This window comes from Saccoglossus kowalevskii, chromosome 2 (genome assembly GCF_978046115.1).
Source record: "Saccoglossus kowalevskii chromosome 2, keSacKowa6.1, whole genome shotgun sequence".
NCBI classification, from domain to species: Eukaryota; Metazoa; Hemichordata; class Enteropneusta; family Harrimaniidae; genus Saccoglossus; species Saccoglossus kowalevskii.
Window position 1 is genome coordinate 16,916,768 of NC_140642.1, and position 121,896 is coordinate 17,038,663.

Consider the following 121,896-nt stretch of genomic DNA (forward strand, 5'->3'; position numbering starts at 1 on the left):
ACCATCACAAGGCACTAACGTGTCACCAGACAAGATTGGGCTGATGACATGAAGCTAGTCAAATAAATTACAGTGGGAGTTTCGGTAGCATTGTATTGGCTGCAGAGGGTTTTGTAGTAAACTGGTAATTTAAAAAAAAATCTTTCAATGTATTCCCTTATTCGTAAATAAAATCTTTGAGTATTGTGTTGAGGTCTTTATATTAAAGCTGTAAACAATGGGTTTAGATGTCATAGCTAGTTCAAGGTGATATTAAGGGGAGGTCATGATGGTAGACAAATTTGGAACTAGCAGCCAGGTAATGAAACAGATTGTCTACAACGTTAGCAATTCCATTTTTGATATCAAAACCTGGGCTTGACCATGTTTCTGACTGCTGGATGACAGTGGTGATGTTCACCAAGAAAAGGTGGTTTGGTAAAGAGCTAACTTGCCTGAAGAAGGGTATATAGTAATGCATCACCCTGTGATGATGATCAATATTCCAGGTTTCTTATGACCAATATACCACAGGTCATTCTGCATGTGTAATTGTCCCACTCACCATGGACAAAGACTATGTGGATACACTCACAATTTGTGTTGCCGCATTTGCATTTCTGTCTCAATTATAGTCTAATGTTCTGTCAATTTCCCTCACAATTATCTTAATTCTTTTGCAAATGAGCAACCCTCTTCTAGGCGGCAGAAATAGAAAATATACATTCACTTCGGTACAAGACAAAGTGTTGGGTGGCACAATGTTTCAAACTTTCCAATTAGGTATCATTTTTTACAGAGTCAGATAACGGAGGATATGACCACTTTCAGCACAATACCATAAGATGCGTGTGCATCAGAACATGGTGAATGTACGTCGTAATATGGTAAATTCACATCGTAACATGATGACCATTTGTTAATGAATGCACACCATATGTTAATGAATGCACACCATAACACCATGGCAAGAAAAACTGTTTGGCGGCACAAACTTGTTTACCTGTTATGGAAGAAACCGCAGATCACAACCCCGCCTGGCTGGGAAGTGGTCTAGATTTGTTACAGGTTAATTACGTATCTATTATAGAAGGATACGCCAACCATCACCATCTCATTACCATAATGGCCTGAGATCTGTGTTGTCATGCTCTCAATTTTACGAATACATATGACACTCTGCGGTCACGCCCCATGGTACACACGTCAATAATAACGACAATTTATCCAACCTTTGAAACGTATGACAAATAAACTAATAAAGAAAATTAAACGCAGCAATTGCACTATTCATGATAAATGCATGTGTACATGTTCTCGCGTCAAATTCATGAACTAGAATAACCTTGCCTATCTTCAGAAATCTTCTCTTCACTGCGGCCTGGTGGCATAAGCCATTATGTGAATATACACTTTTACCTTAATAACATATCGAATCTTTTTCATGATCCGTTCATATCATATAACTCTGATAATGAATCACAGCGATGCGTAATCACTGAGTAATCAGCACCAACCTCAAACTATTGTTAGTCACAAAATATAAAACCAATCGCCACCCCCACAATTCATACAGTTTCATGTGGTATTTATCATTCCTACGTGACACACTTCATGAATGAAAGTGACAAGAAATATATAGTTGGCCCACGGCGCATAAATCGAGGTCGTTCCCGTTACAGACCACTGTCGCCGCTTACCGAAGCAGCTGTCTCGCTTTTCTAGAATCGTATTAGCCAGCTTTGATGTTGAGACTGCCGTCAATCATTCCAGCAAGTCTCTACAGATTTCGGCTTCTTAGGACTTCAACGACGATTTAATCATGTAATATATATTGTATATTCTCTACATTTTGAAATTAAAAGTATAATACGTCAACATGTAATTTACACGTATCAGAAAACAGTTAGAGATTAGATATGCTAACCTGTGGGTCCTTATTCTGCTTTTTTCACCTTTCAATTTGACATTTTAGTTCACATTTTCTAGACTGAATACAGGAAAAGAGATATCAATGATAGGTGTCATTTTCCAATCCACAGCCGTCTCAGGTTGCGAGTGAACGCTGTTAGTAGGACGTATCAAAATTCACCAAATCAAGGAGCTACAATTACACCAGTTTTTTTTCCATATCAACCCAACTAATTTTGTTTCTGTATGAGACGCTATCTTGTTTCAGATTTTAATCACAAAACCCGAATGAGCCAATGCGTTTTTTTGAGAAGCCTCATGAAGGATATGTCACGTATTGCATCTCTTATTGTAGCTTCATTATTCCGGCAGTGTACAGTTATATGTAGTATAACACTCTGCTAATGAATACAACCATGGTAGTTTAGAATCTGAATATGAATGCAATCATAGTGGCTTAGAATTTGCATATGAAAATAACTATGGTGGTTCAGTATTTCACATGAATACAACCATAGCTGTTTAGAATCTGAATATGAACACAATCACAGTGGCATAGAATTTGCAAATGAATATAACTATGGTGGTTCAGTATTTCCACATGAATACAACCATAGTGGTTCAAGGTCTGCATATGAATACAACTGTAGTGGTTTAGAATCTGAATATGAATACAATCATAGTGGCTTAGAATTTGCATATGAATATAACTATGGTGGTTAAGTATTTTCACATGAATACAACCATAGCGGTTTAGAATCTGAATATGAATACAATCATAGTGGCTTAGAATTTGCATATGATTATAACTATGGTGGTTCAGTATTTTCACATGAATACAACCAAAGCGGTTTAGAATCTGAATCTGAATACGATCATAGTGGCTTATATTTTGCATATGAATATAACTGTGGTGGTTTATAATTTGCATATAAATACAACTGTGGTGGTTTAGTATTTTCACATGAATACAACCATACCGACTTAAAATCTGAATATGAATATAACTATGGTGGTTCAGTATTTGCACATGAATACAACCATAGCGATATGAATACTGTAAAAGGGTTAATTATTCACTGAGTTTTAATTTTGCTTATTTCACTGATTGAAAAATGCGCTAAATTAAAACCCAGTGAATATGTAAAATTTAGCATAGAACACATAATCTAAATGATAAAATCGTGAATTTAAAACCCACTGAAATGCTGAATCGGTGAAATTTAAACCCAGTGAAAATTAGTCATTTTACAGTATAACCGTAACTATTTAGATTCTGTGTATGAATAAACCTGTACCCTGTGCATTCTGAAAGGGAGAAACAGCAAAGTGATGTAATGTACTAAGAGTTAACCAACGGGCACGAGAACGAACGATTCGCGCACGTGCAATTCATAAGTTTCCATTGGCTGTATCTCCTACCCTTTCTCGTGGTGTTTCCATTAGTAAACGTACGACCTGAACAATAGATCACATGACCAAGATTGGTATAACTTTCTGTAACCGACATTATTTCGCCAGAATCTGTCAGTTTTCTTTGTTGAAAACTGCCCAATGCAGTTTCTTTGGTGTAAATTTAATTGTTTTGTCAGTTTTAGAACGAGGCTGTTCCCGGGGGCTGTTCTTTTATGATGAACGTCGGGAGAGACTTGTTTCCTATTGTCAAGACCGTGACTAATGAGAAAAAACACGTGATATACATGCATGTATCAGGTGTCGTGTTAATCCATGTAGTTTTATTTCTGCTATACAAAAGAAGTTACATAACACACACCTGCATCAACCACGACTTAGTTTGCAGAAAAGACAAAAATGGTGAAATCGACGATAAAAACGCGGTAAACTATAACTCTTTATACTCGCACGTTCACTAAAGTCACTCACGCACGTATTGTAAACATTTACGCTTAGGCCCTTGGTTTACAGGATGACCAAACTAACTAACTGCACTTTTGGCTAGTACAATATTCTCGTATTTTCGTATTTTTTTTATTTCTGTATAATCATGAAACTGAATTAGATATATATTATAATTTTTTGGTGTAAATGTGTATTTCTATAATATCATTACATTCATTAGAAGCAACACTGGTGATTCATTCCTCGTCAGAGAATTCGAAATACAATTACGCCTTTCCTAAATACCACGCATTGTTGTCGCCGACGATTTTGCACGGCTGACTCAACCCATCGTGGCGATTTTTAGTGACTTAAAAGTAGAATTTGTTATTCCATTTGTCATCACATGTGACGATTCCACAATGAGCAGCCCAGCGATGTGTGTGAAATGAACAAGGGGCAGGGCTTAGTAAGCTTTCCTAACGCGAGTGATGCGCCACGTGACCGCCGAGCTAATTTGTTATTGTGTGAACTATGAATACCCGCAGCTGATTACAGCAATTACTATCTTTTTAGTTGTCGCATGTTGACACAAATTGGGGCTATTACGTGGATAATCACAATCTATGACCCATGAAATCCTATCGCTACAGACGATCGCCGCACCCCTAATGAGCTACACTATTTATAATGAGTTTTATCAATATCATGAACAAAATTGGATATATTAAAATGATAGTATTTTATACACATATGTCTTCTCGTTAGGAGAAAGCTTTGTAATTACACCCAGTATATATCGTACACACAATAAAAGACATATATTGCTTTGACTCTTCAATATATAATATTTTGTTAATATAACCTCCACTCCACTAAATACCACCATTGAAAGGGTATTTATACACACACCCATACCTATCAGATGATTCATCCTTTGAATTTAATCCTTTGTATTTTTGGTATCACAGTTCCGATATTCACTCAAAATGACCCAATTTTAATGTGATTACGGATTTGATATTTGCCTCCCCAAATTTGAAGGAGGGAATCTATACAATCCGATGACAATGGCCCAGCAATAAACTAAATCACTAGAGTTATATCGGAGTTATTTTCACCTTAGATCTCCTGCTGACTTAATTGTTCTTATCAGTGAAAAACAATCGATTGCAACTACGCTTGGAGGAACTTTCTATCTTGCATTACCCTTATTTCATATTCTACACAAAAGATTTGATCTCATCCGATGGCAAGAGTGTTATGGTTACCAAGGATACGGATTATTCGCAGTTATAAGGATCAGGAAAACCTACGAATACATATATGATGTACATTTGTTATTTCAGCATGGCAGTTAAACAATTCGCATATTATAAATTATTCGTGTTTGTTCATTTTATCTTATCAACACTAACATTCGCAAGATTGTATATTTTAATCACAAATTGAAGATATTTTAATACTGTCTTTATGTGGCAATCACTAGTCTATCATTGAAAATATTGCTCATTCACGACTCTGTCTTTGTTTATATGACAGAGTGCACACATGTGAAAACACGCTACATTACACATGTACTTTACATTCTAAAACACAAATGCGAAATAAATATACAGTCGGTCCTTTTTGTTCACGGTGATTTTAAACGCAAGATAATGTTCAACGCAAACTAATCCGATGCACAGGGTCACTTTAACGCGAAACAACCTTTGCTGATTGGTTCTTACTAGGACTATGTGTATGTTGGTGTATATAGATATGAAACATATATTAACTACACGAAATGGTGGATGCGACATTTGTCCACTATACACTTTTCAGATACGCATGCGTCAACGCCGCGTTCAGTGGAGTTACGTACGTAGATGCGCAAGGATGCGTTCGGGTATCATCTGCACGCCGTGTGTAAGAGTGAACTAGTTTGAGCGATGACTTACGGTAGGGACTCGAGAGTGTCCCTTTGGAGAATATAATATGCGTTTGATGTACCGACAGTACAAATGTATCATCATGAAGTTGAAATTGTTCAGCCAAGCGGAATCAGACAGGCTGTTGGCAGTGAAAAAATAATAAACGCACGCAATATTTCATATGGCTCAAAATAATGAACAACATTATTATTATATAACTAGCTTAGATACGATCCACATCTACCGTTTAATTCCCATTACCACAGGCATGTGTAGTGATGTTGATTTCTGTCTTTTACATCACGCTATTTAGGCACGCGTATGTTTTAGACGAATGAGCATATTGGACATGAACATGAACTGTTTACGTTACAACATTAGATACTGCTGCGGTGCGCTCTTCTTTCATACACCTACCGGTATTTTTACAGTCCAAGGCGATTCTTGAGGCACAGTTAAAACTCAAATCTGTGACACCAACGGGCATAAACTTGGAAACATTGTCAGTCCGATTACTGTATATTTAGATCACCAACGCAAGTTGCGTTTATTCAGTGATTTCAAATGGTGTCACCAGACTGTGAAGTATGGAATTTGATGAACGCCGTGGAGAAGAATGATAGAAACAAATGGATTAGTCCCTGGAGAAAGACGTCGGCATGTCTTTACGAGATGAAATTGTAGCACATGATCACCGAGCTGGCAATGGGGATTCGGAATTGGTAGATTCTGGTAGTAATACGCAAAGTGTATTTACTTATAATGTGCGGCAGTGCTAAAAAGTTTCACGCTACATCGCGGAAATGAATTGATTGAAGTAGAAACGTGCACAGAGTTCAATTATTTTCATTCACGACAATTCCCAGTTTCATTCTACGAGTTTTCCCATCGGCATAGGGACATACAATTTCCAAAAAAAGACTAGTAAAGTATCATAACAATATAAGAAATGTAAGATTATACTCGTATCAATTGCAATGACAGATATTGAAAATGTTCGAATAAAGGGACTTTGCAGAAATCAAACAACTTTTCAATTTACTTGTCTGTGCGTTGAGGACTGAAATTGCAATTAATTATATAAAACTCCCCAGTTTTCGCGGATAGCACGCAATTATATATATATATCTATTCGCCTTAACACTTTTTTGAGATATCACAGACGGACAAAAGACAACATATTGAATAGGTTGCTGAGACGTTATTATTACAATATGAACATATATAGTGAATACACTTCAATAGTTTAGTGATGTGTATTGTCATGAACTCCAACAAAACGCTTCTCTTCACGCTGGAAGCGTTTGATTGAATAAACTTGGCTATGATTATATTTCATTCCAAACTTCTTTGTTGATACCACTCTTGAGATGAACCTAATGCTAGCATTAAGTAATTACTGCGATATATTTGTCAAACGAAATAGAGAAATTAAACCACCCAGGAATCGAACTGAATTAGAAATGCACGTGCCTTAAAGATGCAATCTGTAAAGTGACAAGTAGTAGTGACACAGCGTTGGTTAATAATTGAAGTTGGTTGTTCGGACTTTATACCTACATCATAAATTCTAGTAAATAAAATGCTACTTCAATGCGAACAGAATAAATGCATACAATGCTAGCGCTGATAATTCGTTCATGTTCGATCAAATAATAATACACGTTTACAATTATGAAAGCTACTGTTCCAGCAATCGAACATGCCTCCTCCGATATTGACGCGGAAGGATATAATCATTAGGTGAAATGTCCGCGTGGGCTATTTGACTGTAGCTGAATATAACAAACAAATAAGACATACAGACACACAACATTTTAGCGCCAGTTGTTTTTGCTAATAAAATACAGTTTACTATCAATGAATGAATAATTCACATCTTGCAGAATGATTGAACTACTACTCTACGATAATACAAGCTTTATCGTCAAGGATACAGCACGTTAAATGGTCCGACTCTCTCTTGGATACCTCATATGAACCGTAAAGCCGATATTCTGCAGCTCTAAGATGCCATATACAATCTTGTCCTCTGTAGTTTTACTTATATTGTGTCTAATCGTAGTGAGTTCAGAAAAATGTCATCGACCGAACTGATTACCAGCATTTTGTCAAATAATTAGTCCCGATTGTACAAAACTCCCATGTTATTAATAAGTGAACCCCTCGTGGTGCATATTTGTCAACATAACGGGAGTATGATTCGTAAGATTATTTTATAGCTACCGGGAGCCCGTGTTGTAATTGAAATTATACATGCATTTCATCAATAGTTAATGAATGCCGAGTTTACAATGAAGTTCAACGTTTACTACGTGGATTATAGTGTGCTGCCATGTGACTTACTGTTTATTGCGTGGTATGGCGATGTATCAACCATGTACGGTACAGCTATATTCGATACCTAAATTAAAGAATGACTAGTCTCAACAATAACACCGTACCGTTCCTAACGTTGGGAACTATACATGTCCGTTTAATGATACAGAACTATATCGCCTAGGCAAGCATCTACAATAGTTTTAATCAGAAATCTGTACTTGCAATGATTGTGGGTATGTATATCAAATGTTACCAGGTTAAATGGTGATGGTTTATGATACTAGTGCATTGTTTGTTATTCTACCGGAGCATATGGACGTGTTCTTCTAATTATACGACATGTGGCAACCCGCGTCTTAGTTTGAAACAATCGGAATTATGTTCCTGCGGCAGGATAAATGAAATTAAATGGAAATTAATAAAATATGACAACATAACAACATTGTACATATTTTATCTGCATTTGTATTATTAAACAATTCCTGCATGTTGATTTCGCCCGATGCAAATCGTCAGTCATAAAGTCGTCATGACAACGGTATGATGACACACATTCTTGACTCACAGTGGTCGAAATATACAACACGCAACAAAACCATCACAACAATACGTAGTACTATATTATGTTTGTCATTATGCGTATTTTTTTTTTACTTTTAGTCGCAGGATTTGAATTCGCGGTATTTTCCGAAGTATTGAGATATACACGTAATGGGTAATGAATCATTTGTTGAGCGAGAAAGGTATGCATTCCCTATCAAAAATGACTTAACCTTGTCGTAACACACATGGTTCTATTTCATCAGGCTTTCTGCATTACACCAGGGTGCTGTCGTGGGATTCGACAGTGTCCAAATGCTATTCGTAAGATACAACATCACAAGATTATCACGTTCTCTGCGTCGTAACGAAATTTGGTGAGAGCATTTCTCTGTTGACAGATATCAATAGAGCGAACTACACTCCCTTGAAGACAGCGCTCTCTCAATACCATACAAGCTTATTTTGTTTTTATAGTCTCAAGTCAGTCCTGTGACGCACGTGATTGGCCAAGTTGTTCTGTGCGAATATACTGGCGACAATATTCGTGTCATGAGTGACAAATGAACCACAGACCTCGCGGTAGCTGTACATGCAAATGACATGGACGAAACCACGATATATACGAATGACATGGACTAAACCACAATATATACGAATGACATGGACTAAACCACGATATATACAAATAACATGGACCAAACTACGATATATACAAATAACATGGACCAAACCACGATATATACAAATGACATGGACCAAACCACGATATATACAAATGACATGGACCAAACCACGATATATACAAATGACATGGACCAAATAACGATATATACCAGTAACTGAAACGCCGGAATATATGTCTATGCAGTCGGTCATTCGCTTACTATTAATGATGCGACTTTCTCGACGGTCTAGTTTTTAAAAATGCATGTGCGCCATCAACGGATGATATTGTATTTCGACTAGGTAGTCATGGGGTTGCATTCGTCGGTTCTAGGACTGTTCACTTCGAATATTCGAGCATGCGGCACAATTCGATATTTTATTAAAAAAAGTCGACATTGATGAATACACGGTCATATTTATCAACATACACACAGAAATGCTATAGATGTTGACATTTCCCAAGAACGTAACGAATTTGAAACAAATCCAAAATCTACAAGCGCCTTTATTAAGTATTGTAGTGACACACAAGCGATAAAACAAGTGAAAATCCCTTTCTTTCGACGTCGGGCTCCATGAATAAATGAATGCTATTCCGGCACGTTTTCCTACTTTCACTTGCGTTAGACTAAACTTCGGTTTATATTTCCTCATTATGTCGGCTGTAGGATTTAATAATTTACAATTGCCATTTTTATTGAACACGTGCCAAAATACCCATTACATAAATCAAATTTCGGTGACCAGTACTTCCGTAATACTCATTGACGATGATTGAAATTACGTCGTGCCAGTTGCGCCCTCTATGGTGAGGTATAACTTATCGTGGATGATTATCCACGTGTGTGTTTTTGATTCATTCATATTTGTTGTTTAATTATAATTGTTATTTTTCATTTATATTTAGTTTGTATCGATAGACAATGGTTTTCTGTATTAGTTAGCTTTCGTTTCATGCTTGATTTCACCTCATAATGCATGTATCTCTATTACAAAGAAACACCAATCAGTTTATGTAAGCCATTTTTGTAATGGTCACAAATACGCTCTTATCACTGCGAACGCAAGAGAAGTCGCAACTTTGTAGCGGATTAAGTCGCAATGTATACTTAATAGTAACCTTCTCGAATGGAAAACAAAAATACAACATATTTATAGTCTTGAAACAGAAAAATAAATAAAAGTTACCAAATCTAAATAAATTTATGATTCTTGAATAACTGTAAAATGGGTATTCCATATATAAATTTGATACCACGCACGCACATATTCTTTTTCTCAACATATATACGTAATGTGTAATATGTTTATTTTGAATAAACCCGATCGGGATCTCTCGATTTCATTGGTCCAGCTCATACTATGTAAAATAACTTGCTTTGTGATAAAATGTCACGTTGAAGCTGGTCTCAAATAGAAAGTTTCATGTACAATAATGATGTTGATGTGTGAATAATATTTGAAAACTTTGAATGGCTCATACAGATGGGAAGCACGAACGTATGTGGGAAAATATTAATATCGCTTCATCAAGTTTATTGTGTATAATGTGAGGGAGTTTTAAGCTTGATAGTTTCCGAAGTTTGTGTTCATTGGATTAAATTGGCATTTTTACACTATGCATGCATGTGCATTTAAAGAAGAGAAGAAGAAGTTTTTATATTTTATATTGTGCTTTATTGTGTAGCAAACGCACTGACATTACTACAAGTGAACAGAACGAACTATCAACATTCCCAGACGTTCTTTTCTAAATAAGAAAGCAAAACCCTATGAACTATTTAACAAACTACAAAAAAACAATTTGTATAACCATTCAAACAAAACAAATGTAAACTGTTATTATTATTAAATTGCACATGGTAATGCTGTAATAAATTAATTTGTAATTTTGCTTAATTTGCTATCCTCGGGGGCGGAGCTACGTCACAAGACGTTCCAAGACGCCGGTCACAAGACGCCGGTCAAGCCGGTGAAAATTCGAGAAAACAACACAAACTCTAAAGTAATCCTGAACAACCAAATTCATATATGTTACACACGTAGGGATAATATTGTTACACTGTTCAGGGGAGCCTCAACAACCATTCCAAAGTACCGTTTTCTGCGAGTTTTTGCCTTCTGTTTTCACCGCGAGGGTTGCCAGACTGAAAATGCCCGGATGTCCGCCCCGAGGATAGCTTTGTTCCTAGAGAAGGTCGCCCCCTAGAGTTCATTTTATTTATATCTTGTGTTTTCTTGTACAGCGCCCCCAGTGGGCTTATTCAACATCAGTCAGCCATTTTGCTGTTTCCTCCATGCTCTCGTCAGTCACAATTCTGATTTTACACAACATAAATGTCTCAACATCCAAAATGATTTGGCAAGAATGGTCAAATTCCACTCATGCAATACATCGGACCTTCAGGAAGAAATTGCAAGCAAAACGCAGATAACTCAAGCAAGTCACATGACACTCAGGACGCCACACCAGCTACAAGTCCCAAAAGGCCAATTCTTTCCCAGATTCGGAAACTAATAAGTAGTTGGAAAGAGGAATCTTCTGAACAACATGCTATGCTACAGACCATCAGATTGGAAAATGACAGTTTACAGTTAGATCGCAAAAAATAACAAATTGAAAAAAAAGCAGAAGGAATTAAAAAGAAAGACGGAAATGTTGCTATACACGATAAGGAAACTAAAAAGCTTGTCAAGAAAACCAAAAAAGCTATTGACAGAGAACTCTGATTCAAGGACAAGTGATTAAAAAAACACCAGCTCAGACAAAGTGGGATACTTCACAGGCAAATATTAATTCTATGCAGGTATGAATCTTCGTTATAAAATGTTCTGCTCCAAAAATAATCAGGCTCTGCAAGAAGACCAAGCGATCGTGTTGTTTGCAGGGTCACCATTTATGTTCAGTACAACAGAACTGCACGATACCAACCTCAGTCATCAGAGGTGAGTTGTTCATAATTTTCAATGAAGATCCATGTCATTACAGGAAACCCGGAGCCAATCACATCATACAACTGCTGTTTTTTTTTTAAATATTTCCCTTCTTGTGATAAAGATCAGAAATTTTAATTGTGTAAAGCCAAGACTGTCTGCATATAAACAACTAATTTTAAGGCTGCAAGTCTCCAAGAATCCGAATCTTATTTAGACAAACCAAGGCGGGAGATAGCTTCTTTAATAATAACCTTTCTATTTACTTTCATACCGACAAATGGAAATTTTTCAAAAAACAGAACATAGCGGGGCATATGAAATGGCGACAATTTCCCCGACAGGTATCCCAACAATTCATCCTCCGTACAAATGACTCCTTCTTTAAGCACAACACAAAGACACATCTCACTGAGAAACTTTTCATCGGGAACGGGAACGACTTGTGCATCTTTCAATTTCGGATGATCTCCAAGATAATTGGTGATTGTCACAGGGAATACATTTTGTGATCCTTTGATGATCATGTCATCCCCTCTCCCGAATATAAACAACCGTCCATTTTCGTCCATCTCTCCTCGATCTCCAGTTTTATACCAACCATTTTCTGCTTTAACTTTATCTGTAGCTTCCTTATCACCATAGTAGCACTGGAAAAGATACGGTCCACGCACCATTATGTCCCCGATGGTATTAACGGGTACAACGCCCTGGTATGTGTCCACAACCTTCACTTCACAGTGACCAAGTACTTTGCTTTTTCCGCTGATTCGATCATCTAATGTATCGGCTACTTCGCCAATACTGATACACAGAGTTTCTCGTGTACCATATGTTATAACAACATTAGGGCAAAATAATTTAACAATGTTTAGCATGCTATGTTTCGGGAAAACATTGCCAACACACCAACATCTTTGCATTGACGAAACATCAAAATTATCTATATTTTTCTGATTCACAATTTGGAATAGAATACTGGGAAATATTATCGCGAAATTGCATCCTTCGTTTTCGATAGCCTCCAATGCGCCCGTGAAATCTTCAGTCTGTCTGGGTGAAACGAGCGTTGCCCCCCAAGCTAAAAGCATAGCTTCGTATGAGCCAGTAGATGAGGCAAGAGGTGATGATTTTAGAATTTTAATCACTTTTTGGTCATTTGATGTAGCATGACATTTTGTAGCATACACGTTTTCTAAAGTGCCTCTATGTGTACGCACAACAGGTTTGGGGTACCCAGTACTGCCAGATGTTAAGGTTATCATGTAAGTATCGTCAGCAGTAATTTTTCTTTTCAAATATTCGAGGAATACATTTTCGGCTGCTCCTCCATTTCCACGTAGTTCTGCCGCTGACGTAACGATGCTGCACCCGAGTAGTGGACATTTCTCATCGAATGATACGATGTTCCGCAATGTTGGCACATTAGACAATGTTATTGTGTCTGATTCTATATCAGGAAGAACTTGTTTTAAAATACCGTACTGGTCGTATTGGCTAAATCCGACGAATAAAGCAGAACACTCCATATGATTTAGTGTAAATCGTATATCGTCTGTTGACTGGAATTCTGGTAACGCAAGTGCTATTAGTCCGGCTCTGATGATAGCTGAATTCAGCACTATCCACTCGTAACCATCACCCATCCAGAGACAAACTCGCTCACCAGGTTTCAGACCAAGCTTAACCAAATCACATGCAAGTTGTTTTGTATCATCTATATATTGTCTAAAAGAAATTCGCACTCCGCTCTCGCAGAATACAAGAGCATCCCTTCTCGGAAATTGTTTTGCGACCTCATCTTGTAATTCCAATATGGTCTTACCACTGAAGGGCTCAGCTGACGCACTGTGGAAATAACTCGTCCGTGGTCTAATCTGTGACTCGCTGCTCATTTTTAAATATCTGTAAAAAATAAAATAAATGCCTGTTTACAAATAAAATAAGATTTCACAACAAATTACTGCTGAACTGGAATACGAACCTGGTCGCCAATGTCCCGCACAGTGACTCCATGACGCAACACTGAAGGACAATCAATAGAATGCAACCAGAATATGACAAATAAATGATACCAATTTAATAACTAATAATCATAGGACCATCAGTTATATAAATTACACACCGGTCCACAATACACATTACAACAACAAAAATAGCAGCCCAGCTCGGAACTGCTTACGCTACTTAGGTCCAAAATCGGGGTATATTATCATACCCACTTAACACACTGTTTAATTAAAACGGAAAGAGATTGTCAGAACAGAAAACATCCAAAATAATTTGTGCATTTCCCGTGAACACGCACATGATAAGAACTATGTAGATTTAAATTTAACTATTTCACTGTACTTGTTGAAATAATACTATATTATATTAGTTTGGATTCGTCTAAAACTTCCGTGGACAATTTGATTACCACACAAGCTGGGACGTGCATTCACACTCTGTCATTCAACTTGGAAAGTAATAATGGCTCTTTTTTGAGACAAAACATGACTACTGAAAAATAGGCAACTTCCTGTTAGAACTTATCTGACAACCCTTCTCTATTTTCAGAGGTGCAAGTAAAGAAATTAGTTGGTACATCACTACTCAGAACAATACTTAAACTTGAAAATACAAATACGGATTCTGTGGGGGCTGACAGAGACGTCATGTACTCACGGATGAGACAGGGTGTGTGACCAGGTGTCCTCTTTGTAGGAAGCTGTGTCCGTAAGAAAATCCGCCGTCGGTTCCGTCAAGTCAAAGTCGTGTTATGTATATTGTATCCATTTTTTATTTTTTTAATTCTATAGTGACAGCTGTCCATGGTGAACATTGTCGATAAGTACAATATATTTTGAATAATATTTACAATGTTTGATTACCAACAACTGTCAGAAAATGTGAAACAGCTGGTAAAACAATAGAGAATTAGCTAATTTTAGCGACATTAATTCCAAAGTTCTAATGCGGGTCCATGAATTATTTACAACATTGTGCTGTGAATTAGTGAGCTGACTGTGCTGTGTTTGAATAAATAGCTTTCGTGATCATGCGCGATTGATATTCTCATAAGAAAGGCAATACACATACGGCTGGTAGTTCGTAATGATGTCAGCGTGACGGAACTATCCTGACATAATTTAACTCATAATTATTGTTACCTGTACAGTAATATATATATATATACTTCCCACGATAGCATGACGTTACTTATTTTCCTTTTAATTAATGAATGCCCGTTTAATTATCAATTAATTTAACTTATAGTTTATTAAAAATATTGTAATTCACATTGTCGTGTTCCAGTGGTATATTTTCAGCAGTTGGCATATTTGTATATGCATTCTTGCACTTTTTCAGTGGAACATTTCCTTTGTTATATTATTGGTAGTACGGAGTAAGTAATTCACACTTTCCAAAACAATACCGTGGAACACTTTGTTAAGCGTATTGTACACTTAAATGTTGGTGGTGCATGATAATTCCATTAGTCATATCACGAAAATAACACCGATATTTTAAGACCAGGTTATTGTGGATCCCTTTATTATAATTTGACTGATTATTCTACAAAACCGGCTGTAAATCGTTTAATGTATACAGAAAGAAGACGTTCGTCTATTCGGCGATTCTAAACTGTGAAAAGTCAAATAAACAAATTATTTTTTGTGATGATACAGAGTGCGTGAATCTAAATGCATAATATGGTTTTTATTTTGGGTAATTTCTGCATCTTCGAAAAGCCGTCACAAAAGATGACGATGTTAATACAATATGTTTTTATGGCGGTCTCTCGACAATAAAAAAAAAAAAAAAAAAAGGATCGTTTATTAAGGGTAGAACATTTCACGGTAGCATTTAAAGGTTGTCAGTAAATGTATGACTTATGAATTATGATTGACACTACATTATTATACCTCATGACCATAACAGCCAATCAGATTCAAACATTACAGGTAGACATATTCATGTGTTACTTGATAACCAAATCTACCTCCATCCGGATCCCTTTCTCCCGGATTTACCGATTCATGACAAGAACCGCTTAGTGGGACAAGATATGCAGCATCATTCGTTAAATTACCTGTTTGCCATACCAGGATTTTGTAGCGATTTCGCATGGCTGTCAATTCGCCAGCGTGCTCGGCTAAGCGCTTTGAAAGATTTGATCTGCGCTTGCGCTATTTTAAAGGGCGGTAGTCGTCGCTCCACGCATGCTCGAGATAAATGGGTCTCATATAAACAAAGATGGCGACTTTGATTGTTGCGCAGATCAATGAGTACAAACTGAGACATTTCTAAGCTTTAATTAGATAATTTTTAGGTGATTGGAAGGTATTGAAGGAGTCACCGGCGGTATTTAGTGCTAGTCGCGCCAAGGTGAAACCTGATACTAGTATTTGTGATTTCCATTTGAAGAGCGCATTAGATTGTGGGAAAATCAATGTTTATCAACACAAATGTCACACATGCGCAGCGCGGCGACCACCGCGCCTTAAGAATCGTGGACTTTGAATGACATAAACCAGTACTCGGGCAGTATGCCCGACCACCGTGTGACATACAGCTACGCAAGGGGGAACACAAAATGGCGCAGGATGTGTTTATAAAAAAATAGGTTTATAAAACTATCAAGGTAAAACACCACACATGTTTTAACAGTTTGATTTAGCTATGGATCCATTCAGTGGCGGATCGGGGGGGGGGGGTTCTTGGTGCCCCCCGCCCGTTGAAAAATGTATTCAATTTGTTTTTGTATAATATAAAAAAATCATTAACTTAGTCTGGCGATTTTAATGTTTGGACCCCATAAACAATCCTGTGTCCGCCCCTGGATCCGTTGCTATTTTTGTGTCGGCGTTTAGTCTTTGTGGTGGTTTTTTAGTTGGTGTCATCCCATTTTTATTTTTATACATTTTTATCGACACAGAAGAGCTATGCCCCTCTATAAACTAGTCTAACACAAATGTGCGTCGTACAGTACAACATTTACCGTCACTTATTTATATTAAGTGCAGTGGACGGTTGGGCGTTATGTTTGCAACAATGTATTTGTTTATCATAAATGTCTACTCTACTAACCAAAACATAACCGTTTACAAAGCCTGTCGCCGACAGTGGGACACGTTTCGATCTGACTAATTTCACGCAATTGTGATGTTTGTTGTAGTATCCTACGTGGTGAAGTCGCCGAGTCTCCATAGCTGCGTTGTAACTTATTAATTAAACCGTTATCTGGACAAAAATCCTAGAAGATTGTCAAACCAGCATCGAGACATTAAAGCGGGAGGGTCGTCACCTGCACGCGCGGGAATTGAGTCCTAGTTGATGATAACAACACACGTTAAGAACGCTAAGGCTCATGCGTAGGTGACGACCCCCCCGCTTTAAATCGTGTGATGCAAGGAACGTCGTATGGAACTGGGTCAACTAGTAAAGATCAGTAGTCGTTGACGTCGTTATTACTACGTTACGCACGTGCTCTTTACTTTTCATTGTAAATTGATGTTAAGAATCTATAAGTGACAGTGTAAAACGTTATTTACCTATATTAGTTGTTTGGGGCATTAACCGTGGTTATTTCCATTTAATTATTAATGTAATTATTGCTTTAATCTTTGGTCAAATATTATGATGTGCATTACAAATATAATTTTAGATTATTAAATATTACGTTGACCACATAAACTCGTGTTTCTTTAAATGTGTGCAAGTTTGTTATAGGTGTGCGTGTTCTACCCCAAAGTTCTTCCCTGGCATTACTGTGTATGAATATTTATCAATACCAATATATCTATACATCATTTAGATTGTGTATTTTGGTGTAAAGAACCAAACCACAAGGTCGGCGACGTTACTTTATTTCATATTTCTCTATTACGTTTGACTATTTAACTACACCATAGTACCTCACCGTAATGTTTACCATGTTACTTCAGGTATGTCCAAAAGTGCTTTTTATACTGTTCGCCGGCGTGAGCGTTGGCAAGCCTAAATAAACGACAACCATCATTTAATCTAACACGGTGTATCTCTTTCTCGAGGATGTGGTGGCCATAAAAAGGGCCGTTTTGTACAGTTTCTGAGCTAAACGCTAAACGAACAGATATCCTGCACTGAAGAATGTTTCTAGTTTCTACTGGTGTAATTTCCTCAACGGCAGAGTATATAGAATACGGAAAATTTTCAGAGCTGATTAAAGACAACGGTGATCACTCTATACACCTTTCTATTTTGTTAAAACAAAATTCAGCTGCGTTGAACTCTGGGGAGTATGTTGGCGTGAATATGACGTCAATGTGTAAAATTTATCGTAAATCTTGCGGAATGTTTTATGGTATAGCGCCACCAACGACTATAAGACACAGCATACTGAAACGAACGTTAACGTTAATGTAGGACTTGCGTTTCGAGCAGCTAGTCGAATTGTTTTTATTTGCTGTCGCCCATGCTAACCTGATGTTTTTTGACAAGTAAACGATAACTGTAAGTTTTTAAGACTATGATTGTATTGTTCATTCATTGATAATCATGATTATTTTATGTATAACAGCCAGATTGATTTTGAACATGTGATTCGGTGTAGAGGCGGCCATTTTGACAGCTACGGTTTGCCTGTAACATTTGTTATCAAGCATTTGGGTATAAAGAACATTTATCTCTGTGATCTAGATTATGATATGATATTTTATGATGGAAGTGTTTGGTTATGAAATATTACTGTTAGATTTGTTGTTGAACGCGTATTTGAGTGAATTGCTGACCTCATGCTAATTTGCATATGATCTCATGAATATGTAGTACGCTGACGGCGGTCTGAATTAATAGTTGTATTTCGTTCTGAATTGTTATTAAGATTTGTACTAGGGTTTTAAATAGTCAGAAAATTATTGTTGACTTCATGATGTGTATTTGGATTTTATTTGTTTTCTGTAGTGTATGATTTTGCATTAATTATGTAATTTATTATTTAGGTATTGATGAAGTATATGAATGCTTTCTGAACTGCAACTGGCTAACCAGAATTGTGTTTATACCCGGCAAAGTAGTAAGTTTCATTGTTACATATGTAGGATCTGATTTTGAGTGAAGTTTGTTTATAAATGAAAACTGTAATTATTATGTAATTAAAGTATTGTTTATTGCACGAATTCATTGATATATGAGCAATAGTGTGTCTGTATTTGTTATGAATTTGAAGTCAGTCATGTAAAAGTATGTTTATTATTCTATATTTATTTGTCATTTTAGAATTGAATGAGACATTTGGACAATAAAGTCATTTCAACCTCAACCGTGATATAAGCTCATTATTGCTGTCCTGAATTGTGTAGCCGTCCCAACCTTTTTTTACAATTCAATTTACTGGAAACCAGTGAGAAGGAACGGCCGTCTACAATGGAAAAACTGCGAATAACAAGAAGAAACCAAAAGGGAATTTAACAAGGGTGTTCTGTCTGATAGAAAAACAAGCTAACCAAGCGGATATAAAGAGTAAAGGCAAAAGCTACATCACGCTTTGAATCAATAGAGGAAGCCCATGCAGAGTTAGTGAAGCTGATTGAGAGTGAGGAGGACTATGGTAAAGAACAGGAATGGATGACTCGCTGCCAAGATGAGTTCATGGTTGAAATGGCGAAACTTGAAGCGTTGTCAAGCGAAGAAACAGAATCAACAAGAGAATCGTCAGAAGAGCAAAATGGTGTCCTAGATACAGATAAGGAACAGAGACACCAGAGAAATGATAATGATTTATGTGCTAGTAATACTGTTAATAATCCCAATGTTGACAATACTATGATAGGGTTATTTAAGGCTCTTTCTTTACCACAGTCTCAGGTTAAACAATATGATGGCAATCCACTTTATTACCATGCATTTATTGCTCTTTTTAATAACACTGTTTCTTGTATTAATGATGATAATATTAAGCTTAACACTTTAATGTTTTTATGTTCTGGGAAAGCTTTAGAGTCCATTCAGTATTGTGTCCTAAAACCACCAAGTGAAGGCTTCCAATCTGCATGCAAGACGCTGAATGAAAGATTTGGGAACACAGCTGTGATCGTACAAGCCTTGATCAACAAGGTGCTGAGCCGTTCAAAGATTGATATGTCCAGACTTGTCGAATTCTCAGATGACCTAGAAAAACTTCTTTGATTCACTTTCAGCATTAGGGTATGTGCATGATCTTAATAATCAAAGTAGTCTGAAGCAGATTATAGAAAAACTCCCTAAATTCCTACAGAATAGATGGCAAAGTGAAAACTACAGAAATTTGTCAGAGCTGCAGCCAAGGAGATTAATGATCCAGTTTTTGGTAATTTTGATGGTCATTCAGCTGTACCGTTAAAGCCAAAGAGAAGACAACATGTAAATAATGTTCATCTGTCAAGCATTCCACTGCAAGATGTGCAAAGAGAAAGATTTCAAAAATGTTGTATCTGTAAATCAAACGAGCATTGGCCTGATCAATGTAAAAGGTTCTCTGATATGAAGGTGGAAGACATATGAACTGACCAAAAAAAGCCATGCATGCTTTTCTTGTCTAAAGAAAGCTGTAAGAAATCACCGTCTAAGCAATTGTTCCAGAAAACGGGTATGTGGTGAAAGCATTGAAGATGTATTATGTGATCGTTTCCACAATAAGCTGCTTCACTTAAAGAAAAATGTTGGCAATGTGGGTAATTTGTCTCTGAAGGGCAGTGATGAACCATTGCCCGATGTATTAGAAGTGGAAGTCGTAACAAAAAGAGATAGGCAGATGGCAAATGTTATGTTGGACTCAGGTTCACAAGGAACATTTGTGAGGAAAGACTTTGTTGACAGATTGAAGATAAAAAGAAAGAGTGTAGCTGCATCTATAACCAAGATGGGAGGTACAGAAGAAAGCTTCCAGTCAAAGATCTGTGACCTTAAACTGTGTGGAAAGCAGCCAGATATAGTCCACAACATTAAAGCTTTAGAAATTGAGACGATAAATCAAGTAAAGGAGGTTAACGTCAGAGAGCTTGAGAGATTATTCAAGATAAAGGAGAACAGCTTGGATAGACGGGGTGGTGAGATTGATATTCTAATTGGCGTTGACAATGCAGGCCTGATCACTGGTGAAACCATTGAGTCAGATGGATTAGTAGCAATGAGATCTTCTCTAGGGTGGGTAGTCTTTGGGGGTAAAGCAAATGATCAGATAGCACATAGAGTTATGAATGTTAAAATAAGCAAACCTGTCAATTTAGAAGATTTTTGGTCAACTGAAGCGATGGGAGTTGAAGTAGGAAGCTGTGAATGTAAAGCAAAGTTAGATGTAGCAGAGGATATTGAAGCAAAATTGATAGAAGACCCCGCTTCCAAAGTTGGAGATCGATGGCACATTCCATATCCATGGGCAAAAGATCCTGGCCACCTCAGTAACAACAAAAACCAAGCTTTTAAGATGTTGCAAGGGCTAGAAAACAGACTGGCTAAGAACAAACAACATGGCATGGCATATGCAGAACAGATGAAAGAAATGGTGAGAAATGGATTTGCCAGGAAATTGAGTGACACAGAAATCGAAACATATCAAGGCCCAGTTCACTACATACCACACCATGCTGTAGTCAGACCTGACAAGAAGAGTAAACCAATTCGTATAGTCTTCAATTTAGCGAACAAGTACAAAGGAGAAGCTATTAATGACTATTGGTTAAAGGAACCAGATCTGCTCAATAACCTCCATGGTGTGATTTTGAGATTTAGAGAAAAAGAAGTAGCTGTATGTGGAGATATATCTAAGATGTATCATAGAGTAATGATACCGGAAGTTGACCAACATATGCACAGATATCTATGACGAGACCTGGAGTGCGAACGGGAACCAGATACTTACATAATGAAGGTGTTGACATTCGGTGATAAATCTGCCGCTGCAATGGCACAGACGGCGCTCAAGATGACTGCTAGGCAAAGTGCAGATACCTACACTAGAGCAGCTGAAGTGCTGGAGAAAGACACGTATATGGACGATGTCTGCACTTCAACAAAGACCATAGAAGAAGCTAAACAACTTACAAGTAACATTGACGATGTGCTGAGCAAAGGAGGATTCAGTATTAAATAATGGTTATCAAACAAGTCACTGAGCAGCAATAGGACAAATAAGGAGAGTATGAATTTAAAACACAAAGAAAAGGAAGAAAAGGTACTTGGAGTGACATGGAATTTTGAAGATAATAATTTAATAGTAAATGTTAAACTAGAAGATGCAATCATGAATGGCAAGATCACTAAGAGAAAGGCGCTGGGGGTCATAGCTCAAGTATTTGATCCAATCGGATTCGTGACACCAGTTGTGGTCAAATTGAAAATGAAGATGCAAGATTTATGGGAGTCAGGTGTAGGCTGGGATAAAGACTTACCTGAACAAGCTCAACGAGAATGGAAGCAACTCTTCATAGAGCTGCAGCAGGTTAACACCAATGAATGCTACTGAAGGTGTAAATTTAATTGTTTTCTGTGATGCGTCTGAGAAAGCGTTTGGTGCATATGCATATTTAAGATGGAAATTTAGAAATGGAACATTCAAAACTACATTTGTTGCAGCAAAGTCGCGTGTTGCTCCTCTCAAGAAGCTTACAATTCCTAGATTAGAATTGCAAGCCGCAGTGATGGCAGCAAGGATGAGCTCATCAATTACGGAAGAGTCAAGATTAATGTTCAAGGAGAAGATTCATTTGACTGACAGCATGATAGTCCTAGGATGGATAAATAAGCCTTCTGGTTGTTACAAGCAGTTTGTAGCAGCGAGAGTTCTAGAGATACAGAACAAAACGGAGGTTGGAAGTTGGAGGCATGTCCCTGGAGCAAAGAATCCAGCAGATGACATTTCAAGGAGGATACCTGCAGAAAATCTAAAGAGCAGATGGATAGAGGGTCCAGAATTTTTGAAGCACCCTATAAATGAGTGGACACAAGTGAAGTTGCAAGTGGAAGATGATGACAAACAAATAAAATCAGTTAAGTTTACTGGAAACATTAGGATCGAACAAGTACAATCAGAAGTGAATATCGAAGATTGCCAAATATGGGAAGATATGTTAGATATATATATAAGAAGATAATCTATGGTGAAGATTGTACAGCTTTAAATGCCAGCCAAGTAGAAGACATTGAGTGGCTGCTACTGCGGAGAGTCCAAAGGGAATGCTTCCCCGAAGAGCTGCAATCATTACAGAATGATAAAGAAGTGCAGAAGAATAGCCGTCTAAGCAATCTTGATCCCGTGTTAGACATTGAGTATGGACTGATTCGAGTAGGGAGAAGATTGAGAAATATGGAAGATGTGGAACTGGAAGCTAATCCAATAGTGTTGGATCTAAACACCACATTACTAAATTGTTGATAAGACGAGTGGATATAAGTATTTTTAACCACAGTGCTGGCCCAAATCAAGTATACGCTTACTTAAGACGAAATTACTGGATATTGAAGGGAAGGAGTAAAATCAAATCTGTCCTAAATGGTTGTTTGTAATGTCAGAAATGGAGAAAAGGAGCTGATGTTCCGAAAATGGCCGAACTTCCTGAAGCAAGGATTATAAAACCACCATTCTATTCTACAGGTATGGATTGTTGGGGTCCAATGATGGTCAAAGTTCGAAGATCACAGGGGAAAAGAGATGGGGAGTGATTTTTAAGTGCATGACAACCAAGGCAGTACATCTGGAAGTCATCAGAAGCATGGATGCTGATGCATTTTTAATGGCTTTCAGGAGATTTGTGTCACGAAGAGGAATTCCGAAAGAACTGTTTTCTGATTGCGGTACAAATTTCAAGAATTTAAGTTCAACCCTCCCAGTTCACCACATTTTGGAGGAATCTGGGAAAGAGAAATCAACTGTTAAGAATGCAATCAAGTGTTGTCTGAAAGATCGAGTCATTACCGAGGTAGTTCTTCAAACAGTCATTATCGAAGCTGAAGGGCTGATGAATTCTAAACCTTTAGGATATGTTACATCAGACATTGCTGACAGAAATCCTGTAACTCTAAATATGCTGCTAATGAGGAGAAGAGATCCGCCATTACCATCTATTGTTTTTGGCTCTGAAGAAATCAGAAGTAGAAAACTATAGCGATACAGTCAACTAATCGTGGATAACTTTTGGAAGAGATTTGTCTCTGAATATCTTCCATGCTTACAGATAAGACAGAAGTGGTTACGGGAATTAGAAAACGTAAAGGAAGGAGACCAAGTTTTAATCATCGACAACCAAGTTCAAAGAAGAGATTGGCTCATAGGAGAAGTAACTAAAGTTTTGCCCAGTTCGGATGGACGAGTCAGAATCGCAGATGTTAAGATTCAGAATAAGACCTACACACGTCCAGTAGTTAAACTAATTAAATTTAAACACTGGAAATAATTGCCCTCAGTGAGCATTAGAGAAATATTCAATGTTGCTTTGTAGGAAGTGTATTGGATTTGATATCTTTGTTAAATTGTTACTCTAAGTTTACATGTTATTGAACAATCTTGAAAACAGTTTTGACTTTGTAGTTTGTAGTTAAAATGAGATTTCCTCATTGTTGGGGGGAGTGTAAGATTTGTCGTAAATCTTGCGTAATGTTTTATGGTATAGCACCACCAATGGCTATAAGACACAGCATACTGAAAAGAATGTAGGACTTGCGTTTCGAGCAGCTAGTCGAATTGTTTTTATTTGCTGTCGCCCATGCTAACCTGATGTTTTTTGACAAGTAAACGATAACTGTAAGTTTTTAAGACTATGATTGTATTGTTCATTCATTGATAATCTTGATTATTTTATGTATAACAGCCAGATTGATTTTGAACATGTGATTCGGTGTAGAGGCGGCCATTTTGACAGCTACGGTTTGCCTGTAACAACTTTTGTTATCAATCATTTGAGTATAAAGAACATTAATCTCTGTGATCTAGATTCTGATATGATATTTTATGATGGAAGTGTTTGGTTATGAAATATTACTGTTAGATTTGTTGTTGAACGCGTATTTGAGTGAATTGCTGACATCATGCTAATTTGCATATGATCTCATGAATATGTAGTACGCTGACGGTGGTCTGAATTAATAGTTGTATTTCGTTCTGAATTGTTATTAAGATTTGTACTAGGGTTTTAAATAGTCAGAAAATTATTGTTGACTTCATGATGTGTATTTGGATTTTATTTGTTTTCTGTAGTGTATGATTTTGCATTAAATTATGTAATTTATTATTTAGGTATTGATGAAGTATATGAATGCTTTCTGAACTGCAACTGGCTAACCAGAATTGTGTTTATACCCGGCAAAGTAGTAAGTTTCATTGTTACATATGTAGGATCTGATTTTGAGTGAAGTTTGTTTATAAATGAAAACTGTAATTATTATGTAATTAAAGTATTGTTTATTGCACGAATTCATTGATATATGAGCAATAGTGTGTCTGTATTTGTTATGAATTTGAAGTCAGTCATGTACAAGTATGTTTATTATTCTATATTTATTTGTCATTTTAGAATTGAATGAGACATTTGGACAATAAAGTCATTTCAACCTCAACCGTGGTATAAGCTCATTATTGCTGTCCTGAATTGTGTAGCCGTCCCAACCTTTTTCTACAATTCAATTTACTGGAAACCATTGAGAAGGAACGGCCGTCTACAATGGAAAAACTGCGAATAACAAGAAGAAACCGAAAGGGAATTTAACAAGGGTGTTCTGTCTGATAGAAAAACAAGCTAACCAAGCGGATATAAAGAGTAAAGGCAAAAGCTACATCACGCTTTGAATCAATAGAGGAAGCCCATGCAGAGTTAGTGAAGCTGATTGAGAGTGAGGAGGACTATGGTAAAGAACAGGAATGGATGACTCGCTGCCAAGATGAGTTCATGGTTGAAATGGCGAAACTTGAAGCGTTGTCAAGCGAAGAAACAGAATCAACAAGAGAATTGTCAGAAGAGCAAAATGGTGTCCTAGATACAGATAAGGAACAGAGACACCAGAGAAATGATAATGATTTATGTGCTAGTAATACTGTTAATAATTCCAATGTTGACAATACTATGATAGGGTTATTTAAGGCTCTTTCTTTACCACAGTCTCAGGTTAAACAATATGATGGCAATCCACTTTATTACCATGCATTTATTGCTCTTTTTAATAACACTGTTTCTTGTATTAATGATGATAATATTAAGCTTAACACTTTAATGTTTTTATGTTCTGGGAAAGCTTTAGAGTCTATTCAGTATTGTGTCCTAAAACCACCAAGTGAAGGCTTCCAATCTGCATGCAAGACGCTGAATGAAAGATTTGGGAACACAGCTGTGATCGTACAAGCCTTGATCAACAAGGTGCTGAGCCGTTCAAAGATTGATATGTCCAGACTTGTTGAATTCTCAGATGACCAAGAAAAACTTCTTTGATTCACTTTCAGCATTAGGGTATGTGCATGATCTTAATAATCAAAGTAGTCTGAAGCAGATTATAGAAAAACTCCCTAAATTCCTACAGAATAGATGGCAAAGTGAAAACTACAGAAATTTGTCAGAGCTGCAGCCAAGGAGATTAATGATCCAGTTTTTGGTAATTTTGATGGTCATTCAGCTGTACCGTTAAAGCCAAAGAGAAGACAACATGTAAATAATGTTCATCTGTCAAGCATTCCACTGCAAGATGTGCAAAGAGAAAGATTTCAAAAATGTTGTATCTGTAAATCAAACGAGCATTGGCCTGATCAATGTAAAAGGTTCTCTGATATGAAGGTGGAAGACATATGAACTGACCAAAAAAAGCCATGCATGCTTTTCTTGTCTAAAGAAAGCTGTAAGAAATCACCGTCTAAGCAATTGTTCCAGAAAACGGGTATGTGGTGAAAGCATTGAAGATGTATTATGTGATCGTTTCCACAATAAGCTGCTTCACTTAAAGAAAAATGTTGGCAATGTGGGTAATTTGTCTCTGAAGGGCAGTGATGAACCATTGCCCGATGTATTAGAAGTGGAAGTCGTAACAAAAAGAGATAGGCAGATGGCAAATGTTATGTTGGACTCAGGTTCACAAGGAACATTTGTGAGGAAAGACTTTGTTGACAGATTGAAGATAAAAAGAAAGAGTGTAGCTGCATCTATAACCAAGATGGGAGGTACAGAAGAAAGCTTCCAGTCAAAGATCTGTGACCTTAAACTGTGTGGAAAGCAGCCAGATATAGTCCACAACATTAAAGCTTTAGAAATTGAGACGATAAATCAAGTAAAGGAGGTTAACGTCAGAGAGCTTGAGAGATTATTCAAGATGAAGGAGAACAGCTTGGATAGACGGGGTGGTGAGATTGATATTCTAATTGGCGTTGACAATGCAGGCCTGATCACTGGTGAAACCATTGAGTCAGATGGATTAGTAGCAATGAGATCTCCTCTAGGATGGGTAGTCTTTGGGGGTAAAGCAAATGATCAGATGGCACATAGAGTTATGAATGTTAAAATAAGCAAACTTGTCAATTTAGAAGATTTTTGGTCAACTGAAGCGATGGGAGTTGAAGTAGGAAGCTGTGAATGTAAAGCAAAGTTAGATGTAGCAGAGGATATTGAAGCAAAATTGATAGAAGACCCCGCTTCCAAAGTTGGAGATCGATGGCTCATTCCATATCCATGGGCAAAAGATCCTGGCCACCTCAGTAACAACAAAAGCCAAGCTTTTAAGATGTTGCAAGGGCTAGAAAACAGACTGGCTAAGAACAAACAACATGGCATGGCATATGCAGAACAGATGAAAGAAATGGTGAGAAATGGATTTGCCAGGAAATTGAGTGACACAGAAATCGAAACATATCAAGGCCCAGTTCACTACATACCACACCATGCTGTAGTCAGACCTGACAAGAAGAGTAAACCAATTCGTATAGTCTTCAATTTAGCGAACAAGTACAAAGGAGAAGCTATTAATGACTATTGGTTAAAGGAACCAGATCTGCTCAATAACCTCCATGGTGTGATTTTGAGATTTAGAGAAAAAGAAGTAGCTGTATGTGGAGATATATCTAAGATGTATCATAGAGTAATGATACCGGAAGTTGACCAACATATGCACAGATATCTATGACGAGACCTAGAGTGCGAACGGGAACCAGATACTTACATAATGAAGGTGTTGACATTCGGTGATAAATCTGCCGCTGCAATGGCACAGACAGCGCTCAAGATGACTGCTAGGCAAAGTGCAGATACCTACACTAGAGCAGCTGAAGTGCTGGAGAAAGACACGTATATGGACGATGTCTGCACTTCAACAAAGACCATAGAAGAAGCTAAACAACTTACAAGTAACATTGACGATGTGCTGAGCAAAGGAGGATTCAGTATTAAATAATGGTTATCAAACAAGTCACTGAGCAGCAATAGGACAAATAAGGAGAGTATGAATTTAAAACACAAAGAAAAGGAAGAAAAGGTACTTGGAGTGACATGGAATTTTGAAGATAATAATTTAATAGTAAATGTTAAACTAGAAGATGCAATCATGAATGGCAAGATCACTAAGAGAAAGGCGCTGGGGGTCATAGCTCAAGTATTTGATCCAATCGGATTCGTGACACCAGTTGTGGTCAAATTGAAAATGAAGATGCAAGATTTATGGGAGTCAGGTGTAGGCTGGGATAAAGACTTACCTGAACAAGCTCAACGAGAATGGAAGCAACTCTTCATAGAGCTGCAGCATGTTAACACCAATGAATGCTACTGAAGGTGTGAATTTAATTGTTTTCTGTGATGCGTCTGAGAAAGCGTTTGGTGCATGTGCATATTTAAGATGGAAATTTAGAAATGGAACATTCAAAACTACATTTGTTGCAGCAAAGTCGCGTGTTGCTCCTCTCAAGAAGCTTACAATTCCTAGATTAGAATTGCAAGCCGCAGTGATGGCAGCAAGGATGAGCTCATCAATTACGGAAGAGTCAAGATTAATGTTCAAGGAGAAGATTCATTTGACTGACAGCATGATAGTCCTAGGATGGATAAATAAGCCTTCTGGTTGTTACAAGCAGTTTGTAGCAGCGAGAGTTCTAGAGATACAGAACAAAACGGAGGTTGGAAGTTGGAGGCATGTCCCTGGAGCAAAGAATCCAGCAGATGACATTTCAAGGAGGATACCTGCAGAAAATCTAAAGAGCAGATGGATAGAGGGTCCAGAATTTTTGAAGCACCCTATAAATGAGTGGACACAAGTGAAGTTGCAAGTGGAAGATGATGACAAACAAATAAAATCAGTTAAGTTTACTGGAAACATTAGGATCGAACAAGTACAATCAGAAGTGAATATCGAAGATTGCCAAATATGGGAAGATATGTTAGATATATATATAAGAAGAGAATCTATGGTGAAGATTGTACAGCTTTAAATGCCAGCCAAGTAGAAGACATTGAGTGGCTGCTACTGCGGAGAGTCCAAAGGGAATGCTTCCTCGAAGAGCTGCAATCATTACAGAATGATAAAGAAGTGCAGAAGAATAGCCGTCTAAGCAATCTTGATCCCGTGTTAGACGTTGAGTATGGACTGATTCGAGTAGGGAGAAGATTGAGAAATATGGAAGATGTGGAACTGGAAGCTAATCCAATAGTGTTGGATCTAAACACCACATTACTAAATTGTTGATAAGACGAGTCGATACAAGTATTTTTAACCACAGTGCTGGCCCAAATCAAGTATACGCTTACTTAAGATGAAATTACTGGATATTGAAGGGAAGGAGTAAAATCAAATCTGTCCTAAATGGTTGTTTGGAATGTCAGAAATGGAGAAAAGGAGCTGATGTTCCGAAAATGGCCGAACTTCCTGAAGCAAGGATTATAAAACCACCATTCTATTCTACATGTATGGATTGTTGGGGTCCAATGATGGTCAAAGTTCGAAGATCACAGGGGAAAAGAGATGGGGAGTGATTTTTAAGTGCATGACAACCAAGGCAGTACATCTGGAAGTCATCAGAAGCATGGATGCTGATGCATTTTTAATGGCTTTCAGGAGATTTGTGTCACGAAGAGGAATTCCGAAAGAACTGTTTTCTGATTGCGGTACAAATTTCAATAATTTAAGTTCAACCCTCCCAGTTCACCACATTTTGGAGGAATCTGGGAAAGAGAAATCAACTGTTAAGAATGCAATCAAGTGTTGTCTGAAAGATCGAGTCATTACCGAGGTAGTTCTTCAAACAGTCATTATCGAAGCTGAAGGGCTGATGAATTCTAAACCTTTAGGATATGTTACATCAGACATTGCTGACAGAAATCCTGTAACTCTAAATATGCTGCTAATGAGGAGAAGAGATCCGCCATTACCATCTATTGTTTTCGGCTCTGAAGAAATCAGAAGTAGAAAACTATAGCGATACAGTCAACTAATCGTGGATAACTTTTGGAAGAGATTTGTCTCTGAATATCTTCCATGCTTACAGATAAGACAGAAGTGGTTACGGGAATTAGAAAACGTAAAGGAAGGAGACCAAGTTTTAATCATCGACAACCAAGTTCAAAGAAGAGATTGGCTCATAGGAGAAGTAACTAAAGTTTTGCCCAGTTCGGATGGACGAGTCAGAATCGCAGATGTTAAGATTCAGAATAAGACCTACACACGTCCAGTAGTTAAACTAATTAAATTTAAACACTGGAAATAATTGCCCTCAGTGAGCATTAGAGAAATATTCAATGTTGCTTTGTAGGAAGTGTATTGGATTTGATATCTTTGTTAAATTGTTACTCGAAGTTTACATGTTATTGAACAATCCTGAAAACAGTTTTGACTTTGTAGTTTGTAGTTAAAATGAGATTTCCTCATTGTTGGGGGGAGTGTAAGATTTGTCGTAAATCTTGCGTAATGTTTTATGGTATAGCACCACCAATGGCTATAAGACACAGCATACTGAAAAGAATGTAGGACTTGCGTTTCGAGCAGCTAGTCAAATTGTTTTTATTTGCTGTCGCCCATGCTAACCTGATGTTTTTTGACAAGTAAACGATAACTGTAAGTTTTTAAGACTATGATTGTATTGTTCATTCATTGATAATCTTGATTATTTTATGTATAACAGCCAGATTGATTTTGAACATGTGATTCGGTGTAGAGGCGGCCATTTTGACAGCTACGGTTTGCCTGTAACAACTTTTGTTATCAATCATTTGAGTATAAAGAACATTAATCTCTGTGATCTAGATTCTGATATGATATTTTATGATGGAAGTGTTTGGTTATGAAATATTACTGTTAGATTTGTTGTTGAACGCGTATTTGAGTGAATTGCTGACATCATGCTAATTTGCATATGATCTCATGAATATGTAGTACGCTGACGGTGGTCTGAATTAATAGTTGTATTTTGTTCTGAATTGTTATTAAGATTTGTACTAGGGTTTTAAATAGTCAGAAAATTATTGTTGACTTCATGATGTGTATTTTGATTTTGATTGTTTTCTGTAGTGTATGATTTTGCATTAAATTATGTAATTTATTATTTAGGTATTGACGAAGTATATGAATGCTTTCTGAACTGCAACTGGCTAACCAGAATTGTGTTTATACCCGGCAAAGTAGTAAGTTTCATTGTTACATATGTAGGATCTGATTTTGAGTGAAGTTTGTTTATAAATGAAAACTGTAATTATTATGTAATTATTATTTAACTGAAGTATTGTTTATTGCACGAGTTCATTGTCAGGATATATGAGCAATAGTGTGTCTGTATTTGTTATTCTATATTCATTTGTCATTTTAGAATTGAATGAGACATTTGGACAATAAAGTCATTTCAACCTCAACCGTGGTATAAGGGCATTATTGCTGTCCTGAATTGTGTAGTCGTCCCAACCTTTTTCTACATCAATGCCTTGTTGGTTCAACCACATCTCTAAAACTTGTGAAACTTGGCTGTTGTATATCTAGGGTTACCATGGTCATTCAATTTAAACTCACTTTCATCCATAAATTTCAATCGTCTTGGTTCTAAGGTGTGCAATAAATCCAGATACGCCTGTGTGTACATAAGGTTATCAAGGGAAAAGCGTTGACTTGCTGACCGAACAGTACGCTTATAGCTCCAACTACCGCCGGTAAATCGATTTTTTGATAGCTCCGGTCGATAGTTGTAACCGATACACTTGTAGCTGACACTGTTTCGAGACTTTCTTTCATCTGTTTAGATGAAACTGTTGGTCTTCTAACTTTCATACTTTCTAGGTATGCTACGTCCATGTGTAGCAAAGCACCAGTTCTGACGTAACGATCCCATACCTTTTTCGTACCGCTTCGAAATTGCAGATAGAACTCCTTTCGGTATTTCACCGGTGTTAGCATTACCACCACCGGTTTTGATGTCGGCAATTACCAATAAAGCAAGATCTTTACTCAACGTTTTACCGTTTTGAAAGTGGCGACTATTTACGTTGATATTCATATTCACTGACGCGCGGATAGACAATGTGACCGTTGGTAAAATTTGGCGGGGTGGGTGAATGTTAGGAAAAAGCAGAAATCGGAATAAGGGGTGGGCCATTTGGGTGGGTGTGCGATAGCAAATCACTGCAAAATACTTTTGTCCTTTCCTTACTTCTGTTTTTCTATGATGAATAAATATGGTGTTTTTTCACTTTGTGAAATAATTGTTGTTTTCAATTCTGCCATCGCTCCTCGGACTTTCAAACGGCCAACTACACAAACAATGATTATTTTTCGTAAAACGAATGCTCATCAAATTTGCGTGAGTTTACCAACAATTCAAATCGGTCCAACGATTTTCTGTAACATTATCGCAACATGAGAACATTTGTTTCTGCTGTGAAACGTTAATAACATATAATACATACTGGCTTTTTGAAAGCTTTGTTCGTGATCCCAAGGTTCATAATTGATATCTCACCAGGCCGGCCTGCTTGCAATCATAAAAGATTGAACGTGCAATATGTGCACGTGCATCTGTTCGTGTTCAAAATAAATAATTATGAGCATCACTATCATTATAATACACAACATAACTTAGCACATAAGTGAAGAACACGATTTATTAACACTTAATAACAATGCATTGTACACAAAAATAAACCAAAATACACCACTGTGACAGTAGTTATATTTAAAGAGAAAGCCAAAACTGTATTTACGTTGACTTGTATATGACGTCACAATATAACATATATTAGACCGGACTAAACTTTTCATTTAAATATAGAATCATAAATATAGTATTAGAAATGTAGTTTATATCGTTACAATTGCAATGTCAATTGATAACAATATAATATTATAACTCATACTTTTGGTTATGTTTATCAAATCAACCAAGGTTGGGATAAAACAAAGGGTATACAATTAAGTGAACACTGTACGACATGGTCACACGCGAAGTCTAAAAATAACATATCAAGTGAATTACTTACTACATAGAGGTATAAACAGTACCTCCATTCTAAAACAACTGACATTGGCTTACTCCAAATGTACTCAAAGAGTTATGTTAACGAGTGTTATGTACTTGCTTTTTTTTATTGTCAACATAAAATATGACAGTCAACACCAACAATGTTACGCGACTGTAGGTTTCCTACAAAACAAATGAAGCAATCATGGTAGTTTTACATCTACGAACATTAGTTTTTTTATTCTTACACAAACGTGCATACATGGCCTAACACCAATCGAGCGCTGACTTCCCCTTATAATGTAATCAAAATTATAGAATACTAAATTTTCAGCAGCTATTTTCACATTTATTTCAGAAAATATGATTACGAGTAATGTCCACATTACTGTGTAACATTTATCACGATGTATTTAAAACAAATAAAAGTCAACACGTGTAAACGGTATGATGGAAATTGATGATTATTTTTCATCTAAATTGCTATTAACGGTATATGGCGGTGGTGGTGGCGTAGAAGGGAGTGAATCTGTCGGCAATGGCTGTTGTCACCACAGGTTGTATTTCCGGTCTACTCATCACCGAATCATTTGGCAACTGATATGTGTGTTCTGGTAGATACATGGGGCTAGTCAAGGTGCCAGGCGGCTGATAATTTCCAAGCCAGCTGTCTTGTGCTGATCGAGGCTGCTGTTGAATTTGGGTAAACAAGTCATTGTTGGTGGGGTACTGGGACGGTGGAACCATCATTCATGGATTATATGCATTTGGCAATCCTGCAAATTATCCACCATTATTATAATATAGTTGTTGGTTCACGAAGCCATGATATATGTACGGATTTGTGTAGTATAGTACGTCACGACTCGGTTAGCCTTGCTCAACTGGTTCGTAACCAGTCTTGTGATTGGTTGTTGACAAATTCTGAACAGGCCACGCCTCCAACTGTGCCGTGCGTTCGGGCAAACGTTAGGAATTCCTAAATGGAGTCAATTTGTGTAGTTTTCTTGATTTATTTTACAGATATCGGTAAAATGTAGGTAAGGCTTTTGCGAAATTTGAAGGAGCAACTGATATTGTATATTCTTCAACCTGGTATTGTTTTTAGATTTTATTTTTTATTCTTTCCGTCTGTTTTTTCGAGTTTAAAAAATGTGAGCTGGCTGAAGCTTTCATCCCTTGTCTGTTTCTTATACTAGATACCAGCCGATACCCCCACTCATAGAGACTGCGTACTACAGTAGATTATAGTTCCTGGGCTCCCTGTGGCTATTTCTATTTTTTTGTTTTCCTCAGCAGAATTCCGTGGAGGAAAGCAAATTGCACCGCTATTTCCAGAGTCGGTGTCTAGTAATGTGCCAATAATATGACTTAAATAATTTGTTTTAATGTCACTTTTGTCGTGAGTAGGGGGTGGGAATCGAACACTTTATTTAGGATCGTTCTCCAGCAACTCGCGAATGCGATCTTTTGGTTTGACGCTTGGTAGTTTACCACAAATCCGAGTGTTATGTATATTTATTATCTGTTATCTTTCTCACGTCTCAAATTGCTGAAGCTCTGTTTCCGTTTTTATAATAGTGTGACGTTAAATGCGGGGGGGGGGGCTTTATGGGGCTACACCGTATTCAGGTTCGGGGAGCTTGTCTTTAATACCGGTCTAATAGTCTTTGTCTTTGGTAGCGTGCTTATCTTATAAGTCTCCTCCCTCTCAGCTCGTCCGCTGTCACAGGGTGGGGATCGTTTGGTGAATGTATATCACCACAACTGAGACTGTGCAGAGAAAGAAATATACCAGTAACGATTATAACAAATCAACACAACACAATATATACGGTTTCCTGTACTTTAATAAACAAATAACAGGGATGCTGGTCACTGGAACCAGCAAGGAGGGGAATACACTGTAAAATAAAATAAATTAGAGACTTGATCGATGCTGCAGGGAACACTTCACTCTCCATTGGACAGCAATGTGCAATGTTGCCTTCCTTCGTATCTGGCACACTGTCGAAGCAGCTGCACTACAATTTAAACTCGTGCTCTGTGTCCAGGGAGTATCGGCAACTGCACTGCTATCTGCTGCTACTGGAAGCACTGGTACAACGGGAGTAATTCAGGCAGTGAGCTTCAGTGGTTCCTGTTGATCAGCAGGGATTACTGCACAGCACGTCTGCATATGTACCCCTGTATAGGGTACAGCTCAACTTAAATACTAATACTACTAATACTAGCTAATTTATGGCCATGCAAATAATAAAATGTATATAACGAAATGATTGGTTATCTCGAAATAGCCGACAAATCAGTGTACAGAGGATGCCAATTTTGGTAGTGGAATAAACCACTCTTAATCCAAGCTCTACCAATTTAAAGTAGGAGACTCGGGTCAATGATGTCATATCTATTTTCATTGCCAACAACACTGGGCTCAGCACATTCCAAGGTATTTCACAATCACCATGTCACTGTCTGAGCCATACCATTATGCCACAGGGAGAGACAGGATGTATGTATCTCAAATTCTGCTGACAACACAATCCAGTGACTGTATCAGCAGTCTTAAAAATAAACATGTGCAATGGGTTGTTGCAAAGTATCCAAACATGTGCGCCTTTCATTCACACAGCCAGGGCTCTGTACTTTTAACTTACAATTTATGTCACAATTTATTTACTCAGGTCGTCGCGATGCTTAGCTAGCACATTAATTACAGATCTTTCATCTGCATGGTCCGGGTGTGTTATATTACCACAGATTTCAGTAGACCTACACGATTCATAATGGCAGTTGCGACGTGTATGTGTTTCGTGTAGATGACATTTACCGCATCGTTTTCTACTTGTATCGGATAGAAACGGGGAGAAGTACCTCTTGTTTTCCTCAGTCACAATCTCAAGTTCGCTCTTTAGGTCATCTAATTCGCCTTCTTTAATTGCAATTTCAAGTTCTAGAGGAGACCTGTAAACGAAATCAGGATCTTTCGTCTCGTCCGGACAGATCGCAGCTCATTTGGCTGATTTAGATTGGTGCTGCGCTTCCTGACTTATTATCGGTGTGTCTTTCTGTTGGTCACGTGGAATAGCATCACAGGAGAACATCCCTCGACTACTTGGACTTTTATCCGTCTGTAGTCTGCACCAGGAAATACCAAGGAGCATCGAAACATGTCACCGATGTCGAACATGTTGTCTGAGAGAGTTATGGCTGTGAGTTGAAAAATACAGTCCGTTAATGAAACGATATTTTTTTTCACGTTACGAATCAATTCCTCATAGCCAACCTGGTGCTCCAGGTAGAATTGTCGAACTTTTCCCCTTTAGTTTACTTGTATCTGGTACGACATACTCAGAGCTCGAAGAAAACACTAATTCTCCAGACTATTTCACACACACAAATGCTTTTCCAATGATGACTGTACACGCTCAAACGCGTGTTCAGAGGAACTTCCACTTCCTGGACTCAGATGGGTCCCAGACTGGGGTGCCAGAGCGGGGTGTCAGGTATCTCCACCTTATTACAAAATTTAGTTATCGATATATTTCGAAAATTGTCGAACCGTTACCATCCAAAGTTTTTATACGAACGATCACTGTCACATTCCGGGTTTGTTCGGCACAAATTAGAACACAGTAACCACTCCTTTGACTAAAATGGTTTGTCTCATTAACCTCTGCCTTTTCGTCGCTTATTATTTTCAAAATGTAGCCAGTTTGTTGTTACAGTTATACCGGCCGACAAGCAATCAACGGCACAATCTTAAATCCAGGTCGCGATAGGACTGCATACCACGGGGGGGGGGGGGTGAATAACGATGCACAATCACACACAAGTGTCTGGGATCCAATAGGGGTAGGTTTATTCTAAATAACAAAACTAGGGGGCCAAGGTTGCCAAATACTGGCAAACTAAGACTACTACTAAAACAATAGACCTAAGGTCTATGCTAAAACACAACAATGAAAACAAACTAAAACCCTTGGATGAAGAAAATAATTAAATAAACAGCAGAAAATAGGCACAAATGACAAAACTCAAAGCGACTGTAAAGCAAGCAACAACAAAAAACAAAACAAAGAGCTACCCGCCATTCCAAATGGGTTTGGGGTGGGACAGAAATGTTGGCACTACATAAAATCAGCTGCTTGATGCATGCCTTGCTAGCTGTGCACTGAGAGGGATTACCAATATAATGGCAAATGTAAGCTATGTTTACTTATTCAAAGTGGCCAGCGCTAATTGGTCACAATGGGGCACCCCCACTCACTGCCTCTGAGGAATGCAAATGAGCAGCTACCCCAGATTTAAACCTGGTTAAATGTTACCCCAACCTTAAATCCAGGTCGCGATAGGGCTGCATACTACAAGGGGGTGAATAACGATGCAAAATCACATCTGGGATCCAATAGGGGTAGGTTTATTCTAAATAACAAAACTAGGGGGCCAGAGTTTGGCCAATAAAGAGACACTGCTGAGTAAATCTGTTGTCATGGCAACCCCAAGGTTGCTGAAAAATGGCCAAACACTGGCAAACTAAGACTAAGATTACTAGAACACAACAATGAAAACAAACTAAAACCCCAACAGGATTCAGGTAGGAGTACCCGTAGAGGGTAGGGCTGTGGCAAATTGATATATAGTATGGACCCTGGATGGAAGAGATGGGAGAAGATACTTGCGGAACACCTCACTCTGCCAGTCCTCTAATAACTTTATCATCTCGGAATGCCACAATGCAATGCCCATGAAGCCCCATCACGTCGGAAGCTGTGTGTGGAGTACAGACCCGCATTGGGAACCAGTGGATTTAATAAAGAGGTCAGACGTTGTGAGAACGTCACTGAGGAAAGGCTCACAGGTGGTGTAGAGCCAGGAAAGGCAGGGGAGGATGGTGGGACCGGGGAGGCAAGAAAGGCGGATAAGACTGCTGCCAGGTAGACCGGTAGTGGTAAAAGAACTGTACGTTCCTTGGTCTGGATGGTTTTCGACTAGCTCACCACAATTGCCAGTCCCCACGGAAAGCTTAAAAAGTCACCTCGGGTGAGATGACGGAAAGCATCAAACTGACAGGAGGAAGTAGGGAGGACATTTGATTTCCGAAGGAGGCCAAAGAACAAGGTTAGGCAAACTGCCCAGAAAACCTTGTCCAGCTGGGCATGGATACCCAGCCTGGGGTGATTGGGATCTTCCTACGCACGGTTATTCCCTTTACTCTTGCTAGGCCTTTCAAAAGTGAGGAAAGCAAGAAATTACAGTGAAGGGGTTAGGAAGATTGCTCTCTAAATGAATCAAGCGGACAATATTGAGGTACTGTCTGACTGAGCTGACCGATAACTGCCTGGCCAGGTGGGCCGCAAACCGGCATACCACTATTGGGCCCACCGGAACCAGGCAGTATCCAAATTGTGAGCAAAAGTTTAAGTAGGCCCTGCGAAGGGTGGCATATGATGACTTGGTAGAGTTGGCAAATGTGTGGCTTCTGTAGAAGGCAACTTCCAGGTCCAGTTCGTGTTCGAGTTTGCATAATCCTGGATGTGGGGAGTGAGGGAAGAGATAGTTTTATGAGACATATGGGAGTGAAGCGTGGACAGGTATGTATGGGGACACATACCCTGCTGTGCTAATAAATAATGCAAGCGTTGAAGTTGGCCAGGTTGATGTAGGCGCGAAATAGCATCGGGATGTGTCAATATGAACACTGGTGATAGGGCGGTGGTCAACAAATCTATGTGTGCCATTGAATAAAGCCATGTGTCTCAACCACCAAGCTATGTCCAGCTTAAAAGCGGAAGATAAAGCTATGGGACGGCATGCACAAGTTGTGAAGTTCATTTAAAATGCGCCGGAGAAAAGTTCTACCTCTTTTCACAACCCGGCATGCCCATGCAAGTTTCCCAGCCAGGGACTCAAGTTGGCGCCGGCTAGCACGTTTCCTAGAAGCAAAAGAAACAAGTAAAGAATGCAAATCAGCAAGCTTCTGCGGTGGCAACTGTATGTAAGGTTGTTAGTATCAATATCAATTCCCAAACAAGTCAATTTCTGGGAAGGCCCCACCATCTTATGCCATGCGATACTAAACCCCAGTCGGCGAAGGAATGTAATAAGGGTATTGAGTGCAAAAATACATGATGCATAGTCTGGAGCAATAATTAAGAAATCATCAAGGTACACAACCATTGCAGGGAAACCTCGTCTAGCCATCATACGCCGCACGCTCTGTGTTAGACGATGGAAAATTTCTGATGACAGTTGGACCCCAAATGGGAGTTTGGTATCATATAAATAAGTGGGGTTAGACTCCCCTGCAAATTTCCACTGTAGCCCTGTTGCTTGGAAATTGGAAGGGTGAATAGAAACTGACCGGTAAGCGGACTTAAGGTCAACTTTATGCAGGAAGTCGCCCTGATTTATTAGCTTGGTCGCATCATCAATGGTTTGATAGCGAAAGTATTCATGTGTTGCATAATCATTCAGGGCACTCCCTCGTGGTTGGCTGCAGTCATGGATCAGACGTACATCATCTGACCCTGGCTTAGGAATTGCCCCAAGGGCACTCACAATGGTCGGTTTACAAGGAGTAGTGACATAGTTACCTTCTGTTATCTCAGAGAGAATTTGGATTTCAACCTGGGACCGCGCATGCATAGTGGCTGACTTTTAATTTTGTATATGCACATCCCTGTATTGGGCACCCGGATCTTTGATGTGAAAACCTTGCTGAAAACATGTAATCAAAATCAAAGCATCTGGATCGCCTGCGAGCTCCTCTTGCCAAATGTGAGGTTTAATGGAGAAGCTTATTATACTTGGGGTGGCGAGGTGTTAGAACTGGTGGGTAGCTGGGCAATTAGTTCAATTTTTGGATGTGGTTTCCTACAAAAAACCTAAACAAATTGGCCTGCTAGACTGCGTGTCTAGTGGGGCAGGCGCTCTAGTGTTTGTTCTCGCTTAGCTTCCATCTCTAAGATAAGCTTTGATCCCCTGTCACCTATGGTGAGTACTTGTTGTTCCGTTTCAACCACCACAGCTGGTTGGACAAAATCAACAATATCCAAATGTTTCTCACCTTTGTGAGAGTTAAAATACACAAGCGGATCTAAATCTGCCCTGGCATTAATGTGTTCAGTGTTTTGTTGATTCCGGGATGGAGTCTTGACATTGGTTGACGAATCCATTGAGTCTAATAATTGTTGTAGTGGCGTTGCTGTGAAGTCCGTATTATACATGGGGCCGCCATGTTGGAATAATTATTGTGCACTATGTCGACGTTGGTGGCAGCATTTCGGGGAACTTAGGGATTAGTTGAGGTACTGGCTCTCGCAGTCGTCGGAAGTCAAGTCGGGTGTGCATCCTGTTGCACAATCGACATCTGGTGAGCATCCTGTTGCGTAATTGTATGCTTGGCCTTCAAGGTTGTAACCACCTTTCTAATCTTTGTTGTTGGCCAAGCGATGAGATTTCCAAAGTGCCAATGTCTGTTTCCCGCAAGAGACGTATTGATGATATGCTTTCAAAGCCGGCTGTAACTAGGCGGTGCAAAGTGTCGGACGACAGCTCATTCTCTGTAGCCCACTGTTGGATGTTGATTTGAGAGTTGTCGATCTCTGCATTTAGTGAGAGAGACTGGCGACTTGGAGTAACAAAGGCCTGGCTCAGAAAAAGGTCGTCCGACAACATTCTAGATAGTATGATATTCAGGTAGCTAACGAACAGTAATGTAATTTAGTTGATAAGCGTTTTGGATTGAGTCCAAAAGATATGGAACATTGTAAACAGAAATGTTGGCACTACATAAAAATCAGCTGCTTGCTGCATGCCTTGTAATGGCAAACGTAAGCTATGTTTACTTATTTAATGTGGCCAGCGCTGATTGGTCACAATGGGGCACACTCACTCACTGCCTCTGAGGAATGCAAATGAGCAGCTACCCCAGATTTAAACCTGGTTAAATATTAACCTAACCAATCAAACGGACCGACCGTTCCAAACTAATTTCACGTAATTATGCCGTTCGTTGTATCCGTCAGCGGCGGCGGCACGGGAGGGGCGTCGGTCGAAATCTCAGAAAGATGTTTGGGTCGCCCCCTCACAATCAAGCTGAAACCCTTTGTGTTATGTTATGTTATGTATGACAGCAACAATTTGCCCCTCAAAATGCAGGAAATAGCGTTTCTGATGGTCTAGAATTATCTTTTTCTGGGTGAACATGCCCCGAACCCCCTAGTAAGGTCACGCCTTCGGCGCGAGGGATGGTGAACAGATCTCGCCCCCTCCCGATGCTAGATTTCGTGCCGCCGCCTATGACTATAGCTGGTAGAAGCACATGTAGTTGGCCATGGGGTTTCCTACCCAAAGTATCAGTAGCTGCCAGAAAACTCAAGAAGTTAAAGCGAATCTAAATGCGGCCTTAGTTTATAGTTGTGTATATTCTAAACTGTATTCGAAATAATATTGCAGTGGTTTACATTTGTTTTAATTATAACTGTAGCTTGAATAGGCATTTGAAGTGCTTGCAATTACACTCCATGGAGGCCATTCATGGAGGGGAACAAATAACGAACGAACATATTGCCAAGCATTGTGTACTACTAGTATAAACTCAACTTTTATATGTACAATGTGCTTTTTAAAACTTGGGTTAGAGCCTTATGCGTTTGAACCACAGTATTCTGAGAGTGGAAGCCCAATTGTGTTAAAGTACCGTACTTCCCCGATCGTAAGCCCCTCCCAAGTATGAAGCCCATCCCTATATTTTTACTAGGTATTTATCCAGAGTTAGCGGGACCAGCGCAATATAAACGTGACCTTGATAATGGGATTGTGTTTTTCCTATGTGTTCAAATAATAGAAGCTGACATTTTTGAAATAACGTTATGTAATTGAAACACAAGCCACAAGTATTAGATGGCTTACAAAATAGGCTATAGTTAATATGGGCAAATGATTTGCTTGAGCCATTGGTAAATTTATGGAATTGATTTTGCTGTAACAATGTATACATGTATGAACAATTATGTGAATATGGAGTTGTGTGTTATAAGAAGTAGGTGATGTCTTAAAGATATACAGTATCTGTATAATGCTGTTTTAATGGTTACGTAATCATTTTTGACTTAATCTCCGGCTGAGCAACATCCTGTTATACGCGTCTCCCGTACACTGTAAACATGAAGATACTTCATTTCCCGTTTTGTGAGCGCGTCGACAAGTCCCTGTTTCAACACGGTGAGTAATATATTTTTGCTTAACGAAAAATGTTTGGCGAATCTTATACTACCAATAACCATGCAAGAATAGTGTTACTATGATATTAGCAAGGGGTTCCATTGGGATATAGTGAGGAGTATTACACTATCGGTTAGAACAAGTTCGTTGTGATTTCTGGGGAAATATCGAACCGAAGGCTTACTAACCGATTCGATTTATTCGTGTTTTTTTTTAAAAAGAAGAAGAAATCTTTAATTCGAATCTGTTTTGTTATATACTGTACAATCTGCTTTACTTGGCGGCCGGCATTTGTTTTGTTTCTAAAATTGAGTCGGGGACAGGCGAGTGTCGTATCACTGGGGTTACTTACAGTATGCGTTCACCGCATGTAGTTTATAAGTAAACGGTTCACGCACTGCATGACGATAAGTGTCACTTCTGTGTGTCCATTTAGTGTGCCTAAATGTTATTTTTTCGGATTTTATATAATTGCCCCACAAATGAATTCCTAATCGTGATTACAGCTTTGAAAATTGAGTTTGTGCGAACAAGTCGGGAAACGCGACAGGCAATAGAACCTGTCTCGCAGAACAACATGTGTGACAAGGAATATTAGTATTAGAAGTGAATCTTTTATACACATAGTGCTCCCGTGTGCGTTTTTAATGACAACTCATGACATGGTAAATATTTTTCAATAAAGCACTGGTTCAATGTCCATCTGCAATAGAGCTGATTTTTTTTACTGTAAAATCTGTCTGTATTGGAAGCCGCAGTGAATTTTTTTGAATGCGACTTTCAATACAGATTTTACTGTAATTCCTACATAACTTTTGGTGGGAGTTACTAATACGGCAAATTTTATTATGGCTTGTAGTGTTCTCCCAGGCCAACATTTCTTGGTGAAAGCAATTTTTTACACAGCACATTTACACTTTTGTAACAAGCTGCAACAATTTTTATTGAAAATATACAGATTTATTACAGAGGGTACAGAAAAAAATGATCAAAGAAACTGTATATCCATAAGGACATTAACACTCATTTGCCAAACATTATGTGGTTTAAAGAGATTTTATATAGAAAAAAACGTTGTGGCCCAAGAGTATTCATAGTGTCTTGGTAAAAAAAATAAGCAACCCTGGCGATATCACAGACCATGAATTGAGCTGGCCAAAGTAATGAAGTAATCATAGTTACTATATTTTTAAATAAATGCAAAATAAACCCAGGCAGTAAATTAAGTTTGTCACATTTCAAAAATCCTGCGTGACATAGGAAAAATCATAAAAATTTGCAATCCTGCAACCAGTTGTTTTTAACGACTGGCACAAAAAAAAAGAATTCAAGCTTTACACACAAATTCAAAATCTAAATATATTTACATCATAATTAAAGACAATAAAAGATGTAGCAGTAAGAAAATATACATTGTTGACCCGAAAAAAACAAAAAAAGCAGTTTTAATTTGGCTTGCTGTATTCAGAGAAAAAAACTGTTCTCGAACTACAAAAGCTGACTTGGAGGGGAAAAAACTGTAAATAAAATTGAGCAAGTGCACATGGTTACAGTTCATGACAGACAAATTGTCAATGATGAAAGAAATGATATGAAGGTTTACAAGCTCTTCTTCTCTGGTAGATAACGCGTCATTCGTGATTTCTTCTGTTGATGAAGATACCATCCGGGTAATTCGGGTCCACTTAGTCTTCGTGAATAAGGGCCATGTTTACGTTTGAGGCCTTGTGCTGTTAGACTTAGTCTGCTTCCTCATTTTTGGACTAACATTGTGTAATTGAAACACAAAATATAAGTATTAGAGGGATTACAAAAGAGGCTATAGTTAATATGGGCAGATGATTTGCTGGAGCCGTTGGTAAATTTATGTAATTGATTTTGCTGTGACAATGTATACATGTATGAACAATTATGTGAATATGGTGTTGTGTGTTATAAGAAGTAGGTGATGTCTTAAGTCTTTGGTTATGTCATTTGAATCAAGAGAGGGAGGTTAAAGTACTTGATCGGAAAGAATGATTATATTTGTTCTTTGGCAGTGAATGGCTTATTTGTAATTGACTGTGACCCACCCACCACTCGATTGTAATTTGGCCAGTTGCTATTAGACATCACTAGCATGACTAAGCATGACTAGTTGGAAGACAGCCATGTAAAAATAGTGTGAATGTCTGTAATGAACAAGGAAATAATACAGTTTGTATTTTTTATTTTAGCCAACAATAAACAACAAGTTTAAAAAAAACATTCGAGTAAGAATAAAGTAAAACTAATTGTCAAGTTTAACCAGTAGGATGTACAGGTGATGGTTGAATTATCTCGCCTAGAAGAAAATAAAAAAAACAAGTGGTAAGGATTATATAAATGTAATGAATGATTTGAGTAACGTGTTGAGTAGAGGAATGTTCAATAGAAAGAACATTGTTGAACTAGATAATGCTTTGGAAATGATTGGACTTTCCATAAATAAATCTTGAGGCACATTGTAAATAACTGGCGAGAGGATGCTGAAAGCACTACCGTGCATTCAAGCATCCTCTCATTGAAAATAAACACAGGTTATACACATTTACATTATAATGAGCTAAATTAGTGTTGTAAACAGAGTGTCATGATTAAATCTGGTATGGTGTGCATGAAACGACTCATGGTGCAAAAGCGCATAAGTGTTGACGGAAGACCCAAATGATAGGTATCACCACCAACAACCAATTTGGTAATAGTCATATTGCCGAAAATATTATATCTTGTTGTCTGTATATATGCAGCAACAATAAACTGTACAAAACCAGTAGTAAACTGTTTACAACATTGTACAGGACAGTATTATAGACCCATATCATGCAAAGTTACAGGGTGTCGTACAAATATACCCCCTTACTTTTAGGCTATTGCATGTTCATGCAACTGTCCATTCAGAATGAATAAGAGATAAAGTAGGTGCAAAGAGACTATATGAAATGAAATTGTACTGCATAGGAATATCATTGATGATATCAATCCCATCAGACTGATAGAACCCGTAAAAGTATGAATTTAACGCATGACAATGGCAATGTGCCATCTAACATATAAGCGGAGTGAATTGACCATGTCAAAGACAGCATTGTTGGTTTGCATAAGACAGCCCACACACATGCTATAAGGAGTAAAATCCTGGTATCAATGGATACAGGAGGCTACTGTTTCATACCGCTGAGCATAGCCTGAGTGCTGATCAGTCAAGGCTAACTACATAAAATACCGTAATGGATACATGAGGCTACTGTTTCATACCGCTGAGCATAGCCTGAGTGCTGATCAGTCAAAGCTAACTACATAAAATACAGTAATGGATACACGAGGCTACTGTTTCATACCGCTGAGCATAGCCTGAGTGCTGATCAGTCAAAGCTAACTACATAAAATACCGTAATGGATACACGAGGCTACTGTTTCATACCACTGAGCATGGCCTGAGTGCATGCCAGTTCAACTCTGCTGGTAGCAAGTACACATATAAAAGCCTTGGTTCATCCACACTATAAAATATCCATACTGGGGCGGTATGAAAAATTGATAACTACATGTTGGCTCTGCTAGAATGCAAATATTTTTGATATGCACTACTGTCATTTCTGTGTGATTCCTTTGCATGGCGTTTATTTTATGGTGTCCAGGAGAGTTGCAGGAGGACACGCTGATTTCTCTATCCAAGTGCCCTTCCTTCTGCACCCTCCCTTATATGCATGGAAACCTGTTTCCTGTCAGTAACAGTGGATTCTCATTCATTGTTATTACAGGAATTGGTCCAACTGTGAGCCACTTGCATGAAGCATGTCCTCCTTGCAGCTTACTGATGCAGAAAAGCTTCTCCTTACAGAGCCTTCAACAACCAGGTCTGGGAAAGTGCGACAAAAACAGCAGAAAAAAGGGGATATTGAAAAAGATGCAATTGTTAGTGACATTGAAAATGAGGAAAAGATGGATACAAGCAATGACACATCTGCAGAAAGTGTAGACCCACCGCCAACAGAAAATATAGACCCACCACCATCAGAAAGTAGGGAGCAACCACTACCAGAAATGCAGGGGATAATTGTAAGCCATGCCCTGGTACATGACAGTACTTCTGACGATGATGATGGTTCATACATGTCCTCACCATCCCCACCACCTCCAGTAGATTCCTCATCAGGGAGTGAAATAGGTGGTTTTTCATCTGAAGATGAAGAGATGGCACGGTTAAGATTACGTAACCACAATGCCAAATTTATAGAAAACACCTGGAAAACAGTATATACTGAACCAGCACACTACTCTGAGTCTGAAGACGACAGTAGTAGGATAGATGATGATGGATGGAGTACAATGCTAAAAAAACGCCATACACAGCCCTTCACTGGTAACACACCTGGACCAAGCATTGATTTGGGTGAGGGTGCAAAACCCATTGATGCTTTCTATTCCATCTTTCCAAGATCCCTGGTGAAAAGATTATGGAAAGAAACCAACAGTTATGCAACCTGGTGCATCACTAAGAATGGAGGGAATAGATTCTGGTCTCCAGCTAGCACTGAAGAAATAAGTGTACTGATTGGAATAATTGCCATCATGGGTGTTGATTCAAAACCAGAGATAGCAGCTATAAGAAATGACTACATTGCCAATGTTATGAGCCGCAACAGGTACCAAAAACTGATGCAGTATTTTCACTGTAACAACCCAGAAACTGACCCAATGAATATAGTCAATGATGAAGAACGCAGAGAAAGGAGAAAAGAAGCGCCTCTGTATAAAGTACAGCCAGTACTGGATGCTGTCTTCACCAATTCCCGGGAATGTTACAACATGCATCGCCAGATTAGCATAGATGAATCTATTGTTGGCTACAAGGGTCGTTATGGAGGAGTACCTACAGTTTTTATCCAGGGAAAACCCCATGCTAAGGGATTCAAAATATATGCCTTGGCTGATAGCAAATCAGGCTACAACTACAGGATTGAGATCATGTCAATTACTGGTAGTCATGAGAAGTATAGAAGGGATGTGTCCAGAACAAGAGATCTGTGTGAAAGGCTTATCGTTGACATTAGGGGATGCCATCATGTCCTGTACACTGACAGTTATTATACCAGTGTAGACATGGTGAGTTACCTGCTAGAAAATCATGAAATATATGTGGTTGGCAGCGTTAGGCAAGATAGAGTGGGATTTCCAAATGCCCTCCGTACCAACCCCAAGAAAAATTCAAATCACAAGGCAATAACAAATTTAGAGAGGGGACAGTTTGTATCCAGACAAAAGGATACAGTGGTGGCTATATCATGGAAGGACTCCAACCTCCTGAATATACTGACAACATACTATGAGGGCTATAGAACCGAGAATCAAAGAGTTACCCGTTTTGTGCGCTCACCAGATACTGGCAGGAAAGTAGCATACTCTCTACCTTCCCCAGAAGCAATTTATGACTACAATCTGTACATGGGTGGAGTTGACAAGTCAAACCAACTCAGGTCATATTATACAGCCCAGCGTCAGTCAAAGAAATGGTGGAAGTATATTTTTTTCTACCTTCTGGATACTGCTATATGCAACAGCTGGATCCTGTACAAAGAATCAGTGGATCCAAAGAAAATGCACAAAGCCTTCCAAATTGAAGTTGGCATGGCACTGGTTGGTGGTTTTTCATCCCGAAAACAGCATACCAGAAATTCTGAACCTGTGATCAGCTCATTCAAAAACCACCATTTAGTACATAGTCAGCGCTCCCGTGGCTCATCCTGCAGATGGTGCATTCAGTTAGGGAGAAAAACAAGGAAAGGTTGCCCTGTATCGACTGTGTTCAGATGTCAGGTGTGTAGCATCAACCTATGCAAGGGCTGTTTTCTGCCCTACCACCATGTGGCCACAGGTTGCCCAGACAGACCCAAGACAACACAGACCAGTGAAAATGATCTTCAAGAATCCAGAAAAAGATGGGATCATGGCAGGAGTGATGGTACAGCAGTCAGAGGTGGCAAAGGAGGCGGCAGAGTTGGGACAAGGGGAAGAAGAAGAGGAGGAATCAGAAAAGTCTGAAGAACAGATTATTGGGCCCCAGGGTGGAGGGTCTTGATAGGAGACTGAGAAGACATGTACATGACATGTAAGCTTACCATGTTTTTTTTTATTATTGCAGCATAGAAGATAAAGCCTCAGAATACAAGATATATATCACTACTATACACAATTATACGTTTGTAGAGCCCCTGCAGTACTGTGTTTTGCAGGTAATTAGATGTCATAATGTAGAGCCTAACCAAAAATATATGCATTCTGTCAGAGCCATTGCGAAGCAAATATGATATATTTGTAGTATCAGTTATCTGAAAGTTGTCCCATGGTAGTTACTGCCAGCCAAACAGCATATTTTAGTAGTTGGTGAAAACCCCTCATGCATCCTATGGTATTCACGGTCAGCCAAGTAGTTTATTTAAGTAGTTGTCAAACACTCACAGCTATCCAAGCTGTAATTTATGGTAGTACAGGCTATCCAGATGTAGCACTACAGTAGTTAGGGCCAACCAAGTGTAATGTTCCTGCAGTATCAGTTTACCACAGGTCATTAAAAAGCAATTGACCTTGTAACCCAATACACATTTTTTATGTCGGGCAGGAGCCTCAAAACCACTCGGGCATATCACGGATTACATAAAATTACGCTTTGGGAGACCTACAGAGATACCCCTTGGGAGAAAGAGGATTAACCCTCGTTTATATTTCGGAAATCGCGAATCGCTAGTTTTCAGTGCTACAGGTCGCATTTTAACATTGCGGTAATTCACTTCCGCATTGCGTTAACAAATCATCGTTAATAATCGGAAAATTTCATCATTACGACACATCATTTTGATTGGTTAATGAAAGACATGACCTGTTAGGTCAAGGGAAGTTGTTCCAGGTCAAATCGTGCTAAAAAACCTTATGGTGGAAAATTGCTTTGCGTCGAGAGTTTGCGTACGATCGAAAACATACCAAAACGAAGATAATGATAAATGCCTTTGTCCACTATTTCCTCGCAGACCCTACCCATTATTTCACCGTAAATTCAGACGGTATGTAAATTGTATTGTAATAAAATGTGTGTTTTTTTAAGAACATGTTTCTTCATTGTAAGTGTCGTGGGAATCAATGACGCATTTCTTTTCAAAAATAAGTATTATTTTCCCGAGTCCGGCGTGGTGAACGAATAATTTTTTTGGATAATTTTTCGTTGTTAGCAAGACCCTAAACAAAGGGGTAGGAAACAAGGCTATTTTCTTTGTACGATGTTGCTTTGCATAATTAAGGTAGATATGCATGTTTCTGGGCATTTAGGAGTGAAATTTATTTGCTTTTTATTATCCAAACAGTCTTGGCTATAGACTGTTAACGTTTTGTAGAATTGTGAATAGTGGAACATACTCAAAAAACGATTTTAAAATATAGATAACAGGTGCAAACATTATCTCTTTTGAATGCTTAGCAAGATTTAGCAAGGCTGTACATAAATAATAAACAATAAACATGGTGAAAAAAAGAAATGACGGGATCTCCATATTATGCACTATATTTAACTTTTAACAAAACGATAATACATTTAAATTTGGAACTGTTACAGCCATTTTAATTATGAGCATTAGCAAACTTCTTACTGAGTGAATTGTCACGCAAATTAGCAATTATCTCAGCTTCTTTTTAGTGCACATCCCAGAACTTTAAAAAAAATAGCTCCTAGACGCTTTGACCTTGTGTTTTGGAATCTTCACAAATGATTGACAATGTGTTTATCTTCAAAACGTCGTCGGGGCATTGTTTTTGGTTGAACAGTGTTACAACAATCGCACAGACAACTAGCCTGGGTGTTAATTTATGCATAAACTTGAAGTAGTGAAATTTGGGCTGCTGCCCTGCAAAATTTACAACTGGTAGACAGTTTTCAAGACGGCGCTCTCTTCAAAGTAAACAGATTTACCCACAAACCAATTTTGACAGGAAACAGAAGCATGGTTTAGGAGCTAATTTTTTTAAATCACTTTTGACCAAAAAAGCAAATTTTTGTGCATATTTCAAACTACAGTGTCCATAAAAAAAAATACTAAAATATTTTTAAAAATCATACAATAAGCTTTCCGAAAATATATAGTTTCGTGGACAAGGGAGGTCATCTTGGTTTCCTAATTAACTAATTAAAGTACTTATCAGGTAAACTACATCTCAATCTTAAAAACACATTAGTGCGAGTTTACATAACGATGTATAACGCAAATAATCTAACTAATAAACTCATCGTCTGGTCACGAAAAATCTTGCAAAATCCCGAACGCGATTATGGTAATTAGGTCAATTCAATTCTCACGATTTACGGGGTTTCGCGAGAACGAGATCATGCTAAATAGCTACATGCGTCATTTTCAAAATGAATTTCGATCAGAATGCTTGGGAATATTTTAGCGATGACGAAGAGTTTTTCGAGGTTATAGAACATGGATATTGTCGATGAGGGAATTGACAATCCAAGTGACTCTGGTTCTACGGGAGGCGTTGGCGATGAAAAGAAATCTGGGCGACGAAATTTACGATATCTGGATTCGTTCATCGATGTCATTGAAATTGAAGTGGACGAAAGCATTGGTGGCGGTCGTTTTAAATGCTTTATTTGTAGCAAAGGTTTTAAAACGAAATCGGATTGCAAGAACCATCTACTGATTAGTCACAAAATCACCGGTACGTGTATATTTTGGTATACGCTTTTTCTCTATGATATATTAGTTTCTCTAGCAATCGCTTTGTGTCTAGGTTTTGACACCTGTTATTTTTGTTTTCGTTCTATAGACGAGTCAATGGAAACTACGTCTGCAGCTATGGCCACCAAACAAAAGGAGGATAAAGTACACGAGGCCAAAAAGTCAAAGAGACCAGGTGCGTTTTGGTTGGGTTCTATTGATGGGTCGAAACAATTGCATGTTAGGGGGTTGACTTTTGTAAACTGTGGAGTGGGAGACGGTAGAAAAAATTTCCTTTGAGCTGAATTTTTTTCCGACAACAAACAACTATAAACTTTTCAGGGGTGTGGTATATATTTTTTTGTACTAAATATTTTATTTTGTCTGTAAATTCCATTGCATGTCCCTGGTAAAATAGTTTTCCAAATCTACTCATCATCTACCCCTTCTGTGATATTTAAATGCAGCAGAATATTTGTTACACAAATAACATTTATTTTTATTGGAATTACTGTACAGAGCAATTATAAATATGAATGCATCAACAGTTAAAATATAGATCATACAAAAAATGTAATTGATTAAAATTATAGTCAAATTTCTTAATTAAAATAAGTTCCACCATCATCATGGCAATGTCAGAAAAAAAGATGAACAAGTATTCACTGTGTGTAATGTGAATCATCATTAATTAATGCTGTATTTCCCGAATTATTACTCATTCAGTTTCAAAAGAAAAGAATTGCTGTCAACCTTGTATAATGTTTTTACTTTAGTTAAAAGACCGATTCCAGTGTATACCATCAAAGATGCCAAACAAGATGGTGGATAACTCCTCAAAGCATCATTAGATGATCTGCTTTCAAGAAATTGCATCAACTTTGGGGGATTTGCCAAAGGAATAATGGTACTTAAGGTTGAGATGCAGTTTATTTGGCTTGCTTTTTAATTGAGTAATTAGACAATGAAGATGGTATTATATATCCAACATGTTATATATTTTCTGAAAGCTTATTATACAAACTTTGTAAAACTTGTCTTTATTTTAAATATCCGGAATGCGTTTTTGATTTTGGGTCAAAAATATGCTTTTTTGGACAAAAGTGGTTTAAAAAAATTAGCTTAAAAACTTCAAGTCCGTTTGTGGGTAAAATTACATCACTGGATACCTTGGTATACTACTAATTCAAATGCGTCCACTCATCTCTCTAACGGCTTTCAAAGTCGCACAGCATGACCTCAAAGTTCACTCTTTTTCTATTTTTGCATAATTTATATATCCATGTTAATTGCGGACTTGTTATTTTTGTTCCACTCGCCGTAATGAACTGTCCGGACGCATTTTGAAGGGGAACACCTTGTCAATAATGTGTGAAAATTTCGAGGCAAATGGCCAAAGCGTCTATCAGCTATTTTAATTTAAAACCCAAGAATTCACCAAAAATAGAAGACGAGAAAAAGGCTAATTTGCATATTTGCGCGTTAAACCGGGAATTACTGCTTTGTCATACTTTCTAGACTATTGAAATTGAAAGTTGACGTATAGACATAGACATAGACATTTTATGTAAAATCGTTGGACCAGAACAACTGCTCTTGAATATATAAATCAGAAACACGTCATTCATACCAGTGTTTTGATGGGGTCGGTAAAAACACGTGGCAATGCCCAGTAAATATGACGTCATCTCATGAATTATTAAACAGGGGGCGGTCCTAGGAAGGTGACCTTTTATCACGATCAAAACATCATGGCTTCTCTTCATGTATTTTCAATAAAAAAATCTACGAGTATTTCAGAGCCTATGGTTTACCGTGAAGAGTACAAAGTGGGATATTAAATTATTTATCCTTGATGATTTTTATGTAGTATTGAGAACCAACAATAATGAATAATCGCGTAATCCTAGAATCGAAACGCGAGGCACACAAGTTTTGTTCATCGTTTCCAATCCCATTTTTCCCACTGCAACATATTTGTTAAAAGAAATATTTGAATTATGTTCGTTTTTTAAGGAGGCATTTTTTTATTTTTCCGATTTTGGCAACGCCTTACTCAGGGATTTTCTAAGACAGCCGCAGACAATCAGCGCACGGATGTACGTACAAAACATGCTGTTGTACTACCGGCGACGGTCGCTTGCAAGAAGAGAGCTCCAGCTCCTAACGTAAAAGTTTTTAAAATTTCGACCGGTTTTAAATAATTAGTGTTGGAAATCTGACATGTTTTAAGAGTGCAAAATTAAGGTGCATTTTCGAGCGGTCGAATTTTTCTGAATAGAAATCGGCAAATGAAAAAAATAGGAGTGCTAAACAGTGTGCTTCGGTAGTTTAAAAAAATGGAATGTCCGTCAAATTTACGTAAACTTCCCCATTTTTCACGGAAAAAGCAAAGGTCGTGGCCGTGTTGCAGGCTAAAAAACTCAAAAATCAAAACAAAATCATCAATCAGTAAGTATTATGACAAGGAAAGCAAAACATCAGACGCGGAGAAGCGGTCAGCGCGTCAAAAGAGTTGTTACCGTAATGTATCAAGTTACCTCTCTCTGTGATTTATTTTTCATTGAAATTATTTGGTTGCTTTCAATTAATTTTAGCGTACTTTTGCAATTTATTTTAGCATTGTCAGTTGTTTGCTTCATTGAATTAAACGGAGTTCGTCCGGTTGCAAACAAAGCTGTCTCGCACCACCGAGCAAAACTTGCGCATTATCGAAGTACAGGTACCCATTGGACAAAAGATACACAAAAGTTTGTATCTCCCCGACCCAGTGCAATACATCCGGTTAGAATCAAAGCTCATGTGTCCCTTATTTGAGGGACCAGATTCTGCCGTAAATTCGAGATGGGATTTAGAAAAAAAATAAAATGGGACTTTTAAGGTGTATTTTGGCGTCATTTCAATCATTCCTAATGCCTAAAATAGAGTCTAAGTTTTACCGTAGTCATTGACGCCTATTCAAGAGTATTATGTTTGTGACTAGCGTGAATGGGTAAGCTTCGTTTCGACTATGAGCAGTTATCACTGTAAACAATGTTAAATTATTCTTCACATGCTCAGTTTATTTTTTGAGAACAATTATTTAAAAATAAAATCTCTCAGTCAATCAGAAACTCGGATTCATGCCTTTAGGGAAAGTCATGTTTGGACGCTCACATCGATTTGTTTTTCGTTCGGTGGGCTGATGCCTTCAGTGTAGCTTTTGCATCTTCCGACATAGAAATCATCTGAATCTTCTTTCTACCTCTCTTTCTTTTCACACCACGCATAATGTAATGATAAAAATTAAGAAAAAAACGCTGAGGAAATATAATGTTTGGTTTGCTAGCGAGCGAGAATTGATTTGAGAATAATTGCACATGCGCGTGAATTGAATGAACTATGACCCGTACAATCTCGATTTGCATATTGTCAATCAAAGGTCTTGTTATTTGGTTACTCATGCAAATTGGGCAATTGGACATAAACATTGCCACGTGTGAGTGTTTTTTATTTTTAACCAGAAAATAAACAGCAATTTTAATGGTGTTCCAATAAGCATTCATTGGTCAAATTTTCACAGAATGTTCTTTAGATAAAAATCTATATAAAAAACGAAACAAACTATTTTTGATTGAAATTCACAAATACAGTGCAAATCTACCTTAAAGTAATCATCACTGCACTATGTCTTCTTGTCGATGAAAACCCCGATTTTGTAGAGTGTAAGATGTCTGGAATAATAGATGTACTGTGGCCAGCAATTATAGCAGGTGATGGATATCTATTTTCTTGCATGAGGCGTGAAGCAGTTTTCAGGAGTTATCACAAATTATAAGAGTATCCACTGAACTAAAAAGTGCTATAAAATCGCTATGCATGATGATACAGCATCCAGTTTTAAACTCTCATCTAGCTACAATTACAAATGCTGTTTTTGAAACCATCTATTCGCGACGAGCGAAGATTGAAAAAGAGGATGAAACTGTGACTTTGCAGTTGATGAGTGATGAGAAAAATATTCTGAGATATGCATGTGGGTACATCCCCATGGCACTGTCAAGCAAATTGAAGAGACTATCTGTGCAGCCTGAGATGTTGGAGTGTCTTTTAAATATGCATTCCATTAAACCACTGTCTTCCAACAGCTTCTTGTCTTATACAACTGAATGGGTAAACATTGAAAATAGGGGAGGTCTATTTGTTGTTAATGATAAGACATACATATTTTTAGAAGGGTTGAGAAATTTGTTAAACAGTGATACATTCTGTATTCTCTGATACACTAGCCCTGGCCTATTAGTCAGAGTTGTCAGCAGGACTTGAGGAGGCAGTATCAGACTCATTGGCTCGCTGTTTCACGGTGATGTCACTTGCTTTAAGACAATCGAGAGTATCTTGTAATTGTAGTGAATATTGTCCGTCACCCGTTTTTATTTGCAGAATGGATTTAATAGTCGACTATACCAATGGTTGAATTGAGCTGTACTCAAATTCTCGTCCTTGGAAAACTTTGCATAAGGAAGATAACTTCAGCAAAATCTCACATAATAACATCGTAGCAATGAATCGATATGAGGAAATCAGATGAAATAAACCAACGGCTCTTGCATCACCGCGTTCCTCTCTCTCTCGTTCAAGGCTGATGAGTACGCTAACTAGAGTTTCCTTTAGACGCAATACCGACTGTTCAACGCTGAGCCACCAAGTCGATGACTGTTCCCGGGGTTTCAGTGTCTTCTCATTGAGCGAGGCTTGGCAACTGTAACACAACAGACTCTTTCATGGTCCTGCATACTGCTGATGACCTTAATTTAATGTTAAGGCACCATTCGATGAACATCAGGTGGTATCGCATTCCACGTTTATTGGAGCAGTTCAGTGCCTTTATCTGCTAGTCCCAGAACAACCGTTGGAATGTTCCTTCAGGATATTCTTTCTTGACTGTAGATTTGCTGTCATTTGCTAAAGTCTTGATACTGTCAGACATTTCATGATTTAAAATAATCCCATCTTCACTAATGCTGGTCTTCAATTTTTCCTGCAATCGTGATTCCCTCACCTCAACACGCCGTTTTTACTTTCACAATATTTTGTGTCCTTTCGTATAGTTCACGATGTGAAAGCTTGGATAATGGCACTTTGCTATAGTGATCTGTTTTCCTCGACGATGTCTGGGTAATCTTGGAGTCATTATGCGGCATGGCAAACAAAGTATCTTTAAATGTACAGCATTGAGAACATCTTTCTCTTTCACTTCCAAGGACCATTTGACATCCTGAGGATCTGATTGTGGATTCAAATGTTTCTCCTCTTCTGTTTTCAACAATACTTGGCAATTGTTTCCCAACAACATCTTTTTCTTTTGAACTCAACTGCTGTGAAAGACTCCACAACGTACTACAGCAAGCTGTTGAAATTTCACATCAGGATTTCCAATACAGACTGTGCTATTGTTGACAATGTTCACAAGCTGCATCACAACATCAACATTAGCTACTGTAGGAACAATATTGGCAAATAGTGAATTGTCATTACACTCCTTGTTCTCTATCATGACAGACCAGGACAAATTTCTGTAAATGGTGATGTTCTTGGTAATCATAGGTTGACTTTGAGAGTTTCTCTGTATATAGAGCAGTTGTAAGCATTCATTGTCATTTTGGTACGTCCAACCTGAAGGATAGCAACATCGTTTTATGCCACACTTCAGATCACAACATGTTGTTGGCGGTGGTGACTGGCACAGGGTCGTCACGGACATGTAGTGTGGTTGACTACAGTAGTGTGGTGATGTGATCTTCTTCACAATGATTAGCATCTGCAAACTCTGCAAATTCTTGTAGCATTACAGCATCTTCACATATGGCAATAGCATCACAGGTGGCAGCAACTTCAGCAAAATCTTGAAGAATTGAAGAAACAGCGTCACACTGCTCATAAGTGAAGTCGGAAACCTCAGGTGTTAAAGACTGAGAACAACTGTTTCTTCTCTTTGACGCTTCTTTCTTTTTTCCATTGTTGACAAATTAAAAATAATAACATATTCAAAAAAAATCTTTGATTTGTGATATTAACAAAATATTGCATACTTACATTTTAAGTTTAAAACATACTCCTGATGTCACACTGACAGTAATATATTCTAAGGAAGCAATCTGAAATAAAGGACAATTACAGAAACATTATTAAAATTATTTTGTACATAATGTAATTCAGCATGTATGTATTTATGAGCAGAGGTTGTGACATTTAATAGTTGTTGCACCAGTACATGATCAGCCGGGATAAAAAGAACAGGGCAGCAATGCTCATGGCCCAATCACTAATAGCCCCATAACAAAAAAATCATGACAATATACACGTAGCACCAGGGAGATTGAGTGGCGTTTTTTTACTGAAAATCAGTTGTAATAAATGGTGCATGTCAATGCAAGCACAAGGACTAGTACAAAAACAAACTTTTTTAATTGATGTCGACCTCATGCATGTGGATAAAATGGATGGACAACGCAACGTCTCAAATAATGTCAAATAGTAAATAAACATGGCAATGGCGGAAGCCAGCACACGGTCGCTAATTTATGTCATTTTTTCGCAAGGTTACACATTATTTACCAAAATACCACCTATTAATGCGACCGCAAACACCTAATAAATATTTTTTGACCAATTTTATAGACGTCGCGTCGGTGATTGTGGAAAAAAATGGGTGGACAAACATACATGTCGCATCGACGGCCAAATCGAAATCGATCGAAATCAAACACGACAGTACAGTCAGACACCAGGTAGAATGACGGCAGTTTTTTCAGAAAATTGCCAAACATTTGTAATAATGCCACTTGTCAATGCGAGCACGGGGACATACAGAAATTATTTATTTTAGTTTTATTGATGTCGAACTCATGGATGGGAGAAAAATGGGTCGACAACGGAACGCCTTCAATCGAATATAGGGTCAAACATTGAACATGCCTGGGGTGACATAACATTGATTATGTCATCGTCACAAAATATTGATTCCAAGCCGTAACAAGCATATTACTGGATGTACAAAAACTCACAAATACGTACCTTATATGAATAAATACCCAAAGGAAAAATGCGTTGACAAAAACTTCGGAGCTTGCGAAAATGCGTTCGACAGGATGTAGTGCTGAGACTAGACTGATAAGGAGACAGGACGTACACGCAGCTGTTGACGTCACCCGGATGTGGAGCACACGACAAGATAATTAGTATGCAAAACAACAGCGTACACTTGATTAATAAACAGCCTTTGTTGTCTCGTGTTGTTTCCTATCCCTTTGTCGAGGGTCTATGGTTTAACCCCGAAACAAAATCATCTTTTCTGAGTTGGTCCTCGAGTATAAGCTCATCCCTTCCTTTTTTTACGTGTTCATGCCTCCGGGCTTATGATCAGGGAAGTACGGTATACTGTGAAGATTCAGATCAGTCCAGTGTGAGTGATGATAGTATATCGTCGACGATGCCCCTAGTTCGGATGATAGTTTTATTTCAAATTACACGGAAGTCTGTGAACAATCTGCTTGGTGTTCCTGTGACAATTGTCCCATGATTTGCCAGTGCAGCCCCGTGAATACATGGACGAAAATGTTTCCACCACCACCTACGAACTCAAGATTGCATACTCCAGCATCCAGACTTTGAATAATTTGCACGCCGCACAGTGCAGTACTGGAAACAGCATTTATTAGACAGTTAGACAAAAAACAAAACAAAATGCCCGTCTCGATCAATCACACATTCATAATGTTTGTATGTTGATACGCGTGTAAATAACATTAACGTAAAAGTCGAAACAACCTAGACTAGAAGTCAATTCACCAGTCCAGCCAACTGACTCCCTAAGTTGCTGATATTTAATCAGATACTATTTCGTCATCATTTTTATGGCAAGATGGCGCAAACGGAAGTACTTCGCAGGTTTATGGTTTCTCATATTTAAATCATCATAACTCTGAAGATTATGATTTTTTTTTGATTTTTTTTTCAAATTTATAATCATACACATAACTTGATAAATACAAACACCAAAATAGGCTCTATTTAGTTCCCCTTTAACTGAGACAGGCAACAGGGAGAAGTGACCCCTTTGTGTCACGTCATGCGAAAAGTTAATTTATTCAGGAAGGTTTCATTTTTCAAATGGGTAAGTCACTCCATTAAAACTGTCAATTACAGACAGCGCAATCTCTGGCCAAAATTATTAAACTTAACAAGGTGGCAAATTATACACTCGAAACAGTTCAAGTTACCGGGAAATGACCCTGGCCTGTGGTACACAAGTTTTGAAATGTTCAACATGCATGTTAAATATATGGGTTCAACGTGTCATATTTGTATTAACCACAGGCCTGGGTGGCAGTGTCGAATAATCCCCAACGGCTTAATGTTTATTTTTAAAATGATCAACATACGATTTTTTTTATAGAATTTTATTATGGTGCTGGTTTTTGGGTGTATTGAAACATATAAAATATCACGCCATTAATTATTCTTCGTCACGGCCATTATATTCTACTCAGACAGTTGGAAATGTCATCCATGCTTTCCATGCAACAACCAGTTAACAATGTTACAGTATTACCAGGTAATGTTAAAGAAATCTCCGCAACTTATTGAAATCAACGCATGTTATGTTCACAGGGCAGAAGCGCATAGTACCAGATTAGCAATACACACTTTGTGTGTAAATCTGTTACCTTCCACGTTCACATCTTTTGTTGAGAAAACATAATTATCTTTGTACTTTCATTTGTACATACACATTTATTCACGTCAATAATATTTCGCGTCAAACCCATATGAAACATGACAGGGAATGACGAAAGTTCTGATATAAAAGACTGAATATACTAGTTTGTATTCAAAATAAAAAAAAAACATGGAATACATGGAAATATGCAAGCCTCAAGATTTAAACATCGAATACTAAATGAATCAAGTTGATTTTGATTAAGCAAATATAGAAGACACACAATTCAATATTGTTGATAGTTAGCCGCTTTAAAATATGCCCCTTCCCCATCTACTCGTGTATCTAGTCATAGTACAGTACTTGTGCAAATTATTTTGAAGGTTTAAGATGCCCAATGGAACTTGTTTTTTGACAATTTTTCTATCTATCTATCTTTCTTTCTTTATGTATTTAAGCATGTGGTAAGCTAATGACGTAAGCCCGAAAATGCATTGTTAGTATAATTAATGTGACTGTCTAGTGATGACGCAGTACATTTTAACGTGCACACTATATGTTTACTTCAAAAATGGCGGCCTGACTTGGAGTCGTCGTTCTGTAAATCAGACGGGGATGTGTTGAAAGGCCATAGTTATGATGATTCTAACAGTGACTTAGCACCATTATTCAAGGCATGTGACGCTACAATGTAAGGCTATCTTACTATCGCGTTATATTGAAGGGTGCTGGTCATCGCGCCACGCATGACTGCTGGGCAGAACAACGAGTCTAAAATGAGGCGTTACTTTATTTAGGTAATTTCGCGATCAGGTCAAAATTCGTACTCGTGATTTATTTAGAAGAGCATTTTGAGTGATTAGCAGCTAAGGGATCAAACATTTGACATCATGGGGGTGACTGGGAAAGCGTGACCAGCGCATTTTTTTGCTCGTGGGTTGTTGTCTGTACATTTTTATCTTTCTCCAATTTTGGCAATAATTGTATTTGCAAAATCTTGCACGAGTTTTTTTTAAAACAAATCTTACAGACACCCACATGTTTTCAAATGACCAAACCCTAAATCTAGCAGATTCAGGCAATGATCCCAGTTATCAGTGGGACAACGTTTTTGTTCGACCTGTGCCGCCCCTCGAGACGTCATACTCTTTGACTGCACTTCACAATATTTAAACATTGATTGCACATAGTGCATACAGTGTATACATGTACTTGTATTCTGATTTGGAAATCAGGGGCCACCAAGCAGCCATTTTTGTCCCAATGCATTGACACACTCACACTGTTTCCGCTATAGTAGCATTTGAATAGTTGATACAGTGATAGTAATTTAATAGTATATTGAACATCTAGTGTGAATGTGGCTTACTGTGAGATAAATGTTTGAGGATTACAAAATACAAATATTAAGTTAGAAAATAACATAAAGTTGGAAGGGCTGCAAAACAGTGATACTAAACTCAGTAAGTTTTTTACAATGTTTTCCCCTCGACAACCACATCATGCCATTTCAGTTTCACGCACTGTTTTATAAATGTTAATCCATGGAGATTGCTCTTGCTCTCAAATAGTAATACGATTATGCCAGGCATCAAACAGTATCAACACCAGCCTTAATATATATATATATATATATATAAAATAGTTTAATAGTCTTCGTACATCGTAACTCAGTTAGTGAAATAAACAATATATTAACATTCGCCAGGAACCAATGGCTTTATATTTTCCCAGCTGTTAAAGGGAATTCCATCTTAGTTAAAGTAAGTCACCAATCACGGAGTGTAAACAAGTTGAACTTGCAAGTCCAGCATGGAATGAGAAATCGATAACTGGTAACATAGTGTCATGAATTTATTTCCATGTGTCTAGAGATCGGTCACTGATACTTGATACAAGGTCCTTGACGGAACTCGAGTCAGTGATTGGAACTAATTACAGGTATAAACTTTGCTGACAGGCTGTTATTCCTGACAGTTTGGTATATGTAGTCTCTTAATATGCCGAACATTTAATCAAGTATTTATGACGTGTTAAGTTTGCCTAAATGCGAGTGGAATGTGTGAATTATTTTCCGCTTATTTATCAGAGGAGGAATGTGTTATTGATACCGACTTTTGTTTTGCAAATTCCAATCCCACGCCGTTAGACTATTGTTTAGATTCAACGACTTGTGTTTTTAGAGTGGAGATTATAAACATATGTCGCAGGATTTGATAAATAGATTTTTTACTTATTGTTTTAGAAGTGACGAGCTTTGCAAGACTTTAACCGTGAGACACATCCTTGGTGATCACGAGATCGTGCCGATGACTGCAGCGGCTGATCGCATGGTTACACAGCCACGCCTTAGTGTTTTGATCTTTATTTAATATAAAGTTGGTGACCTTTGTAATAGGAGAATAGTGCAGCGTGAGGTTATCCCGGCAGACCGTTTTAAGAAAAGCGGGATGGTTTGAACCTCTCCCTGAGAAGAGTATTTGAGACTTATAACCATTGTATTCAGACTTATAACCATTATACGTAATCATTGTTCTTACTTAATTGAATTATTTTGTATTAATATTGTATTTAACCTGTATGACGAGTGTTGATTAAATAACGATATCTTTGATTTGTGAACGTATTATGCTAGGAGGTATAAGTGTAGTTTGAGAGGGGGGTATCATGAATATATTTCCATGTGTCTAGAGATCAGCCACTGATACAACTTGATAACTGGTTTCATGTGAAGTGCTTTGTGACATCATTCAACGCTCGCTCATAACCTGTTATCATTTAAGGTTATACAAGGTCCTGGACAGAACTCGAGTCAGTGATTGGAACTAATTACAGATATAAACTTTAGTATGTGTATTCTTCTAATATGCCGGGCAATTAATCAAGTATATATGACGTGTTAAGTACTTCGTGTGATTGGCTACATGCGAACGAAATGTGTGGAGGCCACGCCTCGAGCTATTAAACTTCCATGGGACAGGTTAAGGTTTTGAGATGTGAATAAACTAGTCTTGGTCAGTTTTGGGGAGTTCTCGGGGCGAGCCAGCCTTGGTGAGCTCTACACGTGGCGCGAAGACAAGAGGTTGACAAGAATTCCATCTCAGTGTTTTTTCTTTGCTTGGTTAAAGGGTTGCAAACGTATCGATCCCCGGTTACCTGACGTAACGCTAATAAGACGATAATTAAACTGTTATAATAGCATGCAACCACCCCTCTTATCAGAATTTGCATCCAGTGTTGCTGGATATTTTGTCCTCATCCTACCATAATTTGGCAAGAAAGGGAGCGGCAATTGTAGCACAGTCTAACCTTATTGTCATCAGCAAATATAATCAATTACACTGCATTATGAATAGTTGTCAATTTCACAATTGTGATTTTTATTGCAGATCCTATGAATTCTACATACTTATGTTGTAATAATCCGGCTGGCGTTCAACATGTTCAAATAGTAATCCATATTTCATTCATGGCAATAGCGTCTTCTATTATAATTTATATGAAGTACTTCACCGAATTACGTTACTATGACTACAAGTTTTTACTACATTACCCTGGACACGCGTTCAAATGGACAATATCAGGAATACTTATAGTGGTATTATTCTTTAGTGCAGCAGAAGGAATCCTAACTGACTTGTCAAGAAATGACGTCACCAACCCATACTTGTATATTCCACAAATGTTTTCATTATTGGGACTGATCATAAGTTTAGTGTATTACCATCATATGGAGTACTGGGATCGACCTCATCTTGCCTGGTGGTTGTTACTTTACTGGATCATGGCTATTACTGGAGAAGTATTTGCAGTATTTACAATGTCACAGTCGATTGGTTTTAATTATATTATCTTGCGATTAGATATTGGTATTATCGTTATTATTTTATATTCATGCTGTGCAGCGGGTGAATTTAACGTACTTCGAAAAAAGGTGAGCATGGGTTTTCAACTACTACGCACACTCGATAGATTGTTCATGCTTAGCCAATTTAGTAGTGATATTCGCAATTATTCAGATTAGTGCAGTCCGGCTAGTATTTGCTTGGCCTCAGTGTGGTGGGTAAATGCATACACGATATTTGGATCATACCGGTAGTAATGAGTCGTTCATGAGTAGATAAAATAAAATAGTCCTATCAACTTATAAGGATGTTACATTAATATGTACATATTCAACGTTGACGAAGTAACATGTATCATTATCACAATATGCGATCTATTACGCAGAATAGTTTTAAATATTCACGATCCTATACCCTATTTGTACCGGCCTCAAACATATGTTAGCGATTAGGTACGATTAGAAATATATACACATTATAATATTGCTGTCAGTAGTTGGTGAGAAGGGTTTATAACAAAACCATTTGAATGTTTTATACATAACATAAATTAGTGTAAAAATACTGTACTGTATACGCCAATTTAAGATGTAAATATCCTCCATTTAGTATGCTTCGATCTAATGTATTTTACATAAATTTGTATGGTATCTCGAAAGCCAACATTTGTAAATACATTAATGCTATATTTTTACAATCAGGGATAATAAATTAAGTGTCCATGTTTTCAGTTCGTAATAGTATTTGACTTTCACGCCATATTCCCCGTCATATATCATTATGTATAGCCCACCATGTGTGACTTAACGCTGTATTTTGTTTTTACAGATGTTCATCTCACTAGGAGAAGAAGGCACAACCTCAAAGGACATACTGAAAACAAATTTGTTCTTCATGAAATCATATGTAAACTTGTTATCAAACATAACAGTTTGGTGGTTAAACTCATTGGTGTTACTGTCACGCAAACAAACAATTGAAATTGACGACCTGGGATGCTTGCCTGAAGAGTTTGAAGGGAAACGCATATTACACGCCTTCAACAAATCCTACAGATGTGAGCAGGTAAGGGTATTCATATTAAATTGTTCAAATTGTAGGCTAACCCTAATTGTTGTTGCACTTCTTGTGTGTTACAGTCCCTATTAACCCAGTACATAACATTGGTGGTGTTCATGAACTTAATGCATCAGTAACTTTAAGGTATACCCCCTGACAGGTAACACTTTGATCGTCTAAAATATGAGAAATAGAGCTTAGCGCATAAGATCTCCAAAAAAGTTAAAACAAGTACTGTACTGTGAACTCTGCTATAGATTATGGCTGTAAACTTGTGGCACCATGAGCTGAGAATTGTGGATTTAATTGTGGTGGTGTACATGCGTTATGGACAACATAAGAAGTTCAATATAGGATAATAAACGTAATTTCCCCCCCCCCACCCTCACTGAAACTTAATTCATAAATATTGATCATGGCGTCAGACTACATTTAACCATTAAACACAAATTGATAATTGAACAGTAATATGACATAGCAGTTGGTTGTCGGTGGGTATGAAAAGACTTTACAAATGCACCAATAACAACGAAAAATTTGTTCCATTTAATTTACAAAGGTAGGTAGTACAAAGAAATTGTTATAACACCAAACCATTTTCTCGTCTTAGATGTGATTTTTTTATTTTCTGTTATTTTAGTTCATGATTGGATAGAAAAAAAAACGAACTACAAATAAAAAGATGGAAACTTTTTGAGGTCACCCCACCCCCAAACTAAAGCAAATAAGTCTTTTATCCGACATCGTTCTTTTGACGTCGTCCTTTATGGTATACGACATTTACAATGCGAGCGACAAAAGTCAAAAAAAGAATACCAAACTATCATTTCTAGGGATAAATCCGAACATGTTGTCATTCGTGAATATTATAATTATAAGTTTTTCTGATCCATAATTATTCATTCATTTGCAGCGAAAATGTAGCAAGAATGTACCTTCTCTATTCAAGGTATATTGGCATACACACACTGTCAGAATAATCATAATTTGTGTGACGCGACTTATATTTACTCTACTAAGTTTTGCCGGTCCAGCCAGTATTGCTGGGATAATGATGTACGTTACCCAATATCACGATTATAATACATATCAATATGTGAGTATATTACATGTTTGCTTTCTATATATCTGCTGGTGTACATGTCATAGTCGAATATTAGTCATCGACGTTTGGATAAAAATATATTATTGGATACAAATGTAATACTTACAACCAACCTTTTCAACCAAATAAACTCCGCTCTCCAACTGTTACAGAGTTACCCTTTTGTTACTGTGAAGGAATTCTTCTCAAACGGTTTTATTCTCATGTTTCTGATAAGTGTAATTCTCATGCTAAGAAACCTGTTAGCCGTGTATTCATTTCGAGTAGCCTTCGAAGTTGGCATTCACCTGAAAACAGCTATTCAGGTAAGTGTGTTACATATATGTTTGCTTTGTTAATGTCACTGTCATTTATATATGTTCTCTGTACATACACGATTATGCAACAAACGTATCATAATTTGGATCAAGTTTATAGCAAAAAGGTAATTAACAGTTATTGCTTGGGTGAATTGAATAAAAATAAATCGTTATTATTGGTCATGTATTTCCGCTAATTTAATTTATAATCAAATTTAATTATGTTTAGAAATGACTATGGTCTCTGATTTGGGACAACATAGTGCATTGTGACCGTCTTTGAGACGGTCTACTAAAGTTATTCAATAAAGATCACACGTACATGTGACAGTTGGTAACAAGTGGAAAGGTCCATGTCATGTGTGTAGGTATATGTACTTGGTCAGTTTCAAAAGAATTTAATATGACTAAATACAGTGGCTAATGACGTTTTGTTTACTCTATATCAATAGAATTTTGTTTATGAGAAAGCACTACGACTATCGTCATTAACGAATTCAACTGCGGGGAAAACTATTAATTATATATCTGCTGACTCAGACTCAACACATCAATTCTGTCTAACGTTTGGTAATCTGATATCAAATCCACTTCAGGTAAGTTATAAATATCCGTACAGTTCAAGCACATTTGTCAAGGAACAGCCCTGACTTTATACATTGAACACTCGAAATAAGGTTCGTTATCAGTACATGTATCAAATGGTTTGTCGATACATTCGATTTGGCGATACTAAAGACCCCAAAACAGATCGTTCAAGTTTGAGGGCATTCTATTCAGCAGTTTCCAGCTGATGCAGATCGAGTTGCCTTTAGATTTCAATAAATACAAGGACACATAACTGCAGGAAATTTGCCGCTATCAGACCAAGTGACATTGTTGTAATTGCCACAGAAATGACCACATGCACAGGCTACTCGATAGATTAGTCATGCTTAGCCAATTTAGTAGTGATATTCACAATTAATCAGATTAGTGCAGTCCAGCTAGTATTAGCTTGGCCTGTGCTAGGTAAGCCATCATATGACACTATATATATTTAACAGTAATACATTTATTACATACACAATAGTCCCCCCCCCCATTTCCACATGTGGTAAACAAGTATAATGGCTTTAGTACAACCAACCTAGAATCCTAGAAACGCAATACGCAAACATAATCCCGAATCGTTGAAGCTGAACTGTGCTATAATGCAGAAGTATTTGTTATCTGATACCATCTACTTAAAGATTCTTGTTGGATGTTCGTGGCTTTTCTACTCAATGGGATTGGCAGGAGTTGTCGGTGTTGGTTGTGGTCTGTTGGCAGTGCCACTGATATTGAAATTAGGTAGGATGCAAAATAAAATACAGCGTATAAGCATGGTAAGTAATGTCGAATAAATTTCACAAGATATGTTTGTAAAATGCACTGTATGTAATATATTTCCGTCACTCCATCAATCTGAGAGAATAGCGACAACAATAAGGATTGCTGATTGATAATCGGGTTGGGTGAAGGCGACGTATATTAATATATTATATATACCGGTAGTATAATTTGAAAATTATACTGGTTCATATTCCAAGAGTTGTCAGAGACTTGTACTTCAAATGTAAACATTCTATCAATGCCATTGTTTTTGTCCCTTAAGCATTACTCTGATATCCGTGGGACAAAAACAAACGAGTTATTACAGGGCATTAAGTTGCTGAAACTGTGTGGATGGGAGGAACTGTTCGCATCTGGTATAAAAAGTACACGGAGTGAAGAAATGAAACAAAAATCTAAACTAGCAAAATACTTTATTCTCTTAGGTACGTCATCTTGTAAACAACTTCAAACCGTTTCGTAGTTAGTATATTTTATATCTGCCTTGTTCATGGTATTATATAGTGTAGCGTTATTATGATTAAGCTATCATACTTAACACCTATATTTCTAAACTGTAAAAGAATCAGCAACAGCAGTAATATTTACCGGCATGACCAGCGGTACGCGTTTTTAACGCAACGACAACTCGATGGCACATTCGATACAATTTCCGTGATGTACTGTAAAAACGCCGATCTGAGGTTTGTGTCCCCCAATGCATGGTGAATCATTGCTGTCAGGTAACGACTCAATTGCTGTTAACGAACTGTTCCACTAAAATACGCAACTATACCCGTCCTTGCCTGGAAAACCAATTAATCAGGTACCATAACGCTCTTCTATGATTGAGTATCGTTGGTAAAATTATGTAGCAACATTGAGAACGGCCTGGGCTTGTCTTGGGTTTTTCAGAACCATGGTATTTATGATTGTTCATCGCCTGCTGTTGTGTTATATAGTTTTCGTAGGAAAATTGGTACAAGCCAATACCAACAAAAATAACTTGACATTTCACAAACGAAATCACATAACCGTGTATCTCCTGTTTATACGTGGCACTGGACACGTGTTTAGACATATTATTTGCATATGTACATATTACTTGTATTAGATATTTTCAAAGTTATGAGTTAAAATTCAAAGTTTGTCCAATTCTTCAACTAATATTAATGTTATGTCAAGGAGATGCGTTTCTTGGGTTGATATACAAAAAAGTTTGTTTGTTTGTCAAGTGCATTTCGTCAGACAGACCTTTACTTTATTTTGAACTAACTAATATGTTTATTCTGATGAAGGTGCCACGTCAAAGTCACTGCCATACATCGTCACCTTTGCTGTAAGTATGTTAATTCCTAAAGTTGTATATTCTAAAAAAGGTAAAACGTAAAATTGCATGTAATAGGCGGCAATTAATTAATTAGTCAGTTCTCCGGCATTGACAGATGTTTGCTGTATACTCGAAAGTCACCACAACACCCCTGACACCTGAGATAGTTTTTACAACTATTGCATTGACCAGCTTACTAATACAACCACTGTCGACAATGCCATCGCTTATTAAAGCAACGGTTGGGATGATAACTTCTACCAAGAGACTTGAAGAGTTTATGCGCATGGAGGAAATGGGTAGTTGTGCCGACCACAGAGACCCAGTAGATGACTATGTGGATTGCAGTGATATTAATGAAATAACCGAGGTAATCAAGTACATAAATTTATTCTATCTGGTGTATTCATGATATCAATATAAATAGTTTATCAATGAGTTATTCTACAATATCAGATTTATTGAATGGGTATAGTAAATTTCATAGAAATTTCAATGGTAATTCCAACCAAAGGGAAGCAGTGGGTGTGCCCCCACTAGACCCACATACACTTCGACGGTGTGTACACACTCTTACATTAAATTTTCTTATTTTACATGTCATAGCATAAAAAAGACTGCAAATAACGTTACTGATCAACATTCATTAATTTAATTATACAAAATAAAAGAAAAATCCAAACCCAACACAGCAACACAGCAACACAACGTAATTACAACTCAATAACAAGTGAAGTATGTGATATAATCTTTTAATTCACAGGAATATGAAATGAACGAAATTGAAATGAAGCTCACTACTCCATTAGTGCAAAGAGCGCCGCAGCAAAATTATAAGACAACTCGTAAAATAAGTCCAATGCCAATGACTGGTACTGCTGAAAACGTGGAAAGAAATAATGTTGCAATTGAAGTGAGTGATATATATTATGTAACATGTGTTATTTGCAGTAATTCAATAAACGTTCCTTTGCCCGATACTTTCTATTATGTTTTTTTTTATAATAATTGTAATAGTACATTGTTTACCTCATTGTGCTTGTGAGTGGTATGTTGTTTCTTTCAAAAATACTGTATTGGTTTTTACATAGATTATTAATGGATATTTCTCATGGGGGACTGATATACATGAAGTAGTTTTGAATAACATCAATGTCAAATTTGAAACAGGTAATGTTGATGGCATGCATATACTAGGAATAATATACACTTTTAGAAATATTATTAATAAACAATTAACTTTACATATTTATATAACATAGCATAGTTATTTATATTAACTTTTCTTGTTGTTTTTTTAAGTCGACTTCAACCACTTTCACCCAAAATATTTTTCCTCAGATGAATAAATACAATATATAAGTTAAGAATAACAATAACAATTTGAAACGTTTTGATGTGCAAGTAGTACTTTACTATTGTGATTTTTTGGTATGCAGTTTGATTGGGAGAATCTTATCAGATCATCCGTGGTTAATGGTGATTGATTGACAGTGGCACTTCTAGTTGTATAATTCTCAGAACTCTAATTTCACTGCACAGTGATGAACCGTTGTTCCTTCGTGTTCTTTAACGTGCCAAGGTGTAGTCTTTTGCATGGAACATTATGCCTCGTAGTAGAAAGGGGCGCTAGTCATGTTTCTTTAGGAAACACAAACTTATATTTCACGGTGATCTAACAACACCTGTATCATTATTTCCTGGTGTGCAACATTACTCATAAAGATCTTAAAGAATTTAAATACTTGATCTTAATCAAATAATCAGCGAGTTGTGTTTATTTTAATTCAGTGAATTGTTATCATATTTGTCTTGTATTTTGTCTAGGAACATTAACAGTTATAGTTGGCAAAATTGGCGCTGGCAAATCATCTTTATTGTCTGCAATTCTGGGAGAAATGAATACAGTTTCAGGAAGAATTCAGTTTAAGGGGTATGTACACTTAAAGCAAAACAGTCGTCATAGAAAGGGACCTTAATGCTCAATAACGGTGTACATTATTGGGAATCATCTGCAACAATGTTGTTACAAAATTGACCGGTATTGATTATTTTTATAATATAATGCGCAATAATTGGATAAGACGGGTATGTTTGCTGAAATAATTGCGAGACAAATTTCAAAACTCCCCGTTATTTAAATAATAAAAATGAATTCTCGACGCGATAATGTGTTTGGCGAATCTTGCCATAGACTTTTCTCATTCAATATGATGCTGTGGAGGATTCATTATTGTTCGCCATTATTATCACGGCCATTTGTTGAAAATTAATTTACTTGCAAATAGTAACTTATATTATCGTCTGATAACACAACTTCTGAGACGGCAAATCAGCAAGCTAGTTGTGACCATGATAGATCATTATCACATTGAATAAGAGTGTCATCAGTTCAAATTATAATTCAAGAAAGTCAGCAGCTGTGTCTACATTGCATGTAATTTATAAGTTCGTCACACGCATTTTACGATGTTTAATTACAAAAATACATGGCGGTAATAAAAAGCAAGAGCAATTGTGATGTGACGTGCGTGTCAAATAGGAAATATCAGATTCAATACTGTTATTAGAGAACATAGATCAGTAGTCTTTCGTTGGTGAGTTTCATTAGTGACTCAGGTAGGAGTAGAACTCAATAATTGTATATTCATTTCTTCATTTTAAGTGGCACAATTTACAACTTACTTTTATAGAAAAGATAAACAAATCGCATACGTTGCTCAGAAGGCCTGGCTGCAGAATGCTACACTACGAGATAATATATTATTTGGTGAGAAGTTTGATCAACAGAAGTAAGACATTTTTTATAGTGTATCATATTGAATGCATCGATGTGTATGATCGATGTACAAAGAGACATATAAAGGCGATTACTATTACATTACATATGCTACAGTTGCTTTAACACATTGTACGTGTTTTCAAACTATGAGCTATCGATATAATCATTACGTTACCGTTATTAGTGATCGTTCCATACTTCGCACACATTTTTAGGTATGACCTATGTCCAACATAGTGAATGGTACAAGAATTGTTTAAAAAAAAAAAACACTTTATTACCTTTATTTCACTTTAAGGTACAACACAGTTGTTGAAGTATGTGCATTAACTCCAGATTTACACAGTTTGCCCGGAGGTGATTTGGCAGAAATAGGCGAGAGAGGTATTAACATTAGTGGGGGGCAGAAACACAGGATTTGTTTGGCGAGAGCTTTGTACAGCAATACTGACGTAGTCATATTGGTGAGTATTCGATTACTACATTATTCTTATAAATGTTATTGACTGTGTTGGTTATGTGGTAAAAATGAACATCGCAATGTGAAATATACTTCGTTAGTTGATATTATTTCACTAACAATTTTAATATTTAGGTATAATTTCTATTTTAGGACGACCCCTTGTCGGCATTAGATGTACACGTGAGTGGGCACGTCATGGAAAAGGCAATATTAGGATTCCTTTGTGAGCAACAGCGTACAGTTATACTTGTAACTCATCAGATTCAACATCTAGAACATGCTAATCAGGTCAGTAATTCTAAATCGAGTAAATATTGAAGGATATGTGAGCGTATTTTCAATATTATTATTGTGGTCACTATAAATTGTTGGTCCAATCGGAATTAAATACACGATCTCATACACAAGCACGTTCGTGTTATTGTTTTTTAATTCGATCAAATATGACCTAAATTCTAAAGTGACTTGGTTGATTCTAATCAAATTTGGTGATTGTAATCCAACCTCGTTGTATATTTAGTTTGTAGGTGTACGTTATTTTTTCGATATTTCACTCAAATTGGGCAACTCCCATTTTGCAGTAACTATGTTTGAACTTAAACTATATTCTGTGTACAAACAAACCTCATTTGTTTTGCTATCGGATCAAATTTAGCTGACTGGCGGCCATGGTAATACAATAATAGTTTTACGATTTAAATATATTGAAGACACTTGACGGGAACTATGACATTGCAATGACGAAATCAACGCATACATATCTCATTTACGATAATAACATTTCATTTAATGTCATTCTAGGTTTTGGTTATGGACAATGGACAGATAATACAGAAAGGGACTTTACGTGAAATACGAGTTCACAACAGGGAGTTGTACCGACAAATAATATCAACAATTTCTGACTCAGAAAACGAAACAAAGGATGAATTGGTTATCAAACGCAAGCGCAAACAAGTACGTTCTCGAAAAAGTAAGACAAGCAAAAAAGGTAAGTAAATTGTTTCGAAAATCGATGACAAATGAAGAGACTTATACTTAATATTATATTAAATGGATACCAGAAGCGAGAAAACCTATTCTTAGTTTACGGACGCGCTCTCCACTGGACCAAAGGCTTTACCCCCATCATACAATGCAAAACAGTATATATATATTGGAGATTTTAATTGCTGATGTTGAAAATGATTATAATACATCAATGTGCACTGTGGTACAATTCTCATTATAACGTCGCGAATGTGATCTTTTCGATGATGGTTCATGTTATCGTAAATAAATAGTCACTGGTCAGTAGACAATGGTACCGCGTGCGCAGCTGATATCCGATTTAGTTTCAGTTATTATTAAGCAACGCTTTAACTGAAAATTATATTCGGACATTCTGCTTAATTGTAGAACTTAGTGTTTATTAATTGCCGGGTTTGATGTAAAGTGTTGTTGTCTTGTTCTTAATGTATTAGTTTTATGTTGTGTGCCTGGGAAACATTGGCTTGACAGTTACCTCAGCTCAAAATGACTCAGAACACACAATTTGTAGTTAAACCTTGGTAATTGTTTAAAAACAATTAATTTATTATTTAAGAAGAATTCCTCCCCATTGACAGCCGACTCCCCGTACACAAATGGTGTTATAACACATAAAAGCTAAATTTTACTGTACCGTATTGATTATTTAATATCACCAAATTAACGTGTTTAAATAAAGACCAGCAGCACAATTATCTAGAATTGGCACAAAATTTAGCATGAATGAAAAAAAAACCTCTTTGTTGCACATTTTTGATTTGTTCTTAATATGGTTCTATATCCATGCGTGCACGTCGCAGAATAACATATTCAAATGAAAATAAAAATAAAGATAAATAATAAGAATTCATGACAAGCATGATCCACAGGATGAAAACGACAGTACACAGCATGGACATAGAGGGCAGTATACAACACAATCTTTTAGAAACCCTACTGTTTTGTAATTTTTGAATTGTGTGTTTCTTTCGCCATTCTGATTTTAATAATTTAATATTTGATAAGTGAATTCTCCAAATTAGCGTTTGTGTTATGCTTTATAGCAAAGGAATTGTTTTGAAAGACATTCAAGTGATAGTACATGACACCCCTATAATCAAAATGGTTTGGTCATATTGACATGTACCGAATGTCTCCGCTGTAGTCACTGCTTTGTGTGGTTTGTTTTAGCTAATAATAAGGCGTAGTTCCTTGTATCATTTATGTTTATAGTATTTCATAAGTGTGTACAGCCATTAATGATACGCTAAATGTTTGTTGTCAGGGGTTAAAATTTGATCATGACCTGATAAACCATTTCAGTTGGTGTGCAAGCAAGTTCTAGTGCTCCGTTATATTGTTTCATATTGCTTAACAACAGGTGGTAGCAGGTCTATATCACACTATCAAACAGCATTGATTTTCATGAAAATATCTGATATATTTATATATATGAATATTTCTTTTTTCAACAAGGGTCTCCACTTGTCGAAGAGGAACGCCCGCCATTAACTGACGGATGGACTATGCTATATTTGTATTGTCAGGCGTTCAAATTTACACATATAGGCGTCCTTATGTTTGTGTTACTCCTACAAGTTGCTGCTTTTGTTTGCCTAAAGATGTGGATAGCCGACTGGTCACAAGCTGGTCAGGACAGCCTCAATAAGACTCGGGTGTGTAATTAACTTTATGATAACTTTCCGTTTTCGACATTCTTTCGTTTCTTGGGTCAAAAAAACCTGAAAAAAGTTAAAAAGATAATTCAGAAATTTATATTCAGAATATCTCATAACGAAATATATCCTGTGCACCGATAAATAATTTTCATATTTACCGATAACACAAGAATATTAAAGAAAAAAGATAATTTGCTATAATGTCTATATTTTTACCTTTTATTTGTCTCGAATTGTTACTGAAAAAAAGCTGGATGAAATTAGAAACTATTTAGTGTGTTCAACAACTCATGTATGAAGAATAACCTTAACAAATATGATTTTACTTGGTAAAAATACTGTTTTTCTCCGCATAAAAACGAAAGAATTTTACAATGTCAAAAACGGAAAGTCTTCATCGCAAAAATATTATATATAATTTCCCCAAACTCAATTTTTATTGATCATTGTGCCAATGCATTTTTTACTGACACGTATAATAAAGTGGTGACGCCTCTCACGTGATAATTGTATATGTTACTTTTAAGAAAATTGTATGGGAATATTACAGTCTTGCAAATTATGCAAAACAGTACAATTGCGAAACCAAGATCGTCTACATATACAAAAATAGTAACATTTTTACGAATGCCCTTGAACATGAAAACTTATCTCGTGAGTTTTCAGAGCTGAAGTATATTTTTGTCAATAACAGTGATATTCCCAATCACCATGACTAAGTACATGATTTAAACTCACACACACGTTGCATGGTTATCATCATTTATGTTTCATTGTTCAAAATTTGAATATGACCTGTTCTTATTTCCATTTAAAAAATCTTCGTCGCCATTACTAAAACACACCCTAGAAACGGGCATATCCTAAACGAGACGTTATGACCCCCCCCCCCATAAATAAAATGCCGTGACGCTGAATAAAAATGTTTAATTACATAATACGCCGCAAATTTTCAGGGAAACTATTCCAGGTAATATAATGTAGAACCAATGAAGATTATTTTACTTTTGGGCTTTTAAGAGACAAAAATACAATTAGCATTGACAATCAACAGGCATGTGTTGCACGAAAAATTGAATAAATTAAAGAACCGTTGTCTTTTGAATTAACCGTGTCAGCTGGTTGACATCTTAACTGATATGTTATTTCAGCTAAGCAAACATCTTAAAGTCTAATTACATCATCAAAATACTGATTTGTTTTAAGGTTGAACAAGAGATGGTGGTCTCATATTATCTGCCGCCATATGGTCTCATCATATGTTTTTTCATCATCACGGTAACCTTGACAAAAGCCTGTGTAATTTTATTCTGTATATCAGCGGCAAAGAGAATATTCAGCAAATTGTTATATAACGTTATGTATTCACCCATGCGATTCTTTGAGACGACACCTGTTGGACGACTTATGAACAGATTCTCCTCAGATATGCGTTCAGTAGATTTAGTAAGTATTACAGAGACTCGAGTGTTGTAAAGACAAGGCGTGGTGTATCTATGATACTTGAGCTTTTTATATTGTGATATGTATGTCCTATACTTTTAAATAATTTAAACTCACAAGCAGTTCACTTTGTTCAAATAATGTTCTATAACGTATTGTCTTTTATATTTGTATCACTCCAAGGCACTTTGTATATCTCTAAGTAGCATATTTGGTGCTTTCACAACACTTATTGGTACCTATATAGTGAATGCCATTATATCACCTTATTTTATTCTTCTTGTGGTACCCATTGGTGTGATTGGAGTATTATGTATAATCGCCGGTGTCAAATTGCCACGGTGAGCACATACGATTTATTAGTTAATATATTATACTATAATAATAATGATTTATTAGTTAATTATAATTAATATAATAAACATATATATAATAACGTTTTATGTAGAATATGTGATAGCAAGTCGGGTAGATTATACGAGTTTCTATCCTATAACATGAACACACCAATTATGAGAAATTAGTTTTTAGCAAGATCACTCTAGTTTGCATCAATGTGGTGTTCCCATTTTTAATCGAAGGGGTACAGTAAATAACCAATATTTTACATGACATAGTTCTTATTCATAAAATATTTTTAAAATATTATTCTGTGCTCTTGCCCACGATGATCCACTATTTCGTATGAAATTGTCGTCAATCAAATATCGTCATTGATAATTTCATTTCAAATTAATATCCAGCTACCATTGAGCACGTTAAGCTTCAGGGTTTAACATTTTATGGTGGTTTGAATATAATTTGTAACAATTATTCTGGGTTGAAAGCAATAAGAAACACAAAAAAAACGTTTTCGGTTTAATAGACAAACTAGCTGTATATAACCTTTTTTTTATTCAGGGACATCAAACGTTTGGATACTGTCTCATTGTCACCGATTCTTTCACATTTTAGTGAAACGTGCGGAGGATTATCAACAATAAGGGCATTTAGGTAATATATCCCATTTTCACATTTCGAAGCTCCATAGGATAACCATATTTGTCCTTATTTGACATAAATGAAATCAGTGACATACACATGTTATGCATCCAATCCAAACCATGATCACTTCTTCTTGAATTTGCATTCATTCAACGTTTGAAATGGTCGCATCTCCCTCTCTCTCTCCCCATCAACCATTATTCAGTTTGAAATAAAATTCGGATTACACTGAATAATTCACACCATAAAAGACATGTAGCCAATTATTGTAAGTTGTATATTTTTAGAAAAAAAACTGCATCCAATGTATATACAAGTTATATAGTTATGCATGATTATGGTGTTTCTGCTAGCATCTTCAGTACCAGAAATGTGATAATTTTGTTTCAATAATGAACTCTACTGCAAAAAGTTAATGTGTTCAAGTGAATTTTGCATAACGAGCGTGTCATTTAGTCAAAACGTGTAACATAACAAACGTTTACTTAGTATGTTATTTTGATTTTCATTCAACAATTTTGCCATCTACTATTGTTATATATACTCGTTTAATTCAGGGACAAACAGACCAATTACACAAATACTTTCTTCTTTTCTTTGATGTTATTCAAAACCGACATTGTTGGCTTCTTTTTCATACCAGCAATCCCAGTACTCTGACTTTTACAATTTAATCTGGCCTTCCAATTTAATGTTGCACTATGTTCAATACAATATGTGTCAAAATCAGTATTGATGAGGCAATGATTTTTACAAGAAATGCCTATCTTGTCATAATCGAATATATTTTTATTTTATAGAGCGGATAAAAGGTTCACGAAGCAAATGCGAAACACAGTGAATGCCAATAGTTTGTGTAAATTATACTATTGTGCCTCATTGAATTGGAACACATTAAGGATTGTAAGTACTGCTGTTTTGCTGTGATCACATAAATAGAGTACATGTTTCATTCGAAGTAAATTACGCTATTGAATTAATACGTGAGTTAACCAAATTGTTGGTAAGTATCCTTATTTCATACACCAGCCAAGTGATTGGCAGTCAATCAGCGACCGAGTTGCAGCGGGATGATCACATTTCTTGAATGATAGCACAGAGATTGCTTACTAGGTATTGGTCGATCATGCTTTCTCTGGTCTGTAAAAAGTTGCATTGTCTCAGCCTAGACGGTTCTGGGCATCTTTCCCATGGCACATATCTCGGTGGCGATGCCTTTGACCGACTTCCTAGATGTATGAATGATGGATTTGTGAAATTGCTCTCAAGTGAACAAAAACAGGGGGATGTTTACAATAATTACAGTTGAAGTAGTTGGAATAGCCCACCCGTTTCACTAGAACACATGCATAACATTCTTGATCTTAAAAACTTTTTCCACCTTGTAAATCATGATATTGGTAACTGTTAGCAATTTTAGCTCCCTGCCATGGAAGGTCCCTAGTACCCCTGAAGTCTAAGTAGATACTTTTGAAAATGGTAATCTCCTTAATCCGAAGGGAAGATAAATTCCCTTCAGGGACTCTGTTCTTGCTTATTGGCATTATTTTAACAATGATGAGTACTGGTTTATATTCCATCAGTATTAGTGTCAGTATTGTATTAGTGATCTCAAAGCACATACAATGTAATTTGTCCGTTGGTAAATTCCTTGGATTTCACCTTGATCCCGAGTGTTTAAAGTCAATGACTTTAACTGAGCAATGAGGTGAAATGGGTTAGAATAATGATATACCAATTTTAGCGTATTTCCGTTGTATTCAGCAAATAATATGTTAATATTTACATAATCATCACAACATCATAGACGATAACCTGAATCAGATATATGTACTTTGCTTCTACATATCAATCACATGACAGCCATTGTAAAATTAGCTACGCTTAAGTACTGCCTATTGGTATTGCCTCGTTATTAACTCAAGTTAAAACTGGGCAGTTACTATGTTTTATGACACACCTAATACAATACTACAAAAAAGGTGATGCTTGGCATAAAGGGTGCATTTCAGGCAATGACTGATGCTTAGAAGCTCATGACGAAATCATTTGTCTTTTTGGAATGCCTCTCTTAAGCTCATTCCCTTCTGGTTGCCAGATGCAAGTGTCATTCATTGGTGGACATAACCTACTAGAGCTGGTTGGAACATCAGCTCATGGGCTCTATCTGGTTTTCAGTTCACTGGTAAAGATCAGTTCGCCCGCCTGCTCCATAAACCAGTTGCACTCAAGCTAGCTTATGCGAGCATTTCATCATGACTTGGAAGTCTATTTGACTCGATGTAGATAAGATGATAAGATAAGATAAGGTTTATAAGATGTACGGACCTTATCCCAAATGAAGATGTGGGAATGTATTTTTGACCTATCGTGTCTGCACCGGCACTACTTTAATGGGGAGAATAGGGAAGGGAAGGGAAGAATATCATTATATTTCAGGGCCATGCTTAGTAGGATGTTCATTCTACTCATGCCAAAAATAGTTAAGCTTAAGAACAAATGCCACATGATTCTAAAGTTTATAAAGACATTCATTATTTTGTTGATGTAAAATTTATAAAACAAAATTGGCGCACCAAGGTGTTTGAAAATAGATAGCGAAAGCTAAAAAAATAATGAGGTAATGGATCATATTTGATAGCAAATAATTTACTTTTTATGTCAGTCTTTCAGGGTCTAGTGAGTCTTGAGGCGTCCTGGTGAATTAAAATTCCATGTTGCCTATATCCCACAATCCTATATCAAATTGAAGCCATTGTATTCTATGTCATATTATGTTCTCAACTATGTTACAATTCAGTTGATATTGGAAAAACTAATCTTCTTTTTCTATAGAATACTATTGGCTCACTCTTATTTTTTGTATTCGGAATTGGTGCTTTGTTAGCATTTATTACTGGAAATATCAATCCGAGTTCTGTGGGTCTTGCCATAACTACTGGATTAATGGTGAGTGTAATGCGCCATTATAAATTTTTATCAACATATTTTTATTTAAAGATGACCTTTGACCACTTATATATATAGTATTTTTTTTTGCATACCTGAATGTACAGTAAGCAAATATAACACTGATTTATGTATTTACAGGGGTCAAACATGATAAATCTCCTAATGACTTTTATGGTTCGATTGTTATCTTGCTTTAATGGAGTTGAACGTGTTTTAGAATATGCCAACGTGACTCCCGAAGAAATCGAAGGTACCCTAAACGTTTTTTTTTTCTTCAACTGATCGCATACCATATTCAATGCCCAACTTCTTGCTGAATGTATATGCAAGATAAAATGATTTCTAAACATTATGCGCAGGTACAGTTTATCCACCTGATAATTGGCCAAACAGAGGATCCATCACCATACAGAATATGTCAGCACGTTATGCCAATACATTAGATCCAGTGTTAACAAATGTGAACGTCAAGTTCAGATCCGGTAAAAAGGTAGGTCTTCAACAATAACAATATAACGAATGCGCCAAAATCATCCAAGTAAAACATGTAATCTCCAACGTAAATATAGGCCATGTGTGTAAGATAATGTGTGGATTGTGCCCAATCTAGGTTCATCTATTCTACCAAACCAGTCACTGGTTGTATTATTAGTTAGTTTGAATAGCAATAGAATGTTATTGATCCGCCAGCCACACTGAAATTTACTGCATGATGTAACTTTTTCATTATATTTGTCACTGATATGTATACAAAGTTATATTTTTTCATATCTTGAAGATTGGAATATGTGGTCGAACGGGCAGTGGTAAGTCGTCCCTCACTCTCACATTATTGAGGATGATCGACATCATTGAAGGTAAGTGCATTTGAATAAAACATTATAACTGAACTGTGCCCAGAACAGGTACTAATTCCAAATAAACAAGTACATCGGTGTATTAGTGCGCTTGCTTCCTTTATTATTTGATATTAATCCTACTACTTGACTTGAAATTTGAATGACTTCTTTTTCTGTGCAACTCTAAAATCACAATAGCGTATATGTTTATTTATTCATTCATTCGAATACTAGATCTCAAGAACTAGGCTAGATATAATGTACCAATATCCCAACCGTTATATCTAACAGGTCGTATCATAATCGATGGTATTGATATATCAGACATCTCTGTATTGACACTTCGACGTAGAATATCTATTATTCCACAAGACCCAGTTCTTTTCTGCGGTACTGTACGGTAAGACATTTTAGTTCATAAATCTAGTGTACTGCCCTTACATTGTGCACCGAGTGATAATAACATGCCGCAGTGTTGTATATGTGTTATCCAAAAAAAATTGTAAATTTAAAAAGTGAGCTTGTAGATGTGCCTTTATTTGGCAGTGTGAGCTTGCGTTGTGAGGTTTATTGCAACATACTTTTAGATGCATGTGTGTTGTGGTGTGTGCGCGTGTGGGGGCATCCATAAGCTCATCATACAACATATTTGACCATGTATTAAACAACAAATCATCTCTTTAGAGAGAAAGTAAACTTCTTGATTGATTAGTTCTGCCATGCCGTATGCTGTCATGACAATATCACATATATTGACAATATATTGACAACCTTGATACAGCCAGGTCAAATGACATATCCCCATTTCCTTCCTATGAGCATCAAACACCACCTTATGGGACTCATAATCCTGAACATCATCATTTTCTCTTCCAATGTTACTATCATGCCTTATATATATATATATAAAGAAATCTAATTGCCTCTATGGTATTCAACTATTAAAAAGGCATAGTTTCACAACTACCATCATAGTCATAAACATTATAACTGCTCGACTTTCTCACTCAACTATGTCCTTATTGGCCATATTATCTCTAGTGAATATTGTGCAACGTGTTGGTCTTCTGTGAAAGATGATATCAGGTTGCTCAATGCTCATTTTATAATCATCATGGGCCCATGGAATCTGTCTAGTATACTACAACATTTGCGAATTTCAATCATTCTTTCAAAGTATTTCCAAATCTATATTCAGTGATCGGGGAGCACGCAAGTTCCTAACTTTTCTCGTGTTATTGTTCTTGCTAATAAAGCTGTCAATAATATTGATTTGGTTTGGTTTGTAGAACATATATCCTGCACTACTTTACACATTGACATATGTGAGTGTGTAAATTAAAATCTCAATACAACTATTGAGTTTATATTAATGAATTGGTATGTCGGTGCTTATTATTTTCCTAATTTCTTTGACAAAATAAATGACTAAGCCTGGTTATTAATATTATGTGATAGCGCATTTATAGACGGAACTACATGTTGGTAATTTCAACCAACCTTATGACACGAGTGTAAATTAGATGTTCGAATCTAATTTAAAATATCTCATTCGATTTAATATTGCCCCAAATTTGCAATTGTTTCATTCGATTGAGGGATTTACTTTGACCTATACGCATCTCAATTATGCCATGGTCTCATGGTATAATTAAATGCAAAGTCAATTTTGAAACGCTTTGGTTCGATGTCAGCTACACGAGGTATATCCATTCTTATTGTAGTATTGTGTGTGAAAAAAAAACACACAACCGTATTGCTTACATAATTATCATTCGGTTTTCTATTTTCTATATCACATATCTGTATTATTCGATGCATAATTTATTTTATTAGGTTTAATTTGGATCCTGAACGTAAGTACGGCGATGCAGAATTATGGTATGCCCTGGAGATTGCACAGATGAAAGGATACGTGATTGAAATGGATAATCAATTAGGTACGAGTTTTTAAACATCACTCCAAGATGTAAACTATGCAATAAACTAACGTGCCATTAATGTAATAACATACTTTACTATATCTCCTAGGAGCTTATTTATCTAGTTGTTATTTATTACAGATACGATTGTTACAGAAGGAGGTGACAACATAAGCACTGGACAAAGACAGTTAATTTGTTTAGCAAGGGCCTTTTTGCGCAAAAGCCGAATTCTTATCATGGACGAAGCAACTGCATCTGTTGATTTACAAACAGTGAGTTACTGGTCACTATTTCATTTCTCAACAAATATATATATATATATATACAACATGTAAACATTAATACCATGTCAATGTTCATGTGCAATAAACACTTTCGCATTTATTTGTAGGACTCCACATTGCAAAGCGTTATTGCCACAGCGTTTTCCGATAAGACTGTTTTGACAATTGCAGTAAGTAATAATTTGATAATAATATACATGCTTTTTACACCAATAATTGCAATGTTTAGTAATATGATTGTTTGTCTCTTTTGCAGCATCGTATATCTACCATACTTGACTCTGACACTGTACTAGTACTAAGTGAAGGCAGAGTTGTGGAATATGGTACACCACAAAATCTTCTCAGGAAAGATGGTGGTATGTTTGCATCATTAGTGAAGATGGAATAATATGCAATTTTTAGTAATAATATTATACTACTTACTGTAGTTCCTGTTCACAAAATGTAAAAAGCGCTTGCGGTATAGATTATTCGATACAAGTGAACAATCAATATTGACTATGATGATTCTGATGATAATGTATTTGTATAACATGTATTTTCTGCCGTATTTAGATGTAGATTCCTGTTATAAATGAACATTATATATGTACTTTGTTCCTATTGTTAAGGCTAAGGTATATAAGAGGAAAATCTCCTTGTTCCTGCTGTTGCTATTGTCGTCGTCATTGTAAAACTCTTGTGGTTACAATAACTCAAACAGTTTGTTTTCGATTTTCAAGATGTTGGTTAAATTTAACTTAAATATGTCTTATTATTTTGCTTACAATGAATAGGACAATTTTCATGTGTTTATCTATAAAATTGGTACAACTAGCGAGTCCAATATGTTCAAGATGTTGGAACAAGTTTGAATGAATTATAAAAATAATGACAAATATATCTGGCCAGTATATTATTTTGCTTATGCATATTACTTCGCTGTTATAATTAAATTCATACACTATTCTTTAAGATTGATATATTATTCTGTAAGGGACATTGAGATTATTATAATACATTTAGTTGAGGAACGCAAGTATTTTTTTTTTTTTGCAGTTTTGCTTAGATGTGTTGCTGTACTGTTCACGTTATATTATCTTATAATGATGAAAATTGCGATTAATACAGTACATATAGTAATATTTGGTGAACACTGCTAGTATTTTATTGCAAATTTTTGGTTAGATATGTTGCTTTACTGTTAGTTTTAGGAACCTTCATACAATGTATGTTGTATCATTGTATATGGAATATATATCCAGTCGGAAGGGCCGTACAAATTACGGTCCTTCGGTCCGCTTATGTTTTTGTGCAATCAATCACAGCTTCCTGTGCATTACCTCAGTAGGCAGTTACCATGGAAGACAGTGTCTCGAACATTCTTTAGAAAGCAATGGCAAACCACGGCAGTATTATGACTGGAAAGTCGTGTGACTAAGATGCTGGAATTATTGACAACGTCCATGTCGTATATGACTCCTTGGGAGATGAACCTGCGTATGAATATATTCCAGATGTGATCAACGTTGTGTTGGCATCTATTTACTGATATATGTATTATAATATAATATAATATAATATAATGTAACATAGTATAGTATTTTTTATTTGTTAAGTATAATTATTGTGAAACATTATATTATACTGGTACAGATTACAAAAATTATTGAATCTTTCAATATTCTGTTTGTTTGGTTTGAATTCCTACATTATTCATTTTGATTTTTTTCTATTCTTGTTTTGGTAGAAATCTTGAATCAGGAAATTGTATATTGAAACTTTAAATTGTTTTCGTTCAATATTGCATAATTTTTACATACATATATACGTACAATTACATTTGATATATTACATTTGTCCCACAATTTGAACCATTAATACTGTTTTACTCGCTTTTTCCATATAAAGGTTTATATTCGTTTGAAAAAAATTATATTTGAGCTTAATATTCGATTATAATCTAATGTAAAAAAATTGCAAATGCTTGACAATATTTCATATGTGGTCAATTATCTTTTTTAATCACCTCATTGGTTGAAGGACAAGGTTACTAAGTTACTATTGGTCTGTTCTTATCTGAATGAAGTTAAATTATTGTTGAATTCAAGTCAAGTAACTCAAGGTTCACATTTTTAAAGTAATGTTACACCGCAAAAAGTTTATGATATTACTTATTGTCCATTGTTGGCTTCAACATTTTCGGCTTGTTCTTGAAAACCGCGATACATTACTGTGCTGGACCCGAGTAATGAACATTTCTCATCGAATGATACGTCACAAAAACAATGTTATTATGCCTGATTGAGGATAAACTTGTTTTAAAATATCGTACTGGTCGTAATGGCTAAATCAGATCAAGAAAGCAGAACACTGCATATGATTTAGTCTAAATCTATATAGTGTCTAGTTAAAATTCTAATCCCGCTCTCGCATCTCTTCTCGGAAATTGTCTTACGACATCATCTTGAAAGTCCAAATTGGTATTACTACTAAAGGGCTCAGCTAGCGCACTATGGAAATAACTCCGTGGTTTAATCAGAGACTTGTTGCTCATTTTCCAACTTTAAATATAAAAATATAGCATATTTTACAACAAATAAGACCCCACAGTGGTAAATAGATGCACACTACGTGTTATATAAGTTAGGGGCACAATTACACACTCTTTATGCTAATGTGGTGGGTATGTCGTCTCTGTAGTTTTTATACTCACATGAAAGCGGTTTCCAGTCACTCGATCACGCGTCATTGTTATGTATCTGATTAACCGAAAAGTTGTATACATCCTATTAGAACCAACACCATTGTTTGTAACACAATCTCATATGTCTTGGTGATGAAAAGAAGAAAGTAAAAAGTTTGGACAATTGTTTCACATGTACAATTGTAATAATGGTAGTGCTTCCAAACTTTACACACAATGCCATGTTAACCACAAGGACAGATGTGTCAAGAATAAGTACGTGTATGTTCGCAATAGACAAATGGGTACAACCTTCAAACTTTACACACATGTCAACCACAAGGCCAGATGTGTAAGAAATAAGTACGTGTATGTTCGCAATGGAATTCATGGGACAATTAGGTACAACCTTCAAACTTTACACACATGTCAACCACAAGGCCAGATGTGTAAGAAAAAAGTAAGTGTATGTTCGCAATGGAATTCATGGGACAATTAGGTACAACCTTCAAACTTTACACACATGTCAACCACAAGGCCAGATGTGTAAGAAATGAGTACGTGTATGTTCGCAATGGAATTCATGGGAAAATTAGGTACAACCGTCAAACTTTACACACATGTCAACCACAAGGCCAGATGTGTAAGAAATGAGTACGTGTATGTTCGCAATGGAATTCATGGGACAATTAGGTACAACCTTCAAACTTTACACACATGTCAACCACAAGGCCAGATGTGTAAGAAAAAAGTAAGTGTATGTTCGCAATGGAATTTATGGGACAATTAGGTACAACCTTCAAACTTTACACACATGTCAACCACAAGGCCAGATGTGTAAGAAAAAAGTAAGTGTATGTTCGCAATGGAATTTATGGGACAATTAGGTACAACCTTCAAACTTTACACACATGTCAACCACAAGGCCAGATGTGTAAGAAAAAAGTATGTGTATGTTCGCAATGGAATTTATGGGACAATTAGGTACAACCTTCAAACTTTACACACATGTCAACCACAAGGCCAGATGTGTAAGAAATAAGTACGTGTATGTTCGCAATGGAATTCATGGGACAGTTAGGTACAACCTTCAAACTTTACACACATGTCAACCACAAGGCCAGATGTGTAAGAAAAAAGTATATTTATGTTCGCAATGGAATTCATGGGACAATTAGGTACAACCTTCAAACTTTACACACATGTCAACCACAAGGCCAGCTGTGTAAGAACAAAGTATGTGTATGTTCGCAATGGAATTTATGGGACAATTAGGTACAACCTTCAAACTTTACACACATGTCAACCACAAGGCCAGCTGTGTAAGAACAAAGTACGTGTATGTTCGCAATAGAAATCATGGGACAAATAGGTACAACCTTCAAACTTTACACAACAGTCAACATGTGACACTGAGGCCTGGCTAGATACGTAAAAGATACGCGAGGAATATTATAGTGGTCAAACAGGTCATTGTACTTTAGATGAATTACATGGACACCTTGCATACTGTTTAATTAATGCGGAAAAAAATGCCAGAAAAGTTGAATAAACCCAACATCATTTGTGAAATTTCTGTGAACAAATACATGATTTAAATTTGACTATATTAATCCAACCTGTTTAGATTTGTCACAAACCGACGAGGTGTGACATACACTGTCACTTAATTAATAAGCTGGGAGAAATCCACTAATTATTTTAGTTATAGCACCATACTCAAGCGCTTTGCTTTACACATCGGAAACAGAATCACTATAGCTGTGCATGCCAGAAATGATAATGTAACGGGACACAAAAGGTTACATTGCGCTAATTTGGGAACTCTTTATCTCTTAAAATTATTACTATAAACAAGAAAAGCATGTATAAATAATAAGGGTGTCATGAGAATAATGCAAACTGATCATATTGGCACTATGTGATAACACGATTTAAAACAGACAGACATTGGTTTGTCACCACTTCACCGGTAAGTTCTCTTCCACATAGAAGCACAAATTCCGATTCTAGTTGTGTTCATCAAGTGACGACCCTCATTATTTTTCATAATTTATACTTAATCGAATTTAAGTCAAGTTTGCGTAGCTTAGGGTTAGTAAACGGGGAGGTATGATATATTAACTGTACCCCTTTACTAACCCTAAGCTTCGCAAACATTTCTACGTTAAGTCAGCCAAAGGATGTATGATGTTATTTCTACTGTGTTGCACTTTCATTTGAATTAAAATTAATTAAACCCCACTTAAATCGCAACCTTATAGAGAGTCGCGTTTCAATCGAACGATAACGTAATTGTATTAATCAGCATCAACTCTCATATGCAGTATCCATATCTACCGTTCGTCATTATCATGTTTCTAATAATAGTATTCACGAAATTGGCTGTAATAACTTTTAGTAACATTCATTTAGTTCTACTGGAGACCGTGTGTTCAATTTTACAGTTCACACCAGAGGCCGTGGTCGGCTGTGTTAGACTCCTTCAAGCAATCCAGGCTAACATATGCAAATATAGCAAATGGGTCCCCAAAGGGTGATAGAAGAATTCATGAACAAAAACGTGTTCATTTGGAGTTTCAAACATATGTGGGGGTATTCGTTATTTGGCGGCGTGGTGATAGTGGTTTTTGCTGTCTTTGAACCAAATGCTTGGTTAGTTTATTTCCTACTACTGACAGTATTCTCGCTGCAAATTTTCACTGCTCTTTCGTCATTAAAACTAATAACGAAAAGTAGATACCGCTTGAACGTGAGAACGTTTCTCACACGTTCTCTCATGCTTGACTCGAATTACTCAATTGAACCATAGACCCTCTCTATGATTGAGCATATCAGAAATATAAAACGTACTTCTCATGTTTGAATTATCGACCAGACTCGCTCACTCACTCACCCACACACTCAAAATGCTGTGTTTGTATTATGCACTGTATTCAGCTACTAAAAGGATATAATGAAATAAACAGTTCGTATGCAAGTATTAAATGAATGATTGTATTCTCTGTTCAATTGGTGACAAAGTAGTGACATAGATGGCGTGTTTTGTAATGACGGAGGTGGCGTGTTTTAAAATTAGTGCGAGTGGGGCGTGGGTCACTATTATCAGATGCCATTTACACACATTAGAGGCATAAAAAACACAAACTGTTTAATAAAAAGATAACTAAATATAAACTATATTCCCCCGAATTATAAACCTGCCTGTTGTTATTATCGCCGGTCGTTGCATTTCTAGTAGCAACTGGCAAGCATAACCATAGTACCCAGTAAGACAATGACACCGATTTGGTCCCATATCTTCCACCGTTTAGACACCGCTAACGGAATAGAAGAAAAATATATATATTTAGAACAAAAAATAACCTACAAGTTGCAAAATGCTGTTTGTTGATGTACTGATGTTAGAAGGAATGGTTATCATGTGGGTTTCAATGCTTGAATTTTAAAGCTCGAACTCGGGTCACATGACATGAGTTGGTTACATATCGATGATTGTCACCATAAAACCACCGTAAGTCACACTTATCACTACGACTGCAAGATTCTTTACTTGTGCGCATTTTTATCGATGTTCGACCATAGTCATCTGCACCAATATCGCAAGTTCTAAGTTTGGTTTACAATGTTGGTAAAACCACGCAAATTCACTTTACCTCCACTTTACAGCGGGTTTTACACAGACACCAGTTAATTCTGTTACCCAATGGCTGAAGCAATTTCACATCGACCAGACACGCCCCAAAACAGAAGACGAGATTAGACAGGATTGGCCAATGCGCATGCGTTTAAAACAGCTGATACTAATATCCTAATAACTTATTTTGCACTCGTACAATGCAAAATACATATTTGATTAGGTTGGTTGGCCATTAGGTACCATCATATGGCACCCAATTAATATATCACCAATACCATGGTACAGAGTTATGTTAACAGCGAGTCAAAGATAAGACTAATTTACTAATTTTTATTTAATTAATTTTAAGGATAAGATTACATTGTAAAATGGCCATAATGAACCATGGATCGTTAAATTATCTTAAATCTTAAATTATCACATATTTATGTTCCACCATATCACATTACATTTACAATATACCACATCTATATTACATTACAACGGACGGCATACGGTTATATTAACCATTACATTAAATTACATTACATCACATCACACCATATTACATTACATTACATTACATTACGATTATTATATATCATATATATATTATATATATTTTTGACTCGTTAACATAACTCTGTACCATGGTATTGGTGATATATGAATTGGGTGTCATAGGATGGTACTTGATGGCCAACCAACCTAATCAAATATGTAATTTGCATTTGTCACACCTGTCTGGTTACAGTCATGTGATCCAGGGGAGGGGGGGTTCCAGAATAAAATTTAGCATCGAAAACCGCATTGGGATAGCGTTTACAACAAGCAGACACTGTGACACAAGTCTTCACTCCGTCGATAGTGACCAAAGTTGTTCAGCAACTACACAGTACACCAAAGTATATTCAAAGGCAATATGCCAACCGTTTTATTAACAGTAACACAATATAACGGTGTTCAATAATAACACTATTACATTTATATCAATTCTGACATGAATATAAGAAAACTCCAATATTCCATATAAGTACTCTCAAATAGATGAAAGGGCTCCCTCTAGTGACCAATGCTATCACCCAAATTGTAGCTAGTCTACACAACTAACAGCACTGGTACCTAACCCGTTTAGTATCAATACTCCGCTTCCCACAAGGGTAGCAACTATCTCAATAAATCAGCTATTGCAAGAATTATACACAAACTATTCAAACTCATCTTCTTTCACACTGAGCTCGTACAGGCGGCTTCATCGGCAATACATCCCACAAATAGTAACTGAACAGCCTGGCTATCAATGGTCAATAAAATACAAGTACTTTACCATACACTTGTGTTTCACAGATACCTCAACAATGTATAAGTCATCAGCATCCGCATATACCCGTATCCACCATAATTTGCAGTAAAGATGCAATCAAATATACCTATCTCATTTAGACAAAAGTTATACAGTTAGATATCACAGTTAAGCAATGAATATAAGCAAGTATACAACTCATACAGCCAATAAGAATTTCGGCATGACACTTAGGCAATTTTACATCAAAACACAGATGGCCATAAACGTAACTATATAGTTGAACTCCGAGGGCGCTCTAACTCACAATCATAGAGTTTTCTATTGATCAACAAAATTGACAGTAAATATCAATATAACGATCGTCTATGCAATTCGCATACAAATAATGAGCTCTAACCTCTCATAAACTATAACATGGCCATCTAACGATCATTTGACACAATAAAAACACAATATTATAACTCAATAAGTTCCTAAAACAACAGCTCGAAAAGTCTTTTTATCACACAGTTAAAGTTCAATGTCTCGATCATAGACCCAATTCGCATATGATGGTCAAACTATATATCACCGTTGTTCTGGTTTGCTAATTCCGGTTACATAAATCCGGTTCTCACTGTCAGAGATATGATTCAGGCACGGTATACACAAAACGACAATGTCAAAGTCTCGGTAACTTAATTACTCACGATTAATATAACTGGCACGATGATTCCTTTCTTGCAACGATTCGAAGATGTGTGAAGCAATCCAGACACTTTCATTCGACCACAGGATACTGCAGATATTTCATCAACGAGATGTGATCATTCCCTTCGGCGTTGTGTTGTTTACTGACACGATCGTTCAGTCGTTTTGACTCACAGTCAGCTGGCGCACACGTGATAATAAAATAAATACGATATTTACTATATGGGGGCCGCCATCTTGAATGCAGCGAAAACTAAATAAGAGACAAGTTGTGAAACGCGTTTTTCAGATTCCTACAAATCAGGACAAAAATACCAATCTTTCACAAAAATACGGTCCGTTGGGGTTATATTAAGCCAACCGATAACAAAATTCGGCCTAATTCGTCGTTTTTGCGTGGAAAAATCCCTTGCATACGAACACCTAACTACGCGAAGAACATAGAACACTAAGCCGGGGTATTTGAAACTAAAACTTTGCATTCCAGCTCAGCAGCCAATCAGCGACGGCCTAACGCTTAGATGACAATTTCGGTTTCAAATACCCCGGCTGCATTCAAGATGGCGGCCCCCATATAGTAAATATCGTATTTATTTTATTATCACGTGTGCGCCAGCTGACTGTGTTTTGACTCGAACAAGTATCTGAGCTCGTATATTTCGATCACACTGCCTCCAAGATGCGTTCAATTCCTTGCCGGTGCATGTGAAATGGTTCCACAAAGTCCCAGAGTCAGTAGCGTTGAATCACAACTAATGTGAATTATTTGCCGACATCAACTGCATCAGTCGACACGATCAGTCGCCATCTTCTTCACGCACACACATGAGGCATGCACTGAAATTTTCCCCTCTCCCCAGCTCTCCTGAAACGCGAGCGCTGATTGGCCAACAAGCGTCAAGTCCCAGTTCGCCCAGAAACCGTACACAGTCACCATGACGCAATGTCTAATCATAGACATAACGGGGAAACAATACCTGATTCTCAAGGGTACGTTATAAAATACATTATGTACAAATAAAATATACAGTAGACACAGGCACAATATAGGATTAGGTATCTGGGAAACACACTAAGTATAGCATTAAACTGCCATTAGCTAAAAATACAAAATTACAAATTGTGACACATTGTACGAGTGCAAAATAAGTTATTAGGAAATTAGAATATTAGGATATTGTACCAGCTGTTCTATACGCATGCGCATTGACGCATCCTGTCAAATCTCGTCTTCTGTTTTGGGGCGTGTCTGGTCGACGTAAAATTGCTTCAGCCATTAGGTGACGGAATTAACTGGTGTCGGTGTGAAAACCGCTGTAAAGTGGCAGTAAAATCAGATGAATTTGCGCGGTTTTTGCGCTACCATTTTCTGAATGATTTGGAGCAGCAATGGAAGCCGACCATTTAATTGATAAAAATCTTGTCCAGAATATGATTTTAAATGGCCGAACTTATAGAGAAATCAGTCTCGTATTGGAAAGCATGTTTCCGGGAAGGAGAGGTGTCGAGGTGGCGTGGCGTGGTGAATAGATTTCTTCCTCGGGAAGCTGAGTTGGGCGTCGGTACCGAGAGAGAGGTTGTGAATAAGATGTCGAGCAACCAACATAGTAAACCAAACTTAGAGCTCGTGGTACTGGTGCAGACGGCTATGGTCGAACAACCATGAAAAATAAATGGCAGGACTTTGGTGTTGCACATTTAGCACAGAAATAAAAGACATGCCCACAGTTGGACAACCAATCATTTTATTACCAACTATTTATTACCAATGCGCGTGGTCGGCGCCTCTGATTGCGTTTATTTTGTATTTTTATTTTCAAAATGTATCACTGGCTGCGTTTTTTTTGTTACGTCTCGCAACTGAACGTCCAAGCTGACCTTGTTTTGGCTGTATTGGTCACGATCCCGGGGTTACGATGTACCACGGATCATCTCCACCTCCTTTGTAAATACCACACACACGACGTGCCGCCTTCCCAATGGCGGGATGACCGGCTTCCTTTGTGCACAATCAGCGTCAACTTCATAAGAGAAACACGACCCACTTGCTAAGCCAGACTGTCTGGTGGGGCCCTATTTTTTCATCAATAACCAAATATACTATTATCTTGTTCCTGAATTGGACATTTGTTTATTTGAAGTAATTTCCAATTCTACGCCAGGTCCTTAGTAGTTAATAATTCCACGTTATTTGGCCGTTATTTGACAGACGTAAAATGCCATAATGTTAATCCACGGAAATTTAAACACACTGATACAGAATGATAATGAATTACAAGTTTGCCAAAAAATACTAAATTTGCTATCCCATGGAAATAATTGATCAAACTATTTGGCTATATATTAAGTTTTGCGTCGCATGTACACGATTGAAATATCATATGAAATGATCCTAATATACTAATGTTGTATTTATTTAATTGTAAGAACGAGTTTACATCCTGGAATGGGACGATGTACCACGGATACACGGTCTGTTTGTTGTCGGTTTTGGGATGGATCATGTGTTTCGTCGTCCGGGGGAATAAGTGACGCTATCTGGGTTGAATTTGGGGTATGTTGATTGGCTTTGGAGAGTACCTTCTGGGAATCGCATATGTGCTATTTTAATTGTTCAACAATAAATATTACACAAGCCGTTTTTATCATTCATAAAATATAACACACACCCAGAGTTGCACGTTGTATGACCTAATTGTACATCAACGCAGATTGGTGAGCCACACTGAACCGATCTGTCGTCCACCTAGTCTTCGACCCAACTCTACTGTCACCAGACGCGTGGTCTCCGCCCTGACTCTAACTCTTACCAACTTTGACTCTGACTGGACTGTCTATCTCTCTTGTAAAATTGCATTGTGAAATGTATCGTGTTATTACGCTCTAATAATTTTCGTGGAGAAATGGAGTGCGCCCGCTGCCGCGACAGAGTTAAATACAATTTTGGGCAGCAATCACCCCTGTGTGCTTATATAGCCAAAGGAAATACTTTCATATATTTTTAGATGTATCTCAGACAGGTGACATGGTACTTTTCCCAACATGCAGTGACCTCACTCCAGTTAAATCTATGGGAGTGGAACGTTCAACTCAGAAAATTATTAATACATATCAACCAAACAATTTAGAAAAAAATGCTGAACTTGTAAAATGTACATTAAATAAATAAAAGGAGAATCTGGGTGATCAATTAATTACATAAATGAGATTAAATAAACGTATGGAGGAAAACTACAAAAGCACAACATTTTTTAAAAAACGTGTGACAAATAAACACTCTATTTAGGTATCCTCGGGGGCGGACATCCGGGCATTTTCTACCGCCTGGCAACCCTCGCGGTGAAAACAAAGACCAAAAACTCGCAGAAAACGGTACTTTGCGATGGTTGTTCAGAGTCCCCTGAACAGTGTAACAAGATTAGCCCTACGTGTGTAACATAATATGAATTTGGTTGTTCAGGATTACTTCAAAGTTGAGTTTGTGTTGTTTTCTCGAGTTTTCACCGGCTCCACGGCGTTCCACAGCAGCGCGCACAAAGCCCCATAGAAATACGTGGTACAGTGGTGCGCGTCTTAGCAACGTAGAACGTCCGTGACGTAGCTCCGCCCCCGAGGATATGAAGAACACGGTGGAATATATAGATTTCCAAACTTATTTATTGATTTATTGATGTCAGACTTTCTTCGGAATTCGTGCCCAGACGTGATAATTCAAAACCATTTTGTGAGATAGAAGCTATGTAATTATGAGTCATTCTGGAATATTGTGTATGGCGACAAGCAACCCAATCCCAACCCATCACTTCCTGCCCTTAATACTATTGGATGATAAATTGAGGGGAACTTTTACCAATTCTCACATCACTGTCAACAATTCCTGAATATAGTGAGTAAATGTCAATGATATATCCAGTTGAACATGAAACTAAGAAGACTGCATAATCTGCTTTTTCTGTTTCCTGTTTAGATCTGTTTCCTGTTTAGATCTGTTTCCTGTTTAGATCTGTGCTGTGCTTAGATCGTTGTTTTGGCAGATATATTGATTTTGTCGTTAACTACAATAACATCAATGTCACTTGTCTGATGTAGGCCTCAGGATTCAAACTGAAACCATTTGCTTATAACTGAGAGAGATAAAACGGGTGTCACATGCAGTGTGTGTCTGGTATCACTTAAATCTTTTAGTGAGTTTATTTTTTGTGTTGTGGACTGTTTCAATTGTCATTTGTTTTGCGTCCTTGGACTTGTCATGGTGCATATAGTAGTAGAAGGATCGCAACAACTAAGTATTCAGAATCCAACAGGACATTTGAATATTTTTATTTTTAAAAAAGAATTTCAATAATCCGCTATTTTCGTATTATAATTATTTTGCTGGTGGGCAGCGAGAGAGAAAAACAACATAACGTCCCTTGGTGCTCTCGTGTGGCAGATATGTACGGTGTGTTACTCAGAAAGCTGGGGTTATCAGCCACGCTATCCACAAAACAATCAATTATCAATGTCACAGGATTACCAGGTAATTTTGTACAAAGTCAGGCTAAGCCTAGATATATTTACGGCAATTTAAATGGTCAATAATAACAAGACACGTTATTTTTATCATTTACGTTACTGTTATAGTCTTTGCATTATACATCTAAAACATATATTTTTTTATATACATATAAAATTGAAAAAAAAGCTTGGATTTGTTTTCATTTAATATAAACAACAATTATTTGTCTGAAAAGCTTCGCAAATGTTTTGTAAATGGCGTGAATTATGTATATGTATATGTGTATTTTAAAACTGTGTACAAAATTACTATGGCACGTTTCTAAAAAAAGACGAATATTTTTTTTTTATACAATATGTTCAAAATGTGTAAAATGATGCACCTATATTACAGAAAAAAATGTAATAAATGTATAATTGCACGAACACACTCTAGGCACCCAGTTAACATTCCAACATGCAAATCATCGAATGAAAATTAGTTATATAAATGATTATAAATAATTAATTAAAATGAACATTAGACTAACTCTTCATTCATTCATTCATTCATTCATTTTTTCGGTTACATGTAAACGCTCTACTTACTTACTTACTTACTTACTTACTTACTTACTTACTTACTTACTTACTTACTTACGTACTTACTTACTTACTTACTTACTTAACGCTATGCAACCCTATTGAGATGAATGCATGACCCTAATTCGAGAAATATGCAGTGAGTATGCGATAATAATAACAGGTTGTTGGAAAGCCAATAATGCGTTACTTGAGTGTAGTGAATGTGCTTGCTTTAGAATCAAAGTCATGGTTTTAACTATTTCATTTATGATGTCACTGATTGATTCAATATACTGGCATTACCCGGAAATCAGGCTGTATGCATGTATTTTATGTGCACGTGCCGTGTTACTGCACAACTGAAGGAAGAGTTGTGTGCAGTTATAATTTAATTTGAGAACCCAGGTGACATGATTGTTTTTTTTTTAATGAACAAGGCTAGCCCACCCACACGCTTCCCATTTTAGATCCGTGCCCCACTGAAATGGGCAATTATTGATTTTTTTGGTGAAAATGATTACTCGTATCCAAGTAAATTTGAGATATTTCCCGTGCTGTAGCCACGCCCACCTATCCTGAAACGGTCGACTGTTTTCGGATTTCCGACTCTCGCCGAAAGGGCGCCACCAAATGCAAAAACATGAGAGGAAGCCATACCCCTGGGCCGTACTTTTATATCACTGTGTCATTCAACGCACAACTGTACTTTTAAACGATATACATTTTTTTAATCGGCGTTTCTTTTGTCTATTTCATTTCATTTTTGAGAGAGCGAATTTTTAGAAGTTGTTTTCACAACAAACTTTTATGATGGTTAAACGTTGTGTTGTGGGCGGTTGTAGTAATGCGTATAGTCATAGTGTAAGTATTTACACGTTTCCAATCGATCCGAAGGTGCGAAATCGGTGGACGAAAGCCGTGAAAATAACGAGAAAAGGTTGGGGTGGACTTCCTCCTAACAGCGTCATATGCAGTGTCCACTTCACCTCAGATTCTTTTTTTTTTGAAAAACTGTCCTTGTCCATGACAAAACAACTAGGTTTTAACGAGAAACGCCGACAATACAAAACGTTTTCGAAAAAATAGATTCCGGACCAGCCCATGATCACTGAGACGGATTTCAGAAGGGGGAGAGACGTCGAGTATGTGTTTCAAATGATTTGATTTTTTTTTTGCGATCCTGATTATCGCTTTATAGAGACCACCCGTGTTATGTAAAAAGATAGCAGTAATTTTGATAATGACACGAAAACGAAGCGTCAAACAAACAGGAAATTACGCAGCCCTTATTTGTGTTGAATGTCGAATTCACACCTTTGTTGCCTTTACTTGCAGCTTGATCGGCGCAATAATTTACGGAATAAGAATCCGGGCTTGAGCTGTCAATGTACTTTTTTAATATGATGTCATAATCATGAAAATCACGCTAAATCCACTCTGAATTTGTCTGTATGCGAGTCGCTCTCAATTATTTTTGTTATCCAATTAAACGCCGCCATTCACGCACTTGTCCCCCTCATGACCCGACGCGTTCACCCATTACAACGCGGCAGTCATTTATTTATTAACTGTGTTTTGTCGTTCTTTAAAAATTATTTCTCTATTTTATAAATCAATAGTGTCTAGTAACTTGCTAAATAACAAGACGATTCGGCCGTAAAATTTGATTTTGTCCAATGCCGGAGTCCAGCGACAGTGTACAAACGTGCTCCGGTGACGGAGACGGTGACTAGCTACACCAGACCGGACATATTTCGCATCTGACTCAACCCCATGCAATAAACTTGATACTATGTGTTCATTATGGTCCATTCCTCCTCGACGAACAAGTAAATAAGTGGCAATTTAGTCAAAGACAAGAAAACAGCACAAGAAATTTGCCTTATTTACACGTATCGGCAATGCAAGCTGCCCAGCGACTTCCCCTTCTGACGTCACAAGGGGAATTTCTGTATGCAAATGAGAAGCTAATGAGGAGCCTCGTTTTAAAATAAACAAAAATAAAGTTTCCGTAGACTGAGTTAAAACACATTCTTTCACTTTAAAAAAAAAATATTTATGCTTAGAAACATAAAAATTAATAATATTTATGTATTAATGGATAATTTTAGGCGTGAAAATAGCAGCCATTTCACAGGCACTTTAATGAACAAGGCTAGCATGTAATGACAGTAGGGGTTTATTATTCACGGGATTATTAAAGAGCGGTGATCGTCGCGCTGCGCATGTACGACATTTGTGTTGGTAAACATGGATTTTCCCACAATCCAATGTGCCCTTCTGACGGCAATCGCGGGTACGAGTTTTTACTTACACTTTAACGTCTACATTTTTGCTGCTGCCACTTCTGCATGGTTTCCTAGTTCGCAATTGACCAAATTTGGAGCACAGTTGATTTTGAGACTTCCTGTTCCCGGATACTTTCTAGTGCTCCACGGGGAATTTCGATTGATAGCAAGCATGACCTATCGGTACAAAGGACACAGTTCCAGGTCAAATTTGCTTGGGAAAAAAACATGGCGGATATTTTTAAGCATCCAGATCATTTATTTACCACTAAGTTGAATTTGACTTCGATTTAGTAAGAAACCAATGAATTGATTTTATGTCATTTATTATGACTGAGTAATAAACAATGTAATATCTGCATTCATAAACTTTTTTTCGCTGATCAAGCGTAGGTCTATTGCAATACCATTACTGTTGACATCAAATATTAGTTTATTTTACAATAATTACGTGATTATTTTACGTAAAATGTGATATTCAAGTCTACCACAATCACCAGCCCTCATAGCAATGGTAACATTACAGGTGTCTAGTTCAATTATTAATTATTTGTATATATTATCAATATTTACTAGATATACTCATACAATGTGTTTTTTATGATTTTGTTTTTCAGATCCTATGAATTCCAGTTCATTATGTTGTGGCAATCTGGTTTACGTTCAACGTGTACAAATAATAATCCATATTTCATTCATAGTAATAGCTTCTGCTATTACGATTGCTCTGAAGTACTTCACCACATTACGTTTCCATGACAACAAGTTCCTGATACGTTATCCTGGACACACGTTCAAATGGACAATATCGGGAGTACTCTCAGTCGTACTATTCTTTAGTATAGCTGAAGGAATCCTTACTGATTCATCAAGACATGGCACCACCAATCCATACTTGTATGTTCCACAAATGTTGTCACTGACCAGTGTAATAATTAGTTTGGTGTATTACCATCATATGGAGTACTGGGATCGACCTCATCTTATTGGGTTGCTGTTACTTTACTGGATCATGGCTATTATTGGAGAAGTATTATCAATATTTAGAGTGACACAGTCGATTGGTTTTGATGGCAGTATCATGAGATTAGATACTGGTATTGTTGTTATTATTTTATATTCTTGCTGTGCGGTAATTGAAATTAACGTACTTCGTGAAAAGGTAAGCATTCAGGTATGATTATTTCCATAAAATAATGATGTCCCTGTATTTGCAAAAGCGACTGTAAATGCCACACCATGGACCGTGTACGCTTAGACCAGAACCTGGTTTTATTGGGGTCAGGGCGCAATATTCACTTGTAATTTGGATTTTTTTCTTTTCCAATTGGTATAAGAGCTAATGGTATATCATGGAATATGTTAAGTGAGGTAAAAAACAATTAATCGCACATAAAAAAAATACTACATGCATCGTCTGTAGACTCTTAAAGGTGCAGTTTGCTCGTACAGCACCCAGCTTTAGTTGGAACGTGATGTTGGATCTACATTGGATAGTGTTTGAAACTTTGAATCAACGTTGATTTGTTAAAGCCACATCAATGCATTAATGCCAATTTTAATTTCCCAGCACAGAATCATTATAAAACTAGAACACTGAATCGAAGTTTTTTTAGTTTTTTTTAAAGATATATTTTTGTGTTATTATTCCAGGCAGCAGTTCTGGACATTGAACGTCATTGTTGTCTTTCTTGATTTTTTATGTACAAATTTCAAGTGCAAGTGCTGACATATACTGTATTTTAACCACAGAAACCATATTCATCTCTGGGACTACATGAAAAAAGCAGTTTGGCCATCTTTCTGTGAAATGAAAATTTGATACGCGACCCCGGCACAAGCATTAGCGGACCAAATTTGCATCCGTTAGAAAATGTATCCCGCCCAGGGAATTGGCCTTCCCATTGAGTCTGCAGCACACTCACCAATCACAATCCCCAGTATGATTTGAACGTGGTTCTACCGATCATAAGTCTGATGCAACAACCAATACGCTATCAGTGAACCAAAATAAACCTTCTGTGTGTGACGTCAGATCAACTTTATTCTATTTAGGTCAATGTTGATTTAATTCTAGTAATGCCATCAATCCTTAACAAACCCATGTATTAGTCGTGTCTGTTATACCTCAAACAGTACTTTATTAATCATTGTGAAATATAAATTAGAGACATAATATTATCATATAAACACGCAAGACGGGATTTTGTCATCGTCATGAAACTGTAAGGCCGTCTCTGATAACTATTTCAGTTTCAAAACGCCGCAAAAATGTTCTTCGAGTAATTAGCTAGGTGTTCGTATGTAAGTGATCTTTCCAAACACCAACGACGAATTCGGCCAAATTGTGTTTGGTTGGTGGGCTTACTGTTTCAAGCCGTATTCAAGATGGCGGCCCCCATATAATAAATATCGGTAATTGTATTTATTTTATTATCACGTGTACGCCAGCTGACTGTTATGTGATACCACAGACCATCTCATAGATAGAAGCCGAGTGTTCATATTCGGTATAACCTATGCATTTATGATTTCTCCTGGACCAGTTACAACCACCAGCAGTGCAAACACTTTAATGGAACGGTAGATTGATTTTTTACCAATATTGCTTGCATATTAATGACGTGATTTTTAAGAATTTATTTTCTACAAACAGCCCGTAATTACATAATGCAAGGTCGGAGTTCTACTTGCAGAGGGCGCAAGATATTTACATACACCTAACTCCCGCACCAGGTAGGTAATTACCGAGGGACTTTGCAACATCCCGAGACACTTTCCTAGACACTCTAGTGGAGGTTGTAGACGCAATGAAGTTACATACACGCCTACGTGACAGTTAATCAAAACAACGGTCCAGGGTTTCAGATGCGTTCAACTATTACAACGTGTAAGCGTCCAGTCAAACATTCATCAAACAATCATGTTTTCTCATTGTTGATATCGGAAACTGTATTATTTCATGCATACATATGCTCGTTTGCGAAAATAATAAACCTAGTTCATACAAATATTTAAAAACGCCCCTAACATATAATGAAATTACCCTCATGAGAACAGTTTAGTTTTGAATGCAGTTTCTGATTTTGAACAATTATTGCTATTATGTCAAAGCGTTTAGACGAAGACACTAAGATGGATATTATTTGCCCCTTGCGAATGATCGACGGCGGAGAAAGTTGGACTAGCGAGGGCAACGATTCAAGGGATTGTGCGGCATTTCTGTCGCATCGTGGCGGCCTTCGTCGACTGAATGTTACACAAGAAATCGTTGAGTTTATCGATTTTTGTCTGAGATCTGAAGGATATTTGAAACTGGTATATAGTGACGATGTGAAGGTGAAACTATTAAGTAGAAGGTTCAAGGGAAAGATTGACTGGGCGATGAGTGTTCTGGCAAACTGTCAATGAGACCAGCCATTATGCGAGAAACTGAACGGGACAATCAACGTGACAACGCTAATGTTATTAATATAAATCCATTGACAACATCTCAACAAACTACAAATCAAAAGAATTTAGAATTATCAGTTCTTATTAATATTTATTCCCAGTTTTATGTTCGTATTATATTTCTCCCAAGTGTTACACAGCAATGATTATTGTATCTACAAAACAATAGAATATTCCAACCACCCCTCGTGGCCAAACATTAAAAGCATTACGCGTCCGGTGTTTTGATTAACTGTCACGTAGGTGTGTATGTAACTTTATTACGTCTACAACGGTCATTGGAATGTCTAGGAAAGTGTCTGGGAACGTTGCAAAGTCTCACGGTAATTGCCTTCCGGTTGCGGGAGTCAGATGTATATAAATATCTTGCGCCCTCTGTAAACATAACAGTTAAAAACTCTTCGATGTTTCTTGATATTAGTTTATACTAGGTTACTTGTGAAAATTCGGCATATTCGTTAATTGGATTATTGTTCTTTTGCGTAACGCTCTAAAATGTATTCATGATGCCAGGAACGAGCTTTAAAAACGTGACTAATACAAGAAAAAAATAATTCGTGATAATAAATGTGAATAAATCGTACCCTTGCCGTACATAAACAATGTAGGATGTAGTTTTGATTTCCAGTTACATGAAGTCCGATATTTATTTATTTATTTATTTATTTATTTATTTATTTATTTATTTATTTATTTATTTATTTATTTATTTATTTATTTATTTATTTGTTTGTTTGTTTGTTTATTTATTTCATCTTACTCTGAATCCACAAATTAACACTTTTTGGTAATCTTGCGTGTAATATCCTGTAATTGAACTGAACACTTTCGAATTATTGATTTTATGATTTCACTTTGAAAATATGCCCAAATGTGCACCCAAATGTCACTGCGTTTCAAATTAAAGTTTTTGTAAACATGCCATAAATCAATTCCAATGCTTTGAATTGACACCTAGTCAATTTAGTTTTGGTATACCATTTTGTATGTCACTGTTATTTAGGAGCTATTAATTAGTGTCGCCATATGTAAACATATTTGGTATTGGTATTTTCAAAGCCCACAGCATGCATTGCAATGAAATGCACGGTGTATCATTGAGTCAGAAAATAAACATTGTTCATGTTGTGATTTTGACTTGACAGTCCGCAGAATCAGACCATGTAACTAATATACGTTTCGGTGCTTTATCGTAATGGCCGCATAGTAAAGACTACTGTTATTTTCATTTAATATCAATTCAAAGTTGATTTACGAGCAGATCGCAATTTGAGTATGCACAGTGTCATCCAAAAATAATTGTGAATAGTTTATATTTGTTCTTTGTAAGGTTGGTCGTTATAATGCTCTGGAAGGTTCATGACTGGAACATCTGTATAACAGTTAATATAGTTATTATTATCTTTGTGCAGAACAACACAATTCATGAAACAATTGCAAGTTGATGTATGGAATGTAGTTTTGATATTTGTTTATACTAATCCCAGATTTTTTAAATATTTCATTATGGCGTATTATTGTCCGAAATGGGTCACGAGAGACAAACATGTGACCAAACGATTTCAAAATGCATACCCGTCAAAACAAAATATAATTATCTGGTAAATCAACTATCAATGATGTATTGGTCTTTCTGAATCATCAACTACTCTCTACTATGCCAACTCACTGTTACATTATGTTTATACAGATATTTAGTCCATTATCAGAAGACAAGGAAATCTCAAAAGACATCGTGAAAACCAATTTATTTTTCATGCAGTCATATGCAAACTGTCTTTCAAACACAACTCAATGGTGGGTAAACTGGTTAGTGTCATTGTCGCACAGACGAACAATCGAAGTAGACGACCTGGGATGCTTGCCTGGGGAGTTTGAGGGAAAACATACAATACAAAAGTTTAACAAAGCATACCTTTGTGAACAGGTATGGATATTTATATAACTTTGGTTGCTATTTATATGTTTGCACTGCATGTGTGTTAATACATCAATTCAAATAAATAATAATACAACTAGACTGGCATACACATGACAACTTCGACAAAATATAATGCGGTTAAAAACGCGACAGGAAGATATAAAGCACTCGTAAAACACGGATGATATGCTCATTTCATTCTGTTGCACGTGTGGCACTCGCCATTTTTTAGCTGTGACAATGGCATTTGGGCAATTGTTCGTCAAGCACGTGCTGTGGGTCTATTCCACGTTCACATGTTTTGCAAATAAGGCAACTAGGTCTTTCTTTGGTAAATATAGAGAGGGGTTTATATCGCGTCATTAACTTCTCATGTGTGATATATGCTCTCGGAAATTCATAAGCCAAAATTTGTGGAAGATTGGAACATCTGAATATCTCAGTGCAGAACACCATAAAATAATTGTTGTTTTATGGAATGTATTTTGATATCCGACACAAATAATTATTATTTGTTTATACAAATCCTAGATATGCTAATATTTCATAATGGCGTATCATTGTCCGAAATGGCTCACATGACACGAACATAAATATGAAAAAACAAATGATGGTATTTCTAATCCTTATCCCGCGCTTATTCATGTATAATGTATTTCGATCTGATCATTACATTTTGTTATTATCAGTGACAAGGTAAACTCATTTTACAATAATGACTCATTTTAATCCCCTGTTCAGCTTTCTTAAAAATAATATAATTGTTGTTTACAGAGGAGATGTGGTAAGCTTGTCCCTTCTCTTTGGAATGTATGTTGGCGTGCTCACTATGTACAAATAATAGTAATTACTCTGGCACGAATAATGCAAATTGCACTAACGCTCGTCGGTCCAGCCAGTATTAAGGGTATAGTTACATATGCTACACAGTACTACAATAATGATATCAAGTCATATGTAAGTACATTCTAGTATTCATTGCATCTAACCCATTAACTAGTTACACCAGGCGACATTGCGAAGGTTCGTATCTCGACAATAGTAGTCATAAGCTACTACGGTCTACATGGCTTTTTGACATTATATTTGAAATGAAGTGTCCATAATTACGTGATAATAGGGCGCGGAAAAAGATGAACACCCAAATAATGTTATCAGACAATGATTGACCGGTGCGTTTTTCTTTACTACCTACATAACCATATACCATATAATGTCAAATAATACCACAAAACATTGCATAAGTAAATCGCAGACAGTCTGTGAACCATTTTATTATTAAGGCAATGATAAAATTTACAATAATCAAAATAATAAACCGTCTCAATTTTTTATATAGAGTTCCCCTTTTGTTACTGTTGCTGATTTTTTCTCGAATGGTTTTATTCTTATCCTCTTGGTTTGGATGGGACTCGTCGTGAGAAATATACTATGGGTGTACTCGTTTGGTGCGTCTGTTGATGCTGGTATACAATTGAAAACAGGATTTCAGGCAAGCCTATTACGCATATATTTATATGACTGGTTAATGTATGTGTTTGACTTATTCTGCTTTGTTTTGTGAAACAAATGAGCCATTGTTGATAAATAAGTAAAATTCAACTCAGTGTACTGTAAATTGATACATATGTATATGCAGAGAAATTATTTTTGCCAAAATTTAGAATTTTGCCTGATTGAACAAAATAATTTCTTCAAACAGAATCTGGTTTATGGTAAAATCCTACGATTATCATCAATGTCAACAGTCGACACAAATGCAGGGAAAACTATTAATCACATGTCTGTTGACGTAGTTGTGATAAAGCAGTTTCTTACATACCTTGGGTTCACGATATCTTATATGATACAAGTATGTATGACTCATGTACAATTTGTGTATGTTTTAGTATTTTCATTCGTCCATGTCGAGTTTAACATATTTATATTCATAATTACATAATTAAACATAACATTATTTCCACTGTAATATTAAGTGGAATATGTTTGTTGATCAACGTTTAACGAAAGACAGTCTGGTTCAAATCTTCCGTATTGCACTGTAAAGAAAATACACAAAAAGTGTAAACTCAACAAAATTTCTGTTTCGGAAATACCAGGAAGAACGAGCGATTGGATACAACTACTGTTATGTGTAGTGACCAAAACTGGCTACTCACACTAAATGTATCCGTCCTTAGAATATTCTCACCGATTAGCGACGGATATTGAAGACTAATGCGACTGGGAGAAAAGAGCCTCGCAATTGTTTTATGTCTCATATACACCATGTATTATTATTTCTATTTCCACATTTTATTTACTAAGATCGTCGTCGTGTGTATTTGGCTATTTTATTCCATGGGTTTAGCAGGAATTGTCGGTGTTTGTTTTGGTATTTTGGCATCAACAATTGCATTGAAAACAGGCGGAATTCAGCACAAATTACAACATTTGAACATGGTAAGTGATGGTAATCAGAAAAACTCTTGCATGAATTACATGTTACAACAAGTACACAATTTGTTGTGATATTACTATCTCTGTGCATACCATGGCAATTCACAACAAAATGTTTCCTTCAAAAATATTTCATAAATAATCATGGATATTTTAGAAACGTATGTATTTAATGCGTGGATGTAATATTGGACAGCTGGTATTTTGAGAGTAGCATGGTTCGTCTATCTCTAGCAAATACACACTGCCAATAATATGTAAAAAACACATTATATAGATGCACAATTTCTTTTCATTAGCATTATTCTGATATCCGTGTGAAAAAAAACGAACGAGTTATTACAGGGCATTAAGTTGCTGAAACTGTGTGGATGGGAAGAACTGTTCGCTTCTGGTATTAAGAGTACGCGAAGTGAGGAAATGGCGCTTAAATCGAAAGTTGGAGGGTACTTCCTTCTCTCGGGTAAACATTATTTGTACTCGTTAATCACAATAAATACTGCGACAAAAACCTTCTGTTTTGGACATTGCGAAAACAACTGATTTTGACAAGTTAATTCAAGGATTTCATTACAAATATATTCATAGCGAAATGTAATAATAAGTTTCATAATTTCACGTGAATAATAAAAACAAAACATGATTTGTTATATTCTTGAAATGTTTGCATTTAATTGTGACTGAAATATGACTGAAAGCAGTTGAATAAAATTACAAAATATGTAGCATGTTGAATAAGTATGATTTCATATGGAAGAATTTCTACATGTCTAAAACCTATCTATGTATTGTGCAATATCCACCTATACTAGCACATTAATGTGAGTTTGTCCTTGACATTTAATTAATTGGAACAGCATGTAATCTATATTTTGTTTATTTCCTTGAAGGGATTTGTATGCAGGCACTGCCATACGTTATTGCACTATCAGTAAGTATGTTTTCGCACAAAATGTATGGCAAATTTTCAATGTAAAAATATCGTATGTAGTTTATTAATAAATATATGGCGGAACTCTGTTTACGGCTGTTGCGCTGAAACTAGCTAGCTTTGTTCCTGAGAAAATAAGTTTATCGTTATGTTATGTTATAATCACTGTATCGGGTTAGTAAATTACACTTTCTTCACTACTTCCGGGCCTAGGGTACTACAGTATTTTGTAATAATTTGATAATAAAGTAGTTTAAACCAGTCAACACATTCTGTGATAAAAATGTCAAAGCAAAGTGCAATATCAATCGACGCATTGTGTAATACTTTACAAGTAGTCTGCGTCTTTCAACTAGTTATACATTATACTCCATACAAAACATCTACGCAACACTAACATGTTTGTGGGTCCAAAGAGTATTTATATTTAAACTCACATACATAGGTGTATTACAAATCCGAGATAGTATATCATACATAAATCATACGATTTTGCGTGCAAATTCAAATACGGGTTTTCAAGGATTATTAGTCATTTATAGTGTGTGTTTTTTTTTACAGATGTTCGGTGTGTACTCTCGACTCAACGCAGTGCCACTAACACCAGACATAGTTTTCACAGCTCTTGCATTGATCAATTTACTAATTGAACCATTCGGGTTAATGCTAACGTTTGGAAAAAACATAGTTCAAATGTTGGCTGCTTGCAAGAGGCTTGAAGATTTCATGTCGGCGGAGGAAATGGGTAGATACGCTGATCAAACCTATATAGTGGACGACAGTATGTATAGCAGTACCGTTCATGACATAACTGAGGTACGAATTTCACTTCAGGTGCCGACTTGTGTATGACTAGTAAAATATACGCACTATTTTCCAAATATCAGATGGTTGCATAATTGCTCTTTTGTTCAATATGTTAAATGATCGTTTGTTTTAATAGGAATATGAAATGAATGCATTTGATACAAAGCTCACCACTCCATTAGTGCGAAGCGTGTCACAACACAATTATCGGGCAACACATCAAATTAATTCACTATTATTCACCGGTACTGCTGAACAGATAGAAACCAGTGACGTCGCAGTTGAAGTTCGTGGTATTCTTTATATATATATATAGTTATTTTTATCAATAGTTATTTTTCAGAATCCAATTAACGTAAAAAAAATTATTAATATATGTTTTTGATAAAATAAGTCCTTCTCTTGAAACTGAAGATACAAATAACCCATATTTGTAAATGTTTGTGTTTAGATAGTTAATGGATATTTCTCTTGGGAAAGAAGTACTCATGAAGCTGTTTTGAATAATATTAATGTTAAAATTGAAAAAGGTAATATATAATATATTGTTATATATATATAAATAATAACTCTCATGAATGTTTACTTTAAACTTTAAATAAAACAAAAGTGTATAAAAAGTTCAAAGTATTGTTCTTAGGCTAACGAAATATCGATTTGATGTTATTTCTACTATTTAACATTTAGTTATTACCCGTGAATGAAAAAATTACAAGGGGGCAAATTATACACAACATACAACTGAATGGCTCAACAAACGCCCATGGCCGAATCAGTCTGACAGGCCTGATTCGACCTCGAGGCATGCATAATATAGAGATGTGTACACAATAGTATGCATTAATGAAACGTAGCTTTGTTAAATAAAATACTTGTAAAATATTTCGTCTTTACATCCATGCAGATTTCTAGTATATTATCAAGCATTGCAAATGATATAGAGAAACGCATTCGATATTGCTCAATTGTGTTGCCTTTTAACAGACATGTGTGTTATGTATTGGTGCCCGGTACAAGTGTCTTACTGTTCTAGCACTTCACGTAAACTGTCTATTGTACATTCTGGAGTACCCAAAGGATTCATTTGATACTTGAGTGCACAATGTCACATGGCTACTATAATATATTGTTTATCTGCATTGAGTGAATTATGAACAAAAATGTCCTGAGTGTTATTTTGTGTGTATTCTAATCTAGGAACATTGACAATTGTAGTTGGCAAAATTGGTACTGGTAAATCATCTCTAATGGCTGCAATTCTGGGAGAAATGGATACAATATCAGGAAGTGTTACGTTTAATGGGTATGTGCGTGTTAAATAGTGGACAACATTTGTAATCATTATGCTCATAAATTTAAATATATGTCAATATTTTAATATGCAGATGTGCTTGACCACCTGCTTCAATCTTGGTAAACTTCCCTGTTTTCCAATATTGCAACCAGCTTCATGGCACACCCGTGGCTTTATCATTATATTTCTATACCATAGATTCATTATGATCATTTTTATTTCATTCAATTTATATACACAATATAGTAATTGCTAGCAATTGCAAAGTAATCACATAACAATCCTATAACTTATTCACTTGTAATAACTAAATAGTAGTAATAACAATAACCATTTAACTAGCCTTGAGTGTATGCAAATGCAATTATTCTAATTCTTTCTGCATATATGACACATGACATGCACGCAGCATAACACGATTGGCGATGCGTCCGCTAGGATTGCCCTTAAAATAAGTGATTTTGTGTATGTGATTTTGAGTCACGGATAATTATTCTGTGATTTTTTTAGCTGGGCTGATTTCGCTCGAACTTGGCAGGCAGGTCACACCTTCACTCTAGTTGGGTGGTAAAATTTTAAAACGAACTCTGGTCCACTGTTGCCATGACAACAACCTAAAAATATATTTATATAATACTTTCACTCTAAATGTATTACCTCCAACCAGTCTTTTGAAAACAGTGTTCAAATGATCATGCTTTTTATTATTATTATTAAGTGTGCACCGAAAAGAATTACCGGCGCCACTTTTGCTACTCAGTCACTTTGTCAGTCTCAACGCAACTTTTAACCTTGAATGAACTGTAAATGCTGCGTTCAATGATTGAATCTAACAAATGAAATCGCAAAATGATGAGGAATAAAAAGTTTGTCATCGTATCGAAATAACGATGACAGCATGAGACCTACTAGTAATAAAGTGAAGTGATTTCGGAAGACTGGATGCTCTTTGCAAACTTCGTATTAACATGTGATTTTTGAGAAGTCATTTTCTTGAACATACACTTTGATTTTAACAGAAGTCTCGTATTCTGTATCTGGGCACAAACAAGAGTCAACGTAACGTGTAAGAAAATTGCTTCTCATTTCAATCATATTGGTATATAGCATATTTCTGGTTAAGGGTAAAGTGATTAAATGTGCTGTTTAAGTTATACATTTTATTTGTATGTGTTATTTGTTCAGAAAAGATAATCGAATAGCATATGTTGCCCAGAAGGCTTGGTTGCAGAATGCGTCACTACGAGATAATATATTATTTGGGGAGACGTTTGTTCAAGAAAAGTAAGACAAGTTTATATCAGTGTTTCGAATTCTTGAAATGTACGAAGTATATAAGAGATTTCGCATAGGCTCCAATCGTATTAACACTTCCGCCTGTTCAACAGACTGTTGATAAAATAATTTCACTGTCAAGCTCTACAGCATGAAATGTGTGAAGTAATTTATTTAAATGGAAAAAAGCTTACACAAAATGATGTAATACAAATCGCTAAAACTTCCAGGTACTATGCTGTTCTTGGGGCATGTGCACTGAATCAGGATTTGCATACTTTGCCTGGAGGTGATATGGCAGAACTTGGCGAAAGAGGCATCAACATAAGTGGAGGTCAGAAACACAGAATTTGTTTGGCGAGAGCTTTGTATAGCAAAAGTGATTTAATTATATTGGTAAGTTGTTGTTTATTTTGAATTAGCTCCTTTTTAAAGATAAACTGTAAACCGTTATAACCATCACTTTAAAAATGAATTTCCTGGTCTCAGCATGTATATATCATAGGTTTGATTCAACAGCCACTACTTCACAAATTACAAACTGGATTCACATAGCTGCACACTGATCAAGAAATATGATATAATGTGATAGTGATGTGAATTGGTATAATGAGACAGATTAGAAACTCTTCAATTGAACTATTCCACATATCATTATGCTAATGAATGTGTATGTTGCTTGAAAGAAAGTTACTGTACAAAACACTGCATAAAATAACATAGTGTGCGTCCAGTATTTTCTAGGATGATTCACAATTACCGTGGTCGCTGAAAAATTGCGAATAGAGATTACTTCGCTGGTTGTTTCAAGGTTTACTTTATATAGTGAGTTTGAACATCTTGGTGAAATTAACAATGTATACCAATTAAATGATATGATCTACCATTTCAGGACGACCCTTTATCAGCATTAGATGTTCACGTGAGTGCTCATGTAATGGAGAATGCAATATTAGGCTACCTTCGTGAGCAACAGCGTACAGTTATACTTGTAACTCACAAGATTCAGTATCTAGAACATGCTGATCAAGTAAGTAGTCACACATAAAATTGACCAAGAGTATGTTTAACGTATTTTCAATATTTAGGGTTCACAGTTACACGTAACAAATTGAAATTTCAATATGGTTACTGCCAGCGGGGAAATGTAAATCCTCATTTGTTTTATAGCTGCAAATGCTGCAAAAATCCAACCATGTAATCATTTAGATGAGCAATTGTGTCGTTTTTTTATTGAGTAGTATTTTTAAAATGTTTTATGGATACACTAACGAAAGAAACATGTATCATCCGATCATAATAAAACTTGTATATTTTATTGATCAGCATAACAATCTAGACTACCTATTTTAAATGTTGTTAAGGTTTTAAATATGTTCCTCAACAAAACAACAGATCGCCGTCGGTTTTATATAGGAATACATGATGTTAGATAATCAACTTGCATACCAAAACATGGACTCGTGTAACCCACAGTACTTCGCCCGAATTCTCAAAACTATACTTTGAATTTTCGATCGGCTAATATCAGGTATAACAACTCCCCGAAATCTGATACGGTGAGTGTGGAGTTGTAACCAGGACAGCAAAAGAAGTGAACCATATGTGCTCACTCGCTAACCTGATATAAGTAAATTAATTAAATAATTAATTAATTATTAATTAACGTGGTAATACTGATACCATTTCAGGTTTTGGTCATGGACAACGGTCAGATAATACAGAAGGGCAATTTACAGGAAATACGAATTCATAACAGAGAGCTCTACCGACAGTGGCAAGAACTGATTTCAACTTTTTCTGAATCAGAAAATGAAAATGAGCATGACTATGTTATCAAAAACCAGCGTAACCAAAATCCTAGCCCTCGTACAGAGGTATATAATACAACCGAAAAAGGTAAGTGTAGTTCCCATGCTTACAAATATTACGTAACGTAAGACATATAATGTTGTAATGTAGCGAGGTCATTTTCGCTGAACACGCTTTTAAATAAGTGAATGTAAGTATAAAATTGAAGCTAAATTGTTAGGCATTACATAGTTCAGAGTCTTCACAACAACGACAAAAACGACGGATGGGCTATGGGAGACGGTTATTACATGTACCAATTACGATCAATCTGTCAAGCAATCTCAATCTTACATATGCAATCGTAATACACATACCACAGTTTTTGGAGAGAAGATGAATCATATATAATTATGTAATCATTACATCAATAATACAGATTATTTCTTGTTGTTATCAAGGATCCCTTGTTGAGGTAGAAAACCCAATAGTTGGTGCCGGATGGACTATGCTTTATTTGTACGCCAAGGCTCTGAAATTGACACGTCTGGGCGTCCTTATGTTTGTGTTACTCCTGCAAATTGCTGCTTTTGTTATTCTTAATATATGGATATCTAACTGGTCACAGGCTGGTAACGACAAACTCAATAAGACCACGGTGTGTAATCCTACTTTCATTAAAAACATATCAGACATGGTATTTATAATCAATTAGTCCTTTTGAGAATTATTTTTACTATTCGATATAGTTGGCTTACTAAAAGCTTTGCTTATTTCCTGTCTGTAACTCATTTTTACAGGTTTATTGAAACATTTTATTATATTGTTTATATCGTATCATATCGACTTCAGAGAAACGACCAATTCGATGCGTTGATATGTGATATTTAAGTAACCCAGAGGGCTGAATTCCGACTTACTTAATGCATATCTGATAAATTTGTGTAGATTTCAAAAACATATTCGAACCATGTCATTTTATTTATGGTATATTGGGTAACAATTAATCACTTGATCTTGTACAATTAATAACAAAGATGTTTTAGGTCGTGCATATCTGCCGTAAAGTATGTGCCACATAATAGAATATGCCGCATTGAAGCCCGCAGAAATTACGATGGCAGGTTTCGAATCACGAAAGATATGAACGATTAACATTATTTATTTATTAACATTAACGCAAAAACACTTTACATAAACTATTATATCAATAATGTATTAATTTGTTTAAAGGTTGAACAAGAGATGGTGATTGCATATTATCTGCCACGATATGCTATCTTCATATGTACTTACGTCATGATGTACGCATTAACGAATGCCTGTATAATAATATTCGGCATATCAGCGGCAAAGAGATTATTCAATACATTGTTATATAATGTTATGTATTCACCAATAAGATTTTTTGAAACAACTCCCCTTGGCCGACTTCTGAACAGATTCTCTGCTGACATGCGTTCGGTAGATGAAGTAAGTATTGTAGAGATACACGATTGTTACTGCGTGGAGGTTGTTATAATATTTATGTGTGATGCTTTTATCTTCGCATTGTGTACTGCTACAGTTTAAATACACTAGTATCTCAAATAAATTCCACAAACGCTTCAACCAGTGTTTACTATGTTGGTGTCAGTATTCTTTGCAGGACATATTTAATTGTGAATTTGTTTTTTTTTCTAGTCAATTTGGGAGTGTCTAGTTGTCAAGTCAGGTTTTGTTGTAACACTTATTGGGATTTATGCAGTGAATGCAATTATATCACCTTATTTCATTGTTCTTTTACTACTTATTACTGGGATAGGAATAGTTTTTGTGATACATGGTGTCCGATTACCACGGTGAGAACATAAACATTGTATATAATGATATGAATAAATTAAAGTTTTGCTCACAATAGTCGTTATATTATGTTTTGGCTTAAAGATAAAGATTGAACACTATATTTGTTGTTATGTGTTTGAAAAGACTTAATGATATATGCTGACGTATGTTGAGTCTAACGCAATATACACTGAGAACGAAGAGTATAGCTTTAGAAACCCGAACTTGTTTACCATTGTTTTTTGTTTTTGTTTTCATTTCAGAGATATTAAACGATTGGAGCATATTACTTCATCGCCAGTACTTTCTTATTTTGGTGAAACGTGCACAGGTTTGACTACAATAAGGGCATTTAGGTAATGGTATGCGGTATATTTGTATAATACATGAATGAAGTATTTTTTAATATATTTTCCCGTTATATACTAAAATATAACCTTAGAAATGTACAAGGTAAAGGTGTTATAGTCTCCCATATGTAAACTTTTTGGCCACTCTCTATTCATATGTTAACGATTTACTGACAACGTCCTTTCCCATTTAAATAGAAAAATACCGTGTAATTAATATCCCATGTGAAATACAGTGTTGAAAGATCAAAGGGTTTGACATTGTTGAAAAATATATCCTCTCAACTAAAATATTTTAGTAAACGAATAATGTCAACTTTTGAGCGGAAGTGTTTCGCACCAGCTTTTGTTTTTTAGCAAAGGACGTGGAGTCATATTCAACTACTTGTATTTGTAGAAAATAGACAAAGTTCCTAATGCCTTGCAGTAATTTATAATGGGGTATATAGTATAATGTGGAAAACCTAAACCCGTTTTAATTACTAGTTTACACAACACTTTGATTGAAAATTTCTTCCTTGATAAGAAGTTAGTATAATTCATTAATGATTTTCAATAATTTCACTTGTTTTAATTTTATGTGTTTATAATTAGAATTATTGTCCCCAGTAAGCCCATAATATGATTGACAAACAAACACTATAATACTAAAAGCTTCGTCTATCTATCGTTAAGATCAGACGTGTATTCATCTATTGATGCATGCTTTATGTCTGTGAGTTAGACAACAAAGCTGACTTTTACGACAGTCTTCACCCACTTTGTTAATGAATTCAGCTCCATCTGCTCCCGTTTGGTCCATTGTCCGGCATATTGATTTTAAAATTGTGACTTAAGCTGATTCTGGAATAATACTTGCTGGTTTACATTACTATAATCAAATTATTTTACAGGGCAGAGGAGAAATTCACGAAACATATGTTAAACACAATTGATAACAATAATTTGTGCATTTTTTATGTGGGCGCTTCAGTGAAGTGGATCAGTTTCAGAATAGTAAGTAAGAATGGTGTTTGGATAGTATAATAAACGACTTGCACTGGAACCATACACTTGAATGCATCCAAATTTGTTGATGTGTTATTTCCCTACACCAAATGACCCTGCGCTATGCTAAATTATTATTATGCTGTAAAGTTTTATTTCTATTCAGATTGCTTATCTGATTTTCAAAACAAAATTATCTTATTTTTTCCCTCATAGGGTACTATTGGCGCATTCTTATTTTTAATTTTTGGAATTGGTGCTATGTTAGCATGTATCAACGGGAATATCGAGCCTAGTTTCGTAGGCCTGGCCGTCACCACTGGAATGATAGTGAGTAAACCAACACATTATAAAATAAAATAAACATTATAGACTTCATTGTGATATTGTGTATTTCAAACACAATTCAGTAGTAGGCACAAAACAAGTGTACATGGTCCAACTATACATCTTCCTTTCCTGTTTTCAATTACTGGTATGCTTACATGTCAAGCATGCATTGATTTTCTTATCAGAATCATATAGCGAAGAGGAGTGGGAGAGTAATTACTAATCAATGTTGTTGCCTTCCAAGAAATTCACTAGACTTTGAAATTCAACGAATAAAATACTTGTGAATCGGTATTGATGGCTGTGGATGGCTTAAGTATGCGAGTTCTCATCGTAAGGAACGTAAGTCATGGAGACAGCCAATCAGTGATGACACACAATAATGTGCCGTCTACGAATTTATACAGAGATTCGCCAGGCTGTTCTTGAGTGTAGTGGTAAGGACACTCTGAATGGCTGGATTCCAGGCTAAGAAATCCAGTTATGCAGTTCTCAGCAGAATCAAATTGAATCACTTGTGTCACACATCAAGTCATCCAGAGTGTATTTAGTGTGTTGGTACAACACCAAGGTTATTTTTTGCGACGTCCGAATCGCACGGTTTGTTGGTGCCGACTCATTTCTGATTCCACCAGCCCGTGCCGGGCCAACCTGGGTATACGCCTATTTTATGTTAAACAAATGGCCATGTTTAATTGGATGCGCCTGTTGCGCGGTAAGCTAAAGAACAACATGTCGGAAATGGCGACGTGTGGCAATGGTTACTTCAAAATTCTTCTAGCCCGTGCGTGTTTAGATTGCTTGCCTACCCCCCCCCCCTCCCTACAAAAAAACCGTGCTGCAATTTTTCACACAGTTTTCCACAGGGTTTTATTCCAACGATGTAGGCTGTTCGTTGCATACTTCATCAGCAAAGTGACAAATATTTATGTCGACCATGTTTTAACAAAGTAATGAAACTCAGGAACTTTACTCCACTGATCATTCAAGAGTTGAACTATTGCACAATTTTCGTAATTTGCAACTTCCTGTCCTCTTTGCAACAAACTCATCTTTCTTCAGCTAGTAATGCCTCAATTGCATGTTTTTTTGGTGATCGGTGAGGCTTTTTATCTTGAAATAATGCGTGATCTGTTCTGCTTGGGTCGCCATTAAAAAAAAACAACGATCTACTGTATTTAGATACAAGATAGCTGATTGGCTGTTTATTTTTGTCGCATCTCCCCTCCTTGTCGTTAAGGGCGCCTGTTAAATACACACTGTAATGGTTCAAGGGTTAGTTTTAGGTGTAACCTGAAACAAACGTTCCTTGACTTGCGAAGATTTCTTTTATGCACCATGATTTGTTGGTAATAGACAGAACCCCTGAAAAACTCAACAAACTGACTCTATCATCCCCCTTTATCTCTTTAATTACGCTTAGACGAAATTTTTGGATCCTTTTCATAGTCTGATAGGAGTACAAGATCAAACATAAGATGGTGACACTCCTTGAATCTTTGAAGCCCCTTACATACGAGTAGCTTTTTCTGATAGACGGTTTTGATATAGTCAAGTAGCTTGCTAACTATAGTATGCCTACAAGCATTCACAAACTCACTGCCAATATTGTGAACTGACTGTTTCCATATGCATATGTTCCTTATTTGATCAATTTATGTATCTGTTTGTTTGTTTTTGTTGTTGTTTCTGTTATTTGGATATTTGCTTTAATACAATGGACCAAGACATATTGGATGTGTTCACTTTGTCTTCTTTGCTGATTCTCAGTGTATGGTTATATGTTTGAATATTACCCCCATCACTGTTGCGTAGCATTTTGTGTAACACTACTCATCTGATATAGAATTGTCCAGTAGTCATCGCAACACGCTGCAAGCTAGCATGTGTTGGGCAAACTTAACATTGGCGTGTACTTGCGTATATGTCTCTGATGCATACAACTATTTTATGATCTACGGTATGTTGTGCTGAATCTCAGAATATTGTTGAATATTTGTTGTTCAGTCAGAATATAGCAGAAAGTTGTTTCATATTACTAGTTGTTTAATTGGACGATAATAAACAAAATAACATATGCTTTATCAAAATCACTTATTGTTATGTATTTGCAGGGGCCAACGATGTTAAATGCTATGTTTTTTTTTTAATCGATTTGTTGATTTACTTTAATGGTGTTGAGCGCGTTTTAGAGTATGCGAACATAATTCCCGAAGAAATCGAAGGTAGGGCATATAAACGTGTTATTTCCAAATAATATTTTTGTACTCATTTTACTGCGCAATCATGATTTTTTTTTTCTTTCTAAACATCCATATCATGCGACCGACTGATCATTTTACATGTGTTCCATATTTTTGTCCAGGTTCTGTCTATCCTTCAGATAATTGGCCAAACAAAGGATCCATCAACATACAAAATATAACAGCACGGTATGCAAGTACTTTGGATCCAGTATTAAATAATGTAAGCGTCAAAATCAGAGCTGGCGAAAAGGTAGGTTTTCATCGACAATATTTAATAGAACGACCTTAAATCGAATTTCTGTTCAGGTCAAAAAACGTGTATCTAATGTTTCAAAATGAGTTGATAACACATTATTACATCTTGTAACAAACCACATAGTAACCTGGTTACGTGTTTACTTTTAACTGCTGTTCATATAGTGTTGCGTTTCTTTCGTATCCTTAAGATTGGTATATGTGGTCGAACTGGCAGTGGAAAGTCGTCCCTTACTCTTACATTATTAAGGATGATCAATATTATTGAAGGTAAACTTATTTGTAATATATTTGTAATTAATCAATGTAAATAAAATTTCAACCCGATCTAATTGGTAATAGTGCTTTATACCCCAAACAGGTCGTATCGTTATCGATGGTATCGATATATCAACTATTCCTGTATTGACACTTCGCCGTAGAATTCTATTATTCCACAAGATCCAGTTCTTTTCTGTGGCACTTTACGGTAAGACACAATTTAACCAATAAATCTAATGCCAAATATCCTAAAGTGTCTTTCGCTGAAAGTACATCATACCTACAATATGATGTTTTGCTTCGTTTATTGTGTTAATCCCACGAATGTGGTCATAATTACAGCTAATAGATGATCTCGCAATTTAATCTAAAAAACACTAAAACAAATCCTGATGAATCTAATGACTTCGTACTGTGTTATTAAATATTTAAATAACCGCAATTGATTTGACATATAATCAATTGATCTCATTCTTTATCTACAAAAATGATTTACTGATACAGTCCCGCTCATATTCGCGTCGCTGTAAACGTTCCCATTTATAAAGAACAAGAAGAACTGACAGTTGAACTTATTAAGTGTATCGAGTTGTGTTGTGTCCCTTGTCCTAATCACATTGCTGTTACCACTGCCAGAATGACTAGTCAAATTAATCAATCGATGTATTTTATTAGAACATAGTTATCTATTTATATGGAGTAGTATTGGTTGATATATTGTATGTTTTTTATTGAACGGAAGATTTTTATGCAGCTATTTATAGTACCAAAGTAGTTTGGTAAATGATTTATGATCGAACAAATTTGTTTATAAGCATTCAGCTGCGCATGTGTTCTGCATATTAATTACAGAACACTAATAATATGAAAGGTATTGTATGTAAATGTAAATCTTTAGTATAGCAATAACCTAGCATTCTGCCATGCCTTGCAACCCCTTTCCGGGCAGTGTCCTCGTGTATCCCTGAACTTTCGCAATACATATGAGGAAAAACAATAGTGTGTCTGGGCATACGAGAGCCAATTTAAATACCTAGTTGTTTGTGTTAACATAAGCTAATTTTATGTATATTGCAGGTTCAATTTAGATCCTGAACAAAAGTATGTCGACCAGGATTTGTGGAATGCTCTCGAAATTGCACAATTGAAAGACTACGTGCTTGATATGGGTGAACAGTTAGGTAGGAAATAATCCCTGATTAAATGATGTCCACAGAATGATGTGATTTATGTTAACACCATAAGTTCAATCATTTATACGCAGTGTCATTCTGGTTTCAGATACGATTGTTACAGAAGGAGGCGACAATATAAGCACTGGACAGAGGCAGTTAATTTGCCTAGCTAGGGCCTTCCTGCGAAAAAGCCGTATCCTTATCATGGACGAAGCCACTGCATCTGTTGATTTACAAACAGTAAGTTGTGACCACATATGATAGCACGTTTTCTGTAGAGACTGGAAGGAATAGGTCAGCATTTTATACTAATGTCTCATGTTTGTGTTACTAGCGTTTGACCGAACATTCATAAAAAATAACACAAAGCTTTGTTATATTCGTATATGCGATGTAAAGACGTTATCTGTTTTTGTGACGTCTTTCTTTTTATTCACAATAGGATGCCACATTACAGACCGTTATTGCTACGGCGTTTTCAGATAAAACGGTTCTAACAATAGCAGTAAGTACCATGTGAAAAATAGCATACTGGCGTTTTACATTCACGTTTCTACCATCAGTCACTAGTAATATCTTGATATTTTTATGTCTTTTTCAGCATCGTATGTCCACCATTTTAGATTCTGACACTGTATTAGTACTTAGTGAAGGCAGAGTTGTGGAATATGATACACCACAGAATCTTCTCAGGAAGGATGGTAGTATGTTTGCATCATTGGTGAACGAAACACGGTGAAGATGGAAATTTGCAATGTCAGTATCAACATCAAAACTGTTGCAATGTCTTGAACTGAGCATATTGTAGACATGGTAAATTATAGTTTGGACAATATGCTTGTGTTGCAATTCATTATCAGCCATATGTACTCCAGATATCGTTTTGATTTATCATGTAGTACATACATGGACTTATTTCAAATATCAAGAAGGTATATCGCATTTGACTGCAGAGGTTAATGTGTATAAAACTGTACTTTTAGTTCGCAAATAAAAGTCTCATAGAGTAACCTATTTAGCAAATTCATCCCAGTTATAGAATGTGATTGATTCAAACCATTGGAACAACACCATTTACCATTACCTTGTCTAAAACATGTGTTTTGAAAAGTGTTGCATAATGACTTATATGGTCCAAAAAGTTGACTTTAAGCAGAAATTAGTCCATCTAACTATGATGATTACAATTTGCATGGGGCCGCATTCACTATGTCGGAGTAAACACAATTTATACAAGTTTTAGAAACTGCCCAGATAACGTTTTCATCATATGTTAGAAGACGTTATGTTCCCTACTCTGAACGACATATGCTGAAGAATTATTAAATAAGGCAGACTTTGCAACGCATTCTCTACAGACAATACAATATGCAGATGAATTGCTGTTCTTAAATATGTCATATTATAGAAATTCGTTTTTGT

General features: G+C 36.5%; 3 protein-coding genes and 1 pseudogene across 4 annotated transcripts; 3 read left to right on the forward strand and 1 right to left on the reverse strand.

Annotated features, from left to right (window-relative positions):
• Positions 1-12,316: 12,316 nt before the first annotated feature.
• LOC100377958 (medium-chain acyl-CoA ligase ACSF2, mitochondrial-like) lies at positions 12,317-14,002 on the reverse strand. The gene has a single exon (XM_002731616.1). It carries the CDS (start codon positions 14,000-14,002, stop codon positions 12,317-12,319), a length of 1,686 nt encoding a protein of 561 aa, XP_002731662.1.
• Positions 14,003-59,902: 45,900 nt separating this feature from the next.
• On the forward strand, positions 59,903-85,481 carry LOC100367003 (ATP-binding cassette sub-family C member 9-like). Its single transcript, XM_085492308.1, has 31 exons — positions 59,903-60,048; positions 63,543-64,087; positions 64,827-65,063; positions 65,971-66,153; positions 66,315-66,467; positions 66,914-67,057; positions 67,694-67,828; positions 68,098-68,260; positions 69,113-69,153; positions 69,260-69,514; positions 69,908-70,057; positions 70,236-70,314; positions 70,972-71,077; positions 71,838-71,936; positions 72,225-72,390; positions 72,540-72,677; positions 73,191-73,380; positions 74,874-75,073; positions 76,283-76,522; positions 76,703-76,860; positions 77,420-77,512; positions 78,304-78,406; positions 80,339-80,452; positions 80,594-80,705; positions 80,815-80,945; positions 81,234-81,312; positions 81,586-81,694; positions 83,131-83,234; positions 83,358-83,491; positions 83,611-83,673; positions 83,760-85,481. The coding sequence occupies exons 1-31, from the start codon at positions 59,994-59,996 to the stop codon at positions 83,892-83,894; spliced, it is 4,614 nt and encodes a 1,537-aa protein (XP_085348434.1). The 5' UTR covers positions 59,903-59,993; the 3' UTR covers positions 83,895-85,481.
• Positions 85,482-99,097: 13,616 nt separating this feature from the next.
• On the forward strand, positions 99,098-106,647 carry LOC146748238 (ATP-binding cassette sub-family C member 9-like). Its single transcript, XM_085504956.1, has 7 exons — positions 99,098-99,143; positions 99,753-100,297; positions 104,279-104,515; positions 105,284-105,466; positions 105,849-106,001; positions 106,212-106,361; positions 106,609-106,647. Exons 1-7 carry the CDS (start codon positions 99,098-99,100, stop codon positions 106,645-106,647), a joined length of 1,353 nt encoding a protein of 450 aa, XP_085361082.1.
• On the forward strand, positions 106,247-121,497 carry LOC102806030 (ATP-binding cassette sub-family C member 9-like; annotated as a pseudogene). Its single transcript, XR_014930823.1, has 26 exons — positions 106,247-106,361; positions 106,817-106,951; positions 107,248-107,411; positions 107,839-107,879; positions 108,441-108,695; positions 108,823-108,972; positions 109,138-109,216; positions 109,884-109,989; positions 111,166-111,264; positions 111,486-111,651; positions 112,148-112,285; positions 112,947-113,154; positions 113,508-113,704; positions 114,280-114,519; positions 114,730-114,887; positions 115,134-115,226; positions 116,114-116,216; positions 116,424-116,537; positions 118,588-118,762; positions 118,903-119,033; positions 119,230-119,308; positions 119,400-119,507; positions 120,377-120,480; positions 120,581-120,714; positions 120,917-120,979; positions 121,076-121,497. The product of XR_014930823.1 is annotated as an ATP-binding cassette sub-family C member 9-like (transcript).
• The last annotated feature ends 399 nt before the right edge of the window (positions 121,498-121,896 follow it).

What these genes read in the sequence shown, in the direction of transcription:
- LOC100377958 (XM_002731616.1), bottom strand. Translation starts at nt 14,002, where the DNA reads ATGAGCAGCGAGTCACAGATTAGACCACGGACGAGTTATTTCCACAGT.
- LOC100367003 (XM_085492308.1), top strand. Translation starts at nt 59,994, where the DNA reads ATGTCATCCATGCTTTCCATGCAACAACCAGTTAACAATGTTACAGTA. An exon ending in ATTATAATACATATCAATAT is followed by an intron (nt 66,154 to 66,314) that starts GTGAGTATATTA and finishes CAACTGTTACAG; the next exon opens with AGTTACCCTTTTGTTACTGT. An exon ending in AAGTAAGACAAGCAAAAAAG is followed by an intron (nt 73,381 to 74,873) that starts GTAAGTAAATTG and finishes TTTTTCAACAAG; the next exon opens with GGTCTCCACTTGTCGAAGAG.
- LOC146748238 (XM_085504956.1), top strand. Translation starts at nt 99,098, where the DNA reads ATGGATTTTCCCACAATCCAATGTGCCCTTCTGACGGCAATCGCGG. An exon ending in CCTTCTGACGGCAATCGCGG is followed by an intron (nt 99,144 to 99,752) that starts GTACGAGTTTTT and finishes TTTGTTTTTCAG; the next exon opens with ATCCTATGAATTCCAGTTCA. An exon ending in TTAACGTACTTCGTGAAAAG is followed by an intron (nt 100,298 to 104,278) that starts GTAAGCATTCAG and finishes ATGTTTATACAG; the next exon opens with ATATTTAGTCCATTATCAGA.